The following is a 144,179-nucleotide window of genomic DNA, read 5'->3' as shown; positions in this document are numbered from 1 at the left end:
CTATTATGTTAGAACGTATGACGTTATATTGGATCACTATATGATGTATAACGTTACATACTATTACGTTACAACGTATAATGTTATGTACTATTACGTTATAACGTATAACGTTATACTAGATCACTATATGACGTAAAACGTTATATACTATTACGTTACAACGTATAACGTTATGTATTATTACGTTACAACGTATAACGTTATGTACTATTACGTTATAACGTATAACGTTATATTGGATCGCTATATGATGTGTAATGTTATATAATATTACGTTACAATGTGAAACGTTATGTACTATTATGTTAGAACGTATGACGTTATATTGGATGACTATATGATGTTTAACGTTACATACTATTACGTTACTACGTATAACGTTATGTATTATTACGTTACAACGTATAACGTTATGTACTATTACGTTACAACATATAACGTTGTATACTATTACGTTATAACGTATAACGGTATTTCGGTTCACTATATGATGTATAAGGTTATGTACTATTACGTGACAACGTATAACGTTATGTATTTTTACGTTACAACGTATAACGTTATGTACTATTACGTTATTACGTATAATATTATACTGGATCACTATTTGATGTATATCGTTACATACTATTACGTTACACCGAATAACGTTATATTGGATCACTATATGACGTAAAACGTTATATACTATTACGTTACAACGTATAACGTTATGTATTATTACGTTACAACGTATAACGTTATGTACTATTACGTTATAACGTACAACGTTATACTAGATCACTATATGACGTAAAACGTTATATACTATTACGTTACAACGTATAACGTTATGTATTATTACGTTACAACGTATAACGTTATGTACTATTACGTTATAACGTATAACGTTATATTGGATCGCTATATGATGTGCAACGTTACAGACTATTACCTTACATCGAATAACGTCTTATTGGACCACTATATGACGTAAAACGTTATATACTATTACGTTACAACGTATAACGTTATGTATTATTATGTTACAACGTTTAACTTTATGTACTATTACGCTATAGCGTATAACGTTAAATTGGATCACTATATGATGTATAACGTTATATACTATTACGTTATAACGTATAACGTTATATTGGATCACTATATTTTGTATATCGTTATGTACTATTACATAATAACGTGTAACGTTATATTGGATCACTATATGATGTATAACGTTACATACTATTACGTTACAACGTATAATGTTATGTACTATTACGTTATAACGTATAACGTTATACTAGATCACTATATGACGTAAAACGTTATATACTATTACGTTACAACGTATAACGTTATGTATTATTACGTTACAACGTATAACGTTATGTACTATTACGTTCTAACGTATAACGTTATATTGGTTCGCTATATGATGTGCAACGTTACATACTATTACCTTACATCGAATAACGTTTTATTGGACCACTATATGACGTAAAACGTTATATACTATTACGTTACAACGTATAACGTTATGTATTATTATGTTACAGCGTTTAACTTTATGTACTATTACGCTATAGCGTATAACGTTAAATTGGATCACTATATGATGTATAACGTTATATACTATTACGTTTTAACGTATAACGTTATATTGGATGACTATATGATGTATAACGTCACATACTATTACGTTACAACGTATAACGTTATGTACTATTACGTTATAACGTATAACGTTATACTAGATCACTATATGACGTAAAACGTTATATACTATTACGTTACAACGTATAACGTTATGTATTATTACGATACAACGTATAACGTTATATAGTATTACGTGATAACGTATAAAGTTATGATCTATTAAGTTACAACGTATAACATTATATTGGATCACTATATGATGTATGACGTTACATACTATTACCTTACATCGAATAACGTTTTATTGGACCACTATATGACGTAAAACGTTATATACTATTACGCTACAACGTATAACGTTATGTATTATTATGTTACAACGTTTAACTTTATGTACTATTACGCTATAGCGTATAACGTTAAATTGGATCACTATATGATGTATAACGTTATATACTATTACGTTATAACGTATAACGTTATATTGGATCACTATATGATGTATAACGTCACATACTATTACGTTACAACGTATAACGTTATGTACTATTACGTTATAACGTATAACGTTATACTAGATCACTATATGACGTAAAACGTTATATACTATTACGTTACAACGTATAACGTTATATATTATTACGATGCAACGTATAACGTTATATAGTATTACGTGATAACGTATAAAGTTATGATCTATTAAGTTATAACGTATAACATTATATTGGATCACTATATGATGTATGACGTTACATACTATTACCTTACATCGAATAACGTTTTATTGGACCACTATATGACGTAAAACGTTATATACTATTACGTTACAACGTATAACGTTATGTATTATTATGTTACAACGTTTAACTTTATGTACTATTACGCTATAGCGTATAACGTTAAATTGGATCACTATATGATGTATAACGTTATATACTATTACGTTATAACGTATAACGTTTTATTGGATCACTATATTTTGTATATCGTTATGTACTATTACATAATAACGTGTAACGCTATATTGGATCACTATATGATGTACATCGATATGTACTATTACATAATAACGTGTAACGTTATATTGGATCACTATATGATGAATAACGTTATATACTATTACGTAATAACGTATAACGTTATGTACTATTACGCTATAACGTATAACGTTATATTGGATCACTATATGACGTAAAACGTTATATACTATTACGTTACAACGTATAACGTTATGTATTATTACGATACAACGTATAACGTTATATAGTATTACGTGATAACGTATAAAGTTATGATCTATTAAGTTACAACGTATAACATTATATTGGATCACTATATGATGTATGACGTTACATACTATTACCTTACATCGAATAACGTTTTATTGGACCACTATATGACGTAAAACGTTATGTACTATTACGTTACATCGTATAACGTTATGTATTATTATGTTACAACGTTTAACTTTATGTACTATTACGCTATAGCGTATAACGTTAAATTGGATCTCTATATGATGTATAACGTTATATAGTATTACGTTATAACGTATAACGTTTTATTGGATCACTATATTTTGTATATCGTTATGTACTATTACATAATAACGTGTAACGTTATATTGGATCACTATATGATGTACATCGATATGTACTATTACGTTATAACGTATAACGTTATATTGGATCACTATATGATGTATAACGTCACATACTATTACGTTACAACGTATAACGTTATGTACTATTACGTTATAACGTATAACGTTATACTAGATCACTATATGACGTAAAACGTTATATACTATTACGTTACAACGTATAACGTTATGTAGTATTACGTTATAACGTATAACGCTTTATTGGATCACTATATGACGTATAACGTTAAATACTATTACGTAATAACGTATAACGTTATGTACTATTACATTATAACGTATAACGTTATATTGGATCACTATATGATGTGTAACGTTAAATACTATTACGTTACAACGTGAAACGTTATGTACTATTATGTTGGAAAGTATAACGTTATATTGGATCACTATATGATGTATTACGTCACATACTATTACGTTACAACGTATAACGTTATGTACTATTACGTTATAACGTATAACGTTATATTAGATCACTATATGACGTAAAACGTTATATACTATTACGTTACAACGTATAACGTTATGTATTATTATGTTACAACGGTTAACTTTATGTACTATTACGTTATAGCGTATAACGTTAAATTGGATCACTATATGATGTATAACGTTATATACTATTACGTTATAACGTATAACGTTATATTGGATCACTATATGATGTGTAACGTCACATACTATTACGTTACAACGTATAACGTTATGTACTATTACGTTATAACGTATAACGTTATATTAGATCACTATATGACGTAAAACGTTATATACTATTACGTTACAACGTATAACGTTATGTATTATTTCGTTATAACGTATAACGTTATATTGGATCACTATATGATGTGTAACGTTATATACTATTACGCTACAACGTGAAACGTTATGTACTATTATGTTAGAAAGTATAACGTTATATTGGATCACTATATGATGTATAACGTTACATGCTATTACGTTACAACGTATAACGTTATGTATTACTACGTTACAACGTATAACGTTATGTACTATTACGTTACAACATATAACGTTGTGTACTATTACGTTATAACGTATAACGATATATCGGTTCACTATATGATGTATAAGGTTATGTACTATTACGTGACAACGTATAACGTTATGTATTTTTACGTTACAACGTATAACGTTATGTACTATTACGTTATTACGTATAATATTATACTGGATCACTATTTGACGTATATCGTTACATACTATTACGTTACACCGAATAACGTTATATTCGATCACTATATGACGTAAAACGTTATATACTATTACGTTACAGCGTATAACGTTATGCATTATTATGTTACAACGTATAACATTATGTACTATTACGTTATAACGTATAACGTTATACTAGATCACTATATGACGTAAAACGTTGTATACTATTACGTTACAGCGTATAACGTTATGTATTATTACGTTACAACGTATAACGTTATGTACTATTACGTTATAACGTATAACGTTATACTAGATCACTATGTGACGTAAAACGTTATATACTATTACGTTACAACGTATAACGTTATGTATTATTACGTTACAACGTATAACGTTATGTACTATTTCGTTATAACGTATAACGTTATATTGGATCGCTATATGTTGTGTAATGTTATATAATATTACGTTACAACGTATAACGTTATGTATTATTACGTTATAACGTATAACGATATATCGGTTCACTATATGATGTATAAGGTTATGTACTATTACGTGACAACGTATCACTTTATGTATTTTTACGTTACAACGTATTACGTTATGTACTATTACGTTACAGCGTATAACGTTATGTACTATTACGTTATTACGTATAATATTATACTGGATCACTATTTGATGTATATCGTTACATACTATTACGTTACACCGAATAACGTTATATTGGATCACTATATGACGTAAAACGCTGTATACTATTACGTTACAACGTATAACGTTATGTATTATTACGTTACAACGTATAACGTTATGTACTATTACGTTATAACGTATAACGTTATATTGGATCGCTATATGATGTGTAATGTTATATAATATTACGTTACAACGTATAACGTTATGTACTATTACGTTATAACGTATAACGTTATATTGGATCGCTATATGATGTGTAATGTTATATAATATTACGTTACAATGTGAAACGTTATGTACTATTATGTTAGAACGTATGACGTTATATTGGATCACTATATGATGTATAACGTTACATACTATTACGTTACAACGTATAATGTTATGTACTATTACGTTATAACGTATAACGTTATACTAGATCACTATATGACGTAAAACGTTATATACTATTACGTTACAACGTATAACGTTATGTATTATTACGTTACAACGTATAACGTTATGTACTATTACGTTATAACGTATAACGTTATACTAGATCACTATATGACGTAAAACGTTATATACTATTACGTTACAACGTATAACGTTATGTATTATTACGTTACAACGTATAACGTTATGTACTATTACGTTATAACGTATAACGTTATACTAGATCACTATATGACGTAAAACGTTATATACTATTACGTTACAACGTATAACGTTATGTATTATTACGTTACAACGTATAACGTTATACTAGATCACTATATGACGTAAAACGTTATATACTATTACGTTACAACGTATAACGTTATGTATTATTACGTTACAACGTATAACGTTATGTACTATTACGTTATAACGTATAACGTTATACTAGATCACTATATGACGTAAAACGTTATATACTATTACGTTACAACGTATAACGTTATGTATTATTACGTTACAACGTATAACGTTATGTACTATTACGTTATAACGTATAACGTTATGTTGGATCGCTATATGATGTGTAATGTTATACAATATTACGTTACAATGTGAAACGTTATGTACTATTATGTTAGAACGTATGACGTTATATTGGATGACTATATGATGTTTAACGTTACATACTATTACGTTACTACGTATAACGTTATGTACTATTACGTTATAACGTATAACGTTATATTGCATCGCTATATGATGTGTAATGTTATATAATATTACGTTACAACGTGAAACGTTATGTACTATTATGTTAGAACGTATGACGTTATATTGGATCACTATATGATGTATAACGTTACATACTATTACGTTACAACGTATAATGTTATGTACTATTACGTTATAACGTATAACGTTATACTAGATCACTATATGACGTAAAACGTTATATACTATTACGTTACAACGTATAACGTTATGTATTATTACGTTACAACGTATAACGTTATGTACTATTACGTTATAACGTATAACGTTATATTGGATCGCTATATGATGTGTAATGTTATATAATATTACGTTACAATGTGAAACGTTATGTACTATTATGTTAGAACGTATGACGTTATATTGGATGACTATATGATGTTTAACGTTACATACTATTACGTTACTACGTATAACGTTATGTATTATTACGTTACAACGTATAACGTTATGTACTATTACGTTACAACATATAACGTTGTATACTATTACGTTATAACGTATAACGGTATTTCGGTTCACTATATGATGTATAAGGTTATGTACTATTACGTGACAACGTATAACGTTATGTATTTTTACGTTACAACGTATAACGTTATGTACTATTACGTTATTACGTATAATATTATACTGGATCACTATTTGATGTATATCGTTACATACTATTACGTTACACCGAATAACGTTATATTGGATCACTATATGACGTAAAACGTTATATACTATTACGTTACAACGTATAACGTTATGTATTATTACGTTACAACGTATAACGTTATGTACTATTACGTTATAACGTACAACGTTATACTAGATCACTATATGACGTAAAACGTTATATACTATTACGTTACAACGTATAACGTTATGTATTATTACGTTACAACGTATAACGTTATGTACTATTACGTTATAACGTATAACGTTATATTGGATCGCTATATGATGTGCAACGTTACAGACTATTACCTTACATCGAATAACGTCTTATTGGACCACTATATGACGTAAAACGTTATATACTATTACGTTACAACGTATAACGTTATGTATTATTATGTTACAACGTTTAACTTTATGTACTATTACGCTATAGCGTATAACGTTAAATTGGATCACTATATGATGTATAACGTTATATACTATTACGTTATAACGTATAACGTTATATTGGATCACTATATTTTGTATATCGTTATGTACTATTACATAATAACGTGTAACGTTATATTGGATCACTATATGATGTATAACGTTACATACTATTACGTTACAACGTATAATGTTATGTACTATTACGTTATAACGTATAACGTTATACTAGATCACTATATGACGTAAAACGTTATATACTATTACGTTACAACGTATAACGTTATGTATTATTACGTTACAACGTATAACGTTATGTACTATTACGTTCTAACGTATAACGTTATATTGGTTCGCTATATGATGTGCAACGTTACATACTATTACCTTACATCGAATAACGTTTTATTGGACCACTATATGACGTAAAACGTTATATACTATTACGTTACAACGTATAACGTTATGTATTATTATGTTACAGCGTTTAACTTTATGTACTATTACGCTATAGCGTATAACGTTAAATTGGATCACTATATGGTGTATAACGTTATATACTATTACGTTTTAACGTATAACGTTATATTGGATGACTATATGATGTATAACGTCACATACTATTACGTTACAACGTATAACGTTATGTACTATTACGTTATAACGTATAACGTTATACTAGATCACTATATGACGTAAAACGTTATATACTATTACGTTACAACGTATAACGTTATGTATTATTACGATACAACGTATAACGTTATATAGTATTACGTGATAACGTATAAAGTTATGATCTATTAAGTTACAACGTATAACATTATATTGGATCACTATATGATGTATGACGTTACATACTATTACCTTACATCGAATAACGTTTTATTGGACCACTATATGACGTAAAACGTTATATACTATTACGCTACAACGTATAACGTTATGTATTATTATGTTACAACGTTTAACTTTATGTACTATTACGCTATAGCGTATAACGTTAAATTGGATCACTATATGATGTATAACGTTATATACTATTACGTTATAACGTATAACGTTATATTGGATCACTATATGATGTATAACGTCACATACTATTACGTTACAACGTATAACGTTATGTACTATTACGTTATAACGTATAACGTTATACTAGATCACTATATGACGTAAAACGTTATATACTATTACGTTACAACGTATAACGTTATATATTATTACGATGCAACGTATAACGTTATATAGTATTACGTGATAACGTATAAAGTTATGATCTATTAAGTTATAACGTATAACATTATATTGGATCACTATATGATGTATGACGTTACATACTATTACCTTACATCGAATAACGTTTTATTGGACCACTATATGACGTAAAACGTTATATACTATTACGTTACAACGTATAACGTTATGTATTATTATGTTACAACGTTTAACTTTATGTACTATTACGCTATAGCGTATAACGTTAAATTGGATCACTTTATGATGTATAACGTTATATACTATTACGTTATAACGTATAACGTTTTATTGGATCACTATATTTTGTATATCGTTATGTACTATTACATAATAACGTGTAACGCTATATTGGATCACTATATGATGTACATCGATATGTACTATTACATAATAACGTGTAACGTTATATTGGATCACTATATGATGAATAACGTTATATACTATTACGTAATAACGTATAACGTTATGTACTATTACGCTATAACGTATAACGTTATATTGGATCACTATATTTTGTATATCGTTATGTACTATTACATAATAACGTGTAACGTTATATTGGATCACTATATGATGTACATCGATATGTACTATTACATAATAACGTGTAACGTTATATTGGATCACTATATGATGAATAACGTTATATACTATTACGTAATAACGTATAACGTTATGTACTATTACGCTATAACGTATAACGTTATATTGGATCACTATATGACGTAAAACGTTATATACTATTACGTTACAACGTATAACGTTATGTATTATTACGATACAACGTATAACGTTATATAGTATTACGTGATAACGTATAAAGTTATGATCTATTAAGTTACAACGAAAACATTATATTGGATCACTATATGATGTATGACGTAACATACTATTACCTTACATCGAATAACGTTTTATTGGACCACTATATGACGTAAAACGTTATATACTATTACGTTACAACGTATAACGTTATGTATTATTATGTTACAACGTTTAACTTTATGTACTATTACGCTATAGCGTATAACGTTAAATTGGATCTCTATATGATGTATAACGTTATATAGTATTACGTTATAACGTATAACGTTTTATTGGATCACTATATTTTGTATATCGTTATGTACTATTACATAATAACGTGTAACGTTATATTGGATCACTATATGATGTACATCGATATGTACTATTACGTTATAACGTATAACGTTATATTGGATCACTATATGATGTATAACGTCACATACTATTACGTTACAACGTATAACGTTATGTACTATTACGTTATAACGTATAACGTTATACTAGATCACTATATGACGTAAAACGTTATATACTATTACGTTACAACGTATAACGTTATGTAGTATTACGTTATAACGTATAACGCTTTATTGGATCACTATATGACGTATAACGTTAAAGACTATTACGTAATAACGTATAACGTTATGTACTATTACATTATAACGTATAACGTTATATTGGATCACTATATGATGTGTAACGTTAAATACTATTACGTTACAACGTGAAACGTTATGTACTATTATGTTGGAAAGTATAACGTTATATTGGATCACTATATGATGTATTACGTCACATACTATAACGTTACAACGTATAACGTTATGTACTATTACGTTATAACGTATAACGTTATATTAGATCACTATATGACGTAAAACGTTATATACTATTACGTTACAACGTATAACGTTATGTATTATTATGTTACAATGGTTAACTTTATGTACTATTACGTTATAGCGTATAACGTTAAATTGGATCACTATATGATGTATAACGTTATATACTATTACGTTATAACGTATAACGTTATATTGGATCACTATATGATGTGTAACGTCACATACTATTACGTTACAACGTATAACGTTATGTACTATTACGTTATAACGTATAACGTTATATTAGATCACTATATGACGTAAAACGTTATATACTATTACGTTACAACGTATAACGTTATGTATTATTTCGTTATAACGTATAACGTTATATTGGATCACTATATGATGTGTAACGTTATATACTATTACGCTACAACGTGAAACGTTATGTACTATTATGTTAGAAAGTATAACGTTATATTGGATCACTATATGATGTATAACGTTACATGCTATTACGTTACAACGTATAACGTTATGTATTATTACGTTACAACGTATAACGTTATGTACTATTACGTTACAACATATAACGTTGTGTACTATTACGTTATAACGTATAACGATATATCGGTCCACTATATGATGTATAAGGTTATGTACTATTACGTGACAACGTATAACGTTATGTATTTTTACGTTACAACGTATAACGTTATGTACTATTACGTTATTACGTATAATATTATACTGGATCACTATTTGACGTATATCGTTACATACTATTACGTTACACCGAATAACGTTATATTCGATCACTATATGACGTAAAACGTTATATACTATTACGTTACAGCGTATAACGTTATGCATTATTATGTTACAACGTATAACGTTATGTACTATTACGTTATAACGTATTACGTTATACTAGATCACTATATGACGTAAAACGTTGTATACTATTACGTTACAGCGTATAACGTTATGTATTATTACGTTACAACGTATAACGTTATGTACTATTACGTTATAACGTATAACGTTATACTAGATCACTATGTGACGTAAAACGTTATATACTATTACGTTACAACGTATAACGTTATGTATTATTACGTTACAACGTATAACGTTATGTACTATTACGTTATAACGTATAACGTTATATTGGATCGCTATATGTTGTGTAATGTTATATAATATTACGTTACAACGTATAACGTTATGTATTATTACGTTATAACGTATAACGATATATCGGTTCACCATATGATGTATAAGGTTATGTACTATTACGTGACAACGTATCACTTTATGTATTTTTACGTTACAACGTATTACGTTATGTACTATTACGTTACAGCGTATAACGTTATGTACTATTACGTTATTACGTATAATATTATACTGGATCACTATTTGACGTATATCGTTACATACTATTACGTTACACCGAATAACGTTATATTCGATCACTATATGACGTAAAACGTTATATACTATTACGTTACAGCGTATAACGTTATGCATTATTATGTTACAACGTATAACGTTATGTACTATTACGTTATAACGTATAACGTTATACTAGATCACTATGTGACGTAAAACGTTATATACTATTACGTTACAACGTATAACGTTATGTATTATTACGTTACAACGTATAACGTTATGTACTATTACGTTATAACGTATAACGTTATGTAATATTACGTTATAACGTATAACGATATATTGGTTCACTATATGATGTACAAGGTTATATACTATTACGTTACAACGTATAACGTTATGTAGTATTACGTTATAACGTATAACGTTACATACTATTACGTTACATCGAATAACGTCATATTGGATCACTATATGACGTAAAACGTTATATACTATTACGTTACAACGTATAACGTTATCCTCTATTACGTTATAACGTATAACGTTATATTGGATCGCTATATGATGTGTAATGTTATATAATATTACGTTACAATGTGAAACGTTATGTACTATTATGTTAGAACGTATGACGTTATATTGGATCACTATATGATGTATAACGTTACATACTATTACGTTACAACGTATAATGTTATGTACTATTACGTTATAACGTATAACGTTATACTAGATCACTATATGACGTAAAACGTTATATACTATTACGTTACAACGTATAACGTTATGTATTATTACGTTACAACGTATAACGTTATGTACTATTACGTTATAACGTATAACGTTATACTAGATCACTATATGACGTAAAACGTTATATACTATTACGTTACAACGTATAACGTTATGTATTATTACGTTACAACGTATAACGTTATGTACTATTACGTTATAACGTATAACGTTATACTAGATCACTATATGACGTAAAACGTTATATACTATTACGTTACAACGTATAACGTTATGTATTATTACGTTACAACGTATAACGTTATACTAGATCACTATATGACGTAAAACGTTATATACTATTACGTTACAACGTATAACGTTATGTATTATTACGTTACAACGTATAACGTTATGTACTATTACGTTATAACGTATAACGTTATACTAGATCACTATATGACGTAAAACGTTATATACTATTACGTTACAACGTATAACGTTATGTATTATTACGTTACAACGTATAACGTTATGTACTATTACGTTATAACGTATAACGTTATATTGGATCGCTATATGATGTGTAATGTTATATAATATTACGTTACAATGTGAAACGTTATGTACTATTATGTTAGAACGTATGACGTTATATTGGATGACTATATGATGTTTAACGTTACATACTATTACGTTACTACGTATAACGTTATGTACTATTACGTTATAACGTATAACGTTATATTGCATCGCTATATGATGTGTAATGTTATATAATATTACGTTACAACGTGAAACGTTATGTACTATTATGTTAGAACGTATGACGTTATATTGGATCACTATATGATGTATAACGTTACATACTATTACGTTACAACGTATAATGTTATGTACTATTACGTTATAACGTATAACGTTATACTAGATCACTATATGACGTAAAACGTTATATACTATTACGTTACAACGTATAACGTTATGTATTATTACGTTACAACGTATAACGTTATGTACTATTACGTTATAACGTATAACGTTATATTGGATCGCTATATGATGTGTAATGTTATATAATATTACGTTACAATGTGAAACGTTATGTACTATTATGTTAGAACGTATGACGTTATATTGGATGACTATATGATGTTTAACGTTACATACTATTACGTTACTACGTATAACGTTATGTATTATTACGTTACAACGTATAACGTTATGTACTATTACGTTACAACATATAACGTTGTATACTATTACGTTATAACGTATAACGGTATATCGGTTCACTATATGATGTATAAGGTTATGTACTATTACGTGACAACGTATAACGTTATGTATTTTTACGTTACAACGTATAACGTTATGTACTATTACGTTATTACGTATAATATTATACTGGATCACTATTTGATGTATATCGTTACATACTATTACGTTACACCGAATAACGTTATATTGGATCACTATATGACGTAAAACGTTATATACTATTACGTTACAACGTATAACGTTATGTATTATTACGTTACAACGTATAACGTTATGTACTATTACGTTATAACGTATAACGTTATACTAGATCACTATATGACGTAAAACGTTATATACTATTACGTTACAACGTATAACGTTATGTATTATTACGTTACAACGTATAACGTTATGTACTATTACGTTATAACGTATAACGTTATATTGGATCGCTATATGATGTGTAATGTTATATAATATTACGTTACAATGTGAAACGTTATGTACTATTATGTTAGAACGTATGACGTTATATTGGATGACTATATGATGTTTAACGTTACATACTATTACGTTACTACGTATAACGTTATGTACTATTACGTTATAACGTATAACGTTATATTGCATCGCTATATGATGTGTAATGTTATATAATATTACGTTACAACGTGAAACGTTATGTACTATTATGTTAGAACGTATGACGTTATATTGGATGACTATATGATGTTTAACGTTACATACTATTACGTTACTACGTATAACGTTATGTATTATTACGTTACAACGTATAACGTTATGTACTATTACGTTACAACATATAACGTTGTATACTATTACGTTATAACGTATAACGGTATATCGGTTCACTATATGATGTATAAGGTTATGTACTATTACGTGACAACGTATAACGTTATGTATTTTTACGTTACAACGTATAACGTTATGTACTATTACGTTATTACGTATAATATTATACTGGATCACTATTTGATGTATATCGTTACATACTATTACGTTACACCGAATAACGTTATATTGGATCACTATATGACGTAAAACGTTATATACTATTACGTTACAACGTATAACGTTATGTATTATTACGATACAACGTATAACGTTATGTACTATTACGTTATAACGTATAACGTTATACTAGATCACTATATGACGTAAAACGTTATATACTATTACGTTACAACGTATAACGTTATGTATTATTACGTTACAACGTATAACGTTATGTACTATTACGTTATAACGTATAACGTTATATTGGATCGCTATATGATGTGCAACGTTACAGACTATTACCTTACATCGAATAACGTCTTATTGGACCACTATATGACGTAAAACGTTATATACTATTACGTTACAACGTATAACGTTATGTATTATTATGTTACAACGTTTAACTTTATGTACTATTACGCTATAGCGTATAACGTTAAATTGGATCACTATATGATGTATAACGTTATATACTATTACGTTATAACGTATAACGTTATATACTATTACGTTATAACGTATAACGTTATATTGGATCACTATATTTTGTATATCGTTATGTACTATTACATAATAACGTGTAACGTTATATTGGATCACTATATGATGTATAACGTTACATACTATTACGTTACAACGTATAATGTTATGTACTATTACGTTATAACGTATAACGTTATACTAGATCACTATATGACGTAAAACGTTATATACTATTACGTTACAACGTATAACGTTATGTATTATTACGTTACAACGTATAACGTTATGTACTATTACGTTATAACGTATAACGTTATGTACTATTACGTTATAACGTATAACGATATATTGGTGCACTATATGATGTACAAGGTTATATACTATTACGTTACAACGTATAACGTTATGTAGTATTACGTTATAACGTATAACGTTACATACTATTACGTTACATCGAATAACGTTATATTGGATCACTATATGATGTAAAACGTTATATACTATTACGTTACAACGTATAACGTCATCCTCTATTACGTTATAAGGTATAACGCTATATTAGAATCACTATATGACGTATAACGTTAAATACTATTACGTAATAACGTATAACGATATGTATTTTTACGTTACAACGTATAACGTTATGTACAATTACGTTATTACGTATAATATTATACTGGATCACTATTTGATGTATATCGTTACATACTATTACGTTACACCGAATAACGTTATATTGGATCACTATATGACGTAAAACGTTATATACTATTACGTTACAACGTATAACGTTATGCATTATTACGTTACAACGTATAACGTTATGTACTATTACGTTATAACGTATAACGTTATGCTAGATCACTATATGACGTAAAACGTTATATACTATTACGTTACAACGTATAACGTTATGTATTATTACGTTACAACGTATAACGTTATGTACTATTACGTTCTAACGTATAACGTTATATTGGTTCGCTATATGATGTGCAACGTTACATACTATTACCTTACATCGAATAACGTTTTATTGGACCACTATATGACGTAAAACGTTATATACTATTACGTTACAACGTATAACGTTATGTATTATTATGTTACAACGTTTAACTTTATGTACTATTACGCTATAGCGTATAACGTTAAATTGGATCACTATATGATGTATAACGTTATATACTATTACGTTTTAACGTATAACGTTATATTGGATGACTATATGATGTATAACGTCACATACTATTACGTTACAACGTATAACGTTATGTACTATTACGTTATAACGTATAAAGTTATGATCTATTATGTTACAACGTATAACATTATATTGGATCACTATATGATGTATGACGTTACATACTATTACCTTACATCGAATAACGTTTTATTGGACCACTATATGACGTAAAACGTTATATACTATTACGCTACAACGTATAACGTTATGTATTATTATGTTACAACGTTTAACTTTATGTACTATTACGCTATAGCGTATAACGTTAAATTGGATCACTATATGATGTATAACGTTATATACTATTACGTTATAACGTATAACGTTATATTGGATCACTATATGATGTATAACGTCACATACTATTACGTTACAACGTATAACGTTATGTACTATTACGTTATAACGTATAACGTTATACTAGATCACTATATGACGTAAAACGTTATATACTATTACGTTACAACGTATAACGTTATGTATTATTACGATACAACGTATAACGTTATATAGTATTACGTGATAACGTATAAAGTTATGATCTATTAAGTTATAACGTATAACATTATATTGGATCACTATATGATGTATGACGTTACATACTATTACCTTACATCGAATAACGTTTTATTGGACCACTATATGAAGTAAAACGTTATATACTATTACGTTACAACGTATAACGTTATGTATTATTATGTTACAACGTTTAACTTTATGTACTATTACGCTATAGCGTATAACGTTAAATTGGATCACTATATGATGTATAACGTTATATACTATTACGTTATAACGTATAACGTTTTACTGGATCACTATATTTTGTATATCGTTATGTACTATTACATAATAACGTGTAACGTTATATTGGATCACTATATGATGTACATCGATATGTACTATTACGTTATAACGTATAACGTTATGTATTATTACGTTACAACGTATAACGTTATGTACTATTACGTTACAACATATAACGTTGTATACTATTACGTTATAACGTATAACGGTATATCGGTTCACTATATGATGTATAAGGTTATGTACTATTACGTGACAACGTATAACGTTATGTATTTTTACGTTACAACGTATAACGTTATGTATTATTATGTTACAACGTTTAACTTTATGTACTATTACGCTATAGCGTATAACGTTAAATTGGATCACTATATGATGTATAACGTTATATACTATTACGTTATAACGTATAACGTTTTATTGGATCACTATATTTTGTATATCGTTATGTACTATTACATAATAACGTGTAACGTTATATTGGATCACTATATGATGTACATCGATATGTACTATTACGTTATAACGTATAACGTTATGTATTATTACGTTACAACGTATAACGTTATGTACTATTACGTTACAACATATAACGTTATATACTATTACGTTACAACGTATAACGTTATGTATTATTACGTTACAACGTATAACGTTATGTACTATTACGTTATAACGTATAACGTTATACTAGATCACTATATGACGTAAAACGTTATATACTATTACGTTACAACGTATAACGTTATGTATTATTACGTTACAACGTATAACGTTATACTAGATCACTATATGACGTAAAACGTTATATACTATTACGTTACAACGTATAACGTTATGTATTATTACGTTACTACGTATAACGTTATGTACTATTACGTTATAACGTATAACGTTATACTAGATCACTATATGACGTAAAACGTTATATACTATTACGTTACAACGTATAACGTTATGTATTATTACGTTACAACGTATAACGTTATGTACTATTACGTTATAACGTATAACGTTATATTGGATCGCTATATGATGTGTAATGTTATATAATATTACGTTACAATGTGAAACGTTATGTACTATTATGTTAGAACGTATGACGTTATATTGGATGACTATATGATGTTTAACGTTACATACTATTACGTTACTACGTATAACGTTATGTACTATTACGTTATAACGTATAACGTTATATTGCATCGCTATATGATGTGTAATGTTACATAATATTACGTTACAACGTGAAACGTTATGTACTATTATGTTAGAACGTATGACGTTATATTGGATCACTATATGATGTATAACGTTACATACTATTACGTTACAACGTATAATGTTATGTACTATTACGTTATAACGTATAACGTTATACTAGATCACTATATGACGTAAAACGTTATATACTATTACGTTACAACGTATAACGTTATGTATTATTACGTTACAACGTATAACGTTATGTACTATTACGTTATAACGTATAACGTTATATTGGATCGCTATATGATGTGTAATGTTATATAATATTACGTTACAATGTGAAACGTTATGTACTATTATGTTAGAACGTATGACGTTATATTGGATGACTATATGATGTTTAACGTTACATACTATTACGTTACTACGTATAACGTTATGTATTATTACGTTACAACGTATAACGTTATGTACTATTACGTTACAACATATAACGTTGTATACTATTACGTTATAACGTATAACGGTATATCGGTTCACTATATGATGTATAAGGTTATGTACTATTACGTGACAACGTATAACGTTATGTATTTTTACGTTACAACGTATAACGTTATGTACTATTACGTTATTACGTATAATATTATACTGGATCACTATTTGATGTATATCGTTACATACTATTACGTTACACCGAATAACGTTATATTGGATCACTATATGACGTAAAACGTTATATACTATTACGTTACAACGTATAACGTTATGTATTATTACGTTACAACGTATAACGTTATGTACTATTACGTTATAACGTATAACGTTATACTAGATCACTATATGACGTAAAACGTTATATACTATTACGTTACAACGTATAACGTTATGTATTATTACGTTACAACGTATAACGTTATGTACTATTACGTTATAACGTATAACGTTATATTGGATCGCTATATGATGTGCAACGTTACAGACTATTACCTTACATCGAATAACGTCTTATTGGACCACTATATGACGTAAAACGTTATATACTATTACGTTACAACGTATAACGTTATGTATTATTATGTTACAACGTTTAACTTTATGTACTATTACGCTATAGCGTATAACGTTAAATTGGATCACTATATGATGTATAACGTTATATACTATTACGTTATAACGTATAACGTTATATTGGATCACTATATTTTGTATATCGTTATGTACTATTACATAATAACGTGTAACGTTATATTGGATCACTATATGATGTATAACGTTACATACTATTACGTTACAACGTATAATGTTATGTACTATTACGTTATAACGTATAACGTTATACTAGATCACTATATGACGTAAAACGTTATATACTATTACGTTACAACGTATAACGTTATGTATTATTACGTTACAACGTATAACGTTATGTACTATTACGTTATAACGTATAACGTTATGTACTATTACGTTATAACGTATAACGATATATTGGTGCACTATATGATGTACAAGGTTATATACTATTACGTTACAACGTGTAACGTTATGTAGTATTACGTTATAACGTATAACGTTACATACTATTACGTTACGTCGAATAACGTTATATTGGATCACTATATGACGTAAAACGTTATATACTATTACGTTACAACGTATAACGTCATCCTCTATTACGTTATAAGGTATAACGCTATATTAGAATCACTATATGACGTATAACGTTAAATACTATTACGTAATAACGTATAACGATATGTATTTTTACGTTACAACGTATAACGTTATGTACAATTACGTTATTACGTATAATATTATACTGGATCACTATTTGATGTATATCGTTACATACTATTACGTTACACCGAATAACGTTATATTGGATCACTATATGACGTAAAACGTTATATACTATTACGTTACAACGTATAACGTTATGCATTATTACGTTACAACGTATAACGTTATGTACTATTACGTTATAACGTATAACGTTATGCTAGATCACTATATGACGTAAAACGTTATATACTATTACGTTACAACGTATAACGTTATCCTCTATTACGTTATAACGTATAACGCTATATTAGAATCACTATATGACCTATAACGTTAAATACTATTACGTAATAACGTATAACGCTATGCACTATAACGTTATAACGTATAACGTTATATTGCATCGCTATATGATGTGTAATGTTATATAATATTACGTTACAACGTGAAACGTTATGTACTATTATGTTAGAACGTATGACGTTATATTGGATCACTATATGATGTGTAACGTTACATACTATTACGTTACAACGTATAATGTTATGTACTATTACGTTATAACGTATAACGTTATACTAGATCACTATATGACGTAAAACGTTATATACTATTACGTTACAACGTATAACGTTATGTATTATTACGTTACAACGTATAACGTTATGTACTATTACGTTATAACGTATAACGTTATATAGGATCGCTATATGATGTGTAATGTTATATAATATTACGTTACAATGTGAAACGTTATGTACTATTATGTTAGAACGTATGACGTTATATTGGATGACTATATGATGTTTAACGTTACATACTATTACGTTACTACGTATAACGTTATGTATTATTACGTTACAACGTATAACGTTATGTACTATTACGTTACAACATATAACGTTATATTGGATCGCTATATGATGTGCAACGTTACATACTATTACCTTACATCGAATAACGTTATATTGGATCTCTATATGACGTAAAACGCTATATACTATTACGTTACAACGTATAACGTTATCCTCTATTACGTTATAAGGTATAACGCTATATTAGAATCACTATATGACGTATAACGTTAAATACTATTACGTAATAACGTATAACGATATGTATTTTTACGTTACAACGTATAACGTTATGTACTATTACGTTATAACGTATAACGTTATGCTAGATCACTATATGACGTAAAACGTTATATACTATTACGCTACAACGTATAACGTTATGTATTATTGCGTTACAACGTATAACGTTATGAACTATTACGTTATAACGTATAACGTTATACTAGATCACTATATGACGTAAAACGTTATATACTATTACGTTACAACGTATAACGTTATGTATTATTACGTTACAACGTACAACGTTATGTTCTATTACGTTATAACGTATAACGTTATATTGGATCGCTATATGATGTGTAACGTTACATACTATTACCTTACATCGAATAACGTTTTATTGGACCACTATATGACGTAAAACGTTATATACTATTACGTTACAGCGTATAACGTTATGTATTATTATGTTACAACGTTTAACTTTATGTACTATTACGCTATAGCGTATAACGTTAAATTGCATCACTATATGATGTATAACGTTATATACTATTACGTTATAACGTATAACGTTATACTGGATCACTATATGACGTAAAACGTTATATACTATTACGTTACAACGTATAACGTTATGTATTATTACGTTACAACGTATAACGTTATGTACTATTACGTTATAACGTATAACGTTATGTACTATTACGTTATAACGTATAACGATATATTGGATCACTATATGATGTACAAGCTTATATACTATTACGTTACAACGTATAACGATATGTAGTATTACGTTATAACGTATAACGTTACATACTATTACGTTACACCGAATAACGTTATATTGGATCACTATATGACGTAAAACGTTATATACTATTACGTTACAACGTATAACGTTATGCATTATTACGTTACAACGTATAACGTTATGTACTATTACGTTATAATGTATAACGTTATGTACTATTACGCTATAATGTATAACGTTATGTACTATTACGTTATAACGTATAACGTTGTATTGGATCGCTATATGATGTGTAATGTTATATAATATTACGTTACAACGTGAAACGTTATGTACTATTATGTTATAACGTATAACGTTATGTACTATTACGTTATAACGTATAACGTTATGTACTATTACGTTATAACGTATAACGATATATTGGTTCACTATATGATGTACAAGGTTATATACTATTACGTTACAACGTATAACGATATGTAGTATTACGTTATAACGTATAACGTTACATACTATTACGTTACACCGAATAACGATATATTGGATCACTATATGACGTAAAACGTTATATACTATTACGTTACAACGTATAACGTTATGTACTATTACGTTATAACGTATAACGTTATGTACTATTACGTTATAACGTATAACGATATATTGGTTCACTATATGATGTACAAGGTTATATACTATTACGTTACAACGTATAACGATATGTAGTATTACGTTATAACGTATAACGTTATATTGGATCGCTATATGATGTGTAATGTTATATAATATTACGTTACAACGTGAAACGTTATGTACTATTATGTTATAACGTATAACGTTATGTACTACTACGTTATAATGTATAACGATATATTGGTTCACTATATGATGTACAAGGTTTTATACTATTACGTTACAACGTATAACGATATGTAGTATTACGTTATAACGTATAACGTTACATACTATTACGTTACATCGAATAACGTTATATTGGATCACTATATGACGTAAAACGTTATATACTCTTACGTTACAACGTATAACGTTATCCTCTATTACGTTATAAGGTATAACGCTTTATTAGAATCACTATATGACGTATAACGTTAAATACTATTACGTTACAACGTATAACGTTATGTACTATTACGTTATTACGTATAATATTATACTGGATCACTATTTGATGTATATCGTTACATACTATTACGTTACACCGAATAACGTTATATTGGATCACTATATGACGTAAAACGTTATATACTATTACGTTACAACGTATAACGTTATGCATTATTACGTTACAACGTAAAACGTTATATACTATTACGTTACAACGTATAACGTTATGTATTATTACGTTACAACGTATAACGTTATGTATTATTACGTTACAACGTACAACGTTATGTTCTATTACGTTATAACGTATAACGTTATATTGGATCGCTATATGATGTGTAACGTTACATACTATTACCTTACATCGAATAACGTTTAATTGGACCACTATATGACGTAAAACGTTATATACTATTACGTTACAGCGTATAACGTTATATTGGATCGCTATATGATGTGTAACGTTACATACTATTACCTTACATCGAATAACGTTTTATTGGACCACTATATGACGTAAAACGTTATATACTATTACGTTACAGCGTATAACGTTATGTATTATTATGTTACAACGTTTAACTTTATGTACTATTACGCTATAGCGTATAACGTTAAATTGGATCACTATATGATGTATAACGTTATATACTATTACGTTATAACGTATAACGTTATACTGGATCACTATATGATATATAACGTCACATACTATTACGTTGCAACGTATAACGTTATATAGTATTACGTTATAACGTATAACGTTACATACTATTACGTTACATCGAATAACGTTATATTGGATCACTATATGACGTAAAACGTTATATACTATTACGTTACAACGTATAACGTTATCCTCTATTACGTTATAACGTATAACGCTATATTAGAATCACTATATGACCTATAACGTTAAATACTATTACGTAATAACGTATAACGCTATGCACTATAACGTTATAACGTATAACGTTTTATTGGATCGCTATATGATGTGTAATGTTATATAATATTACGTTACAACGTGAAACGTTATGTACTATTATGTTAGAACGTATGACGTTATATTGGATCACTATATGACGTATAACGTTACATACTATTACGTTACAACGTATAATATTATGTACTATTACGTTATAACGTATAACGTTATGCTAGATCACTATATGACGTAAAACGTTATATACTATTACGTTACAACGTATAACGTTATGTATTATTACGTTACAACGTATAACGTTATGTACTATTACGTTACAACATATAACGTTGTGTACTATTACGTTATAACGTATAACGATATATCGGTTCACTATATGATGTATAAGGTTATGTACTATTACGTGACAACGTATAACGTTATGTATTTTTACGTTACAACGTATAACGTTATGTACTATTACGTTATTACGTATAATATTATACTGGATCACTATTTGATGTATATCGTTACATACTATTACGTTACACCGAATAACGTTATATTGGATCACTATATGACGTAAAACGTTATATACTATTACGTTACAACGTATAACGTTATGCATTATTACGTTACAACGTATAACGTTATGTACTATTACATTATAACGTATAACGTTATACTAGATCACTATATGACGTAAAACGTTATATACTATTACGTTACAACGTATAACGTTATGCATTATTACGTTACAACGTATAACGTTATGTACTATTACGTTATAACGTATAACGTTATACTAGATCACTATATGACGTAAAACATTATATACTATTACGTTACAACGTATAACGTTATGTATTATTACGTTACAACGTATAACGTTATGTACTATTACGTTATAACGTATAACGTTATATTGGATCGCTATATGATGTGCAACGTTACATACTATTACCTTACATCGAATAACGTCTTATTGGACCACTATATGACGTAAAACGTTATATACTATTACGTTACAACGTATAACGTTATGTATTATTATGTTACAACGTTTATCTTTATGTACTATTACGCTAGAGCGTATAACGTTAAATTGGATCACTATATGATGTATAACGTTATATACTATTACGTTATAACGTATAACGTTATACTGGATCACTATATGATGTATAACGTCACATACTATTACGTTACAACGTATAACGTTATATACTATTACGTTACAACGTGAAACGTTATATACTATTATGTTAGAAAGTATAACGTTATATTGGATCACTATTTGATGTATAACGTTACATACTATTACGCTACAACGTATGATGTTATGTACTATTACGTTATAACGTATAACGTTATACTAGATCACTATATGACGTAAAACGTTATATACTATTACGTTACAAAGTATAACGTTATGTACTATTACGTTATTACGTATAATATTATACTGGATCACTATTTGATGTATATCGTTACATACTATTACGTTACACCGAATAACGTTATATTGGATCACTATATGACGTAAAACGTTATATACTATTACGTTACAACGTATAACGTTATGCATTATTACATTACAACGTATAACGTTATGTACTATTACGTTATAACGTATAACGTTATGCTAGATCACTATATGACGTAAAACGTTATATACTATTACGTTACAACGTATAACGTTATGTATTATTACGTTACAACGTATAACGCTATGTACTATTACGTTATAACTTATAACGTTATATTGGATCGCCATATGATGTGTAACGTTACATACTATTACCTTACATCGAATAACGTTTTATTGTACCACTCTATGACGTAAAACGTTATATACTATGACGTTACAGCGTATAACGTTATGTATTATTATGTTACAACGTTTAACTTTATGTACTATTACGCTATAGCGTATAACGTTAAATTGGATCACTATATGATGTATAACGTTATATACTATTACGTTATAACGTATAACGTTATACTGGATCACTATATGATGTATAACGTCACATACTATTACGTTACAACGTATAACGTTATGTACTATTACGTAATAACGTATAACGTTATGTACTATTACGTTATAACGCATAACGTTATATTGGATCACTATATGATTTGTAACGTTATATACTATTACGTTACAACGTGAAACGTTATATACTATTATGTTAGAAAGTATAACGTTATATTGGATCACTATTTGATGTATAACGTTACATACTATTACGCTACAACGTATAATGTTATGTACTATTACGTTATAACGTATAACGTTATACTAGATCACTATATGACGTAAAACGTTATATACTATTACGTTACTACGTATAACGTTATGTATTATTACGTTACAACGTATAACGTTATGTACTATTACGTTATAACGTATAACGTTATGTACTATTACGTTATAACGTATAACGATATATTGGTTCACTATATGATGTACAAGGTTTTATACTATTACGTTACAACGTATAACGATATGTAGTATTACGTTATAACGTATAACGTTACATACTATTACATTACACCGAATAACGTTATATTGGATCACTATATGACGTAAAACGTTATATACTATTACGTTACAACGTATAACGTTATGCATTATTACGCTACAACGTATAACGTTATGTACTATTACGTTATAGTGTATAACGTTATGTACTATTACGCTATAATGTATAACGTTATGTACTATTACGTTATAACGTATAACGTTATATTGGATCGCTATATGATGTGTAATGTTATATAATATTACGTTACAACGTGAAACGTTATGTACTATTATGTTATAACGTATAACGTTATGTACTACTACGTTATAACGTATAACGTTATGTACTATTACGCTATAATGTATAACGTTATGTACTATTACGTTATAACGTATAACGTTATATTGGATCGCTATATGATGTGTAATGTTATATAATATTACGTTACAACGTGAAACGTTATGTACTATTATGTTATAACGTATAACGTTATGTACTACTGCGTTATAACGTATAACGATATATTGGTTCACTATATGATGTACAAGGTTATATACTATTACGTTACAACGTATAACGATATGTAGTATTACGTTATAACGTATAACGTTACATACTATTACGTTACATCGAATAACGTTATATTGGATCACTATATGACGTAAAACGTTATATACTATTACGTTACAACGTATAACGTTATCCTCTATCACGTTATAAGGTATAACGCTTTATTAGAATCACTATATGACGTATAACGTTAAATACTATTACGTTACAACGTATAACGTTATGTACTATTACGTTATTACGTATAATATTATACTGGATCACTATTTGATGTATATCGTTACATACTATTACGTTACACCGAATAACGTTATATTGGATCACTATATGACGTAAAACGTTATATACTATTACGTTACAACGTATAACGTTATGCATTATTACGTTACAACGTATAACGTTATGTATTATTACGTTACAACGTATAACGTTATGTATTATTACGTTACAACGTATAACGTTATGTACTATTACGTTATAACGTATAACGTTATACTAGATCACTATATGACGTAAAACGTTATATACTATTACGTTACAACGTATAACGTTATGTATTATTACGTTACAACGTATAACGTTATGTACTATTACCTTATAACGTATAACGTTATATCGGATCGCTATATGATGTGTAACGTTACATACTATTACCTTACATCGAAAAACGTTTTATTGGACCACTATGACGTAAAACGTTATATACTATTACGTTACAACGTATAACGTTATGTATTATTACGATACAACGTATAACGTTATATAGTATTACGTGATAACGTATAAAGTTATGATCTATTAAGTTACAACGTATAACATTATATTGGATCACTATATGATGTATAACGTTACATACTATTACCTTACATCGAATAACGTTTTATTGGACCACTATATGACGTAAAACGTTATATACTATTACGTTACAACGTATAACGTTATGTATTATTATGTTACAACGTTTAACTTTATGTACTATTACGCTATAGCGTATAACGTTAAATTGGATCACTATATGATGTATAACGTTATATACTATTACGTTATAACGTATAACGTTTTATTGGATCACTATATTTTGTATATAGTTATGTACTATTACATAATAACGTGTAACGTTATATTGGATCACTATATGATGTACATCGATATGTACTATTACGTTATAACGTATAACGTTATATTGGATCACTATATGATGTGTAACGTTATATACTATTACGTTACAACGTGAAACGTTATATACTATTATGTTAGAAAGTATAACGTTATATTGGATCACTATATGATGTATAACGTTACATACTATTACGTTACAACGTATAATGTTATGTACTATTACGTTATAACGTATAACGTTATACTAGATCACTATATGACGTAAAACATTATATACTATTACGTTACAACGTATAACGTTATCCTCTATTACGTTATAAGGTATAACGCTATATAAGAATCATTATATGAAGTATAACGTTAAATACTATTACGTAATAACGTATAACGCTATGTACTATTACGTTATAACGTATAACGTTATATTGGATCGCTATATGATGTGTAATGTTATATAATATTACGTTACAACGTGAAACGTTATGTACTATTATGTTAGAACGTATGACGTTATATTGGATCACTATATGATGTATAACGTTACATACTATTACGTTACAACGTATAATGTTATGTACTATTACGTTATAACGTATAACGTTATACTAGAACACTATATGACGTAAAACGTTATATACTATTACGTTACAACGTATAACGTTATGTATTATTACGTTACAACGTATAACGTTATGTACTATTACGTTATAACGTATACCGTTATATTGGATCGCTATATGATGTGTAATGATATATAATATTACGTTACAACGCGAAACGTTATGTACTATTATGTTAGAACGTATGACGTTACATTGGATGACTATATGATGTTTAACGTTACATACTATTACGTTACAACGTATAACGTTATGTACTATCACGTTATAACGTATAACGTTATATTAGATCACTATATGACGTAAAACGTTATATACTATTACGTTACAACGTATAACGTTATGTATTATTACGTTACAACGTATAACGTTATGTACTATTACGTTACAACATATAACGTTGTGTACTATTACGTTATAACGTATAACGATATATCGGTTCACTATATGATGTATAAAGTTATGTACTATTACGTGACAACGTATAACGTTATGTATGTTTACGTTACAACGTATAACGTTATGTACTATTACGTTATTACGTTTAATATTATACTGGATCACTATTTGATGTATATCGTTACATACTATTACGTTACACCGAATAACGTTACATTGGATCACTATATGACGTAAAACGTTATATACTATTACGTTACAACGTATAACGTTATGCATTATTACGTTACAACGTATAACGTTATGTACTATTACGTTATAACGTATAACGTTATACTAGATCTCTATATGACGTAAAACGCTATATACTATTACGTTACAAAGTATAACGTTATGTATTATTACGTTACAACGTATAACGTTATGTACTATTACGTTATAACGTATAACGTTATACTAGATCACTATATGACGTAAAACGTTATATACTATTACGTTACAACGTATAACGTTATATTGGATCGCTATATGATGTGCAACGTTACATACTATTACCTTACATCGAATAACGTCTTATTGGACCACTATATGACGTAAAACGTTATATACTATTACGTTACAACGTATAACGTTATGTACTATTACGTTATAACGTATAACGTTATACTAGATCACTATATGACGTAAAACGTTATATACTATTACGTTACAACGTATAACGTTATGTATTATTACGATACAACGTATAACGTTATATAGTATTACGTGATAACGTATAAAGTTATGATCTATTAAGTTACAACGTATAACATTATATTGGATCACTATATGATGTATGACGTTACATACTATTACCTTACATCGAATAACGTTTTATTGGACCACTATATGACGTAAAACGTTATATACTATTACGTTACAACGTATAACGTTATGTATTATTATGTTACAACGTTTAACTTTATGTACTATTACGCTATAGCGTATAACGTTAAATTGGATCACTATATGATGTATAACGATATATACTATTACGTTATAACGTATAACGTTATATTGGATCACTATATGATGTATAACGTCACATACTATTACGTTACATCGTATAACGTTATGTACTATTACGTTATAACGTATAACGTTATACTAGATCACTATATGACGTAAAACGTTATATACTATTACGTTACAACGTATAACGTTATGCATTATTACGTTACAACGTATAACGTTACATACTATTACCTTACATCGAATAACGTTTTATTGGACCACTATATGACGTAAAACGTTATATACTATTACGTTACAACGTATAACGTTATGTATTATTATGTTACAACGTTTAACTTTATGTACTATTACGCTATAGCGTATAACGTTAAATTGGATCACTATATGATGTATAACGATATATACTATTACGTTATAACGTATAACGTTATATTGGATCACTATATGATGTATAACGTCACATACTATTACGTTACATCGTATAACGTTATGTACTATTACGTTATAACGTATAACATTATACTAGATCACTATATGACGTAAAACGTTATATACTATTACGTTACAACGTATAACGTTATGTATTATTACGTTACAACGTATAACGTTATGTACTATTACGTTATAACGTATAACGTTATACTAGATCACTATATGACGTAAAACGTTATATACTATTACGTTACAACGTATAGCGTTATGTATTATTACGTTACAACGTATAACGTTATGTACTATTACGTTATAACGTATAACGTTATATTGGATCGCTATATGATGTGCAACGTTACATACTATTACCTTACATCGAATAACGTCTTATTGGACCACTATATGACGTAAAACGTTATATACTATTACGTTACAACGTATAACGTTATGTACTATTACGTTATAACGTATAACGTTATACTAGATCACTATATGACGTAAAACGTTATATACTATTACGTTACAACGTATAACGTTATGTATTATTACGATACAACGTATAACGTTATATAGTATTACGTGATAACGTATAAAGTTATGATCTATTAAGTTACAACGTATAACATTATATTGGATCACTATATGATGTATGACGTTACATACTATTACCTTACATCGAATAACTTTTTATTGGACCACTATATGACGTAAAACGTTATATACTATTACGTTACAACGTATAACGTTATGTATTATTACGTTACAACGTATAACGTTATGTACTATTACGTTATAACGTATACCGTTATATTGGATCGCTATATGATGTGTAATGATATATAATATTACGTTACAACGCGAAACGTTATGTACTATTATGTTAGAACGTATGACGTTATATTGGATGACTATATGATGTTTAACGTTACATACTATTACGTTACAACGTATAACGTTATGTACTATCACGTTATAACGTATAACGTTATATTAGATCACTATATGACGTGAAACGTTATATACTATTACGTTACAACGTATAACGTTATGTATTATTACGTTACAACGTATAACGTTATGTACTATTACGTTACAACATATAACGTTGTGTACTATTACGTTATAACGTATAACGATATATCGGTTCACTATATGATGTATAAAGTTATGTACTATTACGTGACAACGTATAACGTTATGTATGTTTACGTTACAACGTATAACGTTATGTACTATTACGTTATTACGTTTAATATTATACTGGATCACTATTTGATGTATATCGTTACATACTATTACGTTACACCGAATAACGTTATATTGGATCACTATATGACGTAAAACGTTATATACTATTACGTTACAACGTATAACGTTATGCATTATTACGTTACAACGTATAACGTTATGTACTATTACGTTATAACGTATAACGTTATACTAGATCACTATATGACGTAAAACGCTATATACTATTACGTTACAAAGTATAACGTTATGTATTATTACGTTACAACGTATAACGTTATGTACTATTACGTTATAACGTATAACGTTATACTAGATCACTATATGACGTAAAACGTTATATACTATTACGTTACAACGTATAACGTTATATTGGATCGCTATATGATGTGCAACGTTACATACTATTACCTTACATCGAATAACGTCTTATTGGACCACTATATGACGTAAAACGTTATATACTATTACGTTACAACGTATAACGTTATGTACTATTACGTTATAACGTATAACGTTATACTAGATCACTATATGACGTAAAACGTTATATACTATTACGTTACAACGTATAACGTTATGTATTATTACGATACAACGTATAACGTTATATAGTATTACGTGATAACGTATAAAGTTATGATCTATTAAGTTACAACGTATAACATTATATTGGATCACTATATGATGTATGACGTTACATACTATTACCTTACATCGAATAACGTTTTATTGGACCACTATATGACGTAAAACGTTATATACTATTACGTTACAACGTATAACGTTATGTATTATTATGTTACAACGTTTAACTTTATGTACTATTACGCTATAGCGTATAACGTTAAATTGGATCACTATATGATGTATAACGATATATACTATTACGTTATAACGTATAACGTTATATTGGATCACTATATGATGTATAACGTCACATACTATTACGTTACATCGTATAACGTTATGTACTATTACGTTATAACGTATAACGTTATACTAGATCACTATATGACGTAAAACGTTATATACTATTACGTTACAACGTATAACGTTATGTATTATTACGTTACAACGTATAACGTTATATAGTATTACGTGATAACGTATAAAGTTATGATCTATTAAGTTACAACGTATAACATTATATTGGATCACTATATGTTGTATAACGTTACATACTATTACCTTACATCGAATAACGTTTTATTGGACCACTATATGACGTAAAACGTTATATACTATTACGTTACAACGTATAACGTTATGTATTATTATGTTACAACGTTTAACTTTATGTACTATTACGCTATAGCGTATAACGTTAAATTGGATCACTATATGATGTATAACGTTATATACTATTACGTTATAACGTATAACGTTATATTGGATCACTATATGATGTATAACGTCACATACTATTACGTTACAACGTATAACGTTATGTATTATTATGTTACAACGTTTAACTTTATGTACTATTACGCTATAGCGTATAACGTTAAATTGGATCACTATATGATGTATAACGTTATATACTATTACGTTATAACGTATAACGTTATATTGGATCACTATATGATGTATAACGTCACATACTATTACGTTACAACGTATAACGTTATGTACTATTACGTTATAACGTATAACGTTATACTAGATCACAATATGACGTAAAACGTTATATACTATTACGTTACAACGTATAACGTTATGCATTATTACGTTACAACGTATAACGTTATGTACTATTACGTTATAACGTATAACGTTATACTAGATCACTATATGACGTAAAACGTTATATACTATTACGTTACAACGTATAACGTTATGTATTATTACGTTACAACGTATAACGTTATGTACTATTACGTTATAACGTATAACGTTATACTAGATCACTATATGACGTAAAACGTTATATACTATTACGTTACAACGTATAGCGTTATGTATTATTACGTTACAACGTATAACGTTATGTACTATTACGTTATAACGTATAACGTTATATTGGATCGCTATATGATGTGCAACGTTACATACTATTACCTTACATCGAATAACGTCTTATTGGACCACTATATGACGTAAAACGTTATATACTATTACGTTACAACGTATAACGTTATGTACTATTACGTTATAACGTATAACGTTATACTAGATCACTATATGACGTAAAACGTTATATACTATTACGTTACAACGTATAACGTTATGTATTATTACGATACAACGTATAACGTTATATAGTATTACGTGATAACGTATAAAGTTATGATCTATTAAGTTACAACGTATAACATTATATTGGATCACTATATGATGTATGACGTTACATACTATTACCTTACATCGAATAACTTTTTATTGGACCACTATATGACGTAAAACGTTATATACTATTACGTTACAACGTATAACGTTATGTATTATTACGTTACAACGTATAACGTTATGTACTATTACGTTATAACGTATACCGTTATATTGGATCGCTATATGATGTGTAATGATATATAATATTACATTACAACGCGAAACGTTATGTACTATTATGTTAGAACGTATGACGTTATATTGGATGACTATATGATGTTTAACGTTACATACTATTACGTTACAACGTATAACGTTATGTACTATCACGTTATAACGTATAACGTTATATTAGATCACTATATGACGTAAAACGTTATATACTATTACGTTACAACGTATAACGTTATGTATTATTACGTTACAACGTATAACGTTATGTACTCTTACGTTACAACATATAACGTTGTGTACTATTACGTTATAACGTATAACGATATATCGGTTCACTATATGATGTATAAAGTTATGTACTATTACGTGACAACGTATAACGTTATGTATGTTTACGTTACAACGTATAACGTTATGTACTATTACGTTATTACGTTTAATATTATACTGGATCACTATTTGATGTATATCGTTACATACTATTACGTTACACCGAATAACGTTATATTGGATCACTATATGACGTAAAACGTTATATACTATTACGTTACAACGTATAACGTTATGCATTATTACGTTACAACGTATAACGTTATGTACTATTACGTTATAACGTATAACGTTATACTAGATCACTATATGACGTAAAACGCTATATACTATTACGTTACAAAGTATAACGTTATGTATTATTACGTTACAACGTATAACGTTATGTACTATTACGATATAACGTATAACGTTATACTAGATCACTATATGACGTAAAACGTTATATACTATTACGTTACAACGTATAACGTTATATTGGATCGCTATATGATGTGCAACGTTACATACTATTACCTTACATCGAATAACGTCTTATTGGACCACTATATGACGTAAAACGTTATATACTATTACGTTACAACGTATAACGTTATGTACTATTACGTTATAACGTATAACGTTATACTAGATCACTATATGACGTAAAACGTTATATACTATTACGTTACAACGTATAACGTTATATTGGATCGCTATATGATGTGCAACGTTACATACTATTACCTTACATCGAATAACGTCTTATTGGACCACTATATGACGTAAAACGTTATATACTATTACGTTACAACGTATAACGTTATGTACTATTACGTTATAACGTATAACGTTATACTAGATCACTATATGACGTAAAACGTTATATACTATTACGTTACAACGTATAACGTTATGTATTATTACGATACAACGTATAACGTTATATAGTATTACGTGATAACGTATAAAGTTATGATCTATTAAGTTACAACGTATAACATTATATTGGATCACTATATGATGTATGACGTTACATACTATTACCTTACATCGAATAACGTTTTATTGGACCACTATATGACGTAAAACGTTATATACTATTACGTTACAACGTATAACGTTATGTATTATTATGTTACAACGTTTAACTTTATGTACTATTACGCTATAGCGTATAACGTTAAATTGGATCACTATATGATGTATAACGTTATATACTATTACGTTATAACGTATAACGTTTTATTGGATCACTATATTTTGTATATCGTTATGTACTATTACATAATAACGTGTAACGTTATATTGGATCACTATATGATGTACATCGATATGTACTATTACGTTATAACGTATAACGTTATATTGGATCACTATATGATGTGTAACGTTATATACTATTACGTTACAACGTGAAACGTTATATACTATTATGTTAGAAAGTATAACGTTATATTGGATCACTATATGATGTATAACGTTACATACTATTACGTTACAACGTATAATGTTATGTACTATTACGTTATAACGTATAACGTTATACTAGATCACTATATGACGTAAAACATTATATACTATTACGTTACAACGTATAACGTTATCCTCTATTACGTTATAAGGTATAACGCTATATAAGAATCACTATATGAAGTATAACGTTAAATACTATTACGTAATAACGTATAACGCTATGTACTATTACGTTATAACGTATAACGTTATATTGGATCGCTATATGATGTGTAATGTTATATAATATTACGTTACAACGTGAAACGTTATGTACTATTATGTTATAACGTATGACGTTATACTGGATCACTATATGATGTATAACGTTACATACTATTACGTTACAACGTATAATGTTATGTACTATTACGTTATAACGTATAACGTTATACTAGAACACTATATGACGTAAAACGTTATATACTATTACGTTACAACGTATAACGTTATGTATTATTACGTTACAACGTATAACGTTATGTACTATTACGTTATAACGTATACCGTTATATTGGATCGCTATATGATGTGTAATGATATATAATATTACGTTACAACGCGAAACGTTATGTACTATTATGTTAGAACGTATGACGTTATATTGGATGACTATATGATGTTTAACGTTACATACTATTACGTTACAACGTATAACGTTATGTACTATCACGTTATAACGTATAACGTTATATTAGATCACTATATGACGTAAAACGTTATATACTATTACGTTACAACGTATAACGTTATGTATTATTACGTTACAACGTATAACGTTATGTACTATTACGTTACAACATATAACGTTGTGTACTATTACGTTATAACGTATAACGATATATCGGTTCACTATATGATGTATAAAGTATGTACTATTACGTGACAACGTATAACGTTATGTATGTTTACGTTACAACGTATAACGTTATGTACTATTACGTTATTACGTTTAATATTATACTGGATCACTATTTGATGTATATCGTTACATACTATTACGTTACACCGAATAACCTTATATTGGATCACTATATGACGTAAAACGTTATATACTATTACGTTACAACGTATAACGTTATGCATTATTACGTTACAACGTATAACGTTATGTACTATTACGTTATAACGTATAACGTTATACTAGATCACTATATGACGTAAAACGCTATATACTATTACGTTACAAAGTATAACGTTATGTATTATTACGTTACAACGTATAACGTTATGTACTATTACGTTATAACGTATAACGTTATACTAGATCACTATATGACGTAAAACGTTATATACTATTACGTTACAACGTATAACGTTATATTGGATCGCTATATGATGTGCAACGTTACATACTATTACCTTACATCGAATAACGTCTTATTGGACCACTATATGACGTAAAACGTTATATACTATTACGTTACAACGTATAACGTTATGTACTATTACGTTATAACGTATAACGTTATACTAGATCACTATATGACGTAAAACGTTATATACTATTACGTTACAACGTATAACGTTATGTATTATTACGATACAACGTATAACGTTATATAGTATTACGTGATAACGTATAAAGTTATGATCTATTAAGTTACAACGTATAACATTATATTGGATCACTATATGATGTATGACGTTACATACTATTACCTTACATCGAATAACGTTTTATTGGACCACTATATGACGTAAAACGTTATATACTATTACGTTACAACGTATAACGTTATGTATTATTATGTTACAACGTTTAACTTTATGTACTATTACGCTATAGCGTATAACGTTAAATTGGATCACTATATGATGTATAACGATATATACTATTACGTTATAACGTATAACGTTATATTGGATCACTATATGATGTATAACGTCACATACTATTACGTTACATCGTATAACGTTATGTACTATTACGTTATAACGTATAACGTTATACTAGATCACTATATGACGTAAAACGTTATATACTATTACGTTACAACGTATAACGTTATGTATTATTACGTTACAACGTATAACGTTATATAGTACTACGTGATAACGTATAAAGTTATGATCTATTAAGTTACAACGTATAACATTATATTGGATCACTATATGTTGTATAACGTTACATACTATTACCTTACATCGAATAACGTTTTATTGGACCACTATATGACGTAAAACGTTATATACTATTACGTTACAACGTATAACGTTATGTATTATTATGTTACAACGTTTAACTTTATGTACTATTACGCTATAGCGTATAACGTTAAATTGGATCACTATATGATGTATAACGATATATACTATTACGTTATAACGTATAACGTTATATTGGATCACTATATGATGTATAACGTCACATACTATTACGTTACATCGTATAACGTTATGTACCATTACGTTATAACGTATAACGTTATACTAGATCACTATATGACGTAAAACGTTATATACTATTACGTTACAACGTATAACGTTATGTATTATTACGTTACAACGTATAACGTTATATAGTATTACGTGATAACGTATAAAGTTATGATCTATTAAGTTATAACGTATAACATTATATTGGATCACTATATGATGTATGACGTTACATACTATTACCTTACATCGAATAACGTTTTATTGGACCACTATATGACGTAAAACGTTATATACTATTACGTTACAACGTATAACGTTATGTATTATTATGTTACAACGTTTGACTTTATGTACTATTACGCTATAGCGTATAACGTTAAATTGGATCACTATATGATGTATAACGTTATATACTATTACGTTATAACGTATAACGTTATATTGGATCACTATATGATGTATAACGTCACATACTATTTCGTTACAACGTATAACGTTATGTATTATAATGTTACAACGTTTAACTTTATGTACTATTACGCTATAGCGTATAACGTTAAATTGGATCACTATATGATGTATAACGTTATATACTATTACGTTATAACGTATAACGTTATATTGGATCACTATATGATGTATAACGTCACATACTATTACGTTACAACGTATAACGTTATGTACTATTACGTTATAACGTATAACGTTATACTAGATCACTATATGACGTAAAACGTTATATACTATTACGTTACAACGTATAACGTTATGCACTATTACGTTACAACGTATAACGTTATGTACTATTACGTTATAACGTATAACGTTATACTAGATCACTATATGACGTAAAACGTTATATACTATTACGTTACAACGTATAACGTTATGTATTATTACGTTACAACGTATAACGTTATGTACTATTACGTTATAACGTATAACGTTATACTAGATCACTATATGACGTAAAACGTTATATACTATTACGTTACAACGTATAGCGTTATGTATTATTACGTTACAACGTATAACGTTATGTACTATTACGTTATAACGTATAACGTTATATTGGATCGCTATATGATGTGCAACGTTACATACTATTACCTTACATCGAATAACGTCTTATTGGACCACTATATGACGTAAAACGTTATATACTATTACGTTACAACGTATAACGTTATGTACTATTACGTTATAACGTATAACGTTATACTAGATCACTATATGACGTAAAACGTTATATACTATTACGTTACAACGTATAACGTTATGTATTATTACGATACAACGTATAACGTTATATAGTATTACGTGATAACGTATAAAGTTATGATCTATTAAGTTACAACGTATATCATTATATTGGATCACTATATGATGTATGACGTTACATACTATTACCTTACATCGAATAACTTTTTATTGGACCACTATATGACGTAAAACGTTATATACTATTACGTTACAACGTATAACGTTATGTATTATTACGTTACAACGTATAACGTTATGTACTATTACGTTATAACGTATAACGTTATGTACTATTACGTTATAACGTATAACGATATATTGGTTCACTATATGATGTACAAGGTTATATACTATTACGTTACAACGTATAACGTTATGTAGTATTACGTTATAACGTATAACGTTACATACTATTACGTTACATCGAATAACGTTATATTGGATCACTTTATGACGTAAAACGTTATATACTATTACGTTACAACGTATAACGTTATCCTCTATTACGTTATAAGGTATAACGCTATATTAGAATCACTATATGACGTGTAACGTTAAATACTATTACGTAATAACGTATAACGTTATGTATTTTTACGGTACAACGTATAACGTTATGTACTATTACGTTATTACGTATAATATTATACTGGATCACTATTTGATGTATATCGCTACATACTATAACGTTACACCGAATAACGTTATACTGGATCACTATATGATGTATAACGTCACATACTATTACGTTACAACGTATAACGTTATGTACTATTACGTAATAACGTATAACGTTATGTACTATTACGTTATAACGCATAACGTTATATTGGATCACTATATGATTTGTAACGTTATATACTATTACGTTACAACGTGAAACGTTATATACTATTATGTTAGAAAGTATAACGTTATATTGGATCACTATTTGATGTATAACGTTACATACTATTACGCTACAACGTATAATGTTATGTACTATTACGTTATAACGTATAACGTTATACTAGATCACTATATGACGTAAAACGTTATATACTATTACGTTACAACGTATAACGTTATGTATTATTACGTTACAACGTATAACGTTATGTACTATTACGTTATAACGTATAACGTTATGTACTATTACGTTATAACGTATAACGATATATTGGATCACTATATGATGTACAAGGTTATATACTATTACGTTACAACGTATAACGATATGTAGTATTACGTTATAACGTATAACGTTACATACTATTACGTTACACCGAATAACCTTATATTGGATCACTATATGACGTAAAGCGTTATATACTATTACGTTACAACGTATAACGTTATGCATTATTACGTTACAACGTATAACGTTATGTACTATTACGTTATAACGTATAACGTTATACTAGATCACTATATGACGTAAAACGTTATATACTATTACGTTACAACGTATAACGTTATGTATTATTACGTTACAACGTATAACGTTATGTACTATTACGTTATAACGTATAACGTTATACTAGATCACTATATGACGTAAAACGTTATATACTATTACGTTACAACGTATAGCGTTATGTATTATTACGTTACAACGTATAACGTTATGTACTATTACGTTATAACGTATAACGTTATATTGGATCGCTATATGATGTGCAACGTTACATACTATTACCTTACATCGAATAACGTCTTATTGGACCACTATATGACGTAAAACGTTATATACTATTACGTTACAACGTATAACGTTATGTACTATTACGTTATAACGTATAACGTTATACTAGATCACTATATGACGTAAAACGTTATATACTATTACGTTACAACGTATAACGTTATGTATTATTACGATACAACGTATAACGTTATATAGTATTACGTGATAACGTATAAAGTTATGATCTATTAAGTTACAACGTATATCATTATATTGGATCACTATATGATGTATGACGTTACATACTATTACCTTACATCGAATAACTTTTTATTGGACCACTATATGACGTAAAACGTTATATACTATTACGTTACAACGTATAACGTTATGTATTATTACGTTACAACGTATAACGTTATGTACTATTACGTTATAACGTATAACGTTATGTACTATTACGTTATAACGTATAACGATATATTGGTTCACTATATGATGTACAAGGTTATATACTATTACGTTACAACGTATAACGTTATGTAGTATTACGTTATAACGTATAACGTTACATACTATTACGTTACATCGAATAACGTTATATTGGATCACTTTATGACGTAAAACGTTATATACTATTACGTTACAACGTATAACGTTATCCTCTATTACGTTATAAGGTATAACGCTATATTAGAATCACTATATGACGTGTAACGTTAAATACTATTACGTAATAACGTATAACGTTATGTATTTTTACGGTACAACGTATAACGTTATGTACTATTACGTTATTACGTATAATATTATACTGGATCACTATTTGATGTTTATCGCTACATACTATAACGTTACACCGAATAACGTTATACTGGATCACTATATGATGTATAACGTCACATACTATTACGTTACAACGTATAACGTTATGTACTATTACGTAATAACGTATAACGTTATGTACTATTACGTTATAACGCATAACGTTATATTGGATCACTATATGATTTGTAACGTTATATACTATTACGTTACAACGTGAAACGTTATATACTATTATGTTAGAAAGTATAACGTTATATTGGATCACTATTTGATGTATAACGTTACATACTATTACGCTACAACGTATAATGTTATGTACTATTACGTTATAACGTATAACGTTATACTAGATCACTATATGACGTAAAACGTTATATACTATTACGTTACAACGTATAACGTTATGTATTATTACGTTACAACGTATAACGTTATGTACTATTACGTTATAACGTATAACGTTATGTACTATTACGTTATAACGTATAACGATATATTGGATCACTATATGATGTACAAGGTTATATACTATTACGTTACAACGTATAACGATATGTAGTATTACGTTATAACGTATAACGTTACATACTATTACGTTACACCGAATAACCTTATATTGGATCACTATATGACGTAAAGCGTTATATACTATTACGTTACAACGTATAACGTTATGCATTATTACGTTACAACGTATAACGTTATGTACTATTACGTTATAATGTATAACGTTATGTACTATTACGCTATAATGTATAACGTTATGTACTATTACGTTATAACGTATAACGTTGTATTGGATCGCTATATGATGTGTAATGTTATATAATATTACGTTACAACGTGAAACGTTATGTACTATTATGTTATAACGTATAACGTTATGTACTATTACGTTATAACGTATAACGTTATGTACTATTACGTTATAACGTATAACGATATATTGGTTCACTATATGATGTACAAGGTTATATACTATTACGTTACAACGTATAACGATATGTAGTAATACGTTATAACGTATAACGTTACATACTATTACGTTACACCGAATAACGTTATATTGGATCACTATATGACGTAAAACGTTATATACTATTACGTTACAACGTATAACGTTATGTACTATTACGTTATAACGTATAACGTTATGTACTATTACGTTATAACGTATAACGATATATTGGTTCACTATATGATGTACAAGGTTATATACTATTACGTTACAACGTATAACGATATGTAGTATTACGTTATAACCTATAACGTTACATACTATTACGTTACACCGAATAACGTTATATTGGATCACTATATGACGTAAAACGTTATATACTATTACGTTACAACGTATAACGATATGTAGTATTACGTTATAACGTATAACGTTACATACTATTACGTTATAACGTATAACGTTATACTAGATCACTATATGACGTAAAACGTTATATACTATTACGTTACAACGTATAACGTTATGTATTATTACGTTACAACGTATAACGTTATGTACTATTACGTTATAACGTATAACGTTATATTGGATCGCTATATGATGTGTAATGTTATATAATATTTCGTTACAATGTGAAACGTTATGTACTATTATGTTAGAACGTATGACGTTATATTGGATGACTATATGATGTTTAACGTTACATACTATTACGTTACTACGTATAACGTTATGTATTATTACGTTACAACGTATAACGTTATGTACTATTACGTTACAACATATAACGTTGTATACTATTACGTTATAACGTATAACGGTATATCGGTTCACTATATGATGTATAAGGTTATGTACTATTACGTGACAACGTATAACGTTATGTATTTTTACGTTACAACGTATAACGTTATGTACTATTACGTTATTACGTATAATATTATACTGGATCACTATTTGATGTATATCGTTACATACTATTACGTTACACCGAATAACGTTATATTGGATCACTATATGACGTAAAACGTTATATACTATTACGTTACAACGTATAACGTTATGTATTATTACGTTACAACGTATAACGTTATGTACTATTACGTTATAACGTATAACGTTATACTAGATCACTATATGACGTAAAACGTTATATACTATTACGTTACAACGTATAACGTTATGTATAATTACGTTACAACGTATAACGTTATGTACTATTACGTTATAACGTATAACGTTATATTGGATCGCTATATGATGTGCAACGTTACAGACTATTACCTTACATCGAATAACGTCTTATTGGACCACTATATGACGTAAAACGTTATATACTATTACGTTACAACGTATAACGTTATGTATTATTATGTTACAACGTTTAACTTTATGTACTATTACGCTATAGCGTATAACGTTAAATTGGATCACTATATGATGTATAACGTTATATACTATTACGTTATAACGTATAACGTTATATTGGATCACTATATTTTGTATATCGTTATGTACTATTACATAATAACGTGTAACGTTATATTGGATCACTATATGATGTATAACGTTACATACTATTACGTTACAACGTATAATGTTATGTACTATTACGTTATAACGTATAACGTTATACTAGATCACTATATGACGTAAAACGTTATATACTATTACGTTACAACGTATAACGTTATGTATTATTACGTTACAACGTATAACGTTATGTACTATTACGTTATAACGTATAACGTTATGTACTATTACGTTATAACGTATAACGATATATTGGTTCACTATATGATGTACAAGGTTATATACTATTACGTTACAACGTATAACGTTATGTAGTATTACGTTATAACGTATAACGTTACATACTATTACGTTACATCGAATAACGTTATATTGGATCACTTTATGACGTAAAACGTTATATACTATTACGTTACAACGTATAACGTTATCCTCTATTACGTTATAAGGTATAACGCTATATTAGAATCACTATATGACGTGTAACGTTAAATACTATTACGTAATAACGTATAACGTTATGTATTTTTACGGTACAACGTATAACGTTATGTACTATTACGTTATTACGTATAATATTATACTGGATCACTATTTGATGTATATCGCTACATACTATAACGTTACACCGAATAACGTTATATTGGATCACTATATGACGTAAAACGTTATATACTATTACGTTACAACGTATAACGTTATGCATTATTACGTTACAACGTATAACGTTATGTACTATTACGTTATAACGTATAACGTTATGCTAGATCACTATATGACGTAAAACGTTATATACTATTACGTTACAACGTATAACGTTATGTATTATTACGTTACAACGTATAACGTTATGAACTATTACGTTATAACGTATAACGTTATACTAGATCACTATATGACGTAAAACGTTATATACTATTACGTTACAACGTATAACGTTATGTATTATTACGTTACAACGTATAACGTTATGAACTATTACGTTATAACGTATAACGTTATATTGGATCGCTATATGATGTGTAACGTTACATACTATTACCTTACATCGAATAACGTTTTATTGGACCACTATATGACGTAAAACGTTATATACTATTACGTTACAACGTATAACGTTATGTATTATTATGTTACAACGTTTAACTTTATGTACTATTACGCTATAGCGTATTACGTTAAATTGGATCACTATATGATGTATAACGTTATATACTATTACGTTATAACGTATAACGTTATACTGGATCACTATATGATGTATAACGTCACATACTATTACGTTACAACGTATAACGTTATGTACTATTACGTTATAACGTATAACGTTATACTAGATCACTATATGACGTAAAACGTTATATACTATTACGTTACAACGTATAACGTTATGTATTATTACGATACAACGTATAACGTTATATAGTATTACGTGATAACGTATAAAGTTATGATCTATTAAGTTACAACGTATAACATTATATTGGATCACTATATGATGTATAACGTTACATACTATTACCTTACATCGAATAACGTTTTATTGGACCACTATATGACGTAAAACGTTATATACTATTACGTTACAACGTATAACGTTATGTATTATTATGTTACAACGTTTAACTTTATGTACTATTACGCTATAGCGTATAACATTAAATTGGATCACTATATGATGTATAACGTTATATACTATTACGTTATAACGTGTAACGTTTTATTGGATCACTATATTTTGTATGTCGTTATGTACTATTACATAATAACGTGTAACGTTATATTGGATCACTATATGATGTACATCGTTATGTACTATTACGTTATAACGTATAACGTTATATTGGACCACTATATGATGTATATCGTTATGTACTATTACATAATAACGTGTAACGTTATATTGGATCACTATATGATGTATAACGTTATATACTATTACGTAATAACGTATAACGTTATGTACTATTACGTTATAACGTATAACGTTATATTGGATCACTATATGTTTTGTAACGTTATATACTATTACGTTACAACGTGAAACGTTATATACTATTATGTTGGAAAGTATAACGTTATATTGGATCACTATTTGATGTATAACGTTACATACTATTACGCTACAACGTATAATGTTATGTACTATTACGTTATAACGTATAACGTTATACTAGATCACTATATGACGTAAAACGTTATATACTATTACGTTACAACGTATAACGTTATGTATTATTACGTTACAACGTATAACGTTATGTACTATTACGTTATAACGTATAACGTTATGTATTATTACGTTAAAACGTATAACGATATATTGGTTCACTATATGATGTACAAGGTTATATACTATTACGTTACAACGTATTACGATATGTAGTATTACGTTATAACGTATAACGTTACATACTATTACGTTACAGCGAATAACGTTATATTGGATCACTATATGACGTATAACGTTAAATACTATTACGTAATAACGTATAACGTTATGTAGTATTACGTTATAACGTATAACGTTATGTACTATTACGTTACATCGAATAACGTTATATTGGATCACTATATGACGTAAAACGTTATATACTATTACGTTACAACGTATAACGTTATGTAGTATTACGTTATAACGTATAACGCTATATTGGATCACTATATGGCGTATAACGTTAAATACTATTACGTAATAACGCATAACGTTATGTACTATTACGTTATAACGTATAACGTTATATTTTATCACTATATGATGTGTAACGTTAAATACTATTACTTTACAACGTATAACGTTATGTGCTATTACGTTATAATGTATAACGTTATGTACTATTACGTTATAACGTATAACGTTATATTGGATCACTATATGATGTGTAATGTTATATAATATTACGTTACAATGTGAACCGCGATGTACTATTATGTTAGAACGTATAACGTTATATTGGATGACTATATGATGTTTAGCGTTACATACTATTACGTTACAACGTATAACGTTATGTACTATTACGTTATAACGTATAACGTTATATTAGATCACTATATGAAGTAAAACGTTATATACTATTACGTGACAACGTATAACGTTATGTATTTTTACGTTACAACGTATTACGTTATGTACTATTACGTTACAACGTATAACGTTATGTATTATTACGTTACAGCGTATGACGTTATATAGTATTACGTGATAACGTATAAAGTTATGATCTAATAAGTTGCAACGTATAACATTATATTGGATCACTATATGATGTATGACGTTACATACTATTACCTTACATCGAATAACGTTTTATTGGACCACTATATGACGTAAAACGTTATATACTATTACGTTATAACGTATAACGTTATATTGGATCACTATATGATGTATAACGTCACATACTATTACGTTACAACGTATAACGTTATGTACTATTACGTTATAACGTATAACGTTATACTAGATCACTATATGACGTAAAACGTTATATACTATTACGTTACAACGTGAAACGTTATGTACTATTATGTTATAACGTATAACGTTATGTACTACTACGTTATAACGTATAACGATATATTGGTACACTATATGACGTAAAACGTTATATACTATTACGTTACAACGTATAACGTTATCCTCTATTACGTTATAAGGTATAACGCTATATTAGAATCACTATATGACGTATAACGTTAAATACTATTACGTAATAACGTATAACGTTATGTATTTTTACGTTACAACGTATAACGTTATGTACTATTACGTTATTACGTATAATATTATACTGGATCACTATTTGATGTATATCGTTACATACTATTACGTTACACCGAATAACGTTATATTGGATCACTATATGACGTAAAACGTTATATACTATTACGTTACAACGTATAACGTTATGTACTATTACGTTACAACGCATAACGTTATGTATTATTACGTTACAACGTATAACGTTATGTACTATTACGTTACAACGTATAACGTTATGTACTATTACGTTATTACGTATAATATTATATTGGATCACTATATGACGTATAACGTTAAATACTATTACGTAATAACGTATAACGTTATGTAGTATTACGTTATAACGTATAACGTTACATACTATTACGTTACATCGAATAACGTTATATTGGATCACTATATGGCGTAAAACGTTATATACTATTACGTTACAACGTATAACGATATGTAGTATTACGTTATAACGTATAACGCTATATTGGATCACTATATGACGTATAACGTTAGATACTATCACGTAATAACGTATAACGTTATATTGGATCACTATATGATGTGTAATGTTATATAATATTACGTTACAACGTGAAACGCTATGTACTATTATGTTAGAACGTATAACGTTATATTGGATGACAATATGATGTTTAACGTTACATACTATTACGTTACAACGTATAACGTTATGTATTATTATGTTACAACGTTTAACTTTATGTACTATTACGCTATAGCGTATAACGTTAAATTGGATCACTATATGATGTATATCGTTATGTACTATTACATAATAAAGTGTAACGTTATATTGGATCACTATATGATGTACTTCGATATGTACTATTACGTTATAACGTATAACGTTATATTGGATCACTATATGATGTATAACGTTATATACTATTACGTAATAACGTATAACGTTATGTACTATTACGTTATAACGTATAACGTTATATTGGATCACTATATGATGTGTAACGTTATATATTATTACGTTACAACGTGAAACGTTATATACTATTATGTTAGAAAGTATAACGTTATATTGGATAACTATATGATGTATAACGTTACATACTATTACGTTACAACGTATAATGTTATGTTCTATTACGTTATAACGTATAACGTTATACTAGATCACTATATGACGTAAAAAGTTATATACTATTACGTTACAACGTATAACGTTATGTACTATTATGTTATAACGTATAACGTTATGTACTATTACGTCATAACGTATAACGATATATTGGTTCTCTATATAATGTACAAGGTTATATACTATTACGTTATAACGTATAACGTTTTTTTGGATCACTATATTTTGTATATCGTTATGTACTATTACATAATAAAGTGTAACGTTATATTGGATCACTATATGATGTATATCGTTATGTACTATTACATAATAACGTGTAACGTTATATTGGATCACTATATGATGTGTAACGTTATATACTATTACGTTATAACGTATAACGTTTTTTTGGCTCACTATATTTTGTATATCGTTATGTACTATTACATAATAAAGTGTAACGTTATATTGGATCACTATATGATGTACTTCGATATGTACTATTACGTTATAACGTATAACGTTATATTGGATCACTATATGATGTGTAACGTTATATACTATTAGGTTATAACGTATGACATTATGTACTATTACGTTATAACGTATAACGTTATACTAGATCACTATATGACGTAAAACGTTATATACTATTACGTTACAACGTATAACGTTATGTATTATTACGTTACAACGTATAACGTTATATTAGATCACTATATGACGTAAAACGTTATATACTATTACGTTACAACGTATAACGTTATGTATTATTACATCATAACGTATAACGTTATATTGGATCACTATATGATGTGTAACGTTATATACTATTACGTTACAACGGGAAACGTTATGTACTATTATGTTAGAAAGTATAACGTTATATTGGATCACTATATGATGTATAACGTTACATACTATTACGTTACAACGAATAACGTTATGTACTATTACGTTATAACGTATAACGTTATACTAGATCACTATATGACGTAAAACGTTATATACTATTACGTTACAACGTATAACGTTATGTACTATTACGTTATAACGTATAACGTTATATTATATCACTATATGATGTATAACGTCACATACTATTACGTTACAACGTATAACGTTATGTACTATTACGTTATAACGTATAACGTCATATTAGATCACTATATGACGTAAAACGTTATATACTATTACGTTACAACGTATAACGTTATGTACTATTACGTTATTACGTATAATATTATCACTATTTGATGTATAAGGTTATATACTGTTACGTTACAACGTATAACGTTATGTACTATTACGTTACATCGTATAACGTTATATTGGATCACTATATGACGTATAACGTTAAATACTATTACGTAATAACGTATAACGTTATGTACTATTACGTTATAACGTATAACGTTATATTGGATCACTATATGATGTGTAACGTTAAATACTATTACTTTACAACGTATAACGTTATGTGCTATTACATTATAATGTATAACGTTATGTACTATTACGTTATAACGTATAACGTTATATTGGATCACTATATGATGTGTAATGTTATATAATATTACGTTACAACGTGAACCGCGATGTACTATTATGTTATAACGTATAACGTTATATTTTATCACTATATGATGTTTAACGTTACATGCTATTACGTTACAACGTATAACGTTATATTAGATCACTATATGAAGTAAAACGTTATATACTATTACGTGACAACGTATAACGTTATGTATTTTTACGTTACAACGTATTACGTTATGTACTATTACGTTACAACGTATAACGTTATGTATTATTACGTTACAACGTATAACGTTATATAGTATTACGTGATAACGTATAAAGTTATGATCTATTAAGTTACAACGTATAACATTATAGTGGATCACTATATGAGGTATGACGTTACATACTATTACCTTACATCGAATAACGTTTTATTGGACCACTATATGACGTAAAACGTTATATACTATTACGTTACAACGCATAACGTTATGTATTATTACGTTACAACGTATAACTTTATGTACTATTACGCTATAGCGTATAACGTTAAATTGGATCACTATATGATGTATAACGCTATATACTATTACGTTATAACGTATAACGTTATATTGGATCACTATATGATGTATAACGTCACATACTATTACGTTACAACGTATAACGTTATGTACTATTACGTTATAACGTATAACGTTATACTAGATCACTATATGACGTAAAACGTTATATACTATTACGTTACAACGTATAACGTTATGTATTATTACGTTACAACGTATAACGTTAAATAGTATTACGTGATAACGTAATGTAACATAACGTAAAAGTTATGATCTATTAAGTTACAACGTATAACATTATATTGGATCACTATATGATGTATAACGTTACATACTATTACCTTACATCGAATAACGTTTTATTGGACCACTCTATGACGTAAAACGTTATATACTATTACGTTACAGCGTATAACGTTATGTATTATTATGTTACAACGTTTAACTTTATGTACTATTACGCTATAGCGTATAACGTTAAATTGGATCACTATATGATGTATAACGTTATATACTATTACGTTATAACGTATAACGTTTTATTGGATCACTATATTTTGTATATCGTTATGTACTATTACATAATAACGTGTAACGTTATATTGGATCACTATATGATGTACATCGATATGTACTATTACGTTATAACGTATAACGTTATATTGGATCACTATATGATGTATATCGTTATGTACTATTACATAATAACGTGTAACGTTATATTGGATCACTATATGATGTATAACGTTATATACTATTACGTAATAACGTATAACGTTATGTACTATTACGATATAATGTATAACGTTATGTACTATTACGTTATAACGTATAACGTTATATTGGATCACTATATGATGTATAATGTTACATACTATTACGTTACAACGTATAACGTTATGCATTATTACGTTACAACGTATAACGTTATGTACTATTACGTTATTACGTATAATATTATCACTATTTGATGTATAAGGTTATATACTATTACGTTACAACGTATAACGTTATGTACTATTACGTTACATCGTATAACGTTATATTGGATCACTATATGACGTATAACGTTAAATACTATTACGTAATAACGTATAACGCTATGTACTATTACGTTATAACGTATAACGTTATATTGGATCGCTATATGATGTGTAATGTTATATAATATTACGTTACAACGTGAAACGTTATGTACTATTATGTTAGAACGTATGACGTTATATTGGATCACTATATGATGTATAACGTTACATACTATTACGTTACAACGTATAATGTTATGTACTATTACGTTATAACGTATAACGTTATACTAGAACACTATATGACGTAAAACGTTATATACTATTACGTTACAACGTATAACGTTATGTATTATTACGTTACAACGTATAACGTTATGTACTATTACGTTATAACGTATACCGTTATATTGGATCGCTATATGATGTGTAATGATATATAATATTACGTTACAACGCGAAACGTTATGTACTATTATGTTAGAACGTATGACGTTATATTGGATGACTATATGATGTTTAACGTTACATACTATTACGTTACAACGTATAACGTTATGTACTATCACGTTATAACGTATAACGTTATATTAGATCACTATATGACGTAAAACGTTATATACTATTACGTTACAACGTACAACGTTATGTATTATTACGTTACAACGTATAACGTTATGTACTATTACGTTACAACATATAACGTTGTGTACTATTACGTTATAACGTATAACGATATATCGGTTCACTATATGATGTATAAAGTTATGTACTATTACGTGACAACGTATAACGTTATGTATGTTTACGTTACAACGTATAACGTTATGTACTATTACGTTATTACGTTTAATATTATACTGGATCACTATTTGATGTATATCGTTACATACTATTACGTTACACCGAATAACGTTATATTGGATCACTATATGACGTAAAACGTTATATACTATTACGTTACAACGTATAACGTTATGCATTATTACGTTACAACGTATAACGTTATGTACTATTACGTTATAACGTATAACGTTATACTAGATCACTATATGACGTAAAACGCTATATACTATTACGTTACAAAGTATAACGTTATGTATTATTACGTTACAACGTATAACGTTATGTACTATTACGTTATAACGTATAACGTTATACTAGATCACTATATGACGTAAAACGTTATATACTATTACGTTACAACGTATAACGTTATATTGGATCACTATATGATGTATATCGTTATGTACTATTACATAATAACGTGTAACGTTATATTGGATCGCTATATGATGTGCAACGTTACATACTATTACCTTACATCGAATAACGTCTTATTGGACCACTATATGACGTAAAACGTTATATACTATTACGTTACAACGTATAACGTTATGTACTATTATGTTATAACGTATAACGTTATACTAGATCACTATATGACGTAAAACGTTATATACTATTACGTTACAACGTATAACGTTATGTATTATTACGATACAACGTATAACGTTATATAGTATTACGTGATAACGTATAAAGTTATGATCTATTAAGTTACAACGTATAACATTATATTGGATCACTATATGATGTATGACGTTACATACTATTACCTTACATCGAATAACGTTTTATTGGACCACTATATGACGTAAAACGTTATATACTATTACGTTACAACGTATAACGTTATGTATTATTAGGTTACAACGTTTAACTTTATGTACTATTACGCTATAGCGTATAACGTTAAATTGGATCACTATGTGATGTATAACGATATATACTATTACGTTATAACGTATAACGTTATATTGGATCACTATATGATGTATAACGTCACATACTATTACGTTACATCGTATAACGTTATGTACTATTACGTTATAACGTATAACGTTATACTAGATCACTATATGACGTAAAACGTTATATACTATTACGTTACAACGTATAACGTTATGTATTATTACGTTACAACGTATAACGTTATATAGTATTACGTGATAACGTATAAAGTTATGATCTATTAAGTTACAACGTATAACATTATATTGGATCACTATATGTTGTATAACGTTACATACTATTACCTTACATCGAATAACGTTTTATTGGACCACTATATGACGTAAAACGTTATATACTATTACGTTACAACGTATAACGTTATGTATTATTATGTTACAACGTTTAACTTTATGTACTATTACGCTATAGCGTATAACGTTAAATTGGATCACTATATGATGTATAACGTTATATACTATTACTTTATAACGTATAACGTTATATTGGATCACTATATGATGTATAACGTCACATACTATTACGTTACAACGTATAACGTTATGTATTATTATGTTACAACGTTTAACTTTATGTACTATTACGCTATAGCGTATAACGTTAAATTGGATCACTATATGATGTATAACGTTATATACTATTACGTTATAACGTATAACGTTATATTGGATCACTATATGATGTATAACGTCACATACTATTACGTTACAACGTATAACGTTATGTACTATTACGTTATAACGTATAACGTTATACTAGATCACTATATGACGTAAAACGTTATATACTATTACGTTACAACGTATAACGTTATGCATTATTACGTTACAACGTATAACGTTATGTACTATTACGTTATAACGTATAACGTTATACTAGATCACTATATGACGTAAAACGTTATATACTATTACGTTACAACGTATAACGTTATGTATTATTACGTTACAACGTATAACGTTATGTACTATTACGTTATAACGTATAACGTTATACTAGATCACTATATGACGTAAAACGTTATATACTATTACGTTACAACGTATAGCGTTATGTATTATTACGTTACAACGTATAACGTTATGTACTATTACGTTATAACGTATAACGTTATATTGGATCGCTATATGATGTGCAACGTAACATACTATTACCTTACATCGAATAACGTCTTATTGGACCACTATATGACGTAAAACGTTATATACTATTACGTTACAACGTATAACGTTATGTATTATTACGATACAACGTATAACGTTATATAGTATTACGTGATAACGTATAAAGTTATGATCTATTAAGTTACAACGTATAACACTATATTGGATCACTATATGATGTATGACGTTACATACTATTACCTTACATCGAATAACTTTTTATTGGACCACTATATGACGTAAAACGTTATATACTATTACGTTACAACGTATAACGTTATGTATTATTACGTTACAACGTATAACGTTATGTACTATTACGTTATAACGTATACCGTTATATTGGATCGCTATATGATGTGTAATGATATATAATATTACGTTACAACGCGAAACGTTATGTACTATTATGTTAGAACGTATGACGTTATATTGGATGACTATATGATGTTTAACGTTACATACTATTACGTTACAACGTATAACGTTATGTACTATCACGTTATAACGTATAACGTTATATTAGATCACTATATGACGTAAAACGTTATATACTATTACGTTACAACGTATAACGTTATGTATTATTACGTTACAACGTACAACGTTATGTACTATTACGTTATTACGTTTAATATTATACTGGATCACTATTTGATGTATATCGTTACATACTATTACGTTACACCGAATAACGTTATATTGGATCACTATATGACGTAAAACGTTATATACTATTACGTTACAACGTATAACGTTATGCATTATTACGTTACAACGTATAACGTTATGTACTATTACGTTATAACGTATAACGTTATACTAGATCACTATATGACGTAAAACGCTATATACTATTACGTTACAAAGTATAACGTTATGTATTATTACGTTACAACGTACAACGTTATGTACTATTACGTTATTACGTTTAATATTATACTGGATCACTATTTGATGTATATCGTTACATAGTATTACGTTACACCGAATAACGTTATATTGGATCACTATATGACGTAAAACGTTATATACTATTACGTTACAACGTATAACGTTATGCATTATTACGTTACAACGTATAACGTTATGTACTATTACGTTATTACGTTTAATATTATACTGGATCACTATTTGATGTATATCGTTACATACTATTACGTTACACCGAATAACGTCTTATTGGACCACTATATGACGTAAAACGTTATATACTATTACGTTACAACGTATAACGTTATGTATTATTACGATACAACGTATAACGTTATATAGTATTACGTGATAACGTATAAAGTTATGATCTATTAAGTTACAACGTATAACATTATATTGGATCACTATATGTTGTATAACGTTACATACTATTACCTTACATCGAATAACGTTTTATTGGACCACTATATGACGTAAAACGTTATATACTATTACGTTACAACGTATAACGTTATGTATTATTATGTTACAACGTTTAACTTTATGTACTATTACGCTATAGCGTATAACGTTAAATTGGATCACTATATGATGTATAACGTTATATACTATTACGTTATAACGTATAACGTTTTATTGGATCACTACATTTTGTATATCGTTATGTACTATTACATAATAACGTGTAACGTTATATTGGATCACTATATGCTGTACATCGATATGTACTATTACGTTATAACGTATAACGTTATATTGGATCACTATATGATGTGTAACGTTATATACTATTACGTTACAACGTGAAACGTTATATACTATTATGTTAGAAAGTATAACGTTATATTGGATCACTATATGATGTATAACGTTACATACTATTACGTTACAACGTATAATGTTATGTACTATTACGTTATAACGTATAACGTTATACTAGATCACTATATGACGTAAAACATTATATACTATTACGTTACAACGTATAACGTTATCCTCTATTACGTTATAAGGTATAACGCTATATAAGAATCACTATATGAAGTATAACGTTAAATACTATTACGTAATAACGTATAACGCTATGTACTATTACGTTATAACGTATAACGTTATATTGGATCGCTATATGATGTGTAATGTTATATAATATTACGTTACAACGTGAAACGTTATGTACTATTATGTTAGAACGTATGACGTTATATTGGATCACTATATGATGTATAACGTTACATACTATTACGTTACAACGTATAATGTTATGTACTATTACGTTATAACGTATAACGTTATACTAGAACACTATATGACGTAAAACGTTATATACTATTACGTTACAACGTATAACGTTATGTATTATTACGTTACAACGTATAACGTTATGTACTATTACGTTATAACGTATACCGTTATATTGGATCGCTATATGATGTGTAATGATATATAATATTACGTTACAACGCGAAACGTTATGTACTATTATGTTAGAACGTATGACGTTATATTGGATGACTATATGATGTTTAACGTTACATACTATTACGTTACAACGTATAACGTTATGTACTATCACGTTATAACGTATAACGTTATATTAGATCACTATATGACGTAAAACGTTATATACTATTACGTTACAACGTATAACGTTATGTATTATTACGTTACAACGTATAACGTTATGTACTATTACGTTACAACATATAACGTTGTGTACTATTACGTTATAACGTATAACGATATATCGGTTCACTATATGATGTATAAAGCATGTACTATTACGTGACAACGTATAACGTTATGTACTATTACGTGACAACGTATAACGTTATGTATGTTTACGTTACAACGTATAACGTTATGTACTATTACGTTATTACGTTTAATATTATACTGGATCACTATTTGATGTATATCGTTACATACTATTACGTTACACCGAATAACGTTATATTGGATCACTATATGACGTAAAACGTTATATACTATTACGTTACAACGTATAACGTTATGCATTATTACGTTACAACGTATAACGTTATGTACTATTACGTTATAACGTATAACGTTATACTAGATCACTATATGACGTAAAACGCTATATACTATTACGTTACAAAGTATAACGTTATGTATTATTACGTTACAACGTATAACGTTATGTACTATTACGTTATAACGTATAACGTTATACTAGATCACTATATGACGTAAAACGTTATATACTATTACGTTACAACGTATAACGTTATATTGAATCGCTATATGATGTGCAACGTTACATACTATTACCTTACATCGAATAACGTCTTATTGGACCACTATATGTCGTAAAACGTTATATACTATTACGTTACAACGCATAACGTTATGTACTATTACGTTATAACGTATAACGTTATACTAGATCACTATATGACGTAAAACGTTATATACTATTACGTTACAACGTATAACGTTATGTATTATTACGATACAACGTATAACGTTATATAGTATTACGTGATAACGTATAAAGTTATGATCTATTAAGTTACAACGTATAACATTATATTGGATCACTATATGATGTATGACGTTACATACTATTACCTTACATCGAATAACGTTTTATTGGACCACTATATGACGTAAAACGTTATATACTATTACGTTACAACGTATAACGTTATGTATTATTATGTTACAACGTTTAACTTTATGTACTATTACGCTATAGCGTATAACGTTAAATTGGATCACTATATGATGTATAACGTTATATACTATTACGTTATAACGTATAACGTTATATTGGATCACTATATGATGTATAACGTCACATACTATTACGTTACAACGTATAACGTTATGTATTATTATGTTACAACGTTTAACTTTATGTACTATTACGCTATAGCGTATAACGTTAAATTGGATCACTATATGATGTATAACGTTATATACTATTACGTTACAACGTATAGCGTTATGTATTATTACGTTACAACGTATAACGTTATGTACTATTACGTTATAACGTATAACGTTATATTGGATCGCTATATGATGTGCAACGTTACATACTATTACCTTACATCGAATAACGTCTTACTGGACCACTATATGACGTAAAACGTTATATACTATTACGTTACAACGTATAACGTTATGTATTATTACGTTACAACGTATAACGTTATGAACTATTACGTTATAACGTATAACGTTATACTAGATCACTATATGACGTAAAACGTTATATACTATTACGTTACAACGTATAGCGTTATGTATTATTACGTTACAACGTATAACGTTATGTACTATTACGTTATAACGTATAACGTTATATTGGATCGCTATATGATGTGCAACGTTACATACTATTACCTTACATCGAATAACGTCTTATTGGACCACTATATGACGTAAAACGTTATATACTATTACGTTACAACGTATAACGTTATGTACTATTACGTTATAACGTATAACGTTATACTAGATCACTATATGACGTAAAACGTTATATACTATTACGTTACAACGTATAACGTTATGTATTATTACGATACAACGTATAACGTTATATAGTATTACGTGATAACGTATAAAGTTATGATCTATTAAGTTACAACGTATAACATTAGATTGGATCACTATATGATGTATGACGTTACATACTATTACCTTACATCGAATAACTTTTTATTGGACCACTATATGACGTAAAACGTTATATACTATTACGTTACAACGTATAACGTTATGTATTATTACGTTACAACGTATAACGTTATGTACTATTACGTTATAACGTATAACGTTATGTACTATTACGTTATAACGTATAACGATATATTGGTTCACTATATGATGTACAAGGTTATATACTATTACTTTACAACGTATAACGTTATGTAGTATTACGTTATAACGTATAACGTTACATACTATTACGTTACATCGAATAACGTTATATTGGATCACTTTATGACGTAAAACGTTATATACTATTACGTTACAACGTATAACGTTATCCTCTATTACGTTATAAGGTATAACGCTATATTAGAATCACTATATGACGTGTAACGTTAAATACTATTACGTAATAACGTACAACGTTATGTATTTTTACGGTACAACGTATAACGTTATGTACTATTACGTTATTACGTATAATATTATACTAGATCACTATTTGATGTATATCGCTACATACTATAACGTTACACCGAATAACGTTATATTGGATCACTATATGACGTAAAACGTTATATACTATTACGTTACAACGTATAACGTTATGTACTATTACGTTATTACGTATAATATTATACTGGATCACTATTTGATGTATATCGTTACATACTATTACGTTACACCGAATAACGTTATATTGGATCACTATATGACGTAAAACGTTATATACTATTACGTTACAACGTATAACGTTATGCATTATTACGTTACAACGTATAACGTTATGTACTATTACGTTATAACGTATAACGTTATGCTAGATCACTATATGACGTAAAACGTTATATACTATTACGTTACAACGTATAACGTTATGTATTATTACGTTACAACGTATAACGTTATGAACTACTACGTTATAACGTATAACGTTATACTAGATCACTATATGACGTAAAACGTTATATACTATTACGTTACAACGTATAACGTTATGTATTATTACGTTACAACGTATAACGCTATGTACTATTACGTTATAACGTATAACGTTATATTGGATCGCCATATGATGTGTAACGTTACATACTATTACCTTACATCGAATAACGTTTTATTGTACCACTCTATGACGTAAAACGTTATATACTATTACGTTACAGCGTATAACGTTATGTATTATTATGTTACAACGTTTAACTTTATGTACTATTACGCTATAGCGTATAACGTTAAATTGGATCACTATATGATGTATAACGTTATATACTATTACGTTATAACGTATAACGTTATACTGGATCACTATATGATGTATAACGTCACATACTATTACGTTACAACGTATAACGTTATGTACTATTACGTAATAACGTATAACGTTATGTACTATTACGTTATAACGCATAACGTTATATTGGATCACTATATGATTTGTAACGTTATATACTATTACGTTACAACGTGAAACGTTATATACTATTATGTTAGAAAGTATAACGTTATATTGGATCACTATTTGATGTATAACGTTACATACTATTACGCTACAACGTATAATGTTATGTACTATTACGTTATAACGTATAACGTTATACTAGATCACTATATGACGTAAAACGTTATATACTATTACGTTACAACGTATAACGTTATGTATTATTACGTTACAACGTATAACGTTATGTACTATTACGTTATAACGTATAACGTTATGTACTATTACGTTATAACGTATAACGATATATTGGATCACTATATGATGTACAAGGTTATATACTATTACGTTACAACGTATAACGATATGTAGTATTACGTTATAACGTATAACGTTACATACTATTACGTTACACCGAATAACGTTATATTGGATCACTATATGACGTAAAACGTTATATACTATTACGTTACAACGTATAACGTTATGCATTATTACGTTACAACGTATAACGTTATGTACTATTACGTTATAATGTATAACGTTATAATGTATAACGTTATGTACTATTACGCTATAATGTATAACGTTATGTACTATTACGTTATAACGTATAACGTTGTATTGGATCGCTATATGATGTGTAATGTTATATAATATTACGTTACAACGTGAAACGTTATGTACTATTATGTTATAACGTATAACGTTATGTACTATTACGTTATAACGTATAACGTTATGTACTATTACGTTATAACGTATAACGATATGTAGTATTACGTTATAACGTATAACGTTACATACTATTACGTTACACCGAATAACGTTATATTGGATCACTATATGACGTAAAACGTTATATACTATTACGTTACAACGTATAACGTTATGTACTATTACGTTATAACGTATAACGTTTTGTACTATTACGTTATAACGTATAACGTTTTGTACTATTACGTTATAACGTATAACGATATATTGGTTCACTATATGATGTACAAGGTTATATACTATTACGTTACAACGTATAACGATATGTAGTATTACGTTATAACGTATAACGTTACATACTATTACGTTACACCGAATAACGTTATATTGGATCACTATATGACGTAAAACGTTATATACTATTACGTTACAACGTATAACGTTATGTACTATTACGTTATAACGTATAACGTTTTGTACTATTACGTTATAACGTATAACGATATAATGGTTCACTATATGATGTACAAGGTTATATACTATTACGTTACAACGTATAACGATATGTAGTATTACGTTATAACGTATAACGTTACATACTATTACGTTACACCGAATAACGTTATATTGGATCACTATATGACGTAAAACGTTATATACTATTACGTTACAACGTATAACGTTATGCATTATTACGCTACAACGTATAACGTTATGTACTATTACGTTATAGTGTATAACGTTATGTACTATTACGCTATAATGTATAACGTTATGTACTATTACGTTATAACGTATAACGTTATATTGGATCGCTATATGATGTGTAATGTTATATAATATTACGTTACAACGTGAAACGTTATGTACTATTATGTTATAACGTATAACGTTATGTACTACTACGTTATAACGTATAACGATATATTGGTTCACTATATGATGTACAAGGTTATATACTATTACGTTACAACGTATAACGATATGTAGTATTACGTTATAACGTATAACGTTACATACTATTACGTTACATCGAATAACGTTATATTGGATCACTATATGACGTAAAACGTTATATACTATTACGTTACAACGTATAACGTTATCCTCTATTACGTTATAAGGTATAACGCTTTATTAGAATCACTATATGACGTATAACGTTAAATACTATTACGTTACAACGTATAACGTTATGTACTATTACGTTATTACGTATAATATTATACTGGATCACTATTTGATGTATATCGTTACATACTATTACGTTACACCGAATAACGTTATATTGGATCACTATATGACGTAAAACGTTATATACTATTACGTTACAACGTATAACGTTATGCATTATTACGTTACAACGTATAACGTTATGTATTATTACGTTACAACGTATAACGTTATGTATTATTACGTTACAACGTATAACGTTATGTACTATTACGTTATAACGTATAACGTTATACTAGATCACTATATGACGTAAAACGTTATATACTATTACGTTACAACGTATAACGTTATGTATTATTACGTTACAACGTATAACGTTATGTACTATTACGTTATAACGTATAACGTTATATCGGATCGCTATATGATGTGTAACGTTACATACTATTACCTTACATCGAATAACGTTTTATTGGACCACTATATGACGTAAAACGTTATATACTATTACGTTACAACGTATAACGTTATGTATTATTATGTTACAACGTTTAACTTTATGTACTATTACGCTATAGCGTATAACGTTAAATTGGATCACTATATGATGTATAACGTTATATACTATTACGTTATAACGTATAACGTTTTATTGGATCACTATATTTTGTATATCGTTATGTACTATTACATAATAACGTGTAACGTTATATTGGATCACTATATGATGTACATCGATATGTACTATTACGTTATAACGTATAACGTTATATTGGATCACTATATGATGTGTAACGTTATATACTATTACGTTACAACGTGAAACGTTATATACTATTATGTTAGAAAGTATAACGTTATATTGGATCACTATATGATGTATAACGTTACATACTATTACGTTACAACGTATAATGTTATGTACTATTACGTTATAACGTATAACGTTATACTAGATCACTATATGACGTAAAACATTATATACTATTACGTTACAACGTATAACGTTATCCTCTATTACGTTATAAGGTATAACGCTATATAAGAATCACTATATGAAGTATAACGTTAAATACTATTACGTAATAACGTATAACGCTATGTACTATTACGTTATAACGTATAACGTTATATTGGATCGCTATATGATGTGTAATGTTATATAATATTACGTTACAACGTTAAACGTTATGTACTATTATGTTAGAACGTATGACGTTATATTGGATCACTATATGATGTATAACGTTACATACTATTACGTTACAACGTATAATGTTATGTACTATTACGTTATAACGTATAACGTTATACTAGAACACTATATGACGTAAAACGTTATATACTATTACGTTACAACGTATAACGTTATGTATTATTACGTTACAACGTATAACGTTATGTACTATTACGTTATAACGTATACCGTTATATTGGATCGCTATATGATGTGTAATGATATATAATATTACGTTACAACGCGAAACGTTATGTACTATTATGTTAGAACGTATGACGTTATATTGGATGACTATATGATGTTTAACGTTACATACTATTACGTTACAACGTATAACGTTATGTACTATCACGTTATAACGTATAACGTTATATTAGATCACTATATGACGTAAAACGTTATATACTATTACGTTACAACGTATAACGTTATGTATTATTACGTTACAACGTATAACGTTATGTACTATTACGTTACAACATATAACGTTGTGTACTATTACGTTATAACGTATAACGATATATCGGTTCACTATATGATGTATAAAGTTATGTACTATTACGTGACAACGTATAACGTTATGTATGTTTACGTTACAACGTATAACGTTATGTACTATTACGTTATTACGTTTAATATTATACTGGATCACTATATGACGTAAAACGCTATATACTATTACGTTACAAAGTATAACGTTATGTATTATTACGTTACAACGTATAACGTTATACTAGATCACTATATGACGTAAAACGTTATATACTATTACGTTACAACGTATAACGTTATACTAGATCACTATATGACGTAAAACGTTATATACTATTACGTTACACCGAATAACGTTATATTGGATCACTATATGACGTAAAACGTTATATACTATTACGTTACAACGTATAACGTTATGCATTATTACGTTACAACGTATAACGTTATGTACTATTACGTTATAACGTATAACGTTATACTAGATCACTATATGACGTAAAACGCTATATACTATTACGTTACAAAGTATAACGTTATGTATTATTACGTTACAACGTATAACGTTATGTACTATTACGTTATAACGTATAACGTTATACTAGATCACTATATGACGTAAAACGTTATATACTATTACGTTACAACGTATAACGTTATATTGGATCGCTATATGATGTGCAACGTTACATACTATTACCTTACATCGAATAACGTCTTATTGGACCACTATATGACGTAAAACGTTATATACTATTACGTTACAACGTATAACGTTATGTACTATTACGTTATAACGTATAACGTTATACTAGATCACTATATGACGTAAAACGTTATATACTATTACGTTACAACGTATAACGTTATGTATTATTACCTTACAACGTATAACGTTATATAGTATTACGTGATAACGTATAAAGTTATGATCTATTAAGTTACAACGTATAACATTATATTGGATCACTATATGTTGTATAACGTTACATACTATTACCTTACATCGAATAACGTTTTATTGGACCACTATATGACGTAAAACGTTATATACTATTACGTTACAACGTATAACGTTATGTATTATTATGTTACAACGTTTAACTTTATGTACTATTACGCTATAGCGTATAACGTTAAATTGGATCACTATATGATGTATAACGTTATATACTATTACGTTATAACGTATAACGTTATATTGGATCACTATATGATGTATAACGTCACATACTATTACGTTACAACGTATAACGTTATGTATTATTATGTTACAACGTTTAACTTTATGTACTATTACGCTATAGCGTATAACGTTAAATTGGATCACTATATGATGTATAACGTTATATACTATTACGTTATAACGTATAACGTTATATTGGATCACTATATGATGTATAACGTCACATACTATTACGTTACAACGTATAACGTTATGTACTATTACGTTATAACGTATAACGTTATACCAGATCACTATATGACGTAAAACGTTATATACTATTACGTTACAACGTATAACGTTATGCATTATTACGTTACAACGTATAACGTTATGTACTATTACGTTATAACGTATAACGTTATACTAGATCACTATATGACGTAAAACGTTATATACTATTACGTTACAACGTATAACGTTATGTATTATTACGTTACAACGTATAACGTTATGTACTATTACGTTATAACGTATAACGTTATGTACTATTACGTTATAACGTATAACGATATATTGGTTCACTATATGATGTACAAGGTTATATACTATTACGTTACAACGTATAACGTTATGTAGTATTACGTTATAACGTATAACGTTACATACTATTACGTTACATCGAATAACGTTATATTGGATCACTTTATGACGTAAAACGTTATATACTATTACGTTACAACGTATAACGTTATCCTCTATTACGTTATAAGGTATAACGCTATATTAGAATCACTATATGACGTGTAACGTTAAATACTATTACGTAATAACGTATAACGTTATGTATTTTTACGGTACAACGTATAACGTTATGTACTATTACGTTATTACGTATAATATTATACTGGATCACTATTTGATGTATATCGCTACATACTATAACGTTACACCGAATAACGTTATATTGGATCACTATATGACGTAAAACGTTATATACTATTACGTTACAACGTATAACGTTATGCATTATTACGTTACAACGTATAACGTTATGTACTATTACGTTATAACGTATAACGTTATGTTAGATCACTATATGACGTAAAACGTTATATACTATTACGTTACAACGTATAACGTTATGTATTATTACGTTACAACGTATAACGTTATGAACTATTACGTTATAACGTATAACGTTATACTAGATCACTATATGACGTAAAACGTTATATACTATTACGTTACAACGTGTAACGTTATGTATTATTACGTTACAACGTATAACGTTATGAACTATTACGTTATAACGTATAACGTTATATTGGATCGCTATATGACGTGTAACGTTACATACTATTACCTTACATCGAATAACGTTTTATTGGACCACTATATGACGTAAAACGTTATATACTATTACGTTACAACGTATAACGTTATGTATTATTATGTTACAACGTATAACGTTATACTAGATCACTATATGACGTAAAACGTTATATACTATTACGTTACAACGTATAACGTTATGTATTATTACGATACAACGTATAACGTTATATAGTATTACGTGATAACGTATAAAGTTATGATCTATTAAGTTACAACGTATAACATTATATTGGATCACTATATGATGTATAACGTTACATACTATTACCTTACATCGAATAACGTTTTATTGGACCACTATATGACGTAAAACGTTATATACTATTACGTTACAACGTATAACGTTATGTATTATTATGTTACAACGTTTAACTTTATGTACTATTACGCTATAGCGTATAACATTAAATTGGATCACTATATGATGTATAACGTTATATACTATTACGTTATAACGTGTAACGTTTTATTGGATCACTATATTTTGTATGTCGTTATGTACTATTACATAATAACGTGTAACGTTATATTGGATCACTATATGATGTACATCGATATGTACTATTACGTTATAACGTATAACGTTATATTGGACCACTATATGATGTATATCGTTATGTACTATTACATAATAACGTGTAACGTTATATTGGATCACTATATGATGTATAACGTTATATACTATTACGTAATAACGTATAACGTTATGTACTATAACGTTATAACGTATAACGTTATATTGGATCACTATATGTTTTGTAACGTTATATACTATTACGTTACAACGTGAAACGTTATATACTATTATGTTAGAAAGTATAACGTTATATTGGATCACTATTTGATGTATAACGTTACATACTATTACGCTACAACGTATAACGTTATGTACTATTACGTTATAACGTATAACGTTATGTACTATTACGTTAAAACGTATAACGATATATTGGTTCACTATATGATGTACAAGGTTATATACTATTACGTTACAACGTATTACGATATGTAGTATTACGTTATAACGTATAACGTTACATACTATTACGTTACAGCGAATAACGTTATATTGGATCACTATATGACGTATAACGTTAAATACTATTACGTAATAACGTATAACGTTATGTAGTATTACGTTATAACGTATAACGTTATGTACTATTACGTTACATCGAATAACGTTATATTGGATCACTATATGACGTAAAACGTTATATACTATTACGTTACAACGTATAACGTTATGTAGTATTACGTTATAACGTATAACGCTATATTGGATCACTATATGGCGTATAACGTTTAATACTATTACGTAATAACGCATAACGTTATGTACTATTACGTTATAACGTATAACGTTATATTTTATCACTATATGATGTGTAACGTTAAATACTATTACTTTACAACGTATAACGTTATGTGCTATTACGTTATAATGTATAACGTTATGTACTATTACGTTATAACGTATAACGTTATATTGGATCACTATATGATGTGTAATGTTATATAATATTACGTTACAATGTGAACCGCGATGTACTATTATGTTAGAACGTATAACGTTATATTGGATGACTATATGATGTATATCGTTATGTACTATTACATAATAACGTGTAACGTTATATTGGATCACTATATGATGTATAACGTTATATACTATTACGTAATAACGTATAACGTTATGTGCTATTACGTTATAATGTATAACGTTATGTACTATTACGTTATAACGTATAACGTTATATTAGATCACTATATGAAGTAAAACGTTATATACTATTACGTGACAACGTATAACGTTATGTATTTTTACGTTACAACGTATTACGTTATGTACTATTACGTTACAACGTATAACGTTATGTACTATTACGTTATAATGTATAACGTTATAATGTATAACGTTATGTACTATTACGCTATAATGTATAACGTTATGTACTATTACGTTATAACGTATAACGTTGTATTGGATCGCTATATGATGTGTAATGTTATATAATATTACGTTACAACGTGAAACGTTATGTACTATTATGTTATAACGTATAACGTTATGTACTATTACGTTATAACGTATAACGTTATGTACTATTACGTTATAACGTATAACGATATGTAGTATTACGTTATAACGTATAACGTTACATACTATTACGTTACACCGAATAACGTTATATTGGATCACTATATGACGTAAAACGTTATATACTATTACGTTACAACGTATAACGTTATGTACTATTACGTTATAACGTATAACGTTTTGTACTATTACGTTATAACGTATAACGTTTTGTACTATTACGTTATAACGTATAACGATATATTGGTTCACTATATGATGTACAAGGTTATATACTATTACGTTACAACGTATAACGATATGTAGTATTACGTTATAACGTATAACGTTACATACTATTACGTTACACCGAATAACGTTATATTGGATCACTATATGACGTGAAACGTTATATACTATTACGTTACAACGTATAACGTTATGTACTATTACGTTATAACGTATAACGTTTTGTACTATTACGTTATAACGTATAACGATATATTGGTTCACTATATGATGTACAAGGTTATATACTATTACGTTACAACGTATAACGATATGTAGTATTACGTTATAACGTATAACGTTACATACTATTACGTTACACCGAATAACGTTATATTGGATCACTATATGACGTAAAACGTTATATACTATTACGTTACAACGTATAACGTTATGCATTATTACGCTACAACGTATAACGTTATGTACTATTACGTTATAGTGTATAACGTTATGTACTATTACGCTATAATGTATAACGTTATGTACTATTACGTTATAACGTATAACGTTATATTGGATCGCTATATGATGTGTAATGTTATATAATATTACGTTACAACGTGAAACGTTATGTACTATTATGTTATAACGTATAACGTTATGTACTACTACGTTATAACGTATAACGATATATTGGTTCACTATATGATGTACAAGGTTATATACTATTACGTTACAACGTATAACGATATGTAGTATTACGTTATAACGTATAACGTTACATACTATTACGTTACATCGAATAACGTTATATTGGATCACTATATGACGTAAAACGTTATATACTATTACGTTACAACGTATAACGTTATCCTCTATTACGTTATAAGGTATAACGCTTTATTAGAATCACTATATGACGTATAACGTTAAATACTATTACGTTACAACGTATAACGTTATGTACTATTACGTTATTACGTATAATATTATACTGGATCACTATTTGATGTATATCGTTACATACTATTACGTTACACCGAATAACGTTATATTGGATCACTATATGACGTAAAACGTTATATACTATTACGTTACAACGTATAACGTTATGCATTATTACGTTACAACGTATAACGTTATGTATTATTACGTTACAACGTATAACGTTATGTATTATTACGTTACAACGTATAACGTTATGTACTATTACGTTATAACGTATAACGTTATACTAGATCACTATATGACGTAAAACGTTATATACTATTACGTTACAACGTATAACGTTATGTATTATTACGTTACAACGTATAACGTTATGTACTATTACGTTATAACGTATAACGTTATATCGGATCGCTATATGATGTGTAACGTTACATACTATTACCTTACATCGAATAACGTTTTATTGGACCACTATATGACGTAAAACGTTATATACTATTACGTTACAACGTATAACGTTATGTATTATTATGTTACAACGTTTAACTTTATGTACTATTACGCTATAGCGTATAACGTTAAATTGGATCACTATATGATGTATAACGTTATATACTATTACGTTATAACGTATAACGTTTTATTGGATCACTATATTTGGTATATCGTTATGTACTATTACATAATAACGTGTAACGTTATATTGGATCACTATATGATGTACATCGATATGTACTATTACGTTATAACGTATAACGTTATATTGGATCACTATATGATGTGTAACGTTATATACTATTACGTTACAACGTGAAACGTTATATACTATTATGTTAGAAAGTATAACGTTATATTGGATCACTATATGATGTATAACGTTACATACTATTACGTTACAACGTATAATGTTATGTACTATTACGTTATAACGTATAACGTTATACTAGATCACTATATGACGTAAAACATTATATACTATTACGTTACAACGTATAACGTTATCCTCTATTACGTTATAAGGTATAACGCTATATAAGAATCACTATATGAAGTATAACGTTAAATACTATTACGTAATAACGTATAACGCTATGTACTATTACGTTATAACGTATAACGTTATATTGGATCGCTATATGATGTGTAATGTTATATAATATTACGTTACAACGTGAAACGTTATGTACTATTATGTTAGAACGTATGACGTTATATTGGATCACTATATGATGTATAACGTTACATACTATTACGTTACAACGTATAATGTTATGTACTATTACGTTATAACGTATAACGTTATACTAGAACACTATATGACGTAAAACGTTATATACTATTACGTTACAACGTATAACGTTATGTATTATTACGTTACAACGTATAACGTTATGTACTATTACGTTATAACGTATACCGTTATATTGGATCGCTATATGATGTGTAATGATATATAATATTACGTTACAACGCGAAACGTTATGTACTATTATGTTAGAACGTATGACGTTATATTGGATGACTATATGATGTTTAACGTTACATACTATTACGTTACAACGTATAACGTTATGTACTATCACGTTATAACGTATAACGTTATATTAGATCACTATATGACGTAAAACGTTATATACTATTACGTTACAACGTATAACGTTATGTATTATTACGTTACAACGTATAACGTTATGTACTATTACGTTACAACATATAACGTTGTGTACTATTACGTTATAACGTATAACGATATATCGGTTCACTATATGATGTATAAAGTTATGTACTATTACGTGACAACGTATAACGTTATGTATGTTTACGTTACAACGTATAACGTTATGTACTATTACGTTATTACGTTTAATATTATACTGGATCACTATATGACGTAAAACGCTATATACTATTACGTTACAAAGTATAACGTTATGTATTATTACGTTACAACGTATAACGTTATACTAGATCACTATATGACGTAAAACGTTATATACTATTACGTTACAACGTATAACGTTATACTAGATCACTATATGACGTAAAACGTTATATACTATTACGTTACACCGAATAACGTTATATTGGATCACTATATGACGTAAAACGTTATATACTATTACGTTACAACGTATAACGTTATGCATTATTACGTTACAACGTATAACGTTATGTACTATTACGTTATAACGTATAACGTTATACTAGATCACTATATGACGTAAAACGCTATATACTATTACGTTACAAAGTATAACGTTATGTATTATTACGTTACAACGTATAACGTTATGTACTATTACGTTATAACGTATAACGTTATACTAGATCACTATATGACGTAAAACGTTATATACTATTACGTTACAACGTATAACGTTATATTGGATCGCTATATGATGTGCAACGTTACATACTATTACCTTACATCGAATAACGTCTTATTGGACCACTATATGACGTAAAACGTTATATACTATTACGTTACAACGTATAACGTTATGTACTATTACGTTATAACGTATAACGTTATACTAGATCACTATATGACGTAAAACGTTATATACTATTACGTTACAACGTATAACGTTATGTATTATTACCTTACAACGTATAACGTTATATAGTATTACGTGATAACGTATAAAGTTATGATCTATTAAGTTACAACGTATAACATTATATTGGATCACTATATGTTGTATAACGTTACATACTATTACCTTACATCGAATAACGTTTTATTGGACCACTCTATGACGTAAAACGTTATATACTATTACGTTACAACGTATAACGTTATGTATTATTATGTTACAACGTTTAACTTTATGTACTATTACGCTATAGCGTATAACGTTAAATTGGATCACTATATGATGTATAACGTTATATACTATTACGTTATAACGTATAACGTTATATTGGATCACTATATGATGTATAACGTCACATACTATTACGTTACAACGTATAACGTTATGTATTATTATGTTACAACGTTTAACTTTATGTACTATTACGCTATAGCGTATAACGTTAAATTGGATCACTATATGATGTATAACGTTATATACTATTACGTTATAACGTATAACGTTATATTGGATCACTATATGATGTATAACGTCACATACTATTACGTTACAACGTATAACGTTATGTACTATTACGTTATAACGTATAACGTTATACCAGATCACTATATGACGTAAAACGTTATATACTATTACGTTACAACGTATAACGTTATGCATTATTACGTTACAACGTATAACGTTATGTACTATTACGTTATAACGTATAACGTTATACTAGATCACTATATGACGTAAAACGTTATATACTATTACGTTACAACGTATAACGTTATGTATTATTACGTTACAACGTATAACGTTATGTACTATTACGTTATAACGTATAACGTTATACTAGATCACTATATGACGTAAAACGTTATGTATTATTACGTTACAACGTATAACGTTATGTACTATTACGTTATAACGTATAACGTTATATCGGATCGCTATATGATGTGTAACGTTACATACTATTACCTTACATCGAATAACGTTTTATTGGACCACTATATGACGTAAAACGTTATATACTATTACGTTACAACGTATAACGTTATGTATTATTACGATACAACGTATAACGTTATATAGTATTACGTGATAACGTATAAAGTTATGATCTATTAAGTTACAACGTATAACATTATATTGGATCACTATATGATGTATGACGTTACATACTATTACCTTACATCGAATAACTTTTTATTGGACCACTATATGACGTAAAACGTTATATACTATTACGTTACAACGTATAACGTTATGTATTATTACGTTACAACGTATAACGTTATGTACTATTACGTTATAACGTATAACGTTATGTACTATTACGTTATAACGTATAACGATATATTGGTTCACTATATGATGTACAAGGTTATATACTATTACGTTACAACGTATAACGTTATGTAGTATTACGTTATAACGTATAACGTTACATACTATTACGTTACATCGAATAACGTTATATTGGATCACTTTATGACGTAAAACGTTATATACTATTACATTACAACGTATAACGTTATCCTCTATTACGTTATAAGGTATAACGCTATATTAGAATCACTATATGACGTGTAACGTTAAATACTATTACGTAATAACGTATAACGTTATGTATTTTTACGGTACAACGTATAACGTTATGTACTATTACGTTATTACGTATAATATTATACTGGATCACTATTTGATGTATATCGCTACATACTATAACGTTACACCGAATAACGTTATATTGGATCACTATATGACGTAAAACGTTATATACTATTACGTTACAACGTATAACGTTATGCATTATTACGTTACAACGTATAACGTTATGTACTATTACGTTATAACGTATAACGTTATGTTAGATCACTATATGACGTAAAACGTTATATACTATTACGTTACAACGTATAACGTTATGTATTATTACGTTACAACGTATAACGTTATGAACTATTACGTTATAACGTATAACGTTATACTAGATCACTATATGACGTAAAACGTTATATACTATTACGTTACAACGTGTAACGTTATGTATTATTACGTTACAACGTATAACGTTATGAACTATTACGTTATAACGTATAACGTTATATTGGATCGCTATATGACGTGTAACGTTACATACTATTACCTTACATCGAATAACGTTTTATTGGACCACTATATGACGTAAAACGTTATATACTATTACGTTACAACGTATAACGTTATGTATTATTATGTTACAACGTATAACGTTATACTAGATCACTATATGACGTAAAACGTTATATACTATTACGTTACAACGTATAACGTTATGTATTATTACGATACAACGTATAACGTTATATAGTATTACGTGATAACGTATAAAGTTATGATCTATTAAGTTACAACGTATAACATTATATTGGATCACTATATGATGTATAACGTTACATACTATTACCTTACATCGAATAACGTTTTATTGGACCACTATATGACGTAAAACGTTATATACTATTACGTTACAACGTATAACGTTATGTATTATTATGTTACAACGTTTAACTTTATGTACTATTACGCTATAGCGTATAACATTAAATTGGATCACTATATGATGTATAACGTTATATACTATTACGTTATAACGTGTAACGTTTTATTGGATCACTATATTTTGTATGTCGTTATGTACTATTACATAATAACGTGTAACGTTATATTGGATCACTATATGATGTACATCGATATGTACTATTACGTTATAACGTATAACGTTATATTGGACCACTATATGATGTATATCGTTATGTACTATTACATAATAACGTGTAACGTTATATTGGATCACTATATGATGTATAACGTTATATACTATTACGTAATAACGTATAACGTTATGTACTATAACGTTATAACGTATAACGTTATATTGGATCACTATATGTTTTGTAACGTTATATACTATTACGTTACAACGTGAAACGTTATATACTATTATGTTAGAAAGTATAACGTTATATTGGATCACTATTTGATGTATAACGTTACATACTATTACGCTACAACGTATAATGTTATGTACTATTACGTTATAACGTATAACGTTATACTAGATCACTATATGACGTAAAACGTTATATACTATTACGTTACAACGTATAACGTTATGTATTATTACGTTACAACGTATAACGTTATGTACTATTACGTTATAACGTATAACGTTATGTACTATTACGTTAAAACGTATAACGATATATTGGTTCACTATATGATGTACAAGGTTATATACTATTACGTTACAACGTATTACGATATGTAGTATTACGTTATAACGTATAACGTTACATACTATTACGTTACAGCGAATAACGTTATATTGGATCACTATATGACGTATAACGTTAAATACTATTACGTAATAACGTATAACGTTATGTAGTATTACGTTATAACGTATAACGTTATGTACTATTACGTTACATCGAATAACGTTATATTGGATCACTATATGACGTAAAACGTTATATACTATTACGTTACAACGTATAACGTTATGTAGTATTACGTTATAACGTATAACGCTATATTGGATCACTATATGGCGTATAACGTTTAATACTATTACGTAATAACGCATAACGTTATGTACTATTACGTTATAACGTATAACGTTATATTTTATCACTATATGATGTGTAACGTTAAATACTATTACTTTACAACGTATAACGTTATGTGCTATTACGTTATAATGTATAACGTTATGTACTATTACGTTATAACGTATAACGTTATATTGGATCACTATATGATGTGTAATGTTATATAATATTACGTTACAATGTGAACCGCGATGTACTATTATGTTAGAACGTATAACGTTATATTGGATGACTATATGATGTATATCGTTATGTACTATTACATAATAACGTGTAACGTTATATTGGATCACTATATGATGTATAACGTTATATACTATTACGTAATAACGTATAACGTTATGTGCTATTACGTTATAATGTATAACGTTATGTACTATTACGTTATAACGTATAACGTTATATTAGATCACTATATGAAGTAAAACGTTATATACTATTACGTGACAACGTATAACGTTATGTATTTTTACGTTACAACGTATTACGTTATGTACTATTACGTTACAACGTATAACGTTATGTATTATTACGTTACAGCGTATGACGTTATATAGTATTACGTGATAACGTATAAAGTTATGATCTATTAAGTTGCAACGTATAACATTATATTGGATCACTATATGATGTATGACGTTACATACTATTACCTTACATCGAATAACGTTTTATTGGACCACTATATGACGTAAAACGTTATATACTATTACGTTATAACGTATAACGTTATATTGGATCACTATATGATGTATAACGTCACATACTATTACGTTACAACGTATAACGTTATGTACTATTACGTTATAACGTATAACGTTATACTAGATCACTATATGACGTAAAACGTTATATACTATTACGTTACAATGTATAACGTTATGTATTATTACGTTACAACGTATAACGTTATATAGTATTACGTGATAACGTATAAAGTTATGATCTACTAAGTTACAACGTATAACATTATATTGGATCACTATATGATGTATAACGTTACATACTATTACCTTACATCGAACAACGTTTTATTGGACCACTATATGACGTTAAACGTTATATACTATTACGTTACAACGTATAACGTTATGTATTATTATGTTACAACGTTTAACTTTATGTACTATTACGCTATAGCGTATAACGTTAAATTGGATCACTATATGATGTATAACGTTATATACTATTACGTTATAACGTATAACGTTTTATTGGATCACTATATTTTGTATCTCGTTATGTACTATTACATAATAACGTGTAACGTTATATTGGATCACTATATGATGTACATCGATATGTACTATTACCTTATAACGTATAACGTCATATTGGATCACAATATGATGTGTAACGTTATATACTATTACGTTACAACGTATAACGTTATGCATTATTACGTTACAACGTATAACGTTATGTACTATTACGTTATAATGTATAACGTTATGTACTATTACGCTATAATGTATAACGTTATGTACTATTACGTTATAACGTATAACGTTATATTGGATCGCTATATGATGTGTAATGTTATATAATATTACGTTACAACGTGAAACGTTATGTACTATTATGTTATAACGTATAACGTTATGTACTACTACGTTATAACGTATAACGATATATTGGTTCACTATATGATGTACAAGGTTATATACTATTACGTTACAACGTATAACGATATGTAGTATTACGTTATAACGTATAACGTTACATACTATTACGTTACATCGAATAACGTTATATTGGATCACTATATGACGTAAAACGTTATATACTATTACGTTACAACGTATAACGTTATCCTCTATTACGTTATAAGGTATAACGCTATATTAGAATCACTATATGACGTATAACGTTAAATACTATTACGTAATAACGTATAACGTTATGTATTTTTACGTTACAACGTATAACGTTATGTACTATTACGTTATTACGTATAATATTATACTGGATCACTATTTGATGTATATCGTTACATACTATTACGTTACACCGAATAACGTTATATTGGATCACTATATGACGTAAAACGTTATATACTATTACGTTTCAACGTATAACGTTATGTACTATTACGTTACAACGCATAACGTTATGTATTATTACGTTACAACGTATAACGTTATGTACTATTACGTTACAACGTATAACGTTATGTACTATTACGTTATTACGTATAATATTATATTGGATCACTATATGACGTATAACGTTAAATACTATTACGTAATAACGTATAACGTTATGTAGTATTACGTTATAACGTATAACGTTACATACTATTACGTTACATCGAATAACGTTATATTGGATCACTATATGACGTAAAACGTTATATACTATTACGTTACAACGTATAACGATATGTAGTATTACGTTATAACGTATAACGCTATATTGGATCACTATATGACGTATAACGTTAGATACTATTACGTAATAACGTATAACGTTATATTGGATCACTATATGATGTGTAATGTTATATAATATTACGTTACAACGTGAAACGCTATGTACTATTATGTTAGAACGTATAACGTTATATTGGATGACTATATGATGTTTAACGTTACATACTATTACGTTACAACGTATAACGTTATGTATTATTATGTTACAACGTTTAACATTATGTACTATTACGCTATAGCGAATAACGTTAAATTGGATCACTATATGATGTATATCGTTATGTACTATTACATAATAAAGTGTAACGTTATATTGGATCACTATATGATGTACTTCGTTATGTACTATTACGTTATAACGTATAACGTTATATTGGATCACTATATGATGTATAACGTTATATACTATTACGTAATAACGTATAACGTTATGTACTATTACGTTATAACGTATAACGTTATATTGGATCACTATATGATGTGTAACGTTATATACTATTACGTTACAACGTGAAACGTTATATACTATTATGTTAGAAAGTATAACGTTATATTGGATAACTATATGATGTATAACGTTACATACTATTACGTTACAACGTATAATGTTATGTACTATTACGTTATAACGTATAACGATATATTGGTTCTCTATATGATGTACAAGGTTATATACTATTACGTTATAACGTATAACGTTTTTTTGGATCACTATATTTTGTATATCGTTATGTACTATTACATAATAAAGTGTAACGTTATATTGGATCACTATATGATGTATATCGTTATGTACTATTACATAATAACGTGTAACGTTATATTGGATCACTATATGATGTGTAACGTTATATACTATTACGTTATAACGTATAACGTTTTTTTGGATCACTATATTTTGTATATCGTTATGTACTATTACATAATAAAGTGTAACGTTATATTGGATCACTATATGATGTACTTCGATATGTACTATTACGTTATAACGTATAACGTTATATTGGATCACTATATGATGTGTAACGTTATATACTATTACGTTATAACGTATGACGTTATGTACTATTACGTTATAACGTATAACGTTATACTAGATCACTATATGACGTAAAACGTTATATACTATTACGTTACAACGTATAACGTTATGTATTATTACGTTACAACGTATAACGTTATATTAGATCACTATATGACGTAAAACGTTATATACTATTACGTTACAACGTATAACGTTATGTATTATTACGTTATAACGTATAACGTTATATTGGATCACTATATGATGTGTAACGTTATATACTATTACGTTACAACGGGAAACGTTATGTACTATTATGTTAGAAAGTATAACGTTATATTGGATCACTATATGATGTATAACGTTACATACTATTACGTTACAACGTATAATGTTATGTACTATTACGTTATAACGTATAACGTTATACTAGATCACTATATGACGTAAAACGTTATATACTATTACGTTACAACGTATAACGTTATATAGTATTACGTGATAACGTATAAAGTTATGATCTATTAAGTTACAACGTATAACATTATATTGGATCACTATATGATGTATAACGTTACATACTATTACCTTACATCGAATAACGTTTTATTGGACCACTATATGACGTAAAACGTTATATACTATTACGTTACAACGTATAACGTTATGTATTATTATGTTACAACGTTTAACTTTATGTACTATTACGCTATAGCGTATAACATTAAATTGGATCACTATATGATGTATAACGTTATATACTATTACGTTATAACGTGTAACGTTTTATTGGATCACTATATTTTGTATGTCGTTATGTACTATTACATAATAACGTGTAACGTTATATTGGATCACTATATGATGTACATCGATATGTACTATTACGTTATAACGTATAACGTTATATTGGACCACTATATGATGTATATCGTTATGTACTATTACATAATAACGTGTAACGTTATATTGGATCACTATATGATGTATAACGTTATATACTATTACGTAATAACGTATAACGTTATGTACTATAACGTTATAACGTATAACGTTATATTGGATCACTATATGTTTTGTAACGTTATATACTATTACGTTACAACGTGAAACGTTATATACTATTATGTTAGAAAGTATAACGTTATATTGGATCACTATTTGATGTATAACGTTACATACTATTACGCTACAACGTATAATGTTATGTACTATTACGTTATAACGTATAACGTTATACTAGATCACTATATGACGTAAAACGTTATATACTATTACGTTACAACGTATAACGTTATGTATTATTACGTTACAACGTATAACGTTATGTACTATTACGTTATAACGTATAACGTTATGTACTATTACGTTAAAACGTATAACGATATATTGGTTCACTATATGATGTACAAGGTTATATACTATTACGTTACAACGTATTACGATATGTAGTATTACGTTATAACGTATAACGTTACATACTATTACGTTACAGCGAATAACGTTATATTGGATCACTATATGACGTATAACGTTAAATACTATTACGTAATAACGTATAACGTTATGTAGTATTACGTTATAACGTATAACGTTATGTACTATTACGTTACATCGAATAACGTTATATTGGATCACTATATGACGTAAAACGTTATATACTATTACGTTACAACGTATAACGGTATGTAGTATTACGTTATAACGTATAACGCTATATTGGATCACTATATGGCGTATAACGTTTAATACTATTACGTAATAACGCATAACGTTATGTACTATTACGTTATAACGTATAACGTTATATTTTATCACTATATGATGTGTAACGTTAAATACTATTACTTTACAACGTATAACGTTATGTGCTATTACGTTATAATGTATAACGTTATGTACTATTACGTTATAACGTATAACGTTATATTGGATCACTATATGATGTGTAATGTTATATAATATTACGTTACAATGTGAACCGCGATGTACTATTATGTTAGAACGTATAACGTTATATTGGATGACTATATGATGTATATCGTTATGTACTATTACATAATAACGTGTAACGTTATATTGGATCACTATATGATGTATAACGTTATATACTATTACGTAATAACGTATAACGTTATGTGCTATTACGTTATAATGTATAACGTTATGTACTATTACGTTATAACGTATAACGTTATATTAGATCACTATATGAAGTAAAACGTTATATACTATTACGTGACAACGTATAACGTTATGTATTTTTACGTTACAACGTATTACGTTATGTACTATTACGTTACAACGTATAACGTTATGTATTATTACGTTACAGCGTATGACGTTATATAGTATTACGTGATAACGTATAAAGTTATGATCTATTAAGTTGCAACGTATAACATTATATTGGATCACTATATGATGTATGACGTTACATACTATTACCTTACATCGAATAACGTTTTATTGGACCACTATATGACGTAAAACGTTATATACTATTACGTTATAACGTATAACGTTATATTGGATCACTATATGATGTATAACGTCACATACTATTACGTTACAACGTATAACGTTATGTACTATTACGTTATAACGTATAACGTTATACTAGATCACTATATGACGTAAAACGTTATATACTATTACGTTACAATGTATAACGTTATGTATTATTACGTTACAACGTATAACGTTATATAGTATTACGTGATAACGTATAAAGTTATGATCTACTAAGTTACAACGTATAACATTATATTGGATCACTATATGATGTATAACGTTACATACTATTACCTTACATCGAACAACGTTTTATTGGACCACTATATGACGTTAAACGTTATATACTATTACGTTACAACGTATAACGTTATGTATTATTATGTTACAACGTTTAACTTTATGTACTATTACGCTATAGCGTATAACGTTAAATTGGATCACTATATGATGTATAACGTTATATACTATTACGTTATAACGTATAACGTTTTATTGGATCACTATATTTTGTATCTCGTTATGTACTATTACATAATAACGTGTAACGTTATATTGGATCACTATATGATGTACATCGATATGTACTATTACCTTATAACGTATAACGTCATATTGGATCACAATATGATGTGTAACGTTATATACTATTACGTTACAACGTATAACGTTATGCATTATTACGTTACAACGTATAACGTTATGTACTATTACGTTATAATGTATAACGTTATGTACTATTACGCTATAATGTATAACGTTATGTACTATTACGTTATAACGTATAACGTTATATTGGATCGCTATATGATGTGTAATGTTATATAATATTACGTTACAACGTGAAACGTTATGTACTATTATGTTATAACGTATAACGTTATGTACTACTACGTTATAACGTATAACGATATATTGGTTCACTATATGATGTACAAGGTTATATACTATTACGTTACAACGTATAACGATATGTAGTATTACGTTATAACGTATAACGTTACATACTATTACGTTACATCGAATAACGTTATATTGGATCACTATATGACGTAAAACGTTATATACTATTACGTTACAACGTATAACGTTATCCTCTATTACGTTATAAGGTATAACGCTATATTAGAATCACTATATGACGTATAACGTTAAATACTATTACGTAATAACGTATAACGTTATGTATTTTTACGTTACAACGTATAACGTTATGTACTATTACGTTATTACGTATAATATTATACTGGATCACTATTTGATGTATATCGTTACATACTATTACGTTACACCGAATAACGTTATATTGGATCACTATATGACGTAAAACGTTATATACTATTACGTTTCAACGTATAACGTTATGTACTATTACGTTACAACGCATAACGTTATGTATTATTACGTTACAACGTATAACGTTATGTACTATTACGTTACAACGTATAACGTTATGTACTATTACGTTATTACGTATAATATTATATTGGATCACTATATGACGTATAACGTTAAATACTATTACGTAATAACGTATAACGTTATGTAGTATTACGTTATAACGTATAACGTTACATACTATTACGTTACATCGAATAACGTTATATTGGATCACTATATGACGTAAAACGTTATATACTATTACGTTACAACGTATAACGATATGTAGTATTACGTTATAACGTATAACGCTATATTGGATCACTATATGACGTATAACGTTAGATACTATTACGTAATAACGTATAACGTTATATTGGATCACTATATGATGTGTAATGTTATATAATATTACGTTACAACGTGAAACGCTATGTACTATTATGTTAGAACGTATAACGTTATATTGGATGACTATATGATGTTTAACGTTACATACTATTACGTTACAACGTATAACGTTATGTATTATTATGTTACAACGTTTAACATTATGTACTATTACGCTATAGCGAATAACGTTAAATTGGATCACTATATGATGTATATCGTTATGTACTATTACATAATAAAGTGTAACGTTATATTGGATCACTATATGATGTACTTCGTTATGTACTATTACGTTATAACGTATAACGTTATATTGGATCACTATATGATGTATAACGTTATATACTATTACGTAATAACGTATAACGTTATGTACTATTACGTTATAACGTATAACGTTATATTGGATCACTATATGATGTGTAACGTTATATACTATTACGTTACAACGTGAAACGTTATATACTATTATGTTAGAAAGTATAACGTTATATTGGATAACTATATGATGTATAACGTTACATACTATTACGTTACAACGTATAATGTTATGTACTATTACGTTATAACGTATAACGATATATTGGTTCTCTATATGATGTACAAGGTTATATACTATTACGTTATAACGTATAACGTTTTTTTGGATCACTATATTTTGTATATCGTTATGTACTATTACATAATAAAGTGTAACGTTATATTGGATCACTATATGATGTATATCGTTATGTACTATTACATAATAACGTGTAACGTTATATTGGAGCACTATATGATGTGTAACGTTATATACTATTACGTTATAACGTATAACGTTTTTTTGGATCACTATATTTTGTATATCGTTATGTACTATTACATAATAAAGTGTAACGTTATATTGGATCACTATATGATGTACTTCGATATGTACTATTACGTTATAACGTATAACGTTATATTGGATCACTATATGATGTGTAACGTTATATACTATTACGTTATAACGTATGACGTTATGTACTATTACGTTATAACGTATAACGTTATACTAGATCACTATATGACGTAAAACGTTATATACTATTACGTTACAACGTATAACGTTATGTATTATTACGTTACAACGTATAACGTTATATTAGATCACTATATGACGTAAAACGTTATATACTATTACGTTACAACGTATAACGTTATGTATTATTACGTTATAACGTATAACGTTATATTGGATCACTATATGATGTGTAACGTTATATACTATTACGTTACAACGGGAAACGTTATGTACTATTATGTTAGAAAGTATAACGTTATATTGGATCACTATATGATGTATAACGTTACATACTATTACGTTACAACGTATAATGTTATGTACTATTACGTTATAACGTATAACGTTATACTAGATCACTATATGACGTAAAACGTTATATACTATTACGTTACAACGTATAACGTTATGTATTATTACGTTACAACGTATAACGTTATGTACTATTACGTTATAACGTATAACGTTATGTACTATTACGTTAAAACGTATAACGATATATTGGTTCACTATATGATGTACAAGGTTATATACTATTACGTTACAACGTATTACGATATGTAGTATTACGTTATAACGTATAACGTTACATACTATTACGTTACAGCGAATAACGTTATATTGGATCACTATATGACGTAAAACGTTATATACTATTACGTTACAACGTATAACGTTATGTAGTATTACGTTATAACGTATAACGCTATATTGGATCACTATATGGCGTATAACGTTAAATACTATTACGTAATAACGCATAACGTTATGTACTATTACGTTATAACGTATAACGTTATATTTTATCACTATATGATGTGTAACGTTAAATACTATTACTTTACAACGTATAACGTTATGTGCTATTACGTTATAATGTATAACGTTATGTACTATTACGTTATAACGTATAACGTTATATTGGATCACTATATGATGTGTAATGTTATATAATATTACGTTACAATGTGAACCGCGATGTACTATTATGTTAGAACGTATAACGTTATATTGGATGACTATATGATGTATATCGTTATGTACTATTACATAATAACGTGTAACGTTATATTGGATCACTATATGATGTATAACGTTATATACTATTACGTAATAACGTATAACGTTATGTGCTATTACGTTATAATGTATAACGTTATGTACTATTACGTTATAACGTATAACGTTATATTAGATCACTATATGAAGTAAAACGTTATACACTATTACGTGACAACGTATAACGTTATGTATTTTTACGTTACAACGTATTACGTTATGTACTATTACGTTACAACGTATAACGTTATGTATTATTACGTTACAGCGTATGACGTTATATAGTATTACGTGATAACGTATAAAGTTATGATCTATTAAGTTGCAACGTATAACATTATATTGGATCACTATATGATGTATGACGTTACATACTATTACCTTACATCGAATAACGTTTTATTGGACCACTATATGACGTAAAACGTTATATACTATTACGTTATAACGTATAACGTTATATTGGATCACTATATGATGTATAACGTCACATACTATTACGTTACAACGTATAACGTTATGTACTATTACGTTATAACGTATAACGTTATACTAGATCACTATATGACGTAAAACGTAATATACTATTACGTTACAATGTATAACGTTATGTATTATTACGTTACAACGTATAACGTTATATAGTATTACGTGATAACGTATAAAGTTATGATCTACTAAGTTACAACGTATAACATTATATTGGATCACTATATGATGTATAACGTTACATACTATTACCTTACATCGAACAACGTTTTATTGGACCACTATATGACGTTAAACGTTATATACTATTACGTTATAACGTATAACGTTATATTGGATCACTATATGATGTATAACGTCACATACTATTACGTTACAACGTATAACGTTATGTACTATTACGTTATAACGTATAACGTTATACTAGATCACTATATGACGTAAAACGTTATATACTATTACGTTACAATGTATAACGTTATGTATTATTACGTTACAACGTATAACGTTATATAGTATTACGTGATAACGTATAAAGTTATGATCTACTAAGTTACAACGTATAACATTATATTGGATCACTATATGATGTATAACGTTACATACTATTACCTTACATCGAACAACGTTTTATTGGACCACTATATGACGTTAAACGTTATATACTATTACGTTACAACGTATAACGTTATGTATTATTATGTTACAACGTTTAACTTTATGTACTATTACGCTATAGCGTATAACGTTAAATTGGATCACTATATGATGTATAACGTTATATACTATTACGTTATAACGTATAACGTTTTATTGGATCACTATATTTTGTATCTCGTTATGTACTATTACATAATAACGTGTAACGTTATATTGGATCACTATATGATGTACATCGATATGTACTATTACCTTATAACGTATAACGTTATATTGGATCACAATATGATGTGTAACGTTATATACTATTACGTTTCAACGTATAACGTTATGCATTATTACGTTACAACGTATAACGTTATGTACTATTACGTTATAATGTATAACGTTATGTACTATTACGCTATAATGTATAACGTTATGTACTATTACGTTATAACGTATAACGTTATATTGGATCGCTATATGATGTGTAATGTTATATAATATTACGTTACAACGTGAAACGTTATGTACTATTATGTTATAACGTATAACGTTATGTACTACTACGTTATAACGTATAACGATATATTGGTTCACTATATGATGTACAAGGTTATATACTATTACGTTACAACGTATAACGATATGTAGTATTACGTTATAACGTATAACGTTACATACTATTACGTTACATCGAATATCGTTATATTGGATCACTATATGACGTAAAACGTTATATAATATTACGTTACAACGTATAACGTTATCCTCTATTACGTTATAAGGTATAACGCTATATTAGAATCACTATATGACGTATAACGTTAAATACTATTACGTAATAACGTATAACGTTATGTATTTTTACGTTACAACGTATAACGTTATGTACTATTACGTTATTACGTATAATATTATACTGGATCACTATTTGATGTATATCGTTACATACTATTACGTTACACCGAATAACGTTATATTGGATCACTATATGACGTAAAACGTTATATACTATTACGTTACAACGTATAACGTTATGTACTATTACGTTACAACGCATAACGTTATGTATTATTACGTTACAACGTATAACGTTATGTACTATTACGTTACAACGTATAACGTTATGTACTATTACGTTATTACGTATAATATTATATTGGATCACTATATGACGTATAACGTTAAATACTATTACGTAATAACGTATAACGTTATGTAGTATTACGTTATAACGTATAACGTTACATACTATTACGTTACATCGAATAACGTTATATTGGATCACTATATGACGTAAAACGTTATATACTATTACGTTACAACGTATAACGATATGTAGTATTACGTTATAACGTATAACGCTATATTGGATCACTATATGACGTATAACGTTAGATACTATTACGTAATAACGTATAACGTTATATTGGATCACTATATGATGTGTAATGTTATATAATATTACGTTACAACGTGAAACGCTATGTACTATTATGTTAGAACGTATAACGTTATATTGGATGACTATATGATGTTTAACGTTACATACTATTACGTTACAACGTATAACGTTATGTATTATTATGTTACAACGTTTAACATTATGTAGTATTACGCTATAGCGAATAACGTTAAATTGGATCACTATATGATGTATATCGTTATGTACTATTACATAATAAAGTGTAACGTTATATTGGATCACTATATGATGTACTTCGTTATGTACTATTACGTTATAACGTATAACGTTATATTGGATCACTATATGATGTATAACGTTATATACTATTACGTAATAACGTATAACGTTATGTACTATTACGTTATAACGTATAACGTTATATTGGATCACTATATGATGTGTAACGTTATATACTATTACGTTACAACGTGAAACGTTATATACTATTATGTTAGAAAGTATAACGTTATATTGGATAACTATATGATGTATAACGTTACATACTATTACGTTACAACGTATAATGTTATGTACTATTACGTTATAACGTATAACGTTATACTAGATCACTATATGACGTAAAAAGTTATATACTATTACGTTACAACGTATAACGTTATGTACTATTATGTTATAACGTATAACGTTATGTACTATTACGTCATAACGTATAACGATATATTGGTTCTCTATATGATGTACAAGGTTATATACTATTACGTTATAACGTATAACGTTTTTTTGGATCACTATATTTTGTATATCGTTATGTACTATTACATAATAAAGTGTAACGTTATATTGGATCACTATATGATGTATATCGTTATGTACTATTACATAATAACGTGTAACGTTATATTGGATCACTATATGATGTGTAACGTTATATACTATTACGTTATAACGTATAACGTTTTTTTGGATCACTATATTTTGTATATCGTTATGTACTATTACATAATAAAGTGTAACGTTATATTGGATCACTATATGATGTACTTCGATATGTACTATTACGTTATAACGTATAACGTTATATTGGATCACTATATGATGTATAACGTTACATACTATTACGTTACAACGTATAACGTTATGTACTATTACGTTATAACGTATAACGTTATACTAGATCACTATATGACGTAAAACGTTATATACTATTACGTTACAACGTATAACGTTATCCTCTATTACGTTATAACGTATAACGTTATATTATATCACTATATGATGTATAACGTCACATACTATTACGTTACAACGTATAACGTTATGTACTATTACGTTATAACGTATAACGTCATATTAGATCACTATATGACGTAAAACGTTATATACTATTACGTTACAACGTATAACGTTATGTACTATTACGTTATTACGTATAATATTATCACTATTTGATGTATAAGGTTATATACTATTACGTTACAACGTATAACGTTATGTACTATTACGTTACACCGTATAACGTTATATTGGATCACTATATGACGTATAACGTTAAATACTATTACGTAATAACGTATAACGTTATGTACTATTACGTTATAACGTATAACGTTATATTGGATCACTATATGATGTGTAACGTTAAATACTATTACTTTACAACGTATAACGTTATGTGCTATTACATTATAATGTATAACGTTATGTACTATTACATTATAACGTATAACGTTATATTGGATCACTATATGATGTGTAATGTTATATAATATTACGTTACAACGTGAACCGCGATGTACTATTATGTTATAACGTATAACGTTATATTTTATCACTATATGATGTTTAACGTTACATGCTATTACGTTACAACGTATAACGTTATATTAGATCACTATATGAAGTAAAACGTTATATACTATTACGTGACAACGTATAACGTTATGTATTTTTACGTTACAACGTATTACGTTATGTACTATTACGTTACAACGTATAACGTTATGTATTATTACGTTACAACGTATAACGTTATATAGTATTACGTGATAACGTATAAAGTTATGATCTATTAAGTTACAACGTATAACATTATATTGGATCACTATATGAGGTATGACGTTACATACTATTACCTTACATCGAATAACGTTTTATTGGACCACTATATGACGTAAAACGTTATATACTATTACGTTACAACGAATAACGTTATGTATTATTATGTTACAACGTTTAACTTTATGTACTATTACGCTATAGCGTATAACGTTAAATTGGATCACTATATGATGTATAACGCTATATACTATTACGTTATAACGTATAACGTTATATTGGATCACTATATGATGTATAACGTCACATACTATTACGTTACAACGTATAACGTTATGTACTATTACGTTATAACGTATAACGTTATACTAGATCACTATATGACGTAAAACGTTATATACTATTACGTTACAACGTATAACGTTATGTATTATTACGTTACAACGTATAACGTTATATAGTATTACGTGATAACGTAATGTAACATAACGTAAAAGTTATGATCTATTAAGGTACAACGTATAACATTATATTGGATCACTATATGATGTATAACGTTACATACTATTACCTTACATCGAATAACGTTTTATTGGACCACTATATGACGTAAAACGTTATATACTATTACGTTACAGCGTATAACGTTATGTATTATTATGTTACAACGTTTAACTTTATGTACTATTACGCTATAGCGTATAACGTTAAATTGGATCACTATATGATGTATAACGTTATATACTATTACGTTATAACGTATAACGTTATGTACTATTACGATATAATGTATAACGTTATGTACTATTACGTTATAACGTATAACGTTATATTGGATCACTATATGATGTATAACGTTACATACTATTACGTTACAACGTGAAACGTTATGTACTATTATGTTAGAACGTATAACGTTATATTGGATCACTATATGATGTATAACGTTACATACTATTACGTTACAACGTATAACGTTACATACTATAACGTTACATCGAATAACGATATATTGGATTACTATAGGACGTGAAACGTTATATAGTATTACGTTACAACGAATAAAGTGATGTATTTTTACGTTACAACGTATTACGTTATGTACTATTACGTTACAACGTATAACGTTATGTACTATTACGTTATTACGTATAATATTATATTGGATCACTATTTGATGTATAACGTCACATACTATTACGTTACATCGAATAACGTTATATTGGATCACTATATGACGTAAAACGTTATATACTATTACGTTACAACGTATAACGTTTTCCTCTATTACGTTATAACGTATAACGCTATATTAGAATCACTATATGACGTATAACGTTATATACTATTACGTAATAAGGTATAACGCTATGTACTATTACGTTATAACGTATAACGTTATATTGGATCACTATATGATGTGTAACGTTAAATACTATTACTTTACAACGTATAACGTTATGTGCTATTACGTTATAATGTATAACGTTATGTACTATTACGTTATAACGTATAACGTTATATTGGATCACTATATGATGTGTAATGTTATATAATATTACGTTACACCGTGAAACGCTATGTACTATTATGTTAGAACGTATAACGTTATATTGGATCACTATATGATGTTTAACGTTACATACTATTACGTTACAACGTATAACGTTATATTAGATCACTATATGTAGTAAAACGTTATATACTATTACGTGACAACGTATAACGTTATGTATTTTTACGTTACAACGTATTACGTTATGTACTATTACGTTACAACGTATAACGTTATGTATTATTACGTTACAACGTATAACGTTATATAGTATTACGTGATAACGTATAAAGTTATGATCTATTAAGTTACAACGTATAACATTATATTGGATCACTATATGATGTATGACGTTACATACTGTTACCTTACATCGAATAACGTTTTATTGGACCACTATACGACGTAAAACGTTATATACTATTACGTTACAACGAATAACGTTATGTATTATTATGTTACAACGTTTAACTTTATGTACTATTACGCTATAGCGTATAACGTTAAATTGGATCACTATATGATGTATAACGTTTTATACTATTACGTTATAACGTATAACGTTATATTGGATCACTATATGATGTACAACGTCACATACTATTACGATACAACGTATAACGTTATGTACTATTACGTTATAACGTATAACGTTATACTAGATCACTATATGACGTAAAACGTTATATACTATTACGTTACAACGTATAACGTTATGTATTATTACGTTACAACGTATAACGTTATATAATATTACGTGATAACGTATAAAGTTATGATCTATTAAGTTACAACGTATAACATTATATTGGATCACTATGTGATGTATAACGTTACATACTATTACCTTACATCGAATAACTTTTTATTGGACCACTATATGACGTAAAACGTTATATACTATTACGTTACAGCGTATAACGTTATGTATTATTATGTTACAACGTTTAACTTTATGTACTATTACGCTATAGCGTATAACGTTAAATTGGATCACTATATGATGTATATCGTTATATACTATTACGTTATAACGTATAACGTTTTATTGGATCACTATATTTTGTATATCGTTATGTACCATTACATAATAACGTGTAACGTTATATTGGATCACTATATGATGTACATCGATATGTACTATTACGTTATAACGTATAACGTTATATTGGATCACTATATGATGTATATCGTTATGTACTATTACATAATAACGTGTAACGTTATATTGGATCACTATATGACGTAAAACGTTATATACTATTACGTTACAACGTATAATGTTATGTACTATTACGTTATAACGTATAACGTTATACTAGATCACTATATGACGTAAAACGTTATATACTATTACGTTACAACGTATAACGTTATGTACTATTACGTTATAACGTATAACGTTATATTAGATCACTATATGACGTGAAACGTTATATACTAATACGTTACAACGTATAACGTTATGTATTTTTCCGTTACAACCTATTACGTTATGTACTATTACGTTACAACGTGTAACGTTATGTACTATTACGTTATTACGTATAATATTATATTGGATCATTATTTGATGTATAACGTTACATACTATTACGTTACATCGAATAACGTTATATTGCATCACTATATGACGTAAAACGTTATATACTATTGCGTTACAACGTATAACGTTATGTACTATTACGTTATAATGTATAACGGTATGTACTATTACGTTATAACGTATAACGTTATATTGGATAACTATATGATGTGTAACGTCATATACCATTACGTTACAACGTATAACGTTATGTATTATCACGTTATAATGTATAACGTTATGTACTATTACGTTATAACGTATAACGTTATATTGGATCACTATATGATGTATAACGTTACATACTATTACGTTACAACGTGAAACGTTATGTACTATTATGTTAGAACGTATAACGTTATATTGGATCACTATATGATGTATAACGTTACATACTATTACGTTACAACGTATAACGTTACATACTATAACGTTACATCGAATAACGATATATTGGATTACTATATGACGTGAAACGTTATATACTATTACGTTACAACGAATAAAGTGATGTATTTTTACGTTACAACGTATTACGTTATGTACTATTACGTTACAACGTATAACGTTATGTACTATTACGTTATTACGTATAATATTATATTGGATCACTATTTGATGTATAACGTCACATACTATTACGTTACATCGAATAACGTTATATTGGATCACTATATGACGTAGAACGTTATATGCTATGATGTTACAACGTATAACGTTATGTACTATTACGTTATTACGTATAATATTATATTGGATCACTATTTGATGTATAACGTCACATACTATTACGTTACATCGAATAACGTTATATTGGATCACTATATGACGTAAAACGTTATATACTATTACGTTACAACGTATAACGTTATCCTCTATTACGTTATAACATATAACGCTATATTAGAATCACTATATGCCGTATAACGTTAAATACTATTACGTAATAAGGTATAACGCTATGTACTATTACGTTATAACGTATAACGTTATATTGAATCACTATATGATGTGTAACGTTAAATAACATTACGTTACAACGTATAACGTCATGTACTATTACGTTATAATGTATAACGTTATCTACTATTACATTATAACGTATAATGTTATATTGGATCACTATATGATGTGTAATGTTATATAATATTACGTTACAACGTGAAACGCTATGTACTATTATGTTAGAACGTATAACGTTATATTGCATGACTATATGATGTTTAACGTTACATACTATTACGTTACAACGTATAACGTTATGTACTATTACGTTATAACGTATAACGTTATATTGGATCACTATATGATGTATATCGTTATGTACTATTACATAATAACGTGTAACGTTATATTGGATCACTATATGATGTATAACGTTATATACTATTACGTAATAAAGTATATCACTATGTACTATTACGTTATAACGTATAACGTTATATTGGACCACTATATGACGTAAAACGTTATATACTATTACGTTACAACGCATAACGTTATGTATTATTATGTTACAACGTTTAACTTTATATACTATTACGTTATAGCGTATAACGTTAAATTGGATCACTATATGATGTATAACGTTACATACTATTACGTTACATCGAATAACGTTATATTGGATCACTATATGACGTAAAACGTTATATACTATTACGTTACAACGTATAACGTTATGTACTATTACGATACATCGTATAACGCTATATTGGATCACTGTATGGTGTTGAACGTTATATACTATTACGTAATAACGTATAAAGTTATGATCTATTAAGTTACAACGTATAACATTTTATTGGAACACTATATGATGTATAACGTTACATACTATTACCTTACATCGAATAACGTTATATTGGACCACTATATGACGTAAAACGTTATATACTATTACGTTACAACGGATAACGTTATGTATTATTATGTTACAACGTTTAACTTTATATACTATTACGTTATAGCGTATAACGTTAAATTGGATCACTATATGATGTATAACGTTACATACTATTACATTACAACGTATAACGTTACATACTATAACGTTACATCGAATAACGATATATTGGATTACTATATGACGTGAAACGTTATATACTATTACGTTACAACGAATAAAGTGATGTATTTTTACGTTACAACGTATTACGTTATGTACTATTACGTTACAACGTATAACGTTATGTACTATTACGTTATTACGTATAATATTATATTGGATCACTATTTGATGTATAACGTCACATACTATTATGTTACATCGAATAACGTTATATTGGATCACTATATGACGTAAAACGTTATATACTATGACGTTACAACGTATAACGTTATGTACTATTACGTTATTACGTATAATATTATATTGGATCACTATTTGATGTATAACGTCACATACTATTACGTTACATCGAATAACGTTATATTGGATCACTATATGACGTAAAACGTTATATACTATTACGTTACAACGTATAACGTTATCCTCTATTACGTTATAACGTATAACGCTATATTAGAATCACTATATGACGTATAACGTTAAATACTATTACGTAATAAGGTATAACGCTATGTACTATTACGTTATAACGTATAACGTTATATTGAATCACTATATGATGTGTAACGTTAAATAACATTACGTTACAACGTATAACGTCATGTACTATTACGTTATAATGTATAACATTATCTACTATTACGTTATAACGTATAATGTTATTTTGGATCACTATATGACGTGTAATGTTATATAATATTACGTTACAACGTGAAACGCTATGTACTATTATGTTAGAACGTATAACGTTATATTGCATGACTATATGATGTTTAACGTTACATACTATTACGTTACAACGTATAACGTTACATACTATTACCTTACATCGAATAACGTTATATTGGACCACTATATGACGTAAAACGTTATATACTATTACGTTACAACGCATAACGTTATGTATTATTATGTTACAACGTTTAACTTTATATACTATTACGTTATAGCGTATAACGTTAAATTGGATCACTATATGATGTATAACGTTACATACTATTACGTTACATCGAATAACGTTATATTGGATCACTATATGATGTATAACGTCACATACTATTACGTTACAACGTATAACGTTATGTACTATTACGTTATTACGTATAATATTATATTGGATCACTATTTGATGTATATCGTTACATACTATTACGTTACACCGAATAACGTTATATTGGATCACTATATGACGTAAAACGTTATATACTATTACGTTACAACGTATAACGTTATGCATTATTACGTTACAGCGTATAACGTTATGTACTATTACGTTACAACGTATAACGTTATATTGGATCACTATATGGTGTGTAATGTTATATAATATTACGTTACAACGTGAAACGCTATGTACTATTATGTTAGAACGTATAACGTTATATTGGATGACTATATGATGTTTAACGTTACATACTATTACGTTACAACGTATAACGTTATGTACTATTACGTTACAACGTATAACGTTATGTATTATTACGTTACAACGTATAACGTTATGTACTATTACGTTACTACATATAACGTTGTGTACTATTACGTTATAACGTATAACGATATATCGGTTCACTATATGATGTATAAGGTTATGTACTATTACGTGACAACGTATAACGTTATGTATTTTTACGTTACAGCGTATTACGTTATGTACTATTACGTTACAACGTATAACGTTATGTACTATTACGTTATTACGTATAATATAATATTGGATCACTATTTGATGTATATCGTTACATACTATTACGTTACACCGAATAACGTTATATTGGATCACTATATGACGTAAAACGTTATATACTATTACGTTACAACGTATAACGTTATGCATTATTACGTTACAGCGTATAACGTTATGTACTATTACGTTACAACGTATAACGTTATATTGGATCACTATATGGTGTGTAATGTTATATAATATTACGTTACAACGTGAAACGCTATGTACTATTATGTTAGAACGTATAACGTTATATTGGATGACTATATGATGTTTAACGTTACATACTATTACGTTACAACGTATAACGTTATGTACTATTACGTTACAACGTATAACGTTATGTATTATTACGTTACAACGTATAACGTTATGTACTATTACGTTACAACATATAACGTTGTGTACTATTACGTTATAACGTATAACGATATATCGGTTCACTATATGATGTATAAGGTTATGTACTGTTACTTGACAACGTATAACGTTATGTATTTTTACGTTACAACGTATTACGTTATGTACTATTACGTTACAACGTATAACGTTATGTACTATTACGTTATTACGTATAATATTATATTGTATCACTATTTGATGTATATCGTTACATACTATTACGATACATCGAATGACGTTATATTGGATCACTATATGACGTAAAACGTTATATACCATTACGTTACAACGTATAACGTTATGTATTTTTACGTTACAACGTATTACGTTATGTACTATTACGTTACAACGTATAACGTTATGTACTATTACGTTATTACGTATAATACTATATTGGATCGCTATTTGATGTATAACGTTTATACTATTACGTTACATCGAATAACGTTATATTGGATCAGTATATGACGTAAAACGTTATATACTATGACGTTACAACGTATAACGTTATGTACTATTACGATATAACGCATAACGCTATATTGGATCACTATATGACGTATAACGTTAAATACTATTACGTAATAACGTATAACGTTATGTACTATTACGTTATAACGTATAACGTTATATTGGATCACTATATGATGTGTAACGTTAAATACTATTACGTTACAACGTGAAACGTTATGTACTACTATGTTGGAAAGTATAACGTTATATTGGATCCCTATATGATGTATAACGTCACATACTATTACGTTACAACGTATAATGTTATGTACTATTACGTTATAACGTATAACGTTATATTAGATCACTATATGACGTAAAACGTTATATACTATTACGTTACAACGTATAACGTTATGTATTATTATGTTACAACTTTTAACTTTATGTACTATTACGTTATAGCGTATAACGTTAAATTGGATCACTATTTGATGTATAACGTTATATACTATTACGTTATAACGTATAACGTTATATTGGATCACTATATGATGTATATCGTTATGTACTATTACATAATAACGTGTAACGTTATATTGGATCACTATATGATGTATATCGATATGTACTATTACGTTATAACGTATAACGTTATATTGGATCACTATATGATGTACATCGTTATGTACTATTACATAATAACGTGTAACGTTATATTGGTCACTATATGATGTATATCGTTATATACTGTTACGTAATAACGTATAACGTTATGTACTATTACGTTATAACGTATAACGTTATATTGTATCACTATATGATGTGTAACGTTATATACTATTACGTTACCACGTGAAACGTTATGTACTATTATGTTAGAAAGTATAACGTTATATTGGATCACTATATGAAGTATAACGTTACATACTATTACGTTACAACGTATAACGTTATGTACTATTACGTTATAACGTATGACGTTATGTACTATTACGTTACAACATATAACGTTGTGTACTATTACGTTATAACGTATAACGATATATCAGGTCACTATATGATGTATAAGGTTATGTACTATTACTTGACAACGTATAACGTTATGTATTTTTACGTTACAACGTATTACGTTATGTACTATTACGTTACAACGTATAACGTTATGTACTATTACGTTATTACGTATAATACTATATTGGATCACTATTTGATGTATAACGTTTATACTATTACGTTACATCGAATAACGTTATATTGGATCAGTATATGACGTAAAACGTTATATACTATGACGTTACAACGTATAACGTTATGTACTATTACGTTATTACGTATAATATTATATTGGATCACTATTTGATGTATAACGTCACATACTATTATGTTACATCGAATAACGTTATATTGGATCACTATATGACGTAAAACGTTATATACTATGACGTTACAACGTATAACGTTATGTACTATTACGTTATTACGTATAATATTATATTGGATCACTATTTGATGTATAACGTCACATACTATTACGTTACATCGAATAACGTTATATTGGATCACTATATGACGTAAAACGTTATATACTATTACGTTACAACGTATAACGTTATCCTCTATTACGTTATAACGTATAACGCTATATTAGAATCACTATATGACGTATAACGTTAAATACTATTACGTAATAAGGTATAACGCTATGTACTATTACGTTATAACGTATAACGTTATGTATTATTACGCTACAACGTATAACGTTATGTACTATTACGTTACTACATATAACGTTGTGTACTATTACGTTATAACGTATAACGATATATCGGTTCACTATATGATGTATAAGGTTATGTACTATTACGTGACAACGTATAACGTTATGTATTTTTACGTTACAGCGTATTACGTTATGTACTATTACGTTACAACGTATAACGTTATGTACTATTACGTTATTACGTATAATATTATATTGGATCACTATTTGATGTATATCGTTACATACTATTACGTTACACCGAATAACGTTATATTGGATCACTATATGACGTAAAACGTTATATACTATTACGTTACAACGTATAACGTTATGCATTATTACGTTACAGCGTATAACGTTATGTACTATTACGTTACAACGTATAACGTTATATTGGATCACTATATGGTGTGTAATGTTATATAATATTACGTTACAACGTGAAACGCTATGTACTATTATGTTAGAACGTATAACGTTATATTGGATGACTATATGATGTTTAACGTTACATACTATTACGTTACAACGTATAACGTTATGTACTATTACGTTACAACGTATAACGTTATGTATTATTACGTTACAACGTATAACGTTATGTACTATTACGTTATTACGTATAATATTATATTGGATCACTATTTGATGTATATCGTTACATACTATTACGTTACACCGAATAACGTTATATTGGATCACTATATGACGTAAAACGTTATATACTATTACGTTACAACGTATAACGTTATGCATTATTACGTTACAGCGTATAACGTTATGTACTATTACGTTACAACGTATAACGTTATATTGGATCACTATATGGTGTGTAATGTTATATAATATTACGTTACAACGTGAAACGCTATGTACTATTATGTTAGAACGTATAACGTTATATTGGATGACTATATGATGTTTAACGTTACATACTATTACGTTACAACGTATAACGTTATGTACTATTACGTTACAACGTATAACGTTATGTATTATTACGTTACAACGTATTACGTTATGTACTATTACGTTACAACGTATAACGTTATGTACTATTACGATATAACGCATAACGCTATATTGGATCACTATATGACGTATAACGTTAAATACTATTACGTAATAACGTATAACGTTATGTACTATTACGTTATAACGTATAACGTTATATTGGATCACTATATGATGTGTAACGTTAAATACTATTACGTTACAACGTGAAACGTTATGTACTACTATGTTGGAAAGTATAACGTTATATTGGATCACTATATGAAGTATAACGTTACATACTATTACGTTACAACGTATAACGTTATGTACTATTACGTTATAACATATGACGTTATACTAGATCTCTATATGACGTAAAACGTTATATACTATTACGTTATATCGTATTACGTTATGTACTATTACGTTACAACGTATAACGTTATGTACTATTACGTTATTACGTATAATACTATATTGGATCACTATTTGATGTATAACGTTTATACTATTACGTTACATCGAATAACGTTATATTAGATCACTATATGACGTAAATCGTTATATACTATTACGTTACAACGTATAACGTTATGTATTATTACGTTATAACGTATAACGTTACATACTATTACGTTGCAACGTGAAACGTTATGTACTACTATGTTGGAAAGTATAACGTTATATTGGATCACTATATGATGTATAACGTCACATACTATTACGTTACAACGTATAACGTTATGTACTATTACGTTATAACGTATAACGTTATATTAGATCACTATATGACGTAAAACGTTATGTACTATTACGTTACAACGTATAACGTTATGTATTATTACGTTACAACGTATTACGTTATGTACTATTACGTTACAACGTATAACGTTATGTACTATTACGATATAACGCATAACGCTATATTGGATCACTATATGACGTATAACGTTAAATACTATTACGTAATAACGTATAACGTTATGTACTATTACGTTATAACGTATAACGTTATATTGGATCACTATATGATGTGTAACGTTAAATACTATTACGTTACAACGTGAAACGTTATGTACTACTATGTTGGAAAGTATAACGTTATATTGGATCACTATATGAAGTATAACGTTACATACTATTACGTTACAACGTATAACGTTATGTACTATTACGTTATAACATATGACGTTATACTAGATCTCTATATGACGTAAAACGTTATATACTATTACGTTACATCGTATTACGTTATGTACTATTACGTTACAACGTATAACGTTATGTACTATTACGTTATTACGTATAATACTATATTGGATCACTATTTGATGTATAACGTTTATACTATTACGTTACATCGAATAACGTTATATTAGATCACTATATGACGTAAATCGTTATATACTATTACGTTACAACGTATAACGTTATGTATTATTACGTTATAACGTATAACGTTACATACTATTACGTTGCAACGTGAAACGTTATGTACTACTATGTTGGAAAGTATAACGTTATATTGGATCACTATATGATGTATAACGTCACATACTATTACGTTACAACGTATAACGTTATGTACTATTACGTTATAACGTATAACGTTATATTAGATCACTATATGACGTAAAACGTTATATACTATTACGTTACAACGTATAACGTTGTGTATTATTACGTTACAACGTATAACGTTATGTACTATTACGTTAGTACATATAACGTTGTGTACTATTACGTTATAACGTATAACGATATATCGGTTCACTATATGATGTATAAGGTTATGTACTATTACGTGACAACGTATAACGTTATGTATTTTTACGTTACAACGTATTACGTTATGTACTATTACGTTACAACGTATAACGTTATGTACTATTACGTTATAACGTATAACGTTATACTAGATCACTATATGACGTAAAACGTTATATACTATTACGTTACAACGTATAACGTTATGTACTATTACGATACATCGTATAACGTTATATTGGATCACTATATGGTGTTGAACGTTATATACTATTACGTAATAACGTATAAAGTTATGATCTATTAAGTTACAACGTATAACATTTTATTGGATCACTATATGATGTATAACGTTACATACTATTACCTTACATCGAATAACGTTATATTGGACCACTATATGACGTAAAACGTTATATACTATTACGTTACAACGTATAACGTTATGTATTATTATGTTACAACTTTTAACTTTATGTACTATTACGTTATAGCGTATAACGTTAAATTGGATCACTATTTGATGTATAACGTTATATACTATTACGTTATAACGTATAACGTTATATTGGATCACTATATGATGTATATCGTTATGTACTATTACATAATAACGTGTAACGTTATATTGGATCACTATATGATGTATAACGTCACATACTATTACGTTACAACGTATAATGTTATGTACTATTACGTTATAACGTATAACGTTATATTAGATCACTATATGACGTAAAACGTTATATACTATTACGTTACAACGTATAACGTTATGTATTATTATGTTACAACTTTTAACTTTATGTACTATTACGTTATAGCGTATAACGTTAAATTGGATCACTATTTGATGTATAACGTTATATACTATTACGTTATAACGTATAACGTTATATTGGATCACTATATGATGTATATCGTTATGTACTATTACATAATAACGTGTAACGTTATATTGGATCACTATATGATGTATATCGATATGTACTATTACGTTATAACGTATAACGTTATATTGGATCACTATATGATGTACATCGTTATGTACTATTACATAATAACGTGTAACGTTATATTGGTCACTATATGATGTATATCGTTATATACTGTTACGTAATAACGTATAACGTTATGTACTATTACGTTATAACGTATAACGTTATATTGTATCACTATATGATGTGTAACGTTATATACTATTACGTTACCACGTGAAACGTTATGTACTATTATGTTAGAAAGTATAACGTTATATTGGATCACTATATGAAGTATAACGTTACATACTATTACGTTACAACGTATAACGTTATGTACTATTACGTTATAACGTATGACGTTATGTACTATTACGTTACAACATATAACGTTGTGTACTATTACGTTATAACGTATAACGATATATCAGGTCACTATATGATGTATAAGGTTATGTACTATTACTTGACAACGTATAACGTTATGTATTTTTACGTTACAACGTATTACGTTATGTACTATTACGTTACAACGTATAACGTTATGTACTATTACGTTATTACGTATAATACTATATTGGATCACTATTTGATGTATAACGTTTATACTATTACGTTACATCGAATAACGTTATATTGGATCAGTATATGACGTAAAACGTTATATACTATGACGTTACAACGTATAACGTTATGTACTATTACGTTATTACGTATAATATTATATTGGATCACTATTTGATGTATAACGTCACATACTATTATGTTACATCGAATAACGTTATATTGGATCACTATATGACGTAAAACGTTATATACTATGACGTTACAACGTATAACGTTATGTACTATTACGTTATTACGTATAATATTATATTGGATCACTATTTGATGTATAACGTCACATACTATTACGTTACATCGAATAACGTTATATTGGATCACTATATGACGTAAAACGTTATATACTATTACGTTACAACGTATAACGTTATCCTCTATTACGTTATAACGTATAACGCTATATTAGAATCACTATATGACGTATAACGTTAAATACTATTACGTAATAAGGTATAACGCTATGTACTATTACGTTATAACGTATAACGTTATGTATTATTACGCTACAACGTATAACGTTATGTACTATTACGTTACTACATATAACGTTGTGTACTATTACGTTATAACGTATAACGATATATCGGTTCACTATATGATGTATAAGGTTATGTACTATTACGTGACAACGTATAACGTTATGTATTTTTACGTTACAGCGTATTACGTTATGTACTATTACGTTACAACGTATAACGTTATGTACTATTACGTTATTACGTATAATATTATATTGGATCACTATTTGATGTATATCGTTACATACTATTACGTTACACCGAATAACGTTATATTGGATCACTATATGACGTAAAACGTTATATACTATTACGTTACAACGTATAACGTTATGCATTATTACGTTACAGCGTATAACGTTATGTACTATTACGTTACAACGTATAACGTTATATTGGATCACTATATGGTGTGTAATGTTATATAATATTACGTTACAACGTGAAACGCTATGTACTATTATGTTAGAACGTATAACGTTATATTGGATGACTATATGATGTTTAACGTTACATACTATTACGTTACAACGTATAACGTTATGTACTATTACGTTACAACGTATAACGTTATGTATTATTACGTTACAACGTATAACGTTATGTACTATTACGTTATTACGTATAATATTATATTGGATCACTATTTGATGTATATCGTTACATACTATTACGTTACACCGAATAACGTTATATTGGATCACTATATGACGTAAAACGTTATATACTATTACGTTACAACGTATAACGTTATGCATTATTACGTTACAGCGTATAACGTTATGTACTATTACGTTACAACGTATAACGTTATATTGGATCACTATATGGTGTGTAATGTTATATAATATTACGTTACAACGTGAAACGCTATGTACTATTATGTTAGAACGTATAACGTTATATTGGATGACTATATGATGTTTAACGTTACATACTATTACGTTACAACGTATAACGTTATGTACTATTACGTTACAACGTATAACGTTATGTATTATTACGTTACAACGTATTACGTTATGTACTATTACGTTACAACGTATAACGTTATGTACTATTACGATATAACGCATAACGCTATATTGGATCACTATATGACGTATAACGTTAAATACTATTACGTAATAACGTATAACGTTATGTACTATTACGTTATAACGTATAACGTTATATTGGATCACTATATGATGTGTAACGTTAAATACTATTACGTTACAACGTGAAACGTTATGTACTACTATGTTGGAAAGTATAACGTTATATTGGATCACTATATGAAGTATAACGTTACATACTATTACGTTACAACGTATAACGTTATGTACTATTACGTTATAACATATGACGTTATACTAGATCTCTATATGACGTAAAACGTTATATACTATTACGTTATATCGTATTACGTTATGTACTATTACGTTACAACGTATAACGTTATGTACTATTACGTTATTACGTATAATACTATATTGGATCACTATTTGATGTATAACGTTTATACTATTACGTTACATCGAATAACGTTATATTAGATCACTATATGACGTAAATCGTTATATACTATTACGTTACAACGTATAACGTTATGTATTATTACGTTATAACGTATAACGTTACATACTATTACGTTGCAACGTGAAACGTTATGTACTACTATGTTGGAAAGTATAACGTTATATTGGATCACTATATGATGTATAACGTCACATACTATTACGTTACAACGTATAACGTTATGTACTATTACGTTATAACGTATAACGTTATATTAGATCACTATATGACGTAAAACGTTATGTACTATTACGTTACAACGTATAACGTTATGTATTATTACGTTACAACGTATTACGTTATGTACTATTACGTTACAACGTATAACGTTATGTACTATTACGATATAACGCATAACGCTATATTGGATCACTATATGACGTATAACGTTAAATACTATTACGTAATAACGTATAACGTTATGTACTATTACGTTATAACGTATAACGTTATATTGGATCACTATATGATGTGTAACGTTAAATACTATTACGTTACAACGTGAAACGTTATGTACTACTATGTTGGAAAGTATAACGTTATATTGGATCACTATATGAAGTATAACGTTACATACTATTACGTTACAACGTATAACGTTATGTACTATTACGTTATAACATATGACGTTATACTAGATCTCTATATGACGTAAAACGTTATATACTATTACGTTACATCGTATTACGTTATGTACTATTACGTTACAACGTATAACGTTATGTACTATTACGTTATTACGTATAATACTATATTGGATCACTATATGATGTATAACGTTACATACTATTACCTTACATCGAATAACGTTATATTGGACCACTATATGACGTAAAACGTTATATACTATTACGTTACAACGCATAACGTTATGTATTATTATGTTACAACGTTTAACTTTATATACTATTACGTTATAGCGTATAACGTTAAATTGGATCACTATATGATGTATAACGTTACATACTATTACGTTACATCGAATAACGTTATATTGGATCACTATATGATGTATAACGTCACATACTATTACGTTACAACGTATAACGTTATGTACTATTACGTTATAACGTATAACGTTATATTAGATCACTATATGACGTAAAACGTTATATACTATTACGTTACAACGTATAACGTTGTGTATTATTACGTTACAACGTATAACGTTATGTACTATTACGTTAGTACATATAACGTTGTGTACTATTACGTTATAACGTATAACGATATATCGGTTCACTATATGATGTATAAGGTTATGTACTATTACGTGACAACATATAACGTTATGTATTTTTACGTTACAACGTATTACGTTATGTACTATTACGTTACAACGTATAACGTTATGTACTATTACGTTATAACGTATAACGTTATACTAGATCACTATATGACGTAAAACGTTATATACTATTACGTTACAACGTATAACGTTATGTACTATTACGATACATCGTATAACGTTATATTGGATCACTATATGGTGTTGAACGTTATATACTATTACGTAATAACGTATAAAGTTATGATCTATTAAGTTACAAAGTATAACATTTTATTGGATCACTATATGATGTATAACGTTACATACTATTACCTTACATCGAATAACGTTATATTGGACCACTATATGACGTAAAACGTTATATACTATTACGTTACAACGTATAACGTTATGTATTATTATGTTACAACGTTTAACTTTATATACTATTACGTTATAGCGTATAACGTTAAATTGGATCACTATATGATGTATAACGTTACATACTATTACATTACAACGCATAACGTTACATACTATAACGTTACATCGAATAACGATATATTGGATTACTATATGACGTGAAACGTTATAAACTATTACGTTACAACGAATAAAGTGATGTATTTTTACGTTACAACGTATTACGTTATGTACTATTACGTTACAACGTATAACGTTATGTACTATTACGTTATTACGTATAATATTATATTGGATCACTATTTGATGTATAACGTCACATACTATTATGTTACATCGAATAACGTTATATTGGATCACTATATGACGTAAAACGTTATATACTATGACGTTACAACGTATAACGTTATGTACTATTACGTTATTACGTATAATATTATATTGGATCACTATTTGATGTATAACGTCACATACTATTACGTTACATCGAATAACGTTATATTGGATCACTATATGACGTAAAACGTTATATACTATTACGTTACAACGTATAACGTTATGTACTATTACGATACATCGTATAACGTTATATTGGATCACTATATGGTGTTGAACGTTATATACTATTACGTAATAACGTATAAAGTTATGATCTATTAAGTTACAACGTATAACATTTTATTGGTTCACTATATGATGTATAACGTTACATACTATTACCTTACATCGAATAACGTTATATTGGACCACTATATGACGTAAAACGTTATATACTATTACGTTACAACGTATAACGTTATGTATTATTATGTTACAACGTTTAACTTTATATACTATTACGTTATAGCGTATAACGTTAAATTGGATCACTATATGATGTATAACGTTACATACTATTACATTACAACGTATAACGTTACATACTATAACGTTACATCGAATAACGATATATTGGATTACTATATGACGTGAAACGTTATATACTATTACGTTACAACGAATAAAGTGATGTATTTTTACGTTACAACGTATTACGTTATGTACTATTACGTTACAACGTATAACGTTATGTACTATTACGTTATTACGTATAATATTATATTGGATCACTATTTGATGTATAACGTCACATACTATTATGTTACATCGAATAACGTTATATTGGATCACTATATGACGTAAAACGTTATATACTATGACGTTACAACGTATAACGTTATGTACTATTACGTTATTACGTATAATATTATATTGGATCACTATTTGATGTATAACGTCACATACTATTACGTTACATCGAATAACATTATATTGGATCACTATATGACGTAAAACGTTATATACTATTACGTTACAACGTATAACGTTATCCTCTATTACGTTATAACGTATAACGCTATATTAGAATCACTATATGACGTATAACGTTAAATACTATCACGTAATAAGGTATAACGCTATGTACTATTACGTTATAACGTATAACGTTATATTGAATCACTATATGATGTGTAACGTTAAATAGCATTACGTTACAACGTATAACGTCATGTACTATTACGTTATAATGTATAACGTTATCTACTATTACGTTATAACGTATAATGTTATTTTGGATCACTATATGACGTGTAATGTTATATAATATTACGTTACAACGTGAAACGCTATGTACTATTATGTTAGAACGTATAACGTTATATTGCATGACTATATGATGTTTAACGTTACATACTATTACGTTACAACGTATAACGTTACATACTATTACCTTACATCGAATAACGTTATATTGGACCACTATATGATTTAAAACGTTATATACTATTACGTTAAGGCGTATAACGTTATGTATTATTATGTTACAACGTTTAACTTTATGTACTATTACGTTATAGCGTATAACGTTAAATTGGATCACTATATGATGTATAACGTTATATACTATTACGTTATAACGTATAACGTTATATTGGATCACTATATGATGTATATCGTTATGTACTATTACATAATAACGTGTAACGTTATATTGGATCACTATATGATGTATATCGTTATATACTGTTACGTAATAACGTATAACGTTATGTACTATTACGTCACAACGTATAACGTTATATTGTATCACTATATGATGTGTAACGTTATATACTATTACGTTACAACGTGAAACGTTATGTACTATTATGTTAGAAAGTATAACGTTATATTGGATCACTATATGGTGTTGAACGTTATATACTATTACGTAATAACGTATAAAGTTATGATCTATTAAGTTGCAACGTATAACATTTTATTGGATCACTATATGATGTATAACGTTACATACTATTACGTTACATCGAATAACGTTATATTGGATCACTATATGACGTAAAACGTTATATACTATTACGTTACAACGTATAACGTTATGTACTATTACGATACATCGTATAACGTTATATTGGATCACTGTATGGTGTTGAACGTTATATACTATTACGTAATAACGTATAAAGTTATGATCTATTAAGTTACAACGTATAACATTTTATTGGATCACTATATGATGTATAACGTTACATACTATTACCTTACATCGAATAACGTTATATTGGACCACTATATGACGTAAAACGTTATATACTATTACGTTACAACGTATAACGTTATGTATTATTATGTTACAACGTTTAACTTTATATACTATTACGTTATAGCGTATAACGTTAAATTGGATCACTATATGATGTATAACGTTACATACTATTACATTACAACGTATAACGTTACATACTATAACGTTACATCGAATAACGATATATTGGATTACTATATGACGTGAAACGTTATATACTATTACGTTACAACGAATAAAGTGATGTATTTTTACGTTACAACGTATTACGTTATGTACTATTACGTTACAACGTATAACGTTATGTACTATTACGTTATTACGTATAATATTATATTGGATCACTATTTGATGTATAACGTCACATACTATTATGTTACATCGAATAACGTTATATTGGATCACTATATGACGTAAAACGTTATATACTATGACGTTACAACGTATAACGTTATGTACTATTACGTTATTACGTATAATATTATATTGGATCACTATTTGATGTATAACGTCACATACTATTACGTTACATCGAATAACGTTATATTGGATCACTATATGACGTAAAACGTTATATACTATTACGTTACAACGTATAACGTTATCCTCTATTACGTTATAACGTATAACGCTATATTAGAATCACTATATGACGTATAACGTTAAATACTATTACGTAATAAGGTATAACGCTATGTACTATTACGTTATAACGTATAACGTTATATTGAATAACTATATGATGTGTAACGTTAAATAACATTACGTTACAACGTATAACGTCATGTACTATTACGTTATAATGTATAACGTTATCTACTATTACGTTATAACGTATAATGTTATTTTGGATCACTATATGACGTGTAATGTTATATAATATTACGTTACAACGTGAAACGCTATGTACTATTATGTTAGAACGTATAACGTTATATTGCATGACTATATGATGTTTAACGTTACATACTATTACGTTACAACGTATAACGTTACATACTATTACCTTACATCGAATAACGTTATATTGGACCACTATATGATTTAAAACGTTATATACTATTACGTTAAGGCGTATAACGTTATATTGGATCACTATATGATGTATATCGTTATGTACTATTACATAATAACGTGTAACGTCATATTGGATCACTATATGATGTATATCAATATGTACTATTACGTTATAACGTATAACGTTATATTGGATCACTATATGATGTATATCGTTATGTACTATTACATAATAACGTGTAACGTTATATTGGATCACTATATGATGTATATCGTTATATACTGTTACGTAATAACGTATAACGTTATGTATTATTACGTTACAACGTATAACGTTATATTGTATCGCTATATGATGTGTAACGTTATATACTATTACGTTACAACGTGAAACGTTATGTTCTATTATGTTAGAAAGTATAACGTTATATTGGATCACTATATGAAGTATAACGTTACATACTATTACGTTACAACGTATAACGATATGTACTATTACGTTATAACGTATAACGTTATGTATTTTTACGTTACAACGTATTACGTTATGTAGTATTACGTTACAACGTATAACGTTATGTACTATTACGTTATTACGTATAATACTATATTGGATCACTATTTGATGTATAACGTTTATACTATTACGTTACATCGAATAACGTTATATTAGATCACTATATGACGTAAAACGTTATATACTATTACGTTACAACGTATAACGTTATGTATTATTACGTTATAACGTATAACGTTACATACTATTACGTTGCAACGTATAACGATATGTACTATTACGTTATAACGTATAACGTTATGTATTTTTACGTTACAACGTGTTACGTTATGTAGTATTACGTTACAACGTATAACGTTATCCTCTATTACGTTATAACGTATAACGCTATATTAGAATCACTATATGACGTATAACGTTAAATACTATCACGTAATAAGGTATAACGCTATGTACTATTACGTTATAACGTATAACGTTATATTGAATCACTATATGATGTGTAACGTTAAATAACATTACGTTACAACGTATAACGTCATGTACTATTACGTTATAATGTATAACGTTATCTACTATTACGTTATAACGTATAATGTTATTTTGGATCACTATATGACGTGTAATGTTATATAATATTACGTTACAACGTGAAACGCTATGTACTATTATGTTAGAACGTATAACGTTATATTGCATGACTATATGATGTTTAACGTTACATACTATTACGTTACAACGTATAACGTTACATACTATTACCTTACATCGAATAACGTTATATTGGACCACTATATGATTTAAAACGTTACATACTATTACGTTAAGGCGTATAACGTTATGTATTATTATGTTACAACGTTTAACTTTATGTACTATTACGTTATAGCGTATAACGTTAAATTGGATCACTATATGATGTATAACGTTATATACTATTACGTTATAACGTATAACGTTATATTGGATCACTATATGATGTATATCGTTATGTACTATTACATAATAACGTGTAACGTCATATTGGATCACTATATGATGTATATCAATATGTACTATTACGTTATAACGTATAACGTTATATTGGATCACTATATGATGTATATCGTTATGTACTATTACATAATAACGTGTAACGTTATATTGGATCACTATATGATGTATATCGTTATATACTGTTACGTAATAACGTATAACGTTATGTACTATTACGTTACAACGTATAACGTTATATTGTATCACTATATGATGTGTAACGTTATATACTATTACGTTACAACGTGAAACGTTATGTACTATTATGTTAGAAAGTATAACGTTATATTGGATCACTATATGAAGTATAACGTTACATACCATTACGTTACAACGTATAACATTATGTACTATTACGTTATAACATATGACGTTATACTAGATCTCTATATGACGTAAAACGTTATATACTATTACGTTACATCGTATAACGTTATGTACTATTACGTTATTACGTATAATATTATATTGGATCACTATTTGATGTATATCGTTACATACTATTACGTTACACCGAATAACGTTATATTGGATCACTATATGACGTAAAACGTTATATACTATTACGTTACAACGTATAACGTTATGTACTATTACGATACATCGTATAACGTTATATTGGATCACTATATGGTGTTGAACGTTATATACTATTACGTAATAACGTATAAAGTTATGATCTATTAAGTTACAACGTATAACATTTTATTGGATCACTATATGATGTATAACGTTACATACTATTACCTTACATCGAATAACGTTATATTGGACCACTATATGACGTAAAACGTTATATACTATTACGTTACAACGTATAACGTTATGTATTATTATGTTACAACGTTTAACTTTATATACTATTACGTTATAGCGTATAACGTTAAATTGGATCACTATATGATGTATAACGTTACATACTATTACATTACAACGTATAACGTTACATACTATAACGTTACATCGAATAACGATATATTGGATTACTATATGACGTGAAACGTTATATACTATTACGTTACAACGAATAAAGTGATGTATTTTTACGTTACAACGTATTACGTTATGTACTATTACGTTACAACGTATAACGTTATGTACTATTACGTTATTACGTATAATATTATATTGGATCACTATTTGATGTATAACGTCACATACTATTATGTTACATCGAATAACGTTATATTGGATCACTATATGACGTAAAACGTTATATACTATGACGTTACAACGTATAACGTTATGTACTATTACGTTATTACGTATAATATTATATTGGATCACTATTTGATGTATAACGTCACATACTATTACGTTACATCGAATAACATTATATTGGATCACTATATGACGTAAAACGTTATATACTATTACGTTACAACGTATAACGTTATCCTCTATTACGTTATAACGTATAACGCTATATTAGAATCACTATATGACGTATAACGTTAAATACTATCACGTAATAAGGTATAACGCTATGTACTATTACGTTATAACGTATAACGTTATATTGAATCACTATATGATGTGTAACGTTAAATAACATTACGTTACAACGTATAACGTCATGTACTATTACGTTATAATGTATAACGTTATCTACTATTACGTTATAACGTATAATGTTATTTTGGATCACTATATGACGTGTAATGTTATATAATATTACGTTACAACGTGAAACGCTATGTACTATTATGTTAGAACGTATAACGTTATATTGCATGACTATATGATGTTTAACGTTACATACTATTACGTTACAACGTATAACGTTACATACTATTACCTTACATCGAATAACGTTATATTGGACCACTATATGATTTAAAACGTTATATACTATTACGTTAAGGCGTATAACGTTATGTATTATTATGTTACAACGTTTAACTTTATGTACTATTACGTTATAGCGTATAACGTTAAATTGGATCACTATATGATGTATAACGTTATATACTATTACGTTATAACGTATAACGTTATATTGGATCACTATATGATGTATATCGTTATGTACTATTACATAATAACGTGTAACGTCATATTGGATCACTATATGATGTATAATAATATGTACTATTACGTTATAACGTATAACGTTATATTGGATCACTATATGATGTATATCGTTATGTACTATTACATAATAACGTGTAACGTTATATTGGATCACTATATGATGTATATCGTTATATACTGTTACGTAATAACGTATAACGTTATGTACTATTACGTCACAACGTATAACGTTATATTGTATCACTATATGATGTGTAACGTTATATACTATTACGTTACAACGTGAAACGTTATGTACTATTATGTTAGAAAGTATAACGTTATATTGGATCACTATATGGTGTTGAACGTTATATACTATTACGTAATAACGTATAAAGTTATGATCTATTAAGTTACAACGTATAACATTTTATTGGATCACTATATGATGTATAACGTTACATACTATTACGTTACATCGAATAACGTTATATTGGATCACTATATGACGTAAAACGTTATATACTATTACGTTACAACGTATAACGTTATGTACTATTACGATACATCGTATAACGTTATATTGGATCACTGTATGGTGTTGAACGTTATATACTATTACGTAATAACGTATAAAGTTATGATCTATTAAGTTACAACGTATAACATTTTATTGGATCACTATATGATGTATAACGTTACATACTATTACCTTACATCGAATAACGTTATATTGGACCACTATATGACGTAAAACGTTATATACTATTACGTTACAACGTATAACGTTATGTATTATTATGTTACAACGTTTAACTTTATATACTATTACGTTATAGCGTATAACGTTAAATTGGATCACTATATGATGTATAACGTTACATACTATTACATTACAACGTATAACGTTACATACTATAACGTTACATCGAATAACGATATATTGGATTACTATATGACGTGAAACGTTATATACTATTACGTTACAACGAATAAAGTGATGTATTTTTACGTTACAACGTATTACGTTATGTACTATTACGTTACAACGTATAACGTTATGTACTATTACGTTATTACGTATAATATTATATTGGATCACTATTTGATGTATAACGTCACATACTATTATGTTACATCGAATAACGTTATATTGGATCACTATATGACGTAAAACGTTATATACTATGACGTTACAACGTATAACGTTATGTACTATTACGTTATTACGTATAATATTATATTGGATCACTATTTGATGTATAACGTCACATACTATTACGTTACATCGAATAACGTTATATTGGATCACTATATGACGTAAAACGTTATATACTATTACGTTACAACGTATAACGTTATCCTCTATTACGTTATAACGTATAACGCTATATTAGAATCACTATATGACGTATAACGTTAAATACTATTACGTAATAAGGTATAACGCTATGTACTATTACGTTATAACGTATAACGTTATATTGAATAACTATATGATGTTTAACGTTACATACTATTACGTTACAACGTATAACGTTACATACTATTACCTTACATCGAATAACGTTATATTGGACCACTATATGATGTATATCGTTATGTACTATTACATAATAACGTGTAACGTCATATTGGATCACTATATGATGTATATCAATATGTACTATTACGTTATAACGTATAACGTTATATTGGATCACTATATGATGTATATCGTTATGTACTATTACATAATAACGTGTAACGTTATATTGGATCACTATATGATGTATATCGTTATATACTGTTACGTAATAACGTATAACGTTATGTACTATTACGTTACAACGTATAACGTTATATTGTATCGCTATATGATGTGTAACGTTATATACTATTACGTTACAACGTGAAACGTTATGTTCTATTATGTTAGAAAGTATAACGTTATATTGGATCACTATATGAAGTATAACGTTACATACTATTACGTTACAACGTATAACGATATGTACTATTACGTTATAACGTATAACGTTATGTATTTTTACGTTACAACGTATTTCGTTATGTAGTATTACGTTACAACGTATAACGTTATGTACTATTACGTTATTACGTATAATACTATATTGGATCACTATATGATGTATAACGTTACATACTATTACCTTACATCGAATAACGTTATATTGGACCACTATATGACGTAAAACGTTATATACTATTACGTTACAACGTATAACGTTATGTATTATTATGTTACAACGTTTAACTTTATGTACTATTACGTTATAGCGTATAACGTTAAATTGGATCACTATATGATGTATAACGTTACATACTATTACATTACAACGTATAACGTTACATACTATAAAGTTACATCGAATAACGATATATTGGATTACTATATGACGTGAAACGTTATATACTATTACGTTACAACGAATAAAGTGATGTATTTTTACGTTACAACGTATTACGTTATGTACTATTACGTTACAACGTATAACGTTATGTACTATTACGTTATTACGTATAATATTATATTGGATCACTATTTGATGTATAACGTCACATACTATTACGTTGCAACGTGAAACGTTATATTGGATCACTATATGACGTAAAACGTTATATACTATTACGTTACAACGTATAACGTTATCCTCTATTACGTTATAACGTATAACGCTATATTAGAATCACTATATGACGTATAACGTTAAATAGTATTACGTAATAAGGTATAACGCTATGTACTATTACGTTATAACGTATAACGTTATATTGAATCACTATATGATGTGTAACGTTAAATAACATTACGTTACAACGTATAACGTCATGTACTATTACGTTATAATGTATATCGTTATCTACTATTACGTTATAACGTATAATGTTATATTGGATCACTATATGACGTGTAATGTTATATAATATTACGGTACAACGTGAAACGCTATGTACTATTATGTTAGAACGTATAACGTTATATTGCATGACTATATGATGTTTAACGTTACATACTATTACGTTACAACGTATAACGTTACATACTATAACGTTACATCGAATAACGATGTATTGGATTACTATATGACGTGAAACGTTATATACTATTACGTTACAACGAATAAAGTTATGTATTTTTACGTTACAACGTATTACGTTATGTACTATTACGTTACAACGTATAACGTTATGTACTATTACGTTATTACTTATAACGCTATATTAGGATCACCATATGACGTATAACGTTAAATACTATTACGTAATAACATATAACGCTATGTACTATTACTTTATAACGTATAACGTTATATTGGATCACTATATGACGTAAAACGCTTTATACTATTACGTTATAATGTATAACGTTATGTACTATTACGTTATAATGTATAACGTTATATTGGATCACTATATGATGTGTAACGTTATATACCATTACGTTACAACGTATAACGTTATGTACTATCACGTTATAATGTATAACGTTATGTACTATTACGCTATAACGTATAACGTTATATTGGATCACTATATGATGTATAACATTACATACTATTACGTTACAACGTGAAACGTTATGTACTATTATGTTAGAACGTATAACGTTATATTGGATCACTATATGATGTATAACGTTATATACTATTACGTTACAACGTATAACGTTATGTACTATTACGTTATAACGTATAACGTTATGTACTATTACGATATAACGTATAACGATATATTGGTTCACTATATGATGTATAAGGTTATGTACTATTACGTGACAACGTATAACGTTATGTATTTTTACGTTACAACGTATTACGTTATGTACTATTACGTTACAACGTATAACGTTATGTACTATTACGTTATAACGTATAACGTTATGTACTATTACGATATAACGTATAACGATATATTGGTTCACTATATGATATATAAGGTTATATACTATTACGTTACAACGTATAACGTTATGTAGTATTACGTTATAACGTATAACGTTACATACTATTACGTTACATCGAATAACGTTATATTGGATCACTATATGACGTAAAACGTTATATACTATTACGTTACAACGTATAACGTTATCCTCTATTACGTTATAACGTATAACGTTATATTGGATCACTATATGATGTGTAACGTTATATACTATTACGTTACAACGTGAACCTTTATGTACTATTATGTTAGAAAGTATAACGTTATATTGGATCACTATATGAAGTATAACGTTACATACTATTACGTTGCAACGTATAACGTTATGTACTATTACGTTATAACGTATGACGTTATACTAGATCACTATATGACGTAAAACGTTATATACTATTACGTTACAACGTATAACGTTATGTATTATTACGTTACAACGTATAACGTTATGTACTATTACGTTACAACATATAACGTTGTGTACTATTACGTTATAACGTATAACGATATATTGGATCACTATATGACGTAAAACGTTATATACTATTACGTTACAACGTATAACGTTATGTATTTTTACGTTACAACGTATTACGTTATGTACTATTACGTTACAACGTATAATGTTATGTACTATTACGTTATTACGTATAATACTATATTGGATCACTATTTGATGTATAACGTTTATGCTATTACGTTACATCGAATAACGTTATATTGGATCAGTATATGACGTAAAACGTTATATACTATGACGTTAAGACGCATAACGTTATGTACTATTACGATATAACGCATAACGTTATGTATTTTTACGTTACAACGTATTACGTTATGTACTATTACGTTACAACGTATAATGTTATGTACTATTACGTTATTACGTATAATACTATATTGGATCACTATATGACGTATAACGTTAAATACTATTACGTAATAACGTATAACGTTATGTACTATTACGTTATAACGTATAACGTTATATTGGATCACTATATGATGTGTAACGTTAAATACTATTACGTTACAAGGTGAAACGTTATGTACTGTTATGTTGGAAAGTATAACATTATATTGGATCACCATATGATGTATAACGTTACATACTATTACCTTACATCGAATAACGTTATATTGGAACACTATATGATGTATATCGATATGTACTATTACGTTATAACGTATAACGTTATATTAGATCACTATATGACGTAAAACGTTATATACTATTACGTTACAACGTATAACGTTATGTATTATTACGTTATAACGTATAACGTTACATACTATTACGTTACAACGTGAAACGTTATGTACTACTATGTTGGAAAGTATAACGTTATATTGGATCACTATATGATGTATAACGTCACATACTATTACGTTACAACGTATAACGTTATGTACTATTACGTTATAACGTATAACGTTATATTAGATCACTATATGACGTAAAACGTTATAGACTATTACGTTACAACGTATAACGTTATGTATTATTACGTTACAACGTATAACGTTATGTACTATTACGTTACTACATATAACGTTGTGTACTATTACGTTATAACGTATAACGATATATCGGTTCACTATATGATGTATAAGGTTATGTACTATTACGTGACAACGTATAACGTTATGTATTTTTACGTTACAACGTATTACGTTATGTACTATTACGTTACAACGTATAACGTTATGTACTATTACCTTATAACGTATAATATTATATTGGATCACTATTTGATGTATATCGTTACATACTATTACGTTACACCGAATAACGTTATATTGGATCACTATATGACGTAAAACGTTATATACTATTACGTTACAACGTATAACGTTATGCATTATTACGTTACAGCGTATAACGTTATGTACTATTACGTTACAACGTATAACGTTATATTGGATCACTATATGGTGTGTAATGTTATATAATATTACGTTACATCGTGAAACGCTATGTACTATTATGTTAGAACGTATAACGTTATATTGGATGACTATATGATGTTTAACGTTACATACTATTACGTTACAACATATAACGTTATGTATTATTACGTTACAACGTATAACGTTATGTACTATTACGTTATTACGCATAATACTATATTGGATCACTATTTGATGTATAACGTTTATACTATTACGTTACATCGAATAACGTTATATTGGATCAGTATATGACGTAAAACGTTATATACTATGACGTTATAACGTATAACGTTATGTACTATTACGATATAACGCATAACGCTATATTGGATCACTATATGTCGTATAACGATAAATACTATTACGTAATAACGTATAACGTTATGTACTATTACGTTATAACGTATAACGTTATATTGGATCACTATATGATGTGTAACGTTAAATACTATTACGTTACAACGTGAAACGTTATGTACTACTATGTTGGAAAGTATAACGTTATATTGGATCACTATATGATGTATAACGTCACATACTATTACGTTACAACGTATAACGTTATGTACTATTACGTTATAACGTATAACGTTATATTAGATCACTATATGACGTAAAACGTTATATACTATTACGTTACAACGTATAACGTTATGTATTATTACGTTACAACGTATAACGTTATGTACTATTACGTTACTACATATAACGTTGTGTACTATTACGTTATAACGTATAACGATATATCGGTTCACCATATGATATATAAGGTTATGTACTATTACGTGACAACGTATAACGTTATGTATTTTTACGTTACAACGTATTACGTTATGTACTATTACGTTACAACGTATAACGTTATGTACTATTACGTTATTACGTATAACGCTATATTAGGATCACCATATGACGTATAATGTTAAATACTATTACGTAATAACGTATAACGCTATGTACTATTACTTTATAACGGATAACGTTATATTGGATCACTATATGATGTATAACGTTATATACTATTATGTTACAACGTATAACGTTATGTACTATTACGTTATAATGTATAACGTTATGTACTGTTACGTTATAACGTATAACGTTATATTGGATCACTATATGATGTGTAACGTTATATACCATTACGTTACAACGTATAACGTTATGTACTATCACGTTATAATGTATAAAGTTATGTACTATTACGTTATAACGTATAACGTTATATTGGATCACTATATGATGTATAACGTTACAGACAATTACGTTACAACGTGAAACGTTATGTACTATTACGTTATTACGTATAATATTATATTGGATCATTATTTGATGTATAACGTTACATACTATAACGTTACATCGAATAACGTTATATTGCATCACTACATGACGTAAAACGTTTTATACCATTACGTTACAACGTATAACGTTATGTACTATTACGTTATTACGTATAACGTTATGTACTATTACGTTATTACGTATAGCGTTATGTACTATTACGTTACAACGTATAACGTTATGTACTATTACGTTATTACGTATAATATTATATTGGATCACTATTTGATGTATAACGTCACATACTATTACGTTACATCGAATAACGTTATATTGGATCACTATATGACGTAAAACGTTATATACTATGACGTAACAACGTATAACGTTATGTATTTTTACGTTACAACCTATTACGTTATGTACTATTACGTTACAACGTGTCACGTTATGTACTATTACGTTATTACGTATAATATTATATTGGATCATTATTTGATGTATAACGTTACATACTATTACGTTACATCGAATAACGTTATATTGCATCACTACATGACGTAAAACGTTTTATACTATTACGTTACAACGTATAACGTTATGTACTATTACGTTATTACGTATAACGCTATATTAGGATCACCATATGACGTATAATGTTAAATACTATTACGTAATAACGTATAACGCTATGTACTATTACTTTATAACGTATAACGTTATATTGGATCACTATATGATGTATAACGTTATATACCATTACGTTACAACGTATAACGTTATGTACTATTACGTTATAATGTATAACGTTATGTACTGTTACGTTATAACGTATAACGTTATATTGGATCACTATATGATGTGTAACGTTATATACCATTACGTTACAACGTATAACGTTATGTACTATCACGTTATAATGTATAAAGTTATGTACTATTACGTTATAACGTATAACGTTATATTGGATCACTATATGATGTATAACGTTACAGACTATTACGTTACAACGTGAAACGTTATGTACTATTACGTTATTACGTATAATATTATATCGGATCATTATTTGATGTATAACGTTACATACTATTACGTTACATCGAATAACGTTATATTGCATCACTACATGACGTAAAACGTTTTATACCATTACGTTACAACGTATAACGTTATGTACTATTACGTTATTACGTATAGCGTTATGTACTATTACGTTATAACGCATAAGATTATATTGGATCACTATATGATGTATAACGTTACATACTATAACGTTACATCGAATAACGATATATTGCATCACTATATGACGTAAAACGTTATATACTATTACGTTACAACGTATAACGTTATGTACTATTACGTTATTACTTATAACGCTATATTAGGATCACCATATGACGTATAACGTTAAATACTATTACGTAATAACGTATAACGCTATGTACTATTACTTTATAACGTATAACGTTATATTGGATCACTATATGACGTAAAACGTTTTATACTATTACGTTATAATGTATAACGTTATGTACTATTACGTTATAACGCATAACGTTATATTGGATCACTATATGATGTGTAACGTTATATACCATTACGTTACAACGTATAACGTTATGTACTATCACGTTATAATGTATAACGTTATGTACTATTACGCTATAACGTATAACGTTATATTGGATCACTATATGATGTATAACGTTACATACTATTACGTTACAACGTGAAACGTTATGTACTATTATGTTAGAACGTATAACGTTATATTGGATCACTATATGATGTATAACGTTATATACTATTACGTTACAACGTATAACGTTATGTACTATTACGTTATAACGTATAACGTTATGTACTATTACGATATAACGTATAACGATATATTGGATCACTATATGATGTATAAGGTTATATACTATTACGTTACAACGTATAACGTTATGTAGTATTACGTTATAACGTATAACGTTACATACTATTACGTTACATCGAATAACGTTATATTGGATCACTAAATGACGTAAAACGTTATATACTATTACGTTACAACGTATAACGTTATGTATTATTACGTTACAACGTATAACGTTATGTACTATTACGTTACAACGTATAATGTTATGTACTATTACGTTATTACGTATAATACTATATTGGATCACTATTTGATGTATAACGTTTATACTATTACGTTACATCGAATAACGTTATATTGGATCAGTATATGACGTAAAACGTTATATACTATGACGTTACAACGTATAACGTTATGTACTATTACGATATAACGCATAACGCTATATTGGATCACTATATGACGTATAACGTTAAATACTATTACGTAATAACGTATAACGTTATGTACTATTACGTTATAACGTATAACGTTATATTGAATCACTATATGATATGTAACGTTAAATAACATTACGTTACAACGTATAACGTCATGTACTATTACGTTATAATGTATAACGTTATCTACTATTACGTTATAACGTATAATGTTATATTGGATCACTATATGATGTGTAATGTTATATAATATTACGTTACAACGTGAAACGCTATGTACTATTATGTTAGAACGTATAACGTTATATTGCATGACTATATGATGTTTAACGTTACATACTATTACGTTACAACGTATAACGTTATGTACTATTACGTTATAACGTATAACGTTATATTGGATCACTATATGATGTATATCGTTATGTACTATTACATAATAACGTGTAACGTTATATTGGATCACTATATGATGTATAACGTTATATACTATTACGTAATAAAGTATATCATTATGTACTACTACGTTATAACGTATAACGTTTTATTGGATCACTATATGATGTGTAACGTTAAATACTATTACGTTACAACGTGAAACGTTATGTACTATTATTGGAAAGTATAACGTTATATTGGATCACTATATGATGTATAACGATACATACTATTACGTTACAACGTATAACGTTATGTACTATTACGTTATAACGTATAACGTTATATTGGATCACTATATGATGTGTAACGTTAAATACTATTACGTTACAACGTGAAACGTTATGTACTACTATGTTGGAAAGTATAACGTTATATTGGATCACTATATGATGTATAACGTCACATACTATTACGTTACAACGTATAATGTTATGTACTATTACGTTATAACGTATAACGTTATATTAGATCACTATATGACGTAAAACGTTATATACTATTACGTTACAACGTATAACGTTATGTATTATTACGTTATAACGTATAACATTACATACTATTACGTTACAACGTGAAACGTTATGTACTACTATGTTGGAAAGTATAACGTTATATTGGATCACTATATGATGTATAACGTCACATACCATTACGTTACAACGTATAACGTTATGTACTATTACGTTATAACGTATAACGTTATATTAGATCACTATATGACGTAAAACGTTATATACTATTACGTTACAACGTATAACGTCATGTATTATTACGTTACAACGTATAACGTTATGTACTATTACGTTACTACATATAACGTTGTGTACTATTACGTTATAACGTATAACGATATATCGGTTCACCATATGATGTATAAGGTTATGTACTATTACGTGACAACGTATAACGTTATGTATTTTTACGTTACAACGTATTACGTTATGTACTATTACGTTACAACGTATAACGTTATGTACTATTATGTTATTACGTATAATATTATATTGGATCACTATTTGATGTATAACGTCACATACTATTACGTTACATCGAATAACATTATATTGGATCACTATATGACGTAAAACGTTATATACTATGACGTAACAACGTATAACGTTATGTATTTTTACGTTACAACCTATTACGTTATGTACTATTACGTTACAACGTGTAACGTTATGTACTATTACGTTATTACGTATAATATTATATTGGATCATTATTTGATGTATAACGTTACATACTATTACGTTACATCGAATAACGTTATATTGCATCACTACATGACGTAAAACGTTTTATACTATTACGTTACAACGTATAACGTTATGTACTATTACGTTATTACGTATAACGCTATATTAGGATCACCATATGACGTATAATGTTAAATACTATTACGTAATAACGTATAACGCTATGTACTATTACTTTATAACGTATAACGTTATATTGGATCACTATATGATGTATAACGTTATATACTATTATGTTACAACGTATAACGTTATGTACTATTACGTTATAATGTATAACGTTATGTACTGTTACGTTATAACGTATAACGTTTTATTGGATCACTATATGATGTGTAACGTTAAATACTATTACGTTACAACGTGAAACGTTATGTACTATTATGTTGGAAAGTATAACGTTATATTGGATCACTATATGATGTATAACGATACATACTATTACGTTACAACGTATAACGTTATGTACTATTACGTTATAACGTATAACGTTATATTGGATCACTATATGATGTGTAACGTTAAATACTATTACGTTACAACGTGAAACGTTATGTACTACTATGTTGGAAAGTATAACGTTATATTGGATCACTATATGATGTATAACGTCACATACTATTACGTTACAACGTATAACGTTATGTACTATTACGTTATAACGTATAACGTTATATTAGATCACTATATGACGTAAAACGTTATATACTATTACGTTACAACGTATAACGTTATGTATTATTACGTTACAACGTATAACGTTATGTACTATTACGTTACTACATATAACGTTGTGTGCTATTACGTTATAACGTATAACGATATATCGGTTCACCATATGATGTATAAGGTTATGTACTATTACGTGACAACGTATAACGTTATGTATTTTTACGTTACAACGTATTACGTTATGTACTATTACGTTACAACGTATAACGTTATGTACTATTACGTTATAACGTATAACGTTATGTACTATTACGATATAACGTATAACGATATATTGGTTCACTATATGATATATAAGGTTATATACTATTACGTTACAACGTATAACGTTATGTAGTATTACGTTATAACGTATAACGTTACATACTATTACGTTACATCGAATAACGTTATATTGGATCACTATATGACGTAAAACGTTATATACTATTACGTTACAACGTATAACGTTATCCTCTATTACGTTATAACGTATAACGTTATATTGGATCACTATATGATGTGTAACGTTATATACTATTACGTTACAACGTGAACCTTTATGTACTATTATGTTAGAAAGTATAACGTTATATTGGATCACTATATGAAGTATAACGTTACATACTATTACGTTGCAACGTATAACGTTATGTACTATTACGTTATAACGTATGACGTTATACTAGATCACTATATGACGTAAAACGTTATATACTATTACGTTACAACGTATAACGTTATGTATTATTACGTTACAACGTATAACGTTATGTACTATTACGTTACAACATATAACGTTGTGTACTATTACGTTATAACGTATAACGATATATTGGATCACTATATGACGTAAAACGTTATATACTATTACGTTACAACGTATAACGTTATGTATTTTTACGTTACAACGTATTACGTTATGTACTATTACGTTACAACGTATAATGTTATGTACTATTACGTTATTACGTATAATACTATATTGGATCACTATTTGATGTATAACGTTTATGCTATTACGTTACATCGAATAACGTTATATTGGATCAGTATATGACGTAAAACGTTATATACTATGACGTTAAGACGCATAACGTTATGTACTATTACGATATAACGCATAACGTTATGTATTTTTACGTTACAACGTAATACGTTATGTACTATTACGTTACAACGTATAATGTTATGTACTATTACGTTATTACGTATAATACTATATTGGATCACTATATGACGTATAACGTTAAATACTATTACGTAATAACGTATAACGTTATGTACTATTACGTTATAACGTATAACGTTATATTGGATCACTATATGATGTGTAACGTTAAATACTATTACGTTACAAGGTGAAACGTTATGTACTGTTATGTTGGAAAGTATAACATTATATTGGATCACCATATGATGTATAACGTTACATACTATTACCTTACATCGAATAACGTTATATTGGAACACTATATGATGTATATCGATATGTACTATTACGTTATAACGTATAACGTTATATTAGATCACTATATGACGTAAAACGTTATATACTATTACGTTACAACGTATAACGTTATGTATTATTACGTTATAACGTATAACGTTACATACTATTACGTTACAACGTGAAACGTTATGTACTACTATGTTGGAAAGTATAACGTTATATTGGATCACTATATGATGTATAACGTCACATACTATTACGTTACAACGTATAACGTTATGTACTATTACGTTATAACGTATAACGTTATATTAGATCACTATATGACGTAAAACGTTATAGACTATTACGTTACAACGTATAACGTTATGTATTATTACGTTACAACGTATAACGTTATGTACTATTACGTTACTACATATAACGTTGTGTACTATTACGTTATAACGTATAACGATATATCGGTTCACTATATGATGTATAAGGTTATGTACTATTACGTGACAACGTATAACGTTATGTATTTTTACGTTACAACGTATTACGTTATGTACTATTACGTTACAACGTATAACGTTATGTACTATTACCTTATAACGTATAATATTATATTGGATCACTATTTGATGTATATCGTTACATACTATTACGTTACACCGAATAACGTTATATTGGATCACTATATGACGTAAAACGTTATATACTATTACGTTACAACGTATAACGTTATGCATTATTACGTTACAGCGTATAACGTTATGTACTATTACGTTACAACGTATAACGTTATATTGGATCACTATATGGTGTGTAATGTTATATAATATTACGTTACATCGTGAAACGCTATGTACTATTATGTTAGAACGTATAACGTTATATTGGATGACTATATGATGTTTAACGTTACATACTATTACGTTACAACATATAACGTTATGTATTATTACGTTACAACGTATAACGTTATGTACTATTACGTTATTACGCATAATACTATATTGGATCACTATTTGATGTATAACGTTTATACTATTACGTTACATCGAATAACGTTATATTGGATCAGTATATGACGTAAAACGTTATATACTATGACGTTATAACGTATAACGTTATGTACTATTACGATATAACGCATAACGCTATATTGGATCACTATATGTCGTATAACGATAAATACTATTACGTAATAACGTATAACGTTATGTACTATTACGTTATAACGTATAACGTTATATTGGATCACTATATGATGTGTAACGTTAAATACTATTACGTTACAACGTGAAACGTTATGTACTACTATGTTGGAAAGTATAACGTTATATTGGATCACTATATGATGTATAACGTCACATACTATTACGTTACAACGTATAACGTTATGTACTATTACGTTATAACGTATAACGTTATATTAGATCACTATATGACGTAAAACGTTATATACTATTACGTTACAACGTATAACGTTATGTATTATTACGTTACAACGTATAACGTTATGTACTATTACGTTACTACATATAACGTTGTGTACTATTACGTTATAACGTATAACGATATATCGGTTCACCATATGATATATAAGGTTATGTACTATTACGTGACAACGTATAACGTTATGTATTTTTACGTTACAACGTATTACGTTATGTACTATTACGTTACAACGTATAACGTTATGTACTATTACGTTATTACGTATAACGCTATATTAGGATCACCATATGACGTATAATGTTAAATACTATTACGTAATAACGTATAACGCTATGTACTATTACTTTATAACGGATAACGTTATATTGGATCACTATATGATGTATAACGTTATATACTATTATGTTACAACGTATAACGTTATGTACTATTACGTTATAATGTATAACGTTATGTACTGTTACGTTATAACGTATAACGTTATATTGGATCACTATATGATGTGTAACGTTATATACCATTACGTTACAACGTATAACGTTATGTACTATCACGTTATAATGTATAAAGTTATGTACTATTACGTTATAACGTATAACGTTATATTGGATCACTATATGATGTATAACGTTACAGACAATTACGTTACAACGTGAAACGTTATGTACTATTACGTTATTACGTATAATATTATATTGGATCATTATTTGATGTATAACGTTACATACTATAACGTTACATCGAATAACGTTATATTGCATCACTACATGACGTAAAACGTTTTATACCATTACGTTACAACGTATAACGTTATGTACTATTACGTTATTACGTATAACGTTATGTACTATTACGTTATTACGTATAGCGTTATGTACTATTACGTTACAACGTATAACGTTATGTACTATTACGTTATTACGTATAATATTATATTGGATCACTATTTGATGTATAACGTCACATACTATTACGTTACATCGAATAACGTTATATTGGATCACTATATGACGTAAAACGTTATATACTATGACGTAACAACGTATAACGTTATGTATTTTTACGTTACAACCTATTACGTTATGTACTATTACGTTACAACGTGTCACGTTATGTACTATTACGTTATTACGTATAATATTATATTGGATCATTATTTGATGTATAACGTTACATACTATTACGTTACATCGAATAACGTTATATTGCATCACTACATGACGTAAAACGTTTTATACTATTACGTTACAACGTATAACGTTATGTACTATTACGTTATTACGTATAACGCTATATTAGGATCACCATATGACGTATAATGTTAAATACTATTACGTAATAACGTATAACGCTATGTACTATTACTTTATAACGTATAACGTTATATTGGATCACTATATGATGTATAACGTTATATACCATTACGTTACAACGTATAACGTTATGTACTATTACGTTATAATGTATAACGTTATGTACTGTTACGTTATAACGTATAACGTTATATTGGATCACTATATGATGTGTAACGTTATATACCATTACGTTACAACGTATAACGTTATGTACTATCACGTTATAATGTATAAAGTTATGTACTATTACGTTATAACGTATAACGTTATATTGGATCACTATATGATGTATAACGTTACAGACTATTACGTTACAACGTGAAACGTTATGTACTATTACGTTATTACGTATAATATTATATCGGATCATTATTTGATGTATAACGTTACATACTATTACGTTACATCGAATAACGTTATATTGCATCACTACATGACGTAAAACGTTTTATACCATTACGTTACAACGTATAACGTTATGTACTATTACGTTATTACGTATAGCGTTATGTACTATTACGTTATAACGCATAAGATTATATTGGATCACTATATGATGTATAACGTTACATACTATAACGTTACATCGAATAACGATATATTGCATCACTATATGACGTAAAACGTTATATACTATTACGTTACAACGTATAACGTTATGTACTATTACGTTATTACTTATAACGCTATATTAGGATCACCATATGACGTATAACGTTAAATACTATTACGTAATAACGTATAACGCTATGTACTATTACTTTATAACGTATAACGTTATATTGGATCACTATATGACGTAAAACGTTTTATACTATTACGTTATAATGTATAACGTTATGTACTATTACGTTATAACGCATAACGTTATATTGGATCACTATATGATGTGTAACGTTATATACCATTACGTTACAACGTATAACGTTATGTACTATCACGTTATAATGTATAACGTTATGTACTATTACGCTATAACGTATAACGTTATATTGGATCACTATATGATGTATAACGTTACATACTATTACGTTAGAACGTATAACGTTATATTGGATCACTATATGATGTATAACGTTATATACTATTACGTTACAACGTATAACGTTATGTACTATTACGTTATAACGTATAACGTTATGTACTATTACGATATAACGTATAACGATATATTGGATCACTATATGATGTATAAGGTTATATACTATTACGTTACAACGTATAACGTTATGTAGTATTACGTTATAACGTATAACGTTACATACTATTACGTTACATCGAATAACGTTATATTGGATCACTAAATGACGTAAAACGTTATATACTATTACGTTACAACGTATAACGTTATGTATTATTACGTTACAACGTATAACGTTATGTACTATTACGTTACAACGTATAATGTTATGTACTATTACGTTATTACGTATAATACTATATTGGATCACTATTTGATGTATAACGTTTATACTATTACGTTACATCGAATAACGTTATATTGGATCAGTATATGACGTAAAACGTTATATACTATGACGTTACAACGTATAACGTTATGTACTATTACGATATAACGCATAACGCTATATTGGATCACTATATGACGTATAACGTTAAATACTATTACGTAATAACGTATAACGTTATGTACTATTACGTTATAACGTATAACGTTATATTGAATCACTATATGATATGTAACGTTAAATAACATTACGTTACAACGTATAACGTCATGTACTATTACGTTATAATGTATAACGTTATCTACTATTACGTTATAACGTATAATGTTATATTGGATCACTATATGATGTGTAATGTTATATAATATTACGTTACAACGTGAAACGCTATGTACTATTATGTTAGAACGTATAACGTTATATTGCATGACTATATGATGTTTAACGTTACATACTATTACGTTACAACGTATAACGTTATGTACTATTACGTTATAACGTATAACGTTATATTGGATCACTATATGATGTATATCGTTATGTACTATTACATAATAACGTGTAACGTTATATTGGATCACTATATGATGTATAACGTTATATACTATTACGTAATAAAGTATATCATTATGTACTACTACGTTATAACGTATAACGTTTTATTGGATCACTATATGATGTGTAACGTTAAATACTATTACGTTACAACGTGAAACGTTATGTACTATTATTGGAAAGTATAACGTTATATTGGATCACTATATGATGTATAACGATACATACTATTACGTTACAACGTATAACGTTATGTACTATTACGTTATAACGTATAACGTTATATTGGATCACTATATGATGTGTAACGTTAAATACTATTACGTTACAACGTGAAACGTTATGTACTACTATGTTGGAAAGTATAACGTTATATTGGATCACTATATGATGTATAACGTCACATACTATTACGTTACAACGTATAATGTTATGTACTATTACGTTATAACGTATAACGTTATATTAGATCACTATATGACGTAAAACGTTATATACTATTACGTTACAACGTATAACGTTATGTATTATTACGTTATAACGTATAACATTACATACTATTACGTTACAACGTGAAACGTTATGTACTACTATGTTGGAAAGTATAACGTTATATTGGATCACTATATGATGTATAACGTCACATACCATTACGTTACAACGTATAACGTTATGTACTATTACGTTATAACGTATAACGTTATATTAGATCACTATATGACGTAAAACGTTATATACTATTACGTTACAACGTATAACGTTATGTATTATTACGTTACAACGTATAACGTTATGTACTATTACGTTACTACATATAACGTTGTGTACTATTACGTTATAACGTATAACGATATATCGGTTCACCATATGATGTATAAGGTTATGTACTATTACGTGACAACGTATAACGTTATGTATTTTTACGTTACAACGTATTACGTTATGTACTATTACGTTACAACGTATAACGTTATGTACTATTATGTTATTACGTATAATATTATATTGGATCACTATTTGATGTATAACGTCACATACTATTACGTTACATCGAATAACATTATATTGGATCACTATATGACGTAAAACGTTATATACTATGACGTAACAACGTATAACGTTATGTATTTTTACGTTACAACCTATTACGTTATGTACTATTACGTTACAACGTGTAACGTTATGTACTATTACGTTATTACGTATAATATTATATTGGATCATTATTTGATGTATAACGTTACATACTATTACGTTACATCGAATAACGTTATATTGCATCACTACATGACGTAAAACGTTTTATACTATTACGTTACAACGTATAACGTTATGTACTATTACGTTATTACGTATAACGCTATATTAGGATCACCATATGACGTATAATGTTAAATACTATTACGTAATAACGTATAACGCTATGTACTATTACTTTATAACGTATAACGTTATATTGGATCACTATATGATGTATAACGTTATATACTATTATGTTACAACGTATAACGTTATGTACTATTACGTTATAATGTATAACGTTATGTACTGTTACGTTATAACGTATAACGTTTTATTGGATCACTATATGATGTGTAACGTTAAATACTATTACGTTACAACGTGAAACGTTATGTACTATTATGTTGGAAAGTATAACGTTATATTGGATCACTATATGATGTATAACGATACATACTATTACGTTACAACGTATAACGTTATGTACTATTACGTTATAACGTATAACGTTATATTGGATCACTATATGATGTGTAACGTTAAATACTATTACGTTACAACGTGAAACGTTATGTACTACTATGTTGGAAAGTATAACGTTATATTGGATCACTATATGATGTATAACGTCACATACTATTACGTTACAACGTATAACGTTATGTACTATTACGTTATAACGTATAACGTTATATTAGATCACTATATGACGTAAAACGTTATATACTATTACGTTACAACGTATAACGTTATGTATTATTACGTTACAACGTATAACGTTATGTACTATTACGTTACTACATATAACGTTGTGTGCTATTACGTTATAACGTATAACGATATATCGGTTCACCATATGATGTATAAGGTTATGTACTATTACGTGACAACGTATAACGTTATGTATTTTTACGTTACAACGTATTACGTTATGTACTATTACGTTACAACGTATAACGTTATGTACTATTTCGTTATTACGTATAATATTATATTGGATCACTATTTGATGTATAACGTCACATACTATTACGTTACATCGAATAACGTTATATTGGATCACTATATGACGTAAAATGTTATATACTATGACGTAACAACGTATAACGTTATGTATTTTTACGTTACAACCTATTACGTTATGTACTATTACGTTACAACGTGTAACGTTATGTACTATTACGTTATTACGTATAATATTATATTGGATCATTATTTGATGTATAACGTTACATACTATTACGTTACATCGAATAACGTTATATTGGATCACTATATGATGTATAACGTTATATACTATTACGTTACAACGTATAACGTTATGTACTATTACGTTATAACGTATAACGTTATGTACTATTACGATATAACGTATAACGATATATTGGCTCACTATATAACGTATAAGGTTATATACTATTACCTTACAACGTATAACGTTCTGTAGTATTACGTTATAACGTATAACGTTACATACTATTACGTTACATCGAATAACGCTATATTGGATCACTAAATGACGTAAAACGTTATATACTACTACGTTACAACGTATAACGTTATCCTCTATTACGTTATAACGTATAACGCTATATTAGAATCACTATATGACGTATAACGTTAAATACTATTACGTAATAACGTATAACGCTATGTACTATTACGTTATAACGTATAACGTTATATTGGATCGCTATATGATGTGTAACGTTATATAATATTACGTTACAACGTGAAACGTTATGTACTATTATGTTAGAACGTATGACGTTATATTGGATGACTATATGATGTTTAACGTTACATACTATTACGTTACAACGTATGACGTTATGTACTATTACGTTATAACGTATAACGTTATATTAGATCACTATATGACGTAAAACGTTATATACCATTACGTCACAACGTATAACGTTATGTACTATTACGTTATAATGTATAACGTTATGTACTATTACGTTATAACGTATAACGTTATATTGGATCGCTATATGATGTGTTATGTTATATAATATTACATTACAACGTGAAAAGTTATGTACTATTATGTTTGAACGTATAACGTTATATTGGATCACTATATGATGTATAACGTTATGTACTGTTACGTTACAACGTATAACGTTATGTACTATCACGTTATAATGTATAACGTTATGTACTATTACGTTATAACGTATAACGTTATATTGGATCACTATATGATGTATAACGTTACATACTATTACGTTACAACGTGAAACGTTATGTACTATTATGTTAGAACGTATAACGTTATATTGGATCACTATATGATGTATAACGTTACATACTATTACGTTACAACGTATAACGTTACATACTATAACGTTACATCGAATAACGATATATTGCATCACTATATGACGTAAAACGTTATATACTATTACGTTACAACGTATAACGTTATATTAGATCACTATATGACGTGAAACGTTATATACTAATACGTTGCAACGTATAACGTTATGTATTTTTACGTTACAACCTATTACGTTATGTACTATTACGTTACAACGTGTAACGTTATGTACTATTACGTTATTACGTATAATATTATATTGGATCACTATATGATGGATAACGTTACATACTATAACGTTACATCGAATAACGATATATTGCATCACTATATGACGTAAAACGTTATATACTATTACGTTACAACGTATAACGTTATATTAGATCACTATATGACGTGAAACGTTATATACTAATACGTTGCAACGTATAACGTTATGTATTTTTACGTTACAACCTATTACGTTATGTACTATTACGTTACAACGTGTAACGTTATGTACTATTACGTTATTACGTATAATATTATATTGGATCATTATTTGATGTATAACGTTACATACTATTACGTTACATCGAATAACGTTATATTGCATCACTACATGACGTAAAACGTTTTATACTATTACGTTACAACGTATAACGTTATGTACTATTACGTTATTACGTATAACGCTATATTAGGATCACCATATGACGTATAATGTTAAATACTATTACGCAATAACGTATAACGCTATGTACTATTACTTTATAACGTATAACGTTATATTGGATCACTATAAGATGTATAACGTTATATACTATTATGTTACAACGTATAACGTTATGTACTATTACGTTATAATGTATAACGTTATGTACTGTTACGTTATAACGTATAACGTTATATTGGATCACTATATGATGTGTAACGTTATATACCATTACGTTACAACGTATAACGTTATGTACTATCACGTTATAATGTATAACGTTATGTACTATTACGTTATAACGTATAACGTTATATTGGATCACTATATGATGTATAACGTTACATACTATTACGTTATAATGTATAACGTTATGTACTGTTACGTTATAACGTATAACGTTATATTGGATCACAATATGATGTGTAACGTTATATACCATTACGTTACAACGTATAACGTTATATTGGATCACTATATGATGTATAACGTTACATACTATTACGTTACAACGTATAACGTTACATACTATAACGTTACATCGAATAACGATGTATTGGATTACTATATGACGTGAAACGTTATATACTATTACGTTACAACGAATAAAATTATGTATTTTTACGTTACAACGTATTACGTTATGTACTGTTACGTTACAACGTATAACGTTATGTACTTTTACGTTATTACGTATAATATTATATTGGATCACTATTTGATGTATAACGTCACATACTATTACGTTACATCGAATAACGTTATATTGGATCACTATATGACGTAAAACGATATATACTATGACGTTACAACGTATGACGTTATGTACTATTACGTTATAACGTATAACGATATATTGGTTCACTATATGATGTATAAGGTTATATACTATTACGTAATAAGGTATAACGCTATGTACTATTACGTTATAACGTATAACGTTATATTGGATCACTATATGATGTATATCGTTATGTACTATTACATAATAACGTGTAACGTTATATTGGATCACTATATGATGTATAACGTTATATACTATTACGTAATAAAGTATATCGTTATGTACTACTACGTTATAACGTATAACGTTTTATTGGATCACTATATGATGTGTAATGTTATATAATATTACGTTACAACGTGAAACGCTATGTACTATTATGTTAGAACGTATAACGTTATATTGCATGACTATATGATGTTTAACGTTACATACTATTACGTTACAACGTATAACGTTATGTACTATTACGTTATAACGTATAACGTTATATTGGATCACTATATGATGTATATCGTTATGTACTATTACATAATAACGTGTAACGTTATATTGGATCACTATATGATGTATAACGTTATATACTATTACGTAATAAAGTATATCGTTATGTACTACTACGTTATAACGTATAACGATTTATTGGATCACTATATGATGTGTAACATTAAATACTATTACGTTACAACGTGAAACGTTATGTACTATTATGTTGGAAAGTATAACGTTATATTGGATCACTATATGATGTATAATGATACATACTATTACGTTACAACGTATAACGTTATGTACTATTACGTTATAACGTATAACGTTATATTGGATCACTATATGGTGTTTAACGTTATAAAGTATTACGTAATAACGCATAAAGTTATGATCTATTAGGTTATAATGTATAACATTATATTGGATCACTATATGATGTATAACGTTACTTACTATAACGTTACATCGAATAATGATATATTGGATTACTATATAACGTGAAACGTTATATACTATTACGTTACAACGTATAACGTTATGTATTTTTACGTTACAGCGTATTACGTTATGTACTATTACGTTACAACGTATAACGTTATGTACTATTACGTTATTACGTATAATACTACATTGGATCACTATTTGATGTATAACGTTACATACTATTACGTTACATCGAATAACGTTATATTGGATCACTATATGACGTAAAACGTTATATACTATGACGTTACAACGTATAACGCTATGTACTATTACGTTATAACGTATAACGTTATATTAGATCACTATATGACGTAACACGTTATAAACTATTATGTTACAACGTATAACGTTATGTATTATTACGTTATAACGTATAACGTTACATACTATTACGTTACATCGAATAACGTTATATTGGATCACTATATGACGTAAAACGTTATATACTATTACGTTACAACGTATAACGTTAGGTACTATTACGTTATAACGTATAACGTTATATTGGATCACAATATGATGTGTAACGTTATATACCATTACGTTACAACGTATAACGTTATGTACTATCACGTCATAATGTATAACGTTATGTACTATTACGTTATAACGTATAACGTTATATTGGATCACTATTTGATGTATAACGTCACATACTATTACGTTACATCGAATAACGTTATATTGGATCACTATATGACGTAAAACGATATATACTATGACGTTACAACGTATAACGTTATGTACTATTACGTTATAACGTATAACGATATATTGGTTCACTATATGATGTATAAGGTTATATACTATTACGTTACAACGTGTAACGTTATGTGGTATTAGGTTATAACGTATAACGTTACATACTGTTACGTTACATCGAATAACGTTATATTGGATCACTATATGATGTATAACGTTACATACTATTACGTTACAACGTGAAACGTTATGTACTATTATGTTAGAACGTATAACGTTATATTGGATCACTATATGATGTATAACGTTACATACTATTACGTTACAACGTATAACATTACATACTATAACGTTACATCTAATAACGATGTATTGGATTACTATATGACGTGAAACGTTATATACTATTACGTTGCAACGAATAAAGTTATGTATTTTTACGTTACAACGTATTACGTTATGTACTATTACGTTACAACGTATAACGTTATGTACTATTACGTTATTACGTATAATATTATATTGGATCACTATTTGATGTATAACGTCACATACTATTACGTTACATCGAATAACGTTATATTGGATCACTATATGACGTAAAACGTTATATGCTATTACGCTACAACGTATAACGTTAGGTACTATTACGTTATAACGTATAACGCTTTATTGGGATCACTATATGACGTATAACGTTAAATACTATTACGTTACAACGTATAACGTTATGTACTACTACGTTATAACGTACAACGTTTTATTGGATCACTATATGATGTGTAACGTTAAATACTATTACGTTACAACGTGAAACGTTATGTACTATTATGTTGGAAAGTATAACGTTAGATTGGATCACTATATGATGTATAACGTTACATACTATTACGTTACAACGTATAACGTTACGTACTATTACGTTATTACATATAATATTATCACTATTTGATGTATAAGGATGTAATAGGATCACTATTTGATGTATAAGGTTATTTACTATTACGTTACAACGTATAACGTTATGTACTACTACGTTATAACGTATAACGTTATATTAGATCACTATATGACGTAAGACGTTATATACTATTACGTTACAACGTATAACGTTATGTACTATTACGTTATTACATATAATATTATCACTATTTGATGTATAAGGATGTAATAGGATCACTATTTGATGTATAAGGTTATATACTATTACGTTACATCGAGTAACGTTATATTGGATCACTATATGATGTAAAACGTTATATACTATTACGTTACAACGTATAACGTTATGTATTATTATGTTACAACGTTTAACTTTATGTACTATTACGTTATAGCGTATAACGTTAAATTGGATCACTATATGATGTATAACGTTATATACTATAACGTTATAACGTATAACGTTATATTGGATCACTATATGATGTATATCGTTATGTACTATTACATAATAACGTGTAACGTTATATTGGATCACTATATGATGTATAACGTTATATACTATTACGTAATAAAGTATATCGTTATGTACTACTACGTTATAACGTATAACGTTTTATTGGATCACTATATGATGTGTAACATTAAATACTATTACGTCACAACGTGAAGCGTTATGTACTATTATGTTGGAAAGTATAACGTTATATTGGATCACTATATGATGTATAATGATACATACTATTACGTTACAACGTATAACGTTATGTACTATTACGTTATAACGTATAACGTTATATTGGATCACTATATGGTGTTTAACGTTATAAAGTATTACGTAATAACGCATAAAGTTATGATCTATTAGGTTATAATGTATAACATTATATTGGATCACTATATGATGTATAACGTTACTTACTATAACGTTACATCGAATAATGATATATTGGATTACTATATAACGTGAAACGTTATATACTATTACGTTACAACGTATGACGTTATGTATTTTTACGTTACAACGTATTACGTTATGTACTATTACGTTACAACGAATTACGTTATGTACTATTACGTTATTACGTATAATACTACATTGGATCACTATTTGATGTATAACGTTACATACTATTACGTTA

The sequence above is a fragment of the Bombus terrestris genome, chromosome 5 (genome assembly GCF_910591885.1).
Source record: "Bombus terrestris chromosome 5, iyBomTerr1.2, whole genome shotgun sequence".
In the NCBI taxonomy this organism is placed as follows: Eukaryota; Metazoa; Arthropoda; class Insecta; order Hymenoptera; family Apidae; genus Bombus; species Bombus terrestris.
This window is presented reverse-complemented; position numbering follows the sequence as displayed.